The sequence below is a fragment of the Amphiprion ocellaris genome, chromosome 19 (assembly GCF_022539595.1).
Source record: "Amphiprion ocellaris isolate individual 3 ecotype Okinawa chromosome 19, ASM2253959v1, whole genome shotgun sequence".
Lineage (NCBI taxonomy): Eukaryota > Metazoa > Chordata > Actinopteri > Pomacentridae > Amphiprion > Amphiprion ocellaris.
Window position 1 is genome coordinate 7607231 of NC_072784.1, and position 117314 is coordinate 7724544.

The window sequence follows — 117314 nt, forward strand, 5'->3', positions numbered from 1 at the left end:
TACAGGCAGCTGTAAGGGAGGCTGTGCTGATTATAGTAACATGTAGTGGCGTGACATTAACATGCACGGCTGGGCTCCTCACCTCCACACCGTTTACAGCAGCGGTGTCAAACTCATCTTAGTTCAGGGCCACATTAAGCCCAATTTCATCTCAAGTGACCAGTAAAATCACAGCATAACAACCTATAAACAACCACAACTCCACATTTTTCCCTTGTTTTAGTGCAACAAAGTACATTCTGAAAATGTTCACACTTAAAGTCAGACGAAAAAAGATTAAAAAAACAACTAAAGCAAGACAAAATATTACAAAAATGAGACGCAAAATGACAAAAAATGAGACAAATGACACCAAAAAGGACAAAAGCAAGAAACAACATGACAAAAAAAAGTAGACAACACAAGCGAGACAAAAAAACCATAAAACAATCCATCCATCCATTATCTTTACACCGCTTAATCCTCACTAGGGTCACAGGATTCAACGATATTTATTGCCATTGCATTTCTGCAACAAAACTTTGTTGGCACTTCCAAAAAAAACAAAAACAACATAGTATATTAAACAACGAACGGCTGTATAAAACAAGTATTAAATATATATATACAAGTTAATAGAACAAGTATTTAAAATAAGTGTAGGGGGGCTGGACTTAGGGCGAAGGCAGGGGACACCTTGGACAGGTCACCAGGTCTACATGTAGAGACAAACAATCACACTCACACCTACAGGCAATTTAGAATCATCAGTTAACTTCAGCATATTTTTGGACTGTGAGAGGAAGCTGGAGAGCTGGAGAATCCAGCGAAATTCACTGGATTTGGTTGATTTTTTGTGTATGTTCTTAAGAAACATTTTTTTAACATTTCTTTTTCCACCAAAAAATGTTCAAAAATTTTCCAAAAATGTTGAAAATGTGGACATCAGAAGTTTCACTGTGAATTTTTTTTTTTTTCCACATTTTCAAATTTTAATTGACACACACAAGGGTTAATGCTGCTATACGGAGAGTGCTAAACTGGTTTTCATTGTTTTCTGACACGGTGACAATAAAGACCTGTTCAATTTCTATTCTATTCTATTCTAGAAACATGAGACAAAATGACAAAACAACAACGAACCATCTGGTATTTCACTTTATGATCAAAACAACTTGGTCTAGAAATGATTCTAAATTTACAGTTTTACAAATTTACAATCTGCAGTTGATGTCTTCTCTGTAATTGCTGCATTTTATAGTCGTCCCACGGGCCGGATTTGACCCTCTGGAGGGCCAATTTTGGCCCGCGGGCCGCATGTTTGCCACGCCTGGTTTACAGCCCTCCCTCTTACAGCTCATACGTCTTCCGCTGCATCTCCATCTTTCCTCCGTCCATCCCTTAGCCATCTTGTTTGCCTCCGCCTCCCTCCATCCTTTCCTCTCTTTGTCCCTCCTCCTCCTCCCCTTCTCTCTATTCCCAGTGCTCATCCTTTGCTTCCTTGCTTTATTTGCTCCATCCTCCACACACACACACACACACACACACACACACACACACACACACACACACACACACACACACACACACACACACACACACACACACACACACACACACACACACACACACACACACACACACACACACACACACACACACACACACACACACACACACACCCCCCCCGCTGGTCTTTGAGGCTGCTGCTGTTACGCAACGCAGCTCCCTTGTGTGTCGATGTGATCATTACGCAACATCTCCTACTCCTGTGGAATACTGATGAGCAGCAGTGAAGGGACAGCGAGGAAAAAAAACTGGATGTGAGACGTTTCATTTCTTGGGGTGTGTGTGCATCACGGATGAGGAAGACGTGTGCTTTGTTCCCCCCCTAAACTGAGCTTCTATTGTGCCCCATTGTTTCTTTGTCTCCCATTAGAGGATGCTGCAGCTGGTCGGTGACTCAGGCAAGGTCGAACCAAGAGCCCACGTCGTCATTAAATTCAGATTTATTTCATATGCATGATACAAGATACAGTTAGGACATGGTACTGCGATCGCATGTATCCGATAACATGGTTAGGACGATACAAAAACACCTAACAAAAAGAAAACATCTTTATATAAAAAGAGAAACAGAAAGGCAAAAACACCACAAAACAGAACTTTTAAAATGTTTTCAATAGATTTTTTCTCTCTTTTTCTCAGGAGTATTGAAGCTACTTTAAAGAGTAAACAAAGACATAGTGTCATTGATGCGAAGTACCTGGAGCCAACAGTTTAAACCTTCTGGCGTAGACGTGCTACTTTGATGAAGAAAACAATTTTGTAATTGCGCCACCTGCAGGTAGAAGGTTATGACTGCTGTTTTGTGTCCACTTAGTATAAATTACATTCCATTTTTTAATTTTATCTTGCAAAACTGACCTATTTGTCATGTATTGATGAAATATCTCAGCCTAGACAGGAAGATTAACGCTAAATTTACTGAAGAAATCTTAATGTTTGCCACAGGTCTCACAGAAATTCCCGACAGATACTGCGAAACAATCACGTTGGATTAGTATTATAAATTCTCACAAGAACAGTGCAGCAGCCGTCTTGATCTGTAGGTCCATCAGACATTTCCAAGATTAAACCAGCGCCGCTTCTCCTTTCAAATTGGTAGAACAGGTGGGTGCGTGTAGAACTTTAAATGTCAGTTTTTTGAGGTTCTTCGCATCAGAAAAGACAAACTGCTACATACCATACGCGGTACTATACGAAATCTTGATTTATTGTCTTTTTAAAAAGGCTCTCTCAGCCAAGTACCTTCAGTTCAGTTAGCCTTACGCATAAATTTCTGATTCAGTTACAAAAAAATAAAACAATTTGCATTCATTAACTACGCTGATGTCTAACGGCATAATGCAGTCAATGTCACGTCTGAATGTCGATGCAAACACAAAACACAACGCTAAGAAATGTCCGTTGTACTGCCCCCGTCAGGAAACACGTTATTTATCAAGAAAACACAAAAGCACCAGCTGATCCAGTGTATCTGTAGCTATAGATCATTCTTTAGTAAATAGAAAAACAACCCACACAGTGATCAAAAGACGCTGTTTTCGGCCGATGTTCGTCACAAGGTCAAGCGCTCGCTGCACGAGGATAGGTGGTGCTATTATGCGAGCGAGAAACAGCACATCGTAGCGAAGATGCTCTGCTTTTGCTTTTTAGACAGAACTGTACAATATACCATCAGCCTTCCCCATCCAAAAACACATCCAGTTTTCAGTGATGGTTTACAGACATAAGTACACTTGGTGTAAAAAATATACAAGAAAAAAAACAAAAAAACAAGACAAGTTTACTGGGTTTCATGCATTAAGATCCTAGACTACAGAGGATCGAAACTGGAAGCACAAATGACTTTGGGGCATTTCTATTTAGTACATCATAGCAATTTTACATACAACATCAGTACTGAACTTAAACGAGCATTACATAACAGAGTATTATTGCCACATTTATTTTCTTTCCCAAGATTGCCGTGATTACGAGCACAAGCCGGCCGATTACAAAATCTGCATCAGAGAAAGACACTTGAGATATAGAAGTCCCATAACAGTCTGTAATGTATTTACTAATTTCGATACAGACTCAGCCACCTTGGCAAAAAGAACTCATTTTGTCAACTTGGGTTTTGCCAAATGGAACCAAGCTGCTGTTTATGTGCTCTCTGCTTTTACCAACACCACTGTGAAGCCCTGCGAAACCTGTAAGCATTCAAAATAGGAAGTGTTGGATGAGGTAAATAAGAGGGCGTCTTGTCCCTTGTGTGTTCAGACACATATGTATCTATATAGAGGAAAAAAAAATCCCATATATCTATATAAATCTGTTTTAAAAACAAACATCCAAAAGCACAGTTTACCCATTGAATTCCCTGCTTAGTCATTGGCATCATTATATGTGTATTGTTCCTCAAAAGGAAATAGAATTTTATGACATATTGTTGTACATCACAATCAACAGATGCATTATTACCATCAGAATAAATACAGCACTCATTGACTATTTGGCAAATATAAGGAATAGTGTTGGGTTAATAAAGACACAGTCAGAGTCCCTGTCTTAGGAAATAAAGAACATGAGACGATCATTTATTTACAAGATTTAGAAGCAGTCAACTTTGGGCCTGGCTAAATCTTTCTGACAAAAGAAAACCGATCCAGTCATCACTACACCATTAGCAGGCAGGCAGTGACTGTAGCGCCCTCTACTTGCAATGTGCAGTAAAATAAACATCCCTACATAAGAACATACCCCTCCACCGGTGAGGGCCCTGCAGATCGTCAAACTTACGCCTTCATCAGACAAAAAAAAACTGCTACTCTTTCTCCATTTAGAAAACGATAAAAATCTCGTGTGAGGTTCTGGAAGCTGATCTGAGATTAGCTGAAGAGGAAACTAAATCACAGTTGCTTTAAACTGTCGGTCATGCTAGTTTCTTCCCTAGTAAGCTACCGCGTGTCCCACCGTGGTTCTGGTAAAGAAGGTAGACCACTACCTCCAGTATAATCTTTACACATTATTTGTGTGTGTATATTTTTTTTTTTTTTTAAGAAAAAGTGCAAAAATGGAGTACACACAGTAAAAACACACAGAACTAAATGGTACTAGGAGATGACTATATATACACAAACAGTTATAAACAGCGGTTTTGTGTGCGCAGAGGCGTGCATGGGGGTTACAAGAAGGAAGAACTGTGACTGAACGGAAACGCACCGCTGACGGACTCTCCTCTCTGTCTCCTGTGCCGACCTGAGGTCTAACTCTTCAGACTGAAGGTCAATCTGACTCCTGCTCCTTTATTCACGTATGCATGTGTTCCTGTCCTACGCTGATCTAAACACGTGAGGTTCTTCTGAGCCTCAACCAGAGTACAAGGTTAAGCACAACACAAGGAAAAGTGAGGGACGGCAAGTGTGCACCGCTCTAAATGCACAACTCCTGACTGACGCTACTCATGCTTTGGTCCAAGAAGTGTTGTGCAGTGATAAAAACTAATTTGTGTAGTATTCGATAGCCCGTGATTCTTTTTGCCTGCTCTTTTCATGACTTCCCTGAACGTTCCTTAAGAGAGACCACGTTTGACCATGGGATCATCCACAACAGTCCGCTTCCTCTCAGAGTGTAGGAGCCAGGCGCTCTCCACAGGCCTTCCTGTGACCACCGCTCCCATCATATCTCACCGCCTGCCAGTGTGCATCCAAAACTCCAGCATCGTGTTAGAAACTGTGACCGGAGCTCGACACAGCGACTGCAGGTCAGCGAAGACAACAGTGCAAATTTAGATTCCCTCGGTGTTTGTGTCTGTGTTGAATTCTGCGGGGAAGGGAGTTCTGCTTTTGTCCCATTGATACTTCATGGATTTAAATCTGAGTTGTTGTTGTTTTGTTTTGTTTATGTTGTTCTTCTATTACAGCGGGCCATACTTAGCCTCATAGCGGGCCAGGATGTTCTTACAGCGGCCGCAGTCCTTCCGCAGCTCGGCCACTTGCTGCCTCAGAGCGGCGTTTTCCCGCTCCAGGAAGGAGGCGCGTACCGTGATCTGGTTCTCCTTCAGCCGCCGAGCGTCGCGGGAACGCTTCGCTGCCAGGTTGTTCTTCTTCCTCCTGGACCAGTATTTGTCATCCTGAGGGAATGAGAGCGGAAGTTGAAAAAGACAGAAACGGGAGTCGAACTTCACCAACACATACAAGGGATTTGAAACGAGTGAACATCTGTGTTGCGAAAACATCCCCCATCTTTGAGCTCTAATCCACGGGCCAGCGCTCTGCAAATGCTTTAATCTAACCAGGAAGCCCCTGAAAGGGAATCACAACACTATATATGTCAGAATTCTCAGTCATATCTACTCTCTTTGAACTCTACAGGAGCTAAAATTTTTACCGTGTAAACATCTGGGGACTGAGAAGGCCATAGAATATCTTTGTTTTCTAAATCCTGGTTGTAACACACATTTCAGCTGTAATATTGGAGTAATTCAGCTATACATGTATGAACTGACGAAAGGGTTTTGATACAGAAAGCCCAACCCTGCAAGCTGGCAGGATTGCTTTTTAGGTTTGTTACATATGAAACCCCATCTGTGCTTTTGACTAACAATCTATTAAAAAAATATAATAAAAGGAAGTATGTTTTTTTCCCAGGGAGATTAATATATTCATAAATGCATCCAGTGTTAATTTCTGACAGCTTTCTGACAACTAACTCTGTCTTTAAAAACCCGCTTACCTTCTGTTCATCGGGAACAAACACCTTCTTGGCCTTCTTGATCATCGGCTGTGGCTTCAGCTCCTCGTCTGAGAACTTGTGCTTGCGAGGGTTGAACAGTTCTCCCCCCGGCACGCTGGACAGCACCAGGTCTGTGGGATCCGGCTGGAAATTAATGTCCACCTCAATGGCCTCTGGGTCGATGGGGGAAGGTGTGTTACGCTCTGCAGCGTTACGATCTACGGGATCGGAGGGGGAAAGTAAGCTTGAAAACAAGAGAGGTCATTTCTGTGAGACTTAATTACCAGCACCTGCTGTTTAGCTCAGCTCCATGCGTATGGAAATCAATGTGCCTGGTGCCAAATGTCAACATTTGCTTATATTATGATAGGACACAGATGAGACGACATTAACCCTGTAAAAGCCACTGTGGCAAAAACACAACATCATTTATATAAATATATATAGATATATATATATATATAGCTATTTTTTTCTATATTTGGGTTTATATATAATATATATTTATTTTATTTAGTTATTGTTTTGCTCATTTTTTTCTATATTTGGATATTACAGGGTTAAAAGTAAAATGACCTTTTCTTTTCTTCAGTACTAGTGCTCACAGTTATTGTTGTTTAAGCACCGAAAATGATGTTAGCTCAAGTGATTTTTAGCTTTTCTGGACAGTCAATACCAAACATTTGCTCATTAAGGATACACAAATGTGAGCATTGGGTGCATTTTAAGTTATATTTAGTGAAATTTGTAATGTGACCAGGAAAAAAATGCTTATTGTATTCAACATCACTGATCATGTAATGAATCTAGCATTAGTCAACATTAATCTTTGTTGAGACTGCTTTATAAATTATAACACCTCTGGAGACTGTTGTAAACTTTACTTTTGTTTTATGAGACTGCATTTATACATAAATCATTTTACTCCTCAGACTGAGCTCACTGCTTAACTTCACCACTATCATTTTCAGGGATTGTGAGGGTTGTTTTCCTTCACTGAAGGTTGTGAATTTGACATCTGCATTAGCTTATTACCTTTATGTTTTAATGTTGTAGAGCTTAAATGTGTTACATGCAACAGGTTCTATGATTCTTCTCAACAAAGCACCTCCAGCATCCGCTCTAGATCTTCAAGAAAACCTGGAGATGTGCAGGTTAGTTGATGTGTGGTGGCAGACAGATAAAAGCTACATTACGGGCCCAAAGGTCGGTCTGTATGTTTATATACACAGCGGCAGTAAATGTTACGTCCATGCCTAAATGGTTAGAGTAAGTGACATAAAACTGCAGCTGTGCAACTACAGGAAGCACAGCAAACAAGCTTCTTCCTGCAGATACACCATTTGTATTACTTAGTCTAATTTAGGAACAGAAAAGAACAATATACAACAGCCATAAGTCATTAAGAGGAACTATAAATCCAGTGCTGTCATTGGGTTGAGACTCATCAGTCATTATGTTTAATGCAACATGATGATTGTTGAGTCTCCATCATCATGTTGCATTAACTCTCGTGTCGTCCTGCAGGTCAAACTGACCTGTCTTAAAGTTGGAAAATGTGGGAAAAAATATATATTTTCACAGTAAAAATTCTGATGTCCACATTTTTGGGAAATTTTTTGAAAATTTTTGGTGGAAAAAAAGAAATGTGAAAAATGTTTCTTTAAGAACATTCACAGAAAAAAAAAAAACTCCAGCGAAATTCGCTGGATTTTGGTTGTTTTTTCTGTGAATGTTCTTAAAGAAAATATTAGAAGTTTTACTGATATATATGTAATTACTTTAAATATTTTTAGAATTTTTACTCATTTTTTGAAAATATTTATAAGAACTTTCTCGCCAAATTTGGGGGATTTTTTTTAAATAAAACTTTTAAGGAATTATTGGAATTTTCTTCCTGAAGGTTTTGCAAATTTTCTGAAATTTGTGGAATTTTTTTGCTGAATTTTTGGATTTTTTTTAGACAAGGAAACTATATTTTTTGGTGCCCATAAATGAGGACAACCGGAGGGTTAAAATCTGTTGCATTTTTTCATGTGATTGCATCCCAAGAGTGACATCTATTTATTTTATGTCATAACTTAAATTGCAGCTTTTAAGGATATACTGGTGAAACTTTTATTTCCGTCTTTTTGAAGTTGTTAAATGTAAATTCCTCACCTGTTTTCTTTACTTCCACTTTCGCTGCTGCCTCCTCAGGCACAGATTCCTCTTCCTGTCCTTCCTCTTCCTCTTCATCTTCTTCTTCGTCCTCCTCCTCTTCTTCTAGCTTTGCTGGTTGTAGCGTAGTGACGGTCACTGTCTCCTCTGGATCTGAGGCGGCCGTGGAGGAAGAAGATGCTGAGGCGGAGACAGAGGCGGCCTCAGCGGCATCGTCAGGGGCGGCTGGAGCAGGAGTAGCAGATGTGGTAGTAGTAGTGGTAGTGGCAGACGCTGTGGCGACAACCTTGGAGATGGATTTGCCTTTGCCTTCCACCGAGGTCAGAGTCTTCTGCAGCTCCTCCTCCTCCAGGCTCACGGGGATCCCATTCTCCAGGAGGAACTCATCCAGGTCCATGTACTCCAAGTGGAAGGTCTCTCCATCGTAGGGGATGGTCTTGTCCCAAATGGCCGGGGTCAGGGAGGCTGACACACCTCCACTACCGCCGCTGCCGCCGCCACCTCCACCTCCTCTGGAAGCTCCTCCAGCACTGGCTGCCACGGCCCCACCTCCTTCCACATCATCAGAGGAGCACAGCTTCTCCTTCTCTATTTCTGCACACACACACACACAAACACACACACAAAAAAAACAGGAGGAAACAGCAGTTCAATGCACAGCTGCTTCCTGTGAGTGAAAGCTACACCTGTGTGAGCATCAATGAGATGGTCTGCGATGCAGAGAAAGTATATTGTTGACAAGAAGCTGGGACAAAAGGGATGGTGCTGTGGTGACATCTGACAAAATAACTGGGTAAACAAAGGCGCGCAATGATGTCAAGATAAGAGAAGACAGAATGAGGCTGAGCGGAAGTCAGAAAGTAGAGGAGAGTCCACACATGCAACTCACTACAAACCACCGCCACACCAACTAGGAACCAAAAAACATCCCAGAGATGTGTGCAGTGACACGAGGAGCAGTGAAGTGTCTTTATAGTGTGGTTTAGCTGCTTGGAGATCAGCGAAGAGGAAATGGAACTCTTTGTTCTTTTTGTTTCTTTGCAAGCTCGAATAAACGTGGCTCCTATGCAACACTGGCATGTAATCCACAGGCTGCCCTCACCTGATTAATGCCATAAAGTTACCCAGTTCACTTAATACCACTTTGCACGGACAGAAAACATTCTGCACAATATCTGAGCTTTAGATCAGCCAACTAACTCGCAGCTGGTTCACATGCTGGACACCTGATCTGCTGTTTTCCTTCCCGTGCTTACCGTCGTCGCCTTCCTCCAGGATGTTGGGAGGAGGAATGTCCATAATCTTCTTTAAAACAAAAGGGAAAGACTTCTGCGGAGCCGCCGGAGCGACGTCTCCACTGGGCTCCAGCGTCCCTGCCACCGCGGCTTTGCCAGGCATTGTTCCCCCTGCCGAGCTGCTAACACACCGGGGCGCTGCGGGTACCGAGAGCTGCCTCCGACACCGCGGAACGGACACAAAAGAACCGCTGCTTTCGGGCCTGTTTGTCAACAGTAGCAACGTTTTCGGACGCACAAACAAACGCGAGCTACACAGACCCCTTGTTCTCCGTGTGTGTACCGAACGCGCTCATTGGATATTCAGGAGTCGCCTGCCCCGCCCACTCGCGGAACAGTGCGGGCTGACTGGATGTCAGCGCGCCGTTCATGAATATGTATCATCTGTGTAGTAGCTGTACGGCCGCTGATTGGCCGCTAACAGCTCATGTCTTCACACAGACAGATGGAGTCCATGCGACGTGAATCGTATGAGAACATCCAGTCTGAGTAGCTTCATGTTCTTGTCTCAGTATGGAAGCTGTCACAGTGTTGGACCGCAAACTGCAGGGGAATCATGAGGCGCGCGCTGTTTGCATCCACGGTCTGAGTGTCTGAGCCTCGCGACACACCCACTCCCAAAAAATACAGGCAGCGCGTTCGTGCAGTCACTCTGTGTCGCTCGCAAAGAGCAAAAGACACTCGTGGCCAAACACGTGCCCCCCGCCCCCGCCGCACTCACGTGAAAGAGCAATCTGTCGAGGGGGGCGTGGCTTCGCGTACCCAGCACGTGCAAAGCCAAGGAGAGCTGGAGCGGGCACGCGCCTCACGTCTGAACAAGTGGGCACGGGGGCAGGAAGACAACACGGGACACGTTGTCCACCTGAGAACTCCGAGTGTTTTCATCTGAATTTGTTTCCACAGGCAACAAAACAACACTTCGACTCAGTGTTATTTTGTACTTTATATTTATAACCGTCTTTCTATCGAATGGTGCACAACTTGCGAATTTATTTTCACGCATATCAAAAGTAACGGCAGCCACAAGGGCTAATCTCACGTTTCCGTGCACGCGCTGTTCCTTTCAGCACGCGACGGCGAGCGCGCGAGGGTCTCACGCTCTCCTCGCTCGCTGGCTCGCTCGCTCACGCGCTCCGGGAGGATGTTTGGGTTCAGGAACACGATGTTCAACCGCAGAACAACACCCCGCATTCACCAGTGATCTGACACAGCGCCGCGTTTTGTCCCCGCGCAGGTCAACCTTTCAGCCCCGAAAACACACGATGATGGACTCTTTACACTCCTTTAAATCAAGAGATGAGTCCAGCGTCTGTGAACAGCATCATATAGCGTGCAAGATTCTTTCTGAGCAGTTTCACCTTGATGTAATGGATGCATAAGACCCAAGGGGGCAATAAAAAAAAACACACAGTTTTCTTAAATGATGCACCACACCTGTGCTTCTGCAAACCTGTCCAACTACATTCTGCAGTGCTTATCGAACCACAACAAGAAACGCCTTGGGTCTGCTGTGTGTGCAGAGCAGATCGTGCAAACATCTGCTGGCCCTGTCTTAGAATAAAACCTCTCACTGCCCTCTACTGTACACTCACACTGATGAAAATATGATCTATTCCTGTGCAGCAGCAGGGGCCTTTTTGAGACGGAAGCTTCGGTCTATCTGAGCAGAAGACCAGAGTCCCTATCATAGTGAAAGGGATTTTGGTGTTTGAAAGTTTGAAATGGGAAGAAATTGCTCTGTGTTTGAGTAATACCTCCAGGGGCAACAAGGGCTCAAAACTTTACTCCTCATTTCACACTAAGACCTAAACACGAGTGAAAATCTGCTGAGAAACCCTTCCCTTTCTATATACTACACAAAGAAAATGACAGAAAGAAACATCAAGGAACATATAAAATCATTACATTAACATGCAAGTAATGTGCATTCTACTGTATGCTGTATTATATAGTAAAATTTGCTTTGAACATCTCATTTGTTGTGGCTGCCGCACCAAAATAATAAAAATCAATGAATAAAGCAACAACAACAGCAAATGTCCGCTATGCTCAAGAACATGCAGAGGTTTAGGAACACCAAGGAGGTTCAGAGGCATGTTACCCTATATCTCTTAGTATCAGTAATAAATGTGAATCAGGTTTATGCATAAATTGTTTGGATGTAATCGGTCAGTTTTTGTTTGTGTTGAACTTCCTCTTTCATCTCCATTACCTTCTATCTATGTTTTTCTCTCAGTCTCCTCATATTGTCTCCTATCTCCTGTATTTATAGTCATCATAGTCGGTTTATGTCTGAGGATGAATAAAACTGTTGTACAAGCAGTCCAACTGGTAAATCCTCCAGTTGTCTGTATCATGCTTTGGCAAATTCATCTGTCTGGCTGTCTGGTTTGTTGACATAGTCAAAGAACTGCAGTGTTGTTCCATGCCCTGCATCCACACAGGTAATGATGGCGATAATCAGAGAAGAAAGTGTTTTACCTTGGCATTGTACAATATCTTTAGAGCTACAGTTTGACAACTTTTACAAGATACGTATCGTAAAAAAACACTGCAGTGCAAACCTCAGTTGCCTCAGTGTCATGCTTCAGAGTTGATAGAACTTTGCACAAATTCTTCACAAACACCAACTTGCCACAACACTGAAACTGCTGACGGGTGACGAGAACAACATAGATCATCTTGTTGCACTGTTATGTTTTGCTAGGAGACATTTGGGTATTCAAGCAGTTGTTACTTTGACACATACCGCACATAAACATTGTTTCAGACCAAGCACATCCTGACGGTGCAACACCCTCCAACAGCAGGAGAATGTTCCTGACCACAGGGCAAAAACTGCACATTTGCTGTTCAAGCAACATGACAAAAAGCCAAAGGTGTTGACCCTGCCTCCAGACTAACCAGATCTCATGTCCTGGAACAAGCCTAATCTACCAAAACCCCAACCTGCAACCCACCAAACCTTAAGGATCAGGAGAGGCACATTGAAAAAGCAGTTGAAAGTTGCTACTGTGTGTTGTATCTGAACAACAACAATTCTTCCTTGGTAAAATTGGTTCACAAACATCTCCAAAACCCTCCCAAAACAGGGTGTTACTCCTGCATCCAAGGCTGGCTACAGACTCCCCACTGGCTGCTAATGGCAGAATCCAACCACAAGGACAAAACGGCCATCCATCCATTATCTATACACCATTTAATCCTCAATAGGGTCACCGGGGGGCTACACAAACAAACAATCACACTCGCATTCACATCTATGGACAATTTAGTTACCAATTAACCTCAGCATGTCTTTGGACTGTGGGAGGAAGCCGAAGCACCTGGAGAAAACCCATGCAAGCACAGGAAGAACATGCAAACCCCATGCAGAAGGATCTCAGGAAGGCCGGGACGCGAACTGGGGATCTTCTAGCTGCAAGGCGAAAGTGCTAACCACCACGCCAAGGACAAAACAGAAAAGTAATTCGTTCTTTTCCTTTCAATTCAATTCAGTTTTATCTATATAGCACCAACTACAGGTCAGATTGTCTCAAGAGGCTTTACAGAACCCACATGCCTGAACCCCCAGAGCAAGCTCTAAGGTGACAGTGGCAAGTGGTGGTTTTTTAAAATTTTATTTTGGTTCAAAATGTAATTCTGAAGCAACAACCCCAACATGTACAATTAAAAACTAAAGTTGAGAAACAATTATACACTTTTAAAGGAATGAAACCCATCTTTCACCATACCACACTGTGAACTCTTGGTCCTTTTTACCCTCTTTCCATTTCACCAAGCTCCTGTAATCCAAACATGGCCACTTATCATCTAACATGAAGGAGTTTGCTCATGATCTAGGATGTATGTTTGATTCAAACCTCTCATTCAATATCTAAGTGTCTACTTGATACGATCATGTTTTCACAAGTTGAGAAAGAAACATACAATTAAATAATATCAAACATGATAAAATCAAGATTGCAATTGGTGTATTTAGTTACTCTTATTTGAGCTAGGGTTGTTCTCTTTTCTCCTGCCTCAACCAGAAAAAAATGACATCACTCTGATTCTTGCATCTTTGCAATATCTCCCTTTGAGGTTTGCAATTTATTTAAGGATTTTGCTCATGATGTTTGAGGTTTTACATCATTAGGGCTCTAGTTACAGTACTGAACTTCTTGCCTGAGTAGCTTAGATTATGGTAGTCAGTGTTGGGCAATACCAGAATAAGTTATAGTCCCTGCATACATCACATTGAGAGACCAATACAGACATATTTTTGCCGATACCTACGCAATGCTTAAGGACACAGCTAAAGAAAAAACTAATTAAGCAAGCAACAAGACCCCAAAGTATCTGGTTCACTTGGAGCTGAGACCTTTGTTGCATACATGTAACCTAATCTCACTGTGTTCTCACATTTCTCGTCTGTCCACACTGTCACCATCAAATTAAGACTGAAATGCCACTCCCTAAAAAAATCCTTAAAAGAGGGTAAGCGATAAAGTCCATAAAGTTTAGCAAGTGCACAAAGAAGCTAATGATGTGATGAAATCCTCAGTGAAGACTGTTTCAGTGTTGTTGCATCAGTTGCAGACTTCTGTGTTGGGACTTCATGAAGAAACAGCACAGACAGTCTGCTGACACAAGGCAGCTCGCAGCCTTTCATCACCTGTGCACATTTTAAGTGATCAGAGCTGACAGACACATTTCTACGTCAAGCTGGTCTGGTGATCGTCTCAGTCTGCCACAATCATTGCATTAATGAAGTCAATTAGAGCGAGCCGAGACAATGTTTAATCCGATTCTAAAGAGGGTGTCAGGTGTTTCCTGTTGTCCATAAATCATGGTTTAGGTTTCGTCTTTTAAATGTAACGTTTAGCTCAGTTCTGAGTTATTTATTTACTCAGGAGGGCACTGCCTTGGCCTCTTGCATTACTGTGATAAACCCTGAGTTACCTTGTCCTCAGATTTATCCTGTCTTAGAATGATGCCGTAAAACTAGTCAACGCAATGCTAACGTCTGGGCTGGACTGTTCTAATTCTTAGATGTAACAACAACTTTGTGAAAAACTCAAGCTGATCCAGAAAGCTGCAGCTGGAGTTCTGACAGGAACCAGCAAGAGGAAGCATGAGAGTCCAATATTAGCTTCGCTTCTTTAGTTCCCTGTAAAATCAGGAATAAAATCCACCTTGTCACAAAATCCTATATATTCATCATATATTAAAGATCTCACTCTACTATATTATTTAACTGGAGCACTTCCTTCTCAGACTGCAGGCGTACTTGTGGTTCCCCTCTCTACTTAGCACTATGATTAGGCTTAAAACTTCCCTGTTTGATAAAGCTTGTAGTAAGTGCTGCTCAGGTGACCATGAAGTATCCCGTAGTTATGTTTAGTTATAGACTGAGACTGCTAAAGGCTTTCCCATAATACACTAAACACCCACTTAGTGCATTATGGCAGTAGTCCATTAGTCTACTTTCCTGACTTCTCCATACATTTATCTGTCACCAGTGCATGCCACTAACTTTGTCTTCTCTCTCCTTTAGTTTTTTAAAAATTTATTTCTTGTTAAAGTTGAGCATTTGTTTATTGTTTTCTTCTGCATTGTTTGTCTGCTTTTGCTTTGCTATCCTCCCTTACCCTCACCCCAACAGGTTGAGGCAGATGGCTGCCATCCCTGAGCCTAGTTCTGCCAGAGGTTCCTTCCTGTTTAGAAGCCTATTTATTTTCTTCCCACTATATGAAGTACCATGAGATGACTTGTGCTGTGAAAAAGCGCTTTACAAATAAAACCGAATGCCTTAAAGTAAAAACACTAGTCTTGCATACCTAATTTTAAGTAGCTTTACCATCAAAAAGTGAGGTCAGTTTGCACTTCATTACATATCTGAACCTCGTTAATATAACTGTGAATAGGGTGAATAACATAAAGCACCTCTCAATGCTGGTACCACAAAACACTGCCTCAAAAATGACCACATAGTTGAATCCTGAAGGCAGGACTTACCACAAGAATGCTGTACTAGACTGCATGCATTCATTTCTGGTCAGTGCACCTAATAAACTGGCAGTTGAGTCTAAATAAATATACTTAGTAGGCAACAGAACGGCAACTGTGTTTGGTTTATTATTAGTGGTCATTTTGGAGCTTTTCTAATTAATTCGAGCTACTTTACATCCTGTTGAGTTGTTAAATCTTTATTATAATCTATAAATAATCATATATTTTGTGTCAAATATGTATCTACTGACCAGTTATGACAAAATATAGTAAACAAAATAAGCATGATAAAAGCACTTCACAAATATGTGCTTCCTGACACAATGTTTATGATGACAGACGCTTTTGAAAATTGTAATAATATTAAATATATCCTTACCAGTGTCATCGAAGGCAGGGAAGGAGAAAGGATAGTCAGCCAGGGACTTCAGGAGATCAGGAACGTCGCTCTTGTCCCCAAAAAATACTTGGTTAGTGGTTGACATGATGAAGAGCCTGTGAAACTACTTGCTGTTCTGGAAAAAGAGAGTCCGAGTGACTGAGGAACGCTCAACCTGTGACTGACAGTGTCTGTGCTGTCAGCTGCTGACTTCACTCACTTTTCACCAACTTCGCAGCATCACGGGGACGTCTGCATGTGTCCAAACAACTTGTATGATAATAAGCCGTAGAAGCCCCGCCCTCGCAGCGCAGCGACTGGATGACGGCTTAGCACACGCACGTCAGTCACGGCGCGGAGCCTATCGGAGGGCAGGGGGCGGGCTCTGAGGGAGGAGGACCACAACAAGAACCGTGTTCAGTCGGGCACAGCAACACGTGCAATCCACGGGAGGCGGTGCAGCCGAGAGACAAGCGCCCTCTAGTGATGTGAATAAAAAGTGCAGTGAATAGTGACAAACAGCAGAGGAGGAACAGTTAAAGACACCCATATCAGCCCCAACATTATGACCACTGACAGGTGAAGCAAATAACATTGGTCATCTTGTTATAATGATGCGTTCTAATGGGAAACCTTGAGTTCTGACATTCAGGTGGATGTTTGACATTTACCATCCACCTGAACATTGCAGGTCAAGCAACCCCCTATACCAACAGCAGTCCTGATGCCAGTTGCCACCCTCAGAAGGACAATGCACCCCAACACACCGTAAAAACTGCACAGGAGTGGCCCAGGGAACACAACAAAGCTAAGGGTTCTACATTCCCCACATCCAAATGTTATTGAGCATCTGTGGAATGTGTCAGGATAAGCCTGATCTAGGTAGGTCCCACCCTGCAACCCACAGGACCCACAGAATCCACTGCCGCAGGACATCCCCAGAGGTCCAGTGTCCATGAACCACTCGGACAAAGGAGTTTTAGTAGCATAAAGGGCACCAAAAAGTGCCACTGAATAGTGACAAACAGCAGAGGAGGAACAGTTAAAGACACCCATATTACACGGATCAGCCACAAAATCCCGGGATTAATAAAGTATCTGTCTGTCTGTCTGTCTGTCTGTCTGTCTATCTATCTATCCATCCTAGGCAGGTGGCCATAATGCTATGCCTGATTACTTTTGACTTATACTCAAAATTCAATAGGGTTTTCTGGCTGAAAATAACATCTAAAAGTAATAAAAGTCAGTAAGACATTGTGTTAGAGATGTTGAGGGTTGTTTTTTTTGTTTTACCATTTCTGGATTTGATTACCAAAAATGCCATGTCCAAAGACATTCGTATCCCATAAAATAGTTGCCAATTTTGGCAAAAATGCAGCTTTCATCCCATACCAAATGGTCCTGGTCCCCAATCATTCTGGATATAAACTGTTTTCCCCCCTCCCCAGAGTCATGTACAATAAGACCACCAGACACAAGAATATCTTCTTCCCTACTGCCATCACCTTAATAAACAGCTGAGCCATTCCTCCACACCTGTACAATATACAATATACCAATGGGTATGTACAGTACTCTTTGCACTATGAACAGCATTCTCTGCTTTTTGCACTGTACCATCTTGTAGCAATTATCATTTTTGCACTACTGTGTTTATATCTTCCTTTCTAACTTGTAAATATCTGTATATATTGTGTTGTATTTATTTTTCTATTTTTCCCGTTGTCCTTTCTATAGTTTCTTTTTATTATTCTCTTTCCATATTCCTAGGATGACCCCAATAAATACAAATTCCTTGCATGTTGAATATGTACTTGGCTATTAAAGTTGATTCTGATTAGTGCCAATTTCTATTTTTAATACCCAACAAACTGAGGACAGCTGATGCAGTAGTACTATATTCAGTTCCTCGTTAACTTGCAGGTCATGGCTGAAACTAAAGAACTTAGCAAGGATCTCTGGTTCCACATTCTGGCTGTTTACAAGACAGAGAAAGGCTATGAGGCCACAGTGCAAAGAATCATCAAGAAGTATAAGGAGCTCTGCACTGTGGGGGGAAAAAAATCAAAGCACTGGCAGGAACCCAAAAATAACCCAAGGCCAAAAAATAATCCAGTGTTCAGCACCAAGACCATCCTGATGAATCTAAGCAGTTCTGGTGACTTCTCAAGACAGACACTGCAGCAGAGCTTCCATTGATGCAGTTAAGGAGGCCACACAAACCACATCTGGACAAAGAAGATTTCATTCATCAGTCCTGTAGTCAGATGAGACTGAACTTTTCTGGCACAGGACGTTCCGTTCTGAAGCGTTCAACTCAAGAACACCATCTCCGTTGTCAAACATGGTTGTGGGAATGTAATGCTTTCTGGGTGTTTTTCACCAATAGGCCAAACAACTTTGTCAATATTAAGAGAATCATGAGAAAAGAGGACGACATTAAGATTCTGGAGGAAAACACTAGACGGTCTGAAGAAAAACTGGACCTTAACGGAAAAACAATATGAACATGTTAGAATGGTCCAGCCAGAGTCTAGACATGAATCCACCAAGAAACAGAGGAGGAACTGAAGACCAGAATGAAGGAAGGAAGATTTAAGCATCAAAAACCAGGAGATCATCAGTAGTGGAGACATGCCAAAAGATTGTTAGTAATTATAAGCACTGTTTGATGAGGAGGCAAATAAAGGACATTGTCACTGATTACTGAGAAAGAGTATGAATAATTTTGGATATGGTATTTTTATACATACAAAACAACATGGAAATAGTTCGTGTCATTAACATCTTTAACATGATGGCCTACTGTCTTTTGTCACTTGTTTATGTCCTTGATAGCTAGAAGAAACCAATTGTCTCAATTAAAACAATACTATAAATCAAAATGTGGTATGGAAATGGACTATTTGGGGCTTAATTGTACAAATATGACCAGAAAACACATTTTCACATTTGTATACGTTAACATAGAAGTAAAACACACTCTACCTGTATAGTCCACTGTAATCTTCTTCAGTCGTTTAGAGATGACACCGGTCTAACTGAAGAAACTTCTTCACTTGGTTTACTTCTTATTTACTTAAACAATCAAGAAAAGAATCAGTCAAATGGACAACACCAACCCTGTTATTTAAAAATATATATTGGCTAAGTCTCCCTTGACAGAGACATCTGGAGTCACACCACCTGTCTTTTCACGACAACCTGTTAGATGTTCAAACGTTGAGAAATCATTTATGGGGAGTATTTTATTGCACATTAAGGTTTAAACCTCTCTCACTCAGTCAACTGTAAAATAAAAACATTTTTAATCATTTCTGCGTAAACAAAACACAAGGGAAAATGAAAAAAAACACACACACAAAGCTGCATGTATGGCTAAATATGACCCTTTTATGAATCGTCAGTTATGAAAAGTGTGTTTGTGTCTGCTAAGGTTTCTGAATTGCAACAACATGAGCATTACTTTCACAACAGTGTGTAGATTACCCTAAAGTATGAGCTAAACACACAGGAGGAATACATAGTCGCCATACGTTCAGAAGAAATTTAAATATTTACCTAAAGTCTAGAATAAATGGCATGTGGCATTTTTGGCAAAGCAAATAAATGTCTTGCTCATCAAGCCGTACATACGGATCACTTCACCTGAAGATGTCGGCTGTAGTTTGAAATTTCTTAATACACTGCTTTGGTAGTTACAAAAATGGCACACACAAAAAGCAGTGTTGTCAGTCCTGAAGTAGAAAGTTGTATTTCCCAAAGTCGAACTCATCGGGCATGATGAGCATGTCTTCCCTGGCTTTGGCCAGCTTCTGTCGCAGGAAATCTCGTCTCTCGGTCCATTCCTGAAGCTCCTCGGGGCTGTGGGCGTAGTCACAGCTCACGCCATCAGGACAGCTGCCACCCAACCTGTTCATCGTCAACATGGTACAAAACGTCTCAGAAGTTTTATCAGTGTATGTTTGACATTTGCTCTTAATTCCCAATAAAATGACTTTAATTTATTGGAGAATTTGGGAAAGCTGGGAAAGTTTTCAGTTCCAAAATGGCTTTTCACTCTTTAGTCGGAATTAAAAAGAAGCCATCACCAATGGAGCTCAGTACCATGAGTATTGTCCACTCCTTAACCGTTTAGCAGACTCGATCCTGAATGGTATTTGCTGGTATCACAGATTTTCTTGCGAAGTCAACTAATCCAGAGAGCAGACCAGCTTTCAACTACTACTAGCGATGTTTGTTGTTTTGACCCAACTGTGAGGTGACCAAATCCAGCTGACATAACTACCACTGGGTGTAAAAGTGAGACTTTTCTAGGAGGACGCTGTTCCATCCATGGGCATGAGCAAAAGTCAGCATACAAGTCTAAAGACCATGTATATCATATCTAAATGACTGTGCAGAGGTTCGGGGCAACACATGTAAATACAAACACACATAAACGTTCACGACAGCCACTATCAATACTACAAAAAACAGCAATAAGGATAATTCATAAAACTGGCTATAGAGATCACACAAATTCCCTCTGCTTAAAATAAAAAATACCAATATTCACCAACCTTGTTTATCAATGATGTCAAAAAAAAGTCTGTCCCAGCTTTAAAAGGGTAACTTTAACATCAGGACATTAATAGCACTCTTCTATTTCAATTAGAAATCTGTCAAAATGTCTCAAAGCATATTGATTTTTTTAATGTAGCTTGAATGATTAGGATGTTGGGCTATGATGATTTCCAAAAGGCAAGTGATCTAAAGATTAATCCTATCCAGACGGAGCAGCTGCTGCCCTTCTAAACCCCTGGTTATGCTTGACTCACTGGTCATTACTCACATGAAGTATGACATCAACACAGTGCAAAACCTTCTATACCAGCTGCAGTCTTTTCTTAAACAGTAGGTTTCCCTGCTGAGGAGAACACAATCTACAACGCTGGAATAGCAGCAAAAGAGGTAATGTACAGAAAGCGCATCATTCAAACACAATCAATTCTGCAGATCATTTCATCTTTTACAACTGCTGCAACAATCTACCTCCATAAGGCTGTGCTATCTGGGAATTAGGGCTGAATGATAAACATAAATATTTTAAATTTAGTTTAGTGCAGTTTAAATCACAGGAGCTGCAATTATTTGATAGAGGCAGAATGTGTCACAAAATACCTGTATAAATGAAGCATTGAAGTGCCACAGAGATGAATACTAAAGGTCATGTGTGGTTTGCATATATCCAAGTAAAAAATATTCTGTTTTTTATGTTTTTTCTTTGATACATTTGACATGTTTGGTTTAAAGGGAGAACACCTACATTATAATATGGTGTATTTGGTATATTGTTCAGATATACTGGGAATCCCTCTGTTTCTGTACTCATAGATTTTTAGAGATGTGTGTGGAGACGGAGCTGCTCACTAAATGGTCCATCCATCTTAAAGAAAATATTATAAGTTTTACTGATATACATGTAATCACTTTAGATATTTTTAGGAATTTTTTTGAAGATTTTTACTAATTTTTTTGAAAATATTTACAAGAATTTTCTTGCCAAATTTGGGGGATTTTTTATTAATTTTTATTTTTTTAAATAAAACTTTTAAGGGAAATTTTTAACGAATTATAGGAATTTTCTTCCTGAAGATTTTGCAAATTTTCAGAAATTTGGGGAATTTTTTTTGCTGAATTTTTGGATTTTTTTCAGACAAAGAAACACTATTTTTTGGTGCCCATGAATGAGGACAACAGGAGGGTTAAACAAAGATCACAAACAACCTAAATTAATGCTAGCAATTCAGCGAAAACAGTCAGCATGTGCAGCGGTCAGCTAGGGTCTGCTGCAGCTTCTGCTTAAACATGTAAAGTGATGGAAGAAATGACAGTTTGAGAGATTTTTGGAGGGAATCCCAATCGATTGCTGCAGCAAAGCGAAAGGAATTATGGCCAAAGAGGACAGAAAGTGTTATGAAATCAATGGGCCTCAGGTGGTAGTTGTTACAGGAGGGGTGTAGGAGGTTGGAGAGGTATTGAGGTCTTCCCTGATAGGGTCTTGTAGATGAGTAAAAGCCAGTTGTTGGAGTCACCTGGTGTAAAGGGAGGACCAACCCATCAGTTTGTAAAGGGTGGAGAAAGGTGCACCAGTAGCAAGATGAGTGTCTGAGTGATGGAGGGCATCAAGCCTGTTAAGGACACATTTAGAGCCCATTTTATAGATGACATCGGATTAGTCGAACATGTGGAGGATGGTCATTTCATAAGAGTGTTTTTGGCAGAGTATGTAAAGGAGGCCTTATTACGGTAAAGGTTCAAACTAAAAACACCGGGATGGTCAGCTGAAGTGAACACTGACAAAACCGGATGAGGAACAGATCTTACTTGGAGCAGATTTCAAAGTGTCTACCAGGGAACCGGTAGCTCCACATCAGAGCCTCGTCTTCTCCCTCACAGCTGAACACTCTGTCCTTGTGCTTCTCAGAGGAAATGTGCTGCTGCCACTGCCGCTCACCGTTACTGTGTTTACCACACAGACGGCAGTGTAATCCAGTCTAAAATATGACGGAAACATTAATATAATCTTTTATTACTGATGCCGTCACAAAAAGATTTTAGTTTTGCTTTAGTTTCATTTTACTTGAGCTGTAAACCCACCATTGGTTCAGCATAGTCGGTTGGCATAACGATGGGCTTTTCCTCTGGGATGGGCTGGGTGAGCATGGCTCCATCTGCTTGGCGGTTTTGGGCAGTTAATGTCAGCCACATGTCATACATCTGCTGCATGTCTCGCACTACAGGTACAAAGACAATTCTCTTAACACCATGAGGATGTCCAGTGAGTGGACTGAGGAATGTTGAATGTATTTCAGAAGTTAAACTGCACTGAATCTCTCTGCTGGAGCTCAAATGCAACAAACAACATGATGTCCACATTAATAAACACCGACAAACAAAATATAGATCAAATATACTGAAACTCTACAAAGAAGTTGCACTGCAGAGCGATTTTAATAACTCACAGTCATTATTTTTCATATACATCCACATCTCCTTTTCCTCCTCGCTGTGAGCAAAGGTGCAGTTCCCAGTGTAGGTGCATTTCCTCTTTTCCAAAATCTGAGTGCATATCTGCCAGGAGGAAACATCATGGTGTTAAACACACATCACACTGTTAAGTACCAACTTTCAACAGACAAAACCTTTGAGTTGCATTTCAATAAGATGATTCTGCTGCCCCCTTGAGGCCAACAGGAGCAGTGTTTCATTTAAGTGCACCAGGCGTCTGAATTAGGAGCATTCCACAGAGAAATGCTCATTTGTTGATAGGTTTCTCTCTTATAAGCAACAATATTCTTCAGTTTAGAAAAAAGAAAACACCAATTCCAATAGGGACCATGTGAGAATCATGATTGAAAAATATATTTATTTGGTGGTTTGTGCTGTGTAGACACTTTACGATCCTTCTTAGATCAACCAAAGGGAGTTTTATCGATAGCTCCAAATGTAGGAGCAGCATAATGGATATATTTTAAGTTGAAAAGAGAACAAAGTATATCCTGACTTTAACTTGCCAACAATTGTGCAGTCAGCTTCAGTTTTTACTCCGCCAAGGAACGGCGGAGTTATGCGACGATCGGCGTACGTTTGTCCATCTGTTTGTCCGTCTGTGCGGAACATTACTCAAAAACTGATTAACAGATTTGGATCAAATTTTTAGGGAAGGCCAGAAATGACAAAAGGATCAAGTGATTAGATTTTGACAATGATGCGGCTTATTTTCTGGATCCACGGATTTCTTAAAGATTTCTGTATCACTGCAAGATAGCAGCATGGCATCACTGTAACTATGACAACAACTGAACAACTCTGACCGGTCATACGAGAAACTAGTGCTTGCAAAAGGTTTATGAGTAGGTATTGAATATGTACAAACCGGCATTATGGGAAGGCATACGCTATCTCAGCTGCAGTCTGAATGAAAGTGGTATGATGCGAATTTGCGACGATCAGCATCAAGGGGCTAAGATAATTTTTTCTGCCTGCTGACAATCACATGATTGTGATCCTACTACAAATCCACCACTGCGGACTTATCAGGACTTATCCATTGGAAATCACACAAGGAACAACTGATTTAATTGTGGGAGTGTTTCCGAATCTCATCAATTAGCGCCGCCTGCTACATATTTCGGTCACATGATTCGGTACCCATACATAACATACACGTGCATAACACACACCTGTGCTCAGCGCAAGGTCATTTTGTTTGTGGGTACATCGATATTAAATGGCCACATTCTATAGTGCTGTGATTTCTGCCACAAATTTGAGTGATTTGAATGATACGACTGAGCAGCCTTGGCGGAGTACTGCTCTTTGACTGCTTTTCTTGTTTTATACAGTTGTTCAAACACAAAGGCATGTAGTAAACATCTGGTCAGCCACAAATCGAACAAGGGACTCACTGTTGTCAATGTGACATGCATCCTAATGAGGTGGCCCCTGTTTATAGAAAACACTCTTTGTGGTTACTGTGAACACTAAAAAAAAATACTTTAGATCTTAATTCAAACATAGCAGAGGATATCAGGGAAAACAGTGGCTGATGTTGGGTGTTAAGATGCAGTGAGCAATTTTCACACAGGTAGTTAAAGATTCTGTATGTGAGATTTTGAACATTCATACAGCAGCACACAACTCTGCACGGATTTACTTGAGTAATGGTATCAGACCCTTGTTCATCACTGCGGGAACAGTTGACATGTTTGGTTTAGAGGGAGAACACTTACATCATAATACACAGGGAAGTTCTTGGCATGTGGCAGCGGTCGGATCTGAACCCATTTACTTCTTTCTGAAGACCTGGCCAGCAGGACTCTTCTCTCTTTAGTAAACCTGAAGATGTCAACACAAGAAGGGGACAGAACTTCTGTAAGAAACTGGTTTTTGAATAACAAAACATACATTAAAATGGTTGGTTTTTGAATGAAGAGACATAAAAATTGATTAAGTTCAACTCTATATAACAACATTCTCTGGGTAATTGCAGCTGCAATGTGATCTTTGAAGTCGAAGGTTTAGCATTTGCTCAGTTGGTGAGTATGTAAAACAAAAAAAATACAAAAAAAAGCTTTACTACAGTGTATACAAGTGACTTGGGTTGCTGGTTTCATTATTCAAGAGCATGTTTTTTTTAATTTGAGAACATTATTTTCTACTTGAGACAGAAAGGCAGGATTGGAAGTTAAAGCATCACAAATTCTTAACGCAAAAGGAACAAAATAATGCTTTCAAAGTGAAAGACCACACTCAAGATTAAAGATTGAAAAAGAACTCCACTGTGAGTGAGTTGTGCAGCCCTGACATGAATCTCATAAGGAATAATTGTTATGACTTCCAGATAGTGGCAAAGACTTAATAAGGATCAGCTTCGAGGAAGGATCACACAGCAGAAATTCAGATAACTGCACTCATAAGTTCAGGAGGTGTGAATACGATTCAGTTTTGACACGATGTGAAAGCTTTCAAGTCCCTCGCTAAACCCACAATGAAAGTTTTATTTATCAAACTCTCTCTGATAGTATGACACAGCTGTATTTATGGATAAGTTTTGTAATTTAAGGAGGAGAAAACACCAAATATATTGTATAATCTCCAGACTTGTATAAGCACACATGTATATATTTTTATGATTACTATCATTATTTCTAAAGTTCACAGAAACAAAATGTCCCAAACTTTACTGTAGTTACTGAGGAGAATTAATATATTAACACGATTCACTGACAGTGGAAAGTACATTTACTCAGGTACTATGTTTAAGTATTAAATATCTTACTTATTTCATTTTATGTTCTTGGACATCCGTGAAGTTGTGTCATTTCAAACTAACTTTGAGTTGTTTGGGGATTTTTTTCCTTCACCGACATATATTTCTTTGTTTTTGACAATTTATGAGGAATTTTTTACATGTTTAGGTCATTTTGGACCTTTTTTAAGTAACATAGAACAATTTTTCTGAGTAAATTTGAAAAGAAATGTAGTTTTTGATAGTATTTTGTCTTTCTAGACTCATTTTTGTTTTTGTTGCATACAATTTGAGAGTTTTTGACCATGTCTGACTAATTTTGGAAGGTTGCAGTTGACACATTTTGAGTTATTTTTGATCATTTCTTTGTCTTCATGGACTAACTTTGGTCTATTGAGTCATTTTAGATAATTTAAGGGATTTCAGACAGTTCTCAGTCAATTCATTGTAGCATTTTGGACAGACTGAGTTGTTCTTGATAATTTGTTGTCTTTTTAAAATAATCTTTGGGTCATTTTTGACATGTTTATGTTATTTTGGATAATTCTGAATCACTGTGGAGAATTTAACCATTTTAGACATTTTTTGGTTATTTTCAACCAAGTTTGTGTCCATTTACACCCAGTTTGGAGAACTTAGAGTCGTCATCTTGGACACATTTTGAGTAATTTAAAACAAATTTCTAAGCACACATATTACTGTGACTCACACATGTCTGGCTTTGGCAGTGCAGTACTTGAGGGCTTTGTCTGGATCGCTGATCTGGCCGTCCCGCCAGCACTGAGCGCAGGCAAACTTCATCTTTAAGCTCAGACTCTTTCTAGCAGCTCCTGCTGCTCCTCTCGGTTTGTTCCAGATCCCTCCAGAAGACAACTGCTAGAAATTAAGATATAAAAACTAAGACTGAGTTCACAGAATAAATCCCATATAATGCATAGTTTACAGGCAGAATTGCATCAGCTCACAATTACAGAGTCGACGTGTGATTATTTAAACAAGTACATTTTCCGCACAGATTATATGAAAAATATCTCAATCGCATCGCATCTGAAGCACTGAACTTCTTTTCTTTGTTAAAACTTCTATTCTTAGGTCAAGGGATTTATTCTTATGTTCACAAGCCAGACCTGGTCCACAGCTGTAAAGGAGACATTCTGTTATGCCGACTAAAAGCAACATATCCTTCAGAGTGGACCAGAGTGCGACCGATTCCCCGGACATCCATCAGTGGGCCGTTCGTGATTTGCAGAGGTAAGAATCTCAACATGAAATATGATAGAAAGTCAGGATTTTTCTGGTGAATCCTATTTGTTAATTCCTAGTTTTTGTAGCTTGTAACGTGACAACTCAAAGGAGAAAATGCCCCAAACATTTTAACATATCAAACACAGCTAGAAGGCAGCACAGTGGCTTGGTGGTTAGCACTTTCACCTTACAGCTAGAAGATCTCTGGTTTGCATTTCGGCCTTCCTGGGATCTTTCTGCATGGAGTTTGCATGTTCTCCCTGTACATGTGTGAGTTTTCTCTGGGTTCTCCAACTTCCTCCCACAGTCCAAAGACATGCTGAGGTTAATTAATTATTCTAAATTGGCCGCAGGTGTGAATGCGAGTGTGTTTGTCTGTATATGTAAGCCTGCGATAGACTGGCGACCTGTCCAGGGTGTCCCCTGCCTTCACCCTAAAAAAAAAAAAATCTACCTGTCCCAAAACCCACTTTCATTAATGGTGCAGCTGTGGAGATTGTAACTCAGTACAAGTATTTGGGCACCATCTTGGATGAAAAACTGACTTTTGAGGCCAATACGGACTATACCTGCAATAAAGCCAACCAGAGACTGTTTTTTTAAGGAAGCTGAGGGATTTTAATGCTGATAGTTCACTTTTAAAAATGTTTTATTCATCCTTTCAGTCAGTCCTAACTGTTGCAGTGAGTTGCTGGTACAGGAACCTTAGCTGTTGGGTTTCTAAATAAGCATTAGGCATGTGTCCTTGTACTGTAGGCTACATATAGAGTCACGATAACTCACCTGATGATATTTATTATTTATATCTGTGTTTCTATGTATTGTACTGTACTGTTTCATGGTATGAACTTCTTTGTCGACTGCTGTTGCAAATCAAATTGCCCACATCGGGACAATAAAGACTTTCTAATCTAAATCAGCTGGGATAGACTCCAGCCCCCCCGTGACCCTAATGAGGATTAAGCGGTATGTAGATGATGGATGGATATCTCATATGATAAATATGACAACGCTCACTTCAAAAGCTCTGTAACTTATGATGTAAATTATGAAAATAAGATCGGACAAGAGACTAGACGAGCTGACCTGGAACAAACTGTGACAAGTCAGTCAAAATGGCAGAAAAATATTGTGTTGTTTGGATACAAATGACAAAAATAGTTTCTTACCTTGTTCCCTTTCTGTTTGCTCATGTTTTGCGGCTCCTGCTTCTCATAATACTTCATGGACACTTTCACAATCACACCAGGGCTAATACCTGTAAATAACAAACACACAGAAATAACATCACTATCCACACTTAGAGAAAGTATAGTAAAAACTTCCATCTTTTGGTTTGTACTATAGACATTGCAGTTAACTATTCCTACAATAAGTACAAAAAATATTATTTTTCCAAGACTGAATCTCTTCTGATTGAATACCTACTCAATAGGAGTAAATGAAGGCAATGGAACAAGCTGTTAAACAATACTGACATGAAATACTGACACCATAGTTGGTATGACAAATGTAATGCAAACTGTTGCCCGTTTTACATCCAACACATCATGCTTCTTTTCACTGCATGGATGGGAAACTGAATATTTACTCTGCTTTTAAGTATGGTTTGGTCTTAATCCAAAGTTTGGTGCTGAGCAGGTCGTGTACAGGAGGTTTCACAGTTGGATTTGGAACAGCACTGATGACAACAGAGTGACTCAAAAGAACCATGTGGTGTGTACACTCTGGTTAACTCTATGAGCTCAAGGATATTTTCACTACCTTTACTTTTGAGCTCATATTTTGGTCATTATAGGGGCTTTGTCATATTTTCTATCTTGCTTTGTTTTTTTCTCAGAACTGAACAGAACATCAATTCCCGCCGCCCGCTACATGTTTAGGTCACACAATTCGTTGATTCGTACATATCGCACACATGCATAACACACACCTGTGCTTAGCTCCACGTCATTTTTTAAAATAAAGATTCATCTGTCGGAAATGACACAAGGACTGAGCATCCTTGGTGGAGTACTGCGCTCTCTGAGTGCTTTTCTTAATTGATATGCATTACAACTGGCTGCAGTAAATACTTAGAGAAAAATTCTACTGAGAGGCACGGGTGTGAGTTGGATGCCTGTGACTGCCTCTGGTGTATGTTGGGAAATGCACTTTGTACAGCCTTTGTGTCTGGATGGTGTGTAGAGTGGGTTGATTACACTTGAGGAGCGATTAGCCTGGAGCTCCAGACCTCCTCCCAGCCCTGGTCCTCCACAAACCGGGATTGGTCCTCCACCACAACTACTCCTCCTGCAACATCCCAGCAATCACTGCACATGAGTACATATTTGCAACCAAGACTCTGAGTCGTGGTGGCTGGTATTTGCGACCAGTTCGCCCTGGTGCCTCCTTGTGTTTTGTGGTCATATGTGGTCTGCTGGGTCCCTGAGGGGTGACTAAAGACATTTAGAGCTTCTGTTGGCAGCTGCTAATTTGGTGTGGAGCCCCCAGACTCAGTTTGAGACTGTGGCTCCTGTTTGCAGTCCACCAACTTCAGGAAGATGCTATTTTGCAGTCTGAGTCTTTGTGTACTGTGTGTTAAATGTCTGTGTTTAGAGGCACCAGTTTTGTGTAGCTAGTTCTGTGCACTGTTTGCATTAGATTCTGTTACCTGTGGTGGGGCTTTCTACTGCGTTTAAGTTTGGGTACAGAGTATAGTTTTGTTTGTGTTAGCTAGGCTGGATACTCTGTTAGCCTTCGCTTGGTTTTATTTTATTCTTTGATTTGACAAAACCCACAGACTTGTTTTGCTTTGCTTGACCACTTCTTTGTTCAATTTGCTACTGAGCAATAAAGTCCTTTACTTGAACCAATGACATCTGGTTATTTTGTTACATCCAGCTGACCCTAGTGGGTGGATCGTAACAATGCTCCAAAGGTTAAACCTTTTAAGAAAAAACAAAGCAGCAAATATATCATTCCATCTAAACACACAAGGTTGGGTAGCTTGCAAACTTAACATTACTGATATGTTCATCAGACAACTAATGATAACTGTGAAAACCATTTTCTTGAAAGTGATAAAGCTTTAAATCCTGCACATCTTAAACAGTAAAGCTTCATACCAGCCAACAATTAGAATCCACTCATTTACACATCAAGTTTTCTGGTTGCAATTAAGTTTTTTTTCAGGCTACAGACGCATAACCAGGTTGGTGAAAATGTTTCCGGAGGTCAGAGCCTTTCAGCCAAATACTCTCATCCTGGCATTCAAACGTCGACGGGTCCTTGAACATAGCATCAAATGCTAGCTGACAATATCCTGTCTGCATAAGGAAAAGTGTCAAAACCTCTAACTGAGACTTCCACAGGTTTTCCAGACCTGGAAAACTGATCTAAAACTTTCCGGTACACATGGAAACACTGTGCATGCCTCTGATAAGACTGTACCTGTGGCTCGCTGCACCCTCCAGGTTTTGAGCTCTATGACGGAGTGGGCATAATAGCAGCTGTCCTCTCTCTGGCAGCCATAGCGGATGGACTGACGGCACAAATCCAAGTGGCACAGGACGCTCAGCGGTCGAACCTTACTGTAGTTCACATTGTGGGTCCTCACCACAAACGCCAAGCACCTGATGGCCACAGAAGGACAAATCAAAGTGCGATTAAGACGCAGAAGAAGACGCGTGAATTAGAATTACTGCAAGATTTAAATGAGAGAGAGCGTGAGAGGTCATGAGATGAATAGTATGTTATAAACACACTCACTTATTAGCATCGAAGTTATGGCGAGCATTCAAGTTAGAGCAGACGGTGGGTTTGTCTCTGCAGCGCTCGCTGATGATTCTAGGTTTACTGTCATAGCACTCCTACAGAGATGCAGTAGAGACACAGAAAAGACCAGCGACAGGGTGGAGAGGAACAAAGAAGGACGGACATTCTTTATGAATGACACATGCAACATACAGATCATAGCAACACCAACTGGCATGTTTAGATTTTTGGTTTAAACAGTGTATATCGTGTAAAAACCTTATTTATACGGAGGATAAAACATGATTTAATTGTGAACAAACACATGCATTAATAAATTCTAGCTACAATACATGAATAAATGAAATAAAATAACAGAATTACAACATGACCAGCAGGCTTTTGAGCAGTTTTACTGTATCTTTTTTTTCCAGAACAGTCACAGCTGTCCAGATCATCTGTGATTTGATATAAAACTCGCACATTTTTTATGATAGCCTTCATATTAAAGAAAATGTATAATGAAATGACTGTTTTTATATGTATATCAGCATAAAACTTTGTTGGTAGGCATAGCTTTCCATAATTGCTTTGGGGAGGTCTGAAATCTGACAATAACAGAACCATGATGGTGGGATACTGTAGGAAATTGGGGCAAAAAAAACACATGCTTGGTGTTTTAGCTCTCCCTAGAGTGCAGACAAAACACAGAATTAAAAGTAAATCCGGACGTGTGCACTGACCTGACAGAGGAACATGAACATGCCTTTGTTCTCCTGTAGGAGGCGAATGATGGCGTTTACAGGATCCAGTTTGGAAGGTGTTTCAAACAGCAGGTCTCTGTCCAGTTTTCCCTTCCTCTCCTCTGTCCAAACGTCGATCTCCAGCTGGTTGTAGGCGAATGTGCAGTTCTCTCCGTACTTACACAGGCCCAGATCCCCCGACTTCAGCAGCTCTGGACATGGAAGAAAACACACAACGCGTTCATGAATCACACATTTTAATACAAGTTCTGTTTTAAACTGCACAGTGATTTGATTTTCACTTGTGACTGGCATGAATTCTTCCTGAATTCTTTTGTCATGGCAGTAAATTGGCTTGATCGCATTGGAAATATGCAAACAAATAGGACAACTTCCCCAAAACTACTGAGTCTTATTAAGAATACTTGACGCTCCTGAATCTAAACCACCTTTCCCGCCCTGCTGTAAAGTTTAAGAGTGTTCCTGTGTGAAAGAACAAACTGTGCTCTGATGGTTTGTTTCTGCCTGCTTTGCGGTTTCAGTGTCCTCTACATAAAATGTGCATCAACTTATCTACTCAACCTGTAGTTCAGTGATTCTGACATCTACGTTTAGCGCTACACTTGCTAGTTGTGTATTTTCTACGAGCTTGACCAGTTAGCTTGTAAACACCCTTAAGTTGCCGTGCCTCTAAAGTTTAAAGATGTAGCTTTTTCCAAAACAGTCTATGCTATCCAGATCTTTCATCATTTGATATGGTAATACTGGACTGAATTAGAATTTTTGGAATAGCGTTTATATTAAGGAAAACATATTTATTATTACAAAAATTATTATTAAAAACAAAATCACTACAACAAAAAAAAAATCTTGAAACTGAAAGCTAAAAAGGCATTTTTAGATTTTTTTTTTAATTTTTGACAAATCTTACTGTATTGTACATGGAATAACAACACAAAAGGAACATAAAAAGAACAGGAAATAAAAGAATTTGGAAACTGGACAGCAGCATAGTGGTCCTTTTGTGAAAATATTCATTAGCAAACAATTGCAAAGAATTTTTTAAAGTGTGCGCGCTTCTTGCTAAAACTGGAAACTCATACTTAAATCATAAATCTAGCTATGTTGATATATTAAAATGTTTGGGGCATTTCCTCCTTTGCGTTGTTAACTATGCAGATCAGTTTACCTACAACAACTAGGAGTTAACAAACACGATTCACTTGAAAAATCCTGATTTTCCATCATACAGTGGTGGAAAAAAAGTTTTCAGACACCCTTAAAATTTTACACAATCTCAAATATTATCATGAAATATTTGTGGAAAAATCTTTTCTATGTTTCAAAAGGTGTGGCTGCATTAGACAGACACAAACAAATACAAATTATATTTTTTTGTTTATCGTTTACCAGAAAACAAAACTAAATCCTACTAAAATGAGGCAAGACTTAAAATTTCTTATTTTTATGAAACCAATCAATTTTAAGATTTTAATAGCTTTTTTTAAAGCATTTGTTTAGTATCAAGCCTGTGACTGGACTAAAAGAAATTGCACTTGAAGACCTTAGAGTGATTTTTAACATCATATTTCACAATTTCGGTGTCCAAACCCTTTTTTCCACCACTGAATTTCATCTTGAGATTTCTACCTCTGCAAATTACAAATGGCCCACTGATGGATGTCCGTGGAATCGGTCGCACTCTGGTCCACTCTGAAGGATATGCTGCTTTTAGTCGGCATAACAGAATGTCTCCTTTACAGTTGTGGACCAGGTCTGGCTTGTGTACATAAGAATAAATCCCTTGACCTAAGAATAAAAATATTAACAAAGAAGAAACAGCTCAGTGTTTCATGATGCACATTAAATCACAAGTTTATTTTAAAATCTGATGAGGACAGGAGGGTGTTAAACTCCCTGGACAGTCAAATCATCACCAGCTAAGAAGCAGCAGGATGATTAGAAGTCCTTGCTGCACTACCGGTATTTTGAGTAGGACTAAACTCCCGACATACCTTCCCGAGGAAAACAAGCTGAGCAGGCCTGCAGGAACTCGTGGGTGGAGGACAGGGGGTTAGAGACTGCAGCTGGAGCTTGGTTTTCCTTCACCTAGTTTCCACAATAAGAATAAGAGTTCAGTTCATGCAAACAAATCAAACAATCAAAGAGTCAGTAACAGAAGCCAAATAATCTGTCTTACGTTTTGGTGTTTTTTTGGGGATCGCATTACTGGAGCTGCAGCACCGTGAGGAGGGACACCTGAGGAGCAATGATGGAAAATAAATTACACTTTGGTAAATGATCTTTAACCTTCCTGTTGTCCTCATTTACAGGCTCCAAAAAATATTGTTTCCTTGTCTGAAAAAAAATCCAAAAATTCAGCAAAAAAATTCCCCCAAATTTCTGAAAATTTGCAAAACCTTTGGGAAGAAAATTCCAAAAGTTACCCTTAAAAGTTTTATTTTAAAAAAATCCCTCAAATTTGGCAAGAAAATTCTTGAAAATACATTCAAAAATGAGTAAAAATCTTCCAAAAAAATCCTAAAAATATCTAAAGTGATTACATACATATCAGTAAAACTTCTAATATTTTTATTAAGAACATTCACATAAAAATCAATCAAAATCCATTCACTGGATTTTGGTTGACTTTTTTGTGAATGTTCTTAAGAAACATTTTTAACATTTCTTTTTTCCCACCAAAAAATGTTCAAAGATTTCCCAAAAATGTTGAAAATGTGGACATCAGAAGTTTCACTGTGAAAATATATTTTTTCCACATTTTCAAACTTTAAAACAGGTCAGTTTTGACCCGCAGGACGACACAAGTTTTAAAGAAGGAAGAACGTATTTAAGGTGTTTGAAATTTCAGATTCTATTAATTGTATCATTTGGGCTAATGGAAAAGAACGACATTGCCATAAGTTTTTTTGTTCTGCGATATGCATTATGATATGGAATTACTCAGGAATTTTCATCAGATGTATCTGAAAATATTATCTGTCAGATCTGGCTTTGCACTCACCAATACAGAGCTTTGTGGTGCTTATTTAAATGGTCAAATAAATTAGTTGTCTTGCCTTATGATGTGGCAAGACACTGCTGACAGATCCTGTTTTTGTCAACATCATCCTTTGTTCAGCCAAAATATTTCCAAACACCTGACCGGGGCTGCACCATTAAGGCCAAAATGATAATCATGATTATTTTTATTAAAATTTAGATCACGATTAATTGATTTTAGAGGCAAAATATTTTTGTTGCACTTCGCATTTAAATAAACTGCTTTCGCCTCCATGTTGTCCTGCATTCCTGCTATTAACACATTAAATGAGGCTTTTCTTCACCTGAATTCAGTACATCTCCTAGTGGCAAAATATACATTATACCGTACCCATAACTCCTCACTTACTCAACATCTGCTTATCACAGACACAACTGATTCAAGTACCCTAAATGCCTCACATGCAGGCTGTCATAGACAGTAGGCTTGGCGACTGCAGTCAAATAAGATTCTAGAGTCAAATTTACCCAAACTGAAACTGAGTGATTTCATCTACACGGGCTGTTTTCAATAAGAGGAGCATTTTAAACATTTAAATCATAGTTGATCATGTGTGTCTAATTGTGGAAGGCAAAAATTGTAATTAGTATTTCATTAATTGTCAACCCCAACACCAGTTAAGGTTCTTGGTTTGCAACCAACCAAACTGAAATCTGGGTAAGTTATATCACAGAATTATATCAGGTGAGTTTTCTCTTGGTATCAAGCAGCAAAAAAGTTATAGTTTGATGTGTTTAGGTTAATTTGGCTTAAAATTCCGGAAATGCTGAAACAATATACCACGTAGACAGACATGCCTAAAGTGTTTTCTTCCTTCCTTGATGTTGATATGCATCTTACAATGTAGGTCAGTGGTTCTCAAACTTAGGGGTTGAAACCACCTCAAAATACTACTCAAAAATGAAATAAGTGAACTGATGATTTAAGGGATAAAACCGAAAAATATTTCTGTTTTACAAAATTAACATTTCTTTTTCAAATTTTCTGTTTTTACTACTCAGTGCAGTCTCTTCTTCATCATAGATTTTGCGAAAAGGTTTAGAACCATGACTGAATCCAAGTAGCTACTTTCAGCATCTACCAATCAATGTGAAATGCAAAAATAACAACTTCCTGCTTTGCCAATAATATAAAAATTCATCAACGAACCATAATCACCAATTGAGCTGACTTCAGGCAGCAAGTCCAGGCCTGTTACTCCGACACCTTCCACCGAGGGAAACGAGTCCAGGGCATCAAGGGATTCAAGCTGCTCCATGGATTTAACACCAATTTTAGGGACCTCGCCAGCAAGACCATTCTGACGACAGACAGCCTGCGGGGGATCTAGTTCATCGAGCAATTCATCAAGGGACTTCTCCCCTGCGTCCAGCTCTGTTTGGGACTTATTAATATCCTCAGCAGCAGCAGCAGCACCTGGCATCACATCCAAGAAGTCATCAAGAGAATCGAGGGAATCGAGACCATGCAGGACTTCCTGCGCTGGGGAGGTCAGTACCAAGTTCGAAGCTACTGCTCCACTTCCAGTTCCAGAGGTCGAGAGGTCATCTAGGAAATCCAGTGTTGCAACTGAGGTGCTGTGTGCACCGCCTGAAAAAGAGTCCAGGGAGCTGAGTTGGCTGATGGCTGAGCTGAAAAAGGCGGGAGGCAGCTGGGGTGTTGGGGCGGGTAGATCAGAAGAAACTGCATGATTGTTAGTTGATGCCTGGCTGGGGACTGAGAACGCTGAATGGATGGGAATCTGGAAAACACGGAGAAGCAAACTTGAGTTAGAAAGGACTGAAAAACAGTTGAGACAGAGCATTACAGGGGGTCCTCGACTTACATCTGAGTTCCATTCCTATGGCGCAGCGCAAGTCGATTTTCGCCGTGAGTCAGAACTCGGGCGAAAATGTAAACAAAGCCGTTACGTGCATCACAGTATCACTGTTTGCCCTGTTTCAAGCATTTTACTATATCTAATTTCACTTCCATCTCCTTTTCTTTGAAGTGCTGCCATCAGAAGAGTCTGACTGACACTTGGGAGCCATAATGAAGGGCAAAAAGATAGCGAATGTAGCACAATCCAAGGTGGCGTACAACCAGCGAATGTAAACCAAGTCGTCTTATAGCGCCGTGTGACAACGTATTCGTCCGCACCGCTCACCAACTATTACCACATAACCAGTTCTGACATACATCATAAGCTAAGAACCCCCTGTATATAGTGCCATGTGAACATATTTGCAGAGACCTTCTATTTTTTGCATATTTCTCACACTTAATTATTTCAGGTCATCAAACAAATCTTAATGTAAGACAAAGATACTCCAAGAAAATGTAAAGACTGATCACAAACTGTAAGAAACATCTGACTGCAGTTGTTGCTGATAAGGGTGGCCCAACAATTATTAGGTTCAGAGGGGCAAATTCTTCAATAAACCACAATTTTAAAACGCCATTTTGTGTTTTGGGGGTTATCTCTGTGTAATAGTCAATAAATATAAATATTAGTTTGTCGATCTAGAACATTTAAGTGTGAGAAATATGCAAAAATAGAAGATTTCTGTGAAACACAATATCTAATACTTTTCCACAACACTGCATACATACATATACGAGGTTTTAATGGATGTCTGACGATAGCTGGATAATGTTGGTATGATTCTGTATCTTTTCTGTTCACTAGAAGGTCAAGACATTTAAACTTCCAGCGGGTGTCACAGCTGCGAACAATCTTTGTTGTTTCATGTTTGTGGTTTTTTTTTGTCCTATACGAGCACTTGAAAAATATGGCACATCGCTTATGTTTTTTTTTTTATGTGGACTGTGGTTGTCCACATTAGTCGAACAGAACAGAACACAACTGTGGGGTCAATATGGACCAGCCTGTGGGGGACATTCCTTCTGTTCTCATGTACTGCAGTGAAACCTGCCTTGAAGGAAGACATTTGGCAACTCAGGGGGCGGCATGAGATCATGGCTGAAGCCTGACAACAGGGTTTCTGGATTATACTCCTCAGGACACACACATGTCAAGTTTTCAAGCTGTGTAGACTAAAATAATGTTTTCTCTTGGAGATAATATTCCATCTAACCCCTCTCACATTTAATCTATCAGCTTTGGCCATCAGACAGAAGATTGTGAGTCCGACAGACCCAACTGAGCAGAACGTGAAACACTGTTTGTGTTTTTCTTGCAAAAACTTTGAATGTATCCCCAAGTGAGGTCACACAAATGAGATGCTACAATGAAACTGGCTCACGAGGACCGCCCCAGGAAAGGAAGACCAAGAGTCACCTGCCTCAGAAATCCCAAGTTAACAGCAGCTCAGATTAGAGCCCAGATAAATGCCACATGGAGTTCTAGTAGCAGACGCATCTCTACATCAGCATTCAGAGGAGACTGAACCAATCAGGCCTTTATGGTCAAATAGCTGCTAAGAAACCACTACTAAGGAAAAGCAACAGGCAGAAGAGATTAGTTTGGGCCCAGAAACACAAGGAATGGACATTAGACCAGTGGAAATCTGTGCTTTGGTCTGATTAATCCAAATTTGAGCTCTTTGGTTCCACCTGCCGTGTCTTTGTGCGACGCAGAAAAGGTGAACGGATGGTCTCTACATGCATGGTTCCCACCGTAAAGCATGGAGGAGGAGGTGTGATGGTGTGGGGGTGCTTTGCTGGAGACACTGTTGGGGGTTTATTCCAAACTGAAGGCACACTGAACCAGCATGGCTACCACAGCATCCTGCAGCGACATGCCATCTCATCCGGTTTGCGTTTAGTTGGACCATTATTTACTTTCCAACAGGACAATGACCCCAAACACACCTCCAGGCTGTGGAAGGACCAAGAAGGAGAGTGATGGAGTGCTGCTTAGGTCAGATGACCTGGCCTCCACAGTCACCTGATCTAAACCCAGCCGAGATGATTTGAGATGAGATGGACTGCAGAGTGAGGGCAAAAGGGCCAACAAGTGCTCAGCATCTCTGGGAACTCCTTCAAGACTGTTGGAAAACCATTTCAGGTGACTACCTCATGAAGCTCATCCAAGAGTGTGTAAAGCACTAAAAGCATCAAAGCAAAGGGTGGCTATTTTGAACAATCTAAAATATGAAACATGTTTTGATTTATTTCACACTTTTTTGTTTACTACATAATTCCATACATGTTCATTCATAGTTCTGATGCCTTCAGTGAGAATCTACAATGTAAATAGTCATGAAAACAAAGAAAAACCATTAAATGAGAAGTTGTGTCCAAACATTTGAATGGTAGTGTATGTTGGAATGAAATTTGCTTGACAATTATACAGAAAACATAGTCTCATGCAAGGTTTGTGCTGTTTGACAAAGTATCAGAAATTAGACATTCCCACTCATAGATCACTGCAAAGTAAATGTTCCAGCTGCTTCACCAGGTAATAAAGACTTAACTTTAAAAGAGATAAAAATGCAAAGAATGTTGTGTGTAATGGATCAAGTACTAAAGTTGATTTTGCTGCTGTGGTAAAAGGAAAAGGGCGTGATTTGTTTCGTGAATGAAATAAAACACCACAGTAAAAGCAGCTCCTTGACAGTTTTTCCCAACAATCCAACCTTTCAACATTTGGACATTATGAATGTACTATTGTGGTTTTCTACACCCTCTATCTTAGTTCCTCTACAACCAAGGACATCCTCTTCCTATCAGCAAAAAGTTAGATAATTGGTCTGCAAGGACAAACTCCACAGAAATGTTTTACCTCAGTTGGACCCTGCTCAGTAGGAAAGCAGTCTAGCAGGCTGTCTAAGTCGTCTCCCAGCCGCTCGGAGTCCTCCAAAGAGTCGGGTACTGCATAGACAGCAGGCTGGTTACTGCTGGGAGGCGTGCAGGGAAAGGAGGGCTGAGGCATGCTGGGAAAGCTGACTGAAGGGAAGCAGGAGGACATTTATTTGGATTTTTCCTGTAATAGCAGAAATCACGAGATTATGTATGTTGCCAGGATTGTTAACGAGTCCAGAATTCTCACCTGGTGCAACAACACTCAGAGGATTCAAACCATTTCCTAAATTCTCACCAGACACCTGGAAAGTAGAGGGAAAAACACAGAACATAGAAGTAGGCACAAATAAAAAAGAGGAGGAACAGAGTAAACAATGAGTAAGAGTTCAGCAAAAAAAATCTGACAGGAAACTTTGCATAATTACTGTTAGATCAACTTTTAAAGTATTTAATTCCCCTGACAAGTCAAAATATAATTTGACTTCAATAATATTTCAATGTTGACATATACATCATTATCAATTACATTTATAGTTAATTGATTGTAATTGATAATGATGTACATGTCAACATTTAAATATAAATTTGTTTTATCTGTGTTCTGTTCAATACTCAACTCTTAACTGCATCTTATCTGATCATAACTAAGCTGAAGACTGAGAAAATCCTTAAATATCATTTGCTTGTCCTCCACAATGAACAAAATCTATATGTTGACTTCACTAACCGTTGCTTTGACATAGGGTTTTCGAATTTTCAGTCCCAGATGGACGGCCAGCTCTTGTGCGAGTTCGTTCACCTGTTTGTCCTGTCAAGAGTTGAAGGAATTAATTAATTAATTAATCCACTGCAAAGCCAAGAGTTTTTTATAACAATTATGTAGCGTAACACACTCATTACAGCTGTCAGAAAGGAGATAATCATAAAGATGGAGTTGAACATTTTAGTCAAAACAGCAAACTGTACTACGAATGCCGTGAGGTGTGATGAAAGAAACAAAACAAGAGACTAAAGCCATGCTAGTGGCTCGAGGAAGTTAGTTTATGCACAACAGCACTTGGAGCTACATGCTAATGCTGGCTTGCAGATGTGCAACAGGTATTATGCTTAATATGTTGACCTATCTTAATTAAGCATGTCAGCATGTTGACATTCACTAATTAGCTTAAAACGCAAAATAAAGCTGAGGCTGATGGGAATGTCATTAATGTCACATATGTAGTTTTAAATAAATAGTATCAACCATCAACTTATGATCAGCAGTCCAGAGCCTCAACCACCACAGCCAAGTGCCAGCTTCTATTACATTTCATACATGTTCTTACTGTGATGCAGTGTTGAAAACAAATTTCCTGCTCTTGTGAGTGACAGCCATTGTTTGAAATATTAGCATAAAGTCTTCCTTTACCTGAGGAGCAATGAGCAGACATTTGGTGGTGCAGTTGTAGGCCTCCTTGTACTGTCCAAGCTCCTTCAAACAAAGTGCCTTCCTGTACAGGGCTCTGCGGCTCTTCTTACACACTTCCAGAGCGCTGTCACAGTCCTGCACTCCCTGATCATATTCACCCTGTGCAAAACATGGGAAAAGATCATTAATGACAGTATGGAAGTGCAGTAAGTAAAGGCAATGTAACATATGATATGTAAATTCACAGGCAGGACAGAATTCTCGACTTGGTGATAATGTGTAGTTTTAAATAAGACAATATATAAAGAATAAAATGATGGTTATCAAAGCACAGTGTCCTTAATTACAATATTTCAAACTTGGTTTAGTTATTGAGAAGTGTGTCCTAAATGGTAAGGTCAGGAAACTCTCCTTTCTTGACAACTGTTAATTGTATCAATAGGAGTAACTGTGGACACTGAAACACCTTTGATTCTGAACTGTAATTATTCTAAATACATTTTCTTCCAATCACCCCATTTGTTTTTATATGAAGTTCAAATTAGTGAGTATAATTTACAACATCCCAGCTCTTGTAATGCATACTATATAATGCCAAACATATGATTTCTGCATGTTTATTTCCAACATAATTTTTTTTAAGTAGAAAAGGTCAAAATTATTGGGTTATTTGAATCTCACAAGCATGGAAATGGAAACATCTGTGTTGACTGTTGGTCAACACAAAGTTTGGCTGAATCATCAAGGACCTCTGGCCGCCATAACTGCTTCACTGGCATGACCACAAGCCTGATGGGACAGTCTGAAACTGGTTAGATATGAATTTCATTACTGGTTTAAAGTAAATTCATTCAAATTCATCAAAATAATATACAATTAATCTAAAAATTATTCATACCCAGCACAAATTTTGGTTTACACAGAAGTTTTATCTGACCAATAACTTCCTTCTGGCTAGAAATTACATAAATGAGAGATAAAAGACAATAGAAAACTGTTTTAGAATTGTTCAGAATAAATTTGAACTCGTTGTTTGGGGGCTTGCTTCAGGTGGGTCCACATAGCAGTCGACTGCTTGAACCCTGCTACACCTGTTTGCAATTTTAGTTTCAATCAGCAGTTATTACAGGTTGATCTGCTTTTATTTGACACTAAAGTTGACTGACTCATGTCTGATGTGGGTGTGGAGAAGCAGTTGTCACAACAACTTCCTACATGTATGGTCTGAGCTCTACTGTTGCTCATTGTAACACTTCGTTTGTAGAATTACGTAGAGACACACAGGACCAGATCTATCTCACCATACTGTGGTAGGCAGCAGCTCTGTTGACATACAGGCTCTCTAGCAAAGCTTCAGGCATCTGGATCTCCTCTCCTTCAGCATAGTATGAGACATTCAAGCCTTCACTGAACTCTTTGACAGCCCGACCCCACTCTCTGTCTCGGAAGAAGGCATTTCCCTCATCGAGAAGGTTGCACACTAACTGGGTCAAGAGGTCCTGGGAGGATGAAAAGAAAGAGGGGAATAAGATGTTGGTGGTGTGTTTCTAGAATGTTTGAATGTTTGCACATTCTGCACAGTACACACATGCAGTCAGAAGAAAGGTAAGCGGAAGCAGGAATCAAGAATTTAAAAAAAAATATCACAACAGTTGAGAAAATCATGATGGGATGTGGACAAAAAGTAGCACAGTAACCAAAAAGCTCTCTCTACCCTAGGTCTTTTTTCTATGCACTCTTGGCAATATGAGCAGTCTGTCCACTTCTGTAGATGAAACACCACATGCATCATGAACAATGTGCTGCCTGATGGCTTTAGCTGTCATCCACTAACAAAAGGATTCTTTATGGCCTGTCTTAATATAACACTCACATGACCATGTGTACATATGATGAGATTTACTGGGAGCTGAAGATGTTCATGGTAAATTTCCTGAAGAAAATGTCATGGTCACTGTTTTAATATGCTGAGACATTTCACAGCCTTTCAATACATCTTTTTTTTTTTTTGCCAATCCATTAAATAACTGTGAAAACATCAACCTCAAGGTGGCACAAGAGGAAAAATTAAGTGATCACTGGATTCAGCAGGATTCTTTCCCTTGCCAACAACAATTGGCCTCTAAGTTAAAGGCAATCTGTCAAAAGCCTTTTTCAGGGATGCAGTCATTTTTTATTAATCTGACATCAACTGGACATGTTGGTTTAATGTCCGAATGAGGACCCTGGTAACTTTTCCTTGATGGCAATCTTACTGTCACAAGCCTGCATGCAGCTGCACTGACTGACAACGACAGTACTCTGAGTTGTGTCAAACAATTTGCAGAGAACTTTTTCCACATTCCAGCACCAACACTGGTTCAAAAACACAGCGAAGAGCTTAAAACACACAATTTATGTTCCAAAGTCACCTTTCTCATTCACATTGCCCTACACTTGCACATATTTTACATGAAAACAGAGCCATTAAAAAACTCTAAATAATAAGACTGACTAATTATGAATGTAAAACACATTGAAGCTGAAGTTCAGTTATTTGCCTCTAGCTGATTGTAGGAGTCTTTCCTCTCAGTTATAAAACAAGACACATCTAAGCATCTCCAAAGACATGGAACAACAGCAATAACTTTATTAATTACTTATAATTTATCTCCAACATGGAAACTTGACCGATAAGAATCTAACAGTAAGTCCCACCATGTATGATTCTCCATTCACAGAGCCACAGTCTATCAGCTGCATATAAATCATTTGTTATGTGTTGAGATATTATGTATTTGACCAGTGGGGTAGGTTTTCTAATAGTTCTCTCTTTTTATTTATAGGTGCATTATTATGCATTATTTATCACTTGATGTACCGTCTAATCTTTCATATATGACCAATTTTACATGTTTGCTGTGGCTCTTTGGGTCACTGTGGTGAGTATGGTTGAATGAAAGAATGAGGAACATTAACATTGACTTGAGTCTGAATGAGGACGAATCCAGCCCTGTTACACATCTCATGTTTGAAAACTCTTACAAAGCGACTGTACTGAGACAGGTTTGAAAAAAGCTAAGAGTAGCTGTAAGGCTCCCAAGAAGATTATGGGCAAGAGAAAAAAAAATCCAGTCTTGCTGATTTTACATGCAGCCAAGGATGAAAATAAAGAAGTTTCAAGTAAAAACAGAGAAGGAGGCCTGTGACTTTAGCATACAAATACACCGATCAGGCATAACATTATGACCACCTGCCTAATATTGTGTTGGTCTCCTTTATGCTGCCAAAACTCCTCTGACCCAATGAGGCATGGACACAGGACCTCTGGGGTGTCCTGTGGTAGTGAATTCTGTGGGTCCTGTGGGTTGCAGGGTGGGACCTACCTAGATCAGGCCTATCCTGGGACATCCCACAGATGCTCAGTAAGTTTAGATCTAGGGAGTGTGGAAACCTGGGTGAACACTTTAGCTCTGTTGTGTTCCCACGGGCCACTCCTGAGCAGTTTTTGTGGTGTGTAGGGAGTGGCAAATGGCATCAAGGACTGCTGCTGCCATGGGGGGCTGCTTGACCTGCAATGTTTAGGTGGGTGGTACATGTCAAACATCCACATGAATGTCGGGACTCAAGCTTTCCCTGGAGAACGTTTCATTATAACAAGATAATCAATGTCAGTTCACCAGTCAGTGGTCATAATGTAAATAACAGTGATCATTAGGTACTATGTCGTGTTCCGGTGGAAGACCTTGGATTTTGGCTTCCGTGTTGATGAGACTTTGACATCCAAATAAACATTGCCGCAAATGGAAATTCCAAACGTCACTGGTCTACCCCCGCAGGAAAATGCACCCCACCACATCGCCAAAACATCAACCAATCAGGAACGTCTTGGGGAACACGACAATCACACAAGATGTCGATTTGACCTCCAAACTTCCAAGACCTCATACTAATCAAGCATCAACAGGATGTAGTGGAAAAAGTTTGATTCACAGAGGCTCCAAAGGATCCACTGCCAACACCCTGGTGTCGGAACCCCTAGGACGCCCTGAGGTCCTCTTGTCCATGTCCAATGGTTCAGATCCATTTCTGACCACATAAAGGGGACAAACACAATACTAGGCAGGTGGTTAAGTTATGTTATGCCTGATCAGTGTAAATGCCCACCAAAACATGCACCAAACCCAGAAAGCAAAAACAGAAAGGAGAGGAAACAAACTGTGAACAGCTGGTACCTGGTAGCCCTCAGGCTCTGGATAAGCCAGGGAAGACCTGCAACACAAGAGGGAAAAGTCGCTCAGAGATACTGACACCGCTCAGCTGTACAGAATATGAGTAAGTCCGTTTCACTTTGCGTGAGTGTGGAGTCAAATGTAGTTTAAATGCCCTCACTGTATGAATGCCAGAGCTTTGCCTATGTCCTTCCTGCGTTTCTGTCGGACAGGGTCCATGCTTGTTCACTGTAGGGGGGAAGGGCAGGGGGAAACACCAAAGAGGGGTTAGTAACAAAGATGTTATTTTGATAGAAGCTACTAGACTCCCACTGGCAGAACAGGAAACCAGCACCTCTCCGCCACATTCACGACACTCTCTCAGCGGCCGAGCCTGAGCTACACCGTCATTTACTGCTCTTTATCGGCACCAGCAACTCCGAGCTTACTGGCTGTAGTGGCGCGACTGGGCCAACTTCAGACACACCTACCTGATGAAGTCAGGAAGTTCATTGAACCGAAGTTTAAAAGCGGCTCATGCTGGCTCCGAGGAGGAAGACGCGGACAAAGTTTAAGGCGCCGAGAAGCCGCAGACAAACGGGGGAGAGGAGAGAAGCCGCCGGAGCTGGACGTTCACCGAGCACCGGTTAAGTTTCGATTCCCAGCAGCACCCATTAGACACAGACCTCCTCCGAGCAGAGCGCTCACGTGACCTCCTTAAAACCAACTTTATTGATAAAACAATGTGGTAACAATACACATAACAGCGCAGCTATAACAAAAAACAAAAGCAACACAATGTGAAACCATAACATAACTGGGAGAAAAATACAGCAAATGTTAAAATTCAATTCATCAAAATAAGTTTTAACCCTCGTGTTGTCCTGCGGGTCAAAATTGGCCCATTTTAAAGTTTGAAAATGTGGGGGAAAAAATATTTTCACAATGAAACTTCTGATGTCCACATTTTCAACATTTTTGGGAAATCTTTGAACATGTTTTGGTTGAAAAAAAGAAATGTTAAAAATGTTTCGTAAGAACATTCACAGAAAAATCAACCAAAATCCAGCGAAATCTTCTGTGTATAATGTTCTCTGCGTTTTTGCACTGTTTCTATTTATTCTGTACTACTTTTTTTTTTACTATTTTTTCTCCTTGGAGCTGCTGTAACGGTGAACTTTCCCCACTGTGGGATCAATACAGTTTATCTTATCTTAAACACATGTATACCAAAAACATTTGTAATTGCAACAATTTCTGGGAGAAATGGTGTATTTTCTGGAAAAAATGCAGTGGTGACAATACTTTCGTCCATGACTGTATATTGCCAAAAAAAAGAAATATCTGTCATGATTATCTCAACTGGGCTGCACAGTGGTGTAGTGGTTAGCACTTCTGCCTTGCAGCGAGAAGGTCCCTGGTTCGCGTCCCGGCTTTCCCGGGATCTTTCTGCATGGAGTTTGCATGTTCTCCCTGTGCATGCGTGGGTTCTCTCCGGGTACTCCGGCTTCCTCCCACAGTCCAAAAATATGCTGAGGTTAATTGATTATTCTAAATTGCCCGTAGGTGTGAATGTGAGAGTGCTTGTTTGTCTATATATATATAGCCCTACGACAGACTGGCGACCTGTCTAGGGTGTCCCCTGCCTTCGCCCGAGTCAGCTGGGATCGGCTCCAGCACCCCCCCGCGACCCTAGTGAGGATTAAGCGGTGTATAGATAATGGATGGATTATCTCAATTTAATAAAAAGAACACAATCAAAACAATTTTTGAATAAGCTCATTTTATTATTGTTAAGCTACTTAGAAGGTGTTTTTTTTTTTATTAAATTCAGACGATTATTTAGTTGACATTTTAGTGATATCCAGTCATTTTTCATTAATGTGATTGTTTACGGAATTTGTAAAATTTTTTGATAGAAAATGTTTATTTTTAATAAAAATGTATGCAAGATATATCCCATGGACTTCAAAAGTCCCTCAATTATATATTGACCGGTTGAACTATTGGCGAAATGGAGCTTTGGAGAGTAACGCGTTTCTTAGAAGGCCGTGAACGCACCGTTGTAGTCCAATTGAACTACAAATCCCTTGACGCGTTGCTCTGCGGTAGTCTAGTCGCGTAGTGTTCTGGATTCGGTTTTGAACGACGGCGACGGGCGGGAGTGTGTCTGTAGACTGGACTGGACTCAATCAGCACAGCAGTGTTGTGGTAAAGATAATATTCACTTCTAATGTGACTTAACTAATGTAAACCCGTCACAGGTTAAAGTGCGTGTAATGAACTTAACCCGAGGAGCGGACTAACTGTAGTGTAGACAGACTAACGTTATTAACGTGACCAACCGGAGGGGCCGAGCTACAACCACGCTCTGCCTCACGTTGATATACCCGTGCTAGCTAGCTAGCCAACGAGTTTTCCATCTTATGAACACATAGCCAACGGGCGAGTTAAGGTTTGGAGTGTTTTCTATTAAACAGAGTGTGTTTTTTCTGTTTCTGGACCTGACAGAAGCCAATAACGACCATGTCAGCTTCACAGACACCAAACCGCTATGGGTGCTAGCATATCGTTAGCCGCCGTCGGCTAATGCTAACCGCCGGTTGTTTACTAGAGAACGCGACCTGTACAACAACCGAAAATCTCGGTGAACAGAGGAAGATAGGCACATACACCCGTCGGCAGGCCCTCTGTGTTGAAGGAGCACTGAAATACGTGTTTTTAGTCCATTTGGACACTGAACTAATTATTGTCCGACTTCAGATATTTCGTTAAAGTAAACAGTTAATACCGAGGAGCTCCAGGATTTTCCCCTAACCTGACGCTAGACAGACGGAGATTCACAAATCTAGTAATTAAACAGCAGCTGCACTCATTGAGCAAAACAACGTGATCAGCAGGTTTTGTTTAATGCTGGTCTTGCAGTTTAACTGATGATCATGTCTAGCAGAACAAGCTCCAGATGTTTATAGTGGCAGATTCGTCGTATTGTGACCAAAATTTGCGTAATATAAACACTAAAACAAGGACAACAGCCGCATTGATTAGTAATTTATAAGGTTTCTGACATGGTTTTTATAGGATGGTAAGTAAATAGTCATCGTGGTAGGTTTTGTTAACCGTTTCTGGACCATTTATGTGTTAAATGTGTGCATTGTAATGAGCACTATTTGCTGCAACCTCTTCTGCAGCATTACAATATGGGCCCGTGTTAATTTGTGACTATCACCAGATATCATTAACAGGTTTATGAATCATCAACAGGTGATAAACAGCTGACAGAGTAAACACCATATTTAAATGTGTAGCAGATCAGTGTTGCAGAGGGGAATGCCTGGTACTTGTGTTGCTGAGACACGATATTTCAAATTCCATCGTAGGGCTTGATAAATATATATATATATATCTAGATATATATGTGTGTGTTTTGTTGTCAAGTCAGAATGTTCCTGCATAACTGTAGGTTTTGGAGTTAAATGACATTTATTAATAGATAATAATACTAACTTTATTGTATAGCACCTTTAGGAAAAGCATTCACAAAGTGGTTTGACAGGTAGAACATAAAAATTGACAAAAATGTACTAGATCGATAGATACTTTATTAATCCCGAGGGAAATTCAAGATGAAGAATGGATAGATCACACAAGGAGGTTAAGAGAGAAGCTGAAGAGAAAATCAAAGATAGAAATAGATTAAGATCAGGAGGTTAGAAAGAGGGACTACAAGCAGTTAAAATTTTTAAAAGGGATAAAAAGGCAGAGCGCAATAAAAGAGAACTTCAGGCAAGTCTGTAAAAGTGGATTTTAGGAAATTCTTTAAAATAAGTTACTGATTCGACGAGCCTCAGATCAAGGATAGATGACTGTTTTTAAAAAAGCTACAAAATTTGGAAGTAAACAATCACTTGAATTATACAAGACAGAAAAAATAAATTATTTTAAGTCATTGTGCTTTTAATTTTGATGGAAACACAACCTGCTTTTTAGGCAGAGACACACTGAGGTGTAAAAAGTATTTATAAAGAACTGCATGAGTCCATTTGGTTTTGTTTGTGTTCTCCCTGGAGCCAAGGGACACCCGTTCTGTCACTGGACAGAGAGTTTGCAGATTAATTATGAAGCACAATAATAAGTAAATGAAATTTTTGACCCCCAGGTGCCACAATGGCGACAGACATTGTTGCGCAGTTGGCCGACTCTCTGGCCAAAACTGGAGTTGAGGATGGGGAGCTGAGTTACAAAGGGCAGGGAAGAAAGCTGAATGATGCCCAATCAGGTGAGTGTCAGCTAAATCACATTCTTTCTATATTATATCCAAAGTGTTGCCACTTAACTGGTTAATAGTTTTATAATCACACTTGACTGTCTACACCTGTAACCCTTTATTCTCGCCTCCGTCTCCAGTGGAGGAGATCGTGAAGGAGATTCAGGACTTTGAGGGTTTACATGCTCTGAGATTGGAAGGTAACACTGTTGGTGTGGAAGCAGCACAAGCCATCGCTAAGGCCTTGGAGACAAAGAGCGAGTTCAAGGTTTCTATTTTTTTTTTTTTTACTTCATACCTTTTTGATCTTTCCTGTTTTGAATTGTTCAGTTACATTCATCAACTCTATAACATTGGAACTAGGAAATGTTGCATAGTTTCACTTTTAGATATATACTTATCCACACAATTTACACAATCATTTCATGAAATCCAAGGTTGTGTTGAGAGGCTGTTTTTTTGCCAAGAGATTATGCACAAACATATCTATCTATCTATCTATCTATCTATCTATCTATCTATCTATCTATCTATCTATCTATCTATCTATCTATCTATCTATCTATCTATCTATCTATCTATCTATCTATCTATCTATCTATCTATCTATCACACAACACATATAAATTGGAAAATGTCTTGAAAAATTACTTAAATGAGTAATGGATTGTTAGAGCACCTGCATATTATTTTTTATCTTAATCAAGCAGCCAGTTTCAGCTGTAGTATGTCATACTTCAGATAAGGCCTGGGCGGTAAAACTATAGCGATATTAAACTATCAGCTGGCATTTCCGTGGTAGATGTAAGAAAACGGTCAACAGAGGATTCACAGGTTGAATTTATATGCAATTCCAGATAATGGTTTGGTTGCGTAAACACCAAGCGTGACATTAAGAAGAATGTCATGTTGCATTTTCCATCTCACCACCATAAGACGTTCATCGGTGATGCAATTTCGCCTTCCCAATTGGAACAGATTTCTCACACCTGTAGCTTGATGCAGCACTCAGAGACTCTGCTCTCAGTGACGATGAATTAGGTACAGATAATTTTCGTTACCAGGTGTTAAAAGTCATTTGAATGCAGGAGCAGAAGCACAATCAATCTGTTTAAACATCCAGCAGACGCTATGCACAGTAGAAGAAAATCAGTTTTATCTCCTCCTAACCTTTCACGAAACACAATGCATAACATTTTATTTCGTAGATAAAACCTGTAACATTGTGTCCACAATGCTTTGACACTCCCAGCACTGCAACAGTCATGTCTAGAACAGAATAGAATATCCTTTATTAGTCCCACAAGGGGAAATTTGCAACGTCACAGCAGCAAAATGACAGTAAAAAAAATCGAGAACACATCTATAAATATAGGATATATAAAATATAGTATATAAATAAGAAAAACTGAAGAACACAAGGATACTAACAACACAAATTTAAGAATATATATACAGAATGAATTGCACAACGAGCTGCTGTAACAGGCTGCCACTCATGCAACGCGGGAAATATATATAAAGTGATTTGTTCAAAGGTTGCTATTTCTTTTGCTGTAAATAATTATTTTTTTAATTTTACATTTTAACTATGACATTATATTGAATAATAGTAATTTATTCAGAACAGTGTTGCAGTGTAATCTTTACCTGTGTACCTTGATAACTAGGCTAACAACACATTTTCTCTCCTAGCCTTTTTTGACAAATAAGTTAAAAATGATCAATAATTGTCACTTATATCGACGGATATAAAAATTTTTTTATTTTGATCGGTTTCTCGCTATATCGACCAGCCCTATTTTAGATTGAAAATTATAGTCAAGAGCTCTGTAGTGGATTTAATTTGAAATGCAGTCAACATTGTCTTTTGGTTTAGCTTGACACAATTTTTCTTTGTTTTCTCACTTTTAGCGCTGTTATTGGAGTGATATGTTCACAGGTCGCCTGCGATCTGAGATACCACCTGCCCTGGTAATGTACTTCTTCTGAATTACTATTACTATTATTATATATTATCCCCAAATCCAAGTTTATGTTTCCAGTCAGAAGTTACAAACATATTGTATGCGCTTCTGAGTTCATGCTAGAACTGGTGTCTCAGCCAAGGATCAGGTTGTCTTTGTTTTGGTACTGTGCCCTGCTTATCCTACCATTTTATTTTGAATTTCTTTCTTTCTCTGTGTTGTAGAATGCGCTGGGTGATGCTGTGATGCTGGCAGGTGCCAGGCTTACTGTCATAGACCTCAGTGACAACGCCTTTGGACCAGATGGGGTGAGGGGCATCGAGAAGTTGCTCAAGAGTACTGCCTGCTACACGTTGGAGGAGTTACGGCTCAACAACTGCGGCATGGGCATTGGTGGTGGCAAAGTAAGTCAGGAGATGAGACATGACTAATGTCATCATTGTTAGAAATAAAGCGATAAAGAACCAAAGTTGACAAGTGTGGAAATGCTTTGTAGAATGTATAAAATCTTACTTTTTTTTCTACTCGTGTGGAACTCCTCAGATCTTGGCAGCTTCATTGATGCAGTGCCATAAAAAATCCAGCTCAGACGGCGCCCCACTCAGCCTGAAGGTGTTCATCGCAGGAAGGAACCGATTGGAAAATGATGGGGCCACTGCTCTCGCTCAAGCCTTCCAGGTACAGGACTAACCACTACTTAAGCTTTCAACGTGTTTTAGACTGACAGTGTGTTTCTGAGAAAATACAGCAAAGTCTACTCTGATGAATACCACATTGTCTGGCTACGTTTTTGTTCCATCAGAGCAGTTGTTGAGTGTACATCTATTAAATTTTGCCTACCTACAAGGTCACTTAGCTCATGTGTGAATGAGCCACCTGTTTGCTTTTCCGTTAAAGTTGTGACAGATCTTACTAGGTCAGACCTGGTAACGTTTCAGTACCACTTTTAACACGGCACAAGTTTGAACTGCATGCAGGAGCTGCAGTTCAGAAGATCATTTGTCAAAAATATCAATTGTCTCTCAGCAGAATGTGATAGTTTTTTGTTTTCTTCCTGATCATGAGAGTGACACAACTGTAACACATACTTTATACTTGCAAACAGCTGTTTACATAGATCATTTGGGGATCTCCAGCTGCTTTGAAATGATCCTAAGTGGCTTTCTGGATGTATTCAAGTCAGTTATTTGCTTTTCCAATTTTTGCTGATCTCCTCCAACTTTCCCAGTGTAGTGTTGGTGGCTGAGCCTTAGGAGTGGATCAAATGGACCTTATTTAAATTGGCTCAGAGGAGTCACCCCAGCTGTACTCAGTTGTAAATAGTCACAAGAAATGAAGAGACCATGCCACTAAGAAAGCTTTCTACATCACCAAAACTGATAGTTCAGGTTGCTGTATGTATATTTTTGACCCATCAGATTTTGTCTTGTTTTCAGATCTATAATAAATCTTTGAAGTAACCATGGGTTTCAAAGATTCCATCACTAGAAACCCAAGACTGACATGAAATACACAATCTTTACAAGTGTATGAAAACTTTTGTTCAAACTGTATGTCTGAAAAAAATGGGTTCTTTGTGTTCTCAGTTAATGGGCAGCCTAGAGGAGGTTCATATGCCCCAGAATGGCATCAATCACGCCGGTGTGACGGCTCTGGCCACAGCCATGCAACACAACGCAGGACTTAAAATTCTCAACCTCAATGACAACACCTTTACTGAGAAGGGGGCTATCGCCATGGCTCAGGTATGGAGACCTACGGCGTTCGGATCATGACTGTTAGCTAGGAATGTCTGATAATATCAGCTGATAATTTCATAAAAATGTACTGTAATATCAGTCAATTTCGTTATCATTTTTTTCTTTGCCTATCATGAAAACCGATAAAATAATGCCTGGATTTCGCCGGCATTTACAGGACTCATAGAGCGAGGGAGAGTGTGAACTCCTGTTTTAGACAATTTAAAAAACAAATGATGTAAATATGGCATTTTTCCATAACTTAAGTTGAAATAGTTTTCCTTATTTTGTACAGACAGTGTTTACATTTGGAAAGTGGCGCATCACAGTAAAATTAGGCATGATGTGTTAATTCCACGACAGGAGATATGTGATGTTACCTAAAATTAGTTAAATAGTTGACATATATTGGTATCGGTTGATATCAGAATCGGAAATTGAGAGTTGGACAATATCGGCATATCAGTTATTGGCAAAAATGCCAATATCGGACATCCCTACTGTTAGCATATAGTATCTATTCCTGCCCCGTGAAATGCTCAGAAATTACTGTGGACATAGATTTTTAAAAAATTTTTTTGGACACCTGTGGGCAGGAGAACTTCACAGCTAGCTGACAGACAGAACATGTAGACCGACATAGTAATTCATTTTATATTATGTAATAATGTCTCTAGTGTAAGTCTTGGTAAGCAGTTATGTATTTGCACATCCACTAGACTCATTAGGAGCAATATAGGGTACGTTTATTGGCATGCTATGTAGGATAACCACCTTCAGTTGTGATGATGTTATGGGGCTTTCAGACATGACACAACAATGGCACCACTGGCCTCTTATACCCAATAGTTCCACCACAATTTTTGTTTTTTAAACCAATAATTCACTTTTTAACGGTTCGTTATTAGTGAAACTGCAACATATAATGTGTGTGTCCTCACAGGCCCTGAAACACCTCCACAACATCCAGGTCATAAACTTTGGTGACTGTCTGGTACGCCCAGCAGGAGCCAAAGCTATTGCAGAAACTGTGTCAGAGGGGCTACCAATCCTCAAGGTGAGTGACTGTCTCATTTTATTACAAGATGTAAAGAGGCCTGTTCTCTCAGTACCTCTCAGAATAGTAATAAGTTGCACTGACACAGTGTTATTGGAGAGCCAGTGTGAATGTTCGGAGCCTGGACAGATGTGGATATAACCTGGCCACACACCTGTAGACCTCGATCATCTGTGTGCTAATTATTATTATGAAAGGCATTTATGTTTCTTCTTCTTAGTTTTTGTTTGACATTGATCTTCCTCTAAATGTTTTGTTGTGTTTACCAGGAACTTAATCTGTCGTACGGCGAGATCACAGAGGAAGCCGCTCTGGCCGTGGCACAGGCCGTAAAAAACAAGAACCAGCTGGAGAAACTGGATCTAAATGGTACGAACCTGCGAAGAGCCAACTCTGTTTTTCACACATTGACATTTCATGAAGATTTATTTATTTTTGTATGTATTCTAAAGTGTCACAATATGGAGAATTCATGTTTATGCAGTATAGATTGTTATTAACAGATTTAATTTTGTTAAATTTGACTTCCCTGAATCCACTGTGTAAAACTGTGTCTTTGGTTTTCAGGTAACTGTCTAGGAGAGGATGGTTGCAAAGCTTTGAAAGACATAATGGAAGGCATGAACATGGCCCAGCTTCTGGGATCACTCAGGTAATCACATCATGCTGTAACACCAGTGTTGTAGTTCATGAAATCCATCTTTTCTCTGTAGTTTTCTGTCCTGCTTGAGCCAGAGAGGTCAGGAACCGAGTCAGATTACTATTCTATGGCGCTGTATACACTATTTTGTTTTAACGTAACAAAAAAATTCCACAGGAAGTGGAGCAATCTAACGAATTGCTCGACCATGACGACATCTGGTTGATTAAAAATCTCTACTTGTTACACTTGACTATGATTGACATTTACACTTTCTGTGAGCAAACCCACCCCACAAACTCGACCCGAAACCTAAAACATCACTTCATCAGAATTGTTGCTTATTTGTTACTATAGCAGCCTCGACTGACGGGTGTTCTTTGAAAAAATAGCAAATCGAGATCATAAAGTCAAGATGTCTGACGATTCACGATCAAGTTTCTTTTGAACCTAGTTAACGTGTTCTTTTATAATTTGGAAGACACATCATGAACGAAATAAGAAATCAGCACCAAGTATTTCCACTTTTAAACTGGTGACAGACTCAAAAACATGGATTCAGACTTCTGGGGTTTCATGCATAACACACTTAAGGAACCAATTAGGGACGCAAATTGTAAATAATTTTCTAAACCAGTAGTCGGCCATGCTAACCATCAATAATCGATAGGTCAGTGAACAAAATACAGTGGAGTTTTTCCATATGCTGATACAGCAATTTAAAGTATGGAGACTTCCTGTTTGCCACAAAATCAGCACAGATACATTTGAAATTTGTAACAAATAAAATGAACACCTGCTATTTTAGCTATATATTAGTTAACACATGATAGTTACATAATCTGAACAGCTGTTCAGTTGTTGGTACAATGATGTTTTGTGAAAAATACCTTTGTTAAGTGTTTCCTGCACACAGTGCGTCTCACAGCAACAAGAATGCTGCACATGTTAAGCTAGGCTCATGTTCTGCACATAACCAGAAGCCATTAACTTGGCCTTCATCTTCTGCCTGATCAGTTCTATATATTGATCATTAGTTAACTTATTACCAGCAGCTAAGCAATTAACAATTAATCACTAACGTTCCTGGAACCAATTCTATGAACTTACAGAGTGGTTCCTTGTCTTGCTGTCAGTCATAGTTGGAGCACCTTGAAGAGAAGTCTGTGATCGGAGAGGAGCACAAGGCCAAGTCACAGATTTTATTATTGCATTAGGAGTCATCAAGTGAGCTTTATGTGGAATAAGCCCTATTTCTGACCTTCCCTGCAAATTTCATCCAAATCTGTTTTTCCGTTTTCGAGTAATGTTGCGCACAGACACACTAACAGACAAATGTATGCTGGTCATCACATAACTGTGGCGCGTTCCTTGGTGGAGTGATAATTGAGGACATTAGCATTATTTTGTTCTAATTGTGTTTAATAATCAGTTTAGTTTTTTAAAATTAAATGTTTCTTGTTCTATTTTCTTCTCTTATGTCTGATGATGATGATGTCACTGTCTTTTCTCCCTCACAACCTCTTTACGATTCCTCTGCAATCTTAAGAAATTTACTCCAGTATCTGGGTCGTCACATCTGTGCCTGAAAAACCGACAGAATCTGCCTCACAACGACCTCTTATGACCTTTCAAATATCCATTTTAAATAATTCATCCCATCCTAGAACCAAATACTCATTTATGATCTGTGTTTCTGAATTTTCCTCAGTGATGATGAGGGTGAGCCAGAAGATGATGACGACGATGACGAAGAAGATGATGAGGAGGAGGAAGAAGACGACGACGAAGATGAGGAAGACGTGGATGAGGAGGAAATAGAAGAGGAGGAGGAAGAGGAAGAGGAGGAAGAAGAAAGCAGCGGCAACAAGGTTAGAGGGAAAAGTAAAAAGTTAACAAAAAATAAATGAATTGATAATTACCCGTGGACATGCGAGTTGAGCCATATTGTGGTGCTGTGGGTTAAGTTTCATTGCATTTCTTTGTCCTTCCCCTCACAGCTGTCCACCCCTGTATCAGCAGCCCGACCGCCAGACGTCTCTTCCTTCCTCAGCTTTCCGTCCCCCGACAAACTGCTCAAGCTTGGGGCGAAGAGAGCGTTGCTGATGGAGCAGCAGGTAAACAAAGGGATGATTCCATCAATACATGACCACCAACTCAGCCTTTTACCTACAGAGCTTCACTGATGTGTTTGAGAACTACTCAAGACAAACAGGATCCTTTACTTCCTTCGTGTGTGTCAAACAGGGTGGCCATTCATTTTTCTGTATTCCTTTCTCTGTATCCAGGTGGATGTGACAGATGCTACAAAAACAGCCGAAGCCTTCCTCAAGATCGCCTCTGTGTACAAGGAGGAGAATAATGACGTTAAGAATGCAGTGTTGGAGACTATTGGTAAGACACTTCGGCTGTATCCGCTGCTTTCTTTGCTTTTGTCCTCCCTGACAGAAGTGTTTGACTTAGAAGGAGGAAAGTCAGTCAGCTTTATTGTCATTTCTTCAACATGTACATGGCATACCAAGGATTGAAATTACGTTACTCTCTCAGTTCAATTCGTGGCAGAGTTGCAACCATTCCCTATTTGACATGCCTTCTCTTCATGCCAAACCATTTCCCTGATGAAGAAATAACATCAAAGCAACGCTAATGAATTTGGTTTTGCAAGTTAAACGGTGTGCATGTGTCTTTTGTCTATACTTGTCCCTTCCTATGCAGCTGCCTCACAAAATGATGCGTCAAGAGCTCCTTTGCCTTCGTTCACAGCGTTAGAACAGCAGTTTGTAATACAGTGTTTTTTGTTTGTTCTCAGATGCCGTTCTAAGGAAAGCATTCACCACTCCTTCCTTCCAAGGCTACAGCTTTGTGTCTTCTTTGTTAGTGCTGCTTGGACTTATTAAGGTCTGTTTATGTCAACACACTCAGAGTCACAGACCCTTTCTTTTGTTGTACTTTTCTTTTTTACCTTTTGCTTTTGTTGGTCTGCATGCCTCACTTTAGCTATTTTATTGCATTTGCCTTTGTTTTTAAATACTCCTGTCTCTTTTGTTGTTTTCGCTCCGGGCTGCTCAGAGCGAGGACAAGGTCAAGCCTGTGCTCGTGGTTCCCGGCCACCTCCATGCCTTGGAGCACGTCGTTCGGCAGGACTACTTCCCCAAAGAGAGCGTGGCTGTGCTGGAAGCCTTCATGTCCCGGTAAGGACGTGATAGAATGAGCCAATCAGCAGACAGCATCCAGGTACAAAACACCACGATTACCGTCTCAATTTCAGGAATATAGTGCACACATTTTTGTTTTTGCACTCGGTACATGTGGTGAAGGTGGTGGATACACTCTGGTGGTTTCTGATATGTTGAAATGGGTTTATTTGATATTATTTATTTAAAGTATCACTATGAAACAGCGACCCTCTGTGGCCGCAAGTGGAAATTACAGGATTCTGGTGCATTAACCCTGTAAGACCAAATATAGAAAAAAATAAGCAAAAAAATAAAATGAAACAAAGCAAAAACAAACATTCTAACATGTAACAGCTTAGCAACTGTTATTCAAGGTAAGTTCTGCTTTCCACATTTGTGATTATACAAGGGTCCACGTGATTTAAAGTTTGTCATCTTCCCCACCATATAAGTGCATGTGCAGCCCAAAATTTTTGTCTGTTTGGTGACTTTGCTACAAGAGCAGTACAACGCATGCTTGTCAGTAATCTGCATGCCTGAAATACGCTGCCTGGCCAAAAAAAAAACGTCACCACCTGGATTTAACTCAGCAAATAGTTCAGAGCCTTCCATTGGATAATTACTGCAGTGATGAATACGTTTCAGCTCCAACAACTTATTTAACTCTAGCTGATGCAGTGAGGAGCTTCTCATTTCTTAAGCAACCATGTTGGAAGACATATCCTGTGGTCATGGAAAGGATGTTAATCTGTCTCAGAAGGGTCAAATTATTGGTCTGCATCAAGCAAAGAAAACAACTAAGGAGATTTCTGATACCACTAAAATCAGGTTAAGAACCGTCCAACGCATTATTAAAACCTGAAGGATAGTGGAGAACCGTCATCTTTGAGGAACAAAGTCTTAGATGATCAAAGGAAATTAACAGTAGAACTCATGGCTATGTATAATACTAAAAGTAAGAGCATTTCCACATGAAGGGAACTCAAAGCATTGAGACTAAACAGGTGTAGCTTTAAGAAAACCACTGATCAGGGAGGCTAATCAGAAAGAAAGGCTTCAGTTTGCTAGGTAGCATAAAGATTGGACTCTGGAGTAATGAAAGAAGGTCATGAGGTCTGATGAGTCCAGATTTACCCTGTTCCAAAGTCATGGGGGCATCAGGGTAAGAAGAGAGGCAGATGAAGTGATGCACTCATCATGGCTAGTACCTACCAGCCTGTGGGGGTTAGAGTTATGATCTGGGGTTGGTCAGGTTCAGCAACATTATGTTCTCAAAGAATGAGGTCAGCTGACTACCTGAAGATACTGAATGACCAGGTCTTTCTATCAATGGAGTTTTTCTTCCCTGATGGTCATGGACATGTTCCAAGATGATGATGTCAGGATTCATGGGGTCACATTGAGAATGAGTGAATCAGGGAGCATGAGATGGATTGTCCTCCACAGAGTCCAGACCTCAGCCCCACTGAGAATCTTAGGGATGTTCTGGAGAAGACTTTGTGCATTGGTCCGACTCTCCCATCATCAATATAAGATCTTGGTAGAAAATAAATGCGTCTCTGGACAGAAATAAATGCTGTGACATTGCAGAAGCTTATCGAAATGATGCCACAATGAATGTGTGTCATTCTCAGAGCTAAAGGCGGTCCAATGAAATATTGGAGTGTTTTTGGACAGGCAGTGTACATCAGTAATGACCGACTATACATGTATAGAATGGAGTCCTCCCAGCGAACTATAAAACTGTATAATAACAATGTCTATGTGACTGTGACGTCTGCAGCTGTTTGTAGATTTGTCCACACGTGAGTGTAATCAAGACTTAAGTTGTATATTTGTTGGGCTGATTTTATTCCTACACATTTGTTGTTTTTAATTAGATGTTTGAGTCACAACAGACTTGTTCTTTAGAAAAGTATAAAGTTAAACCGTAAATGAATGAATAACCCTTTTTGTCACCATTCACAGGAACAACAAGGCCCTGGAGTTATGTGGTTACACCAGAAATATCCTCCAGTCGACGCTGCAGAGAATCAGATCTGAGAGCTGAGGACTGTGGACACATAGACTGAACTCTGACAGATCACTGATGGACCTCTGGAAAGCAGCACACAAACCCAAATCTGAAGCAAGTTAAACAGAGCGGCAGCTTGAGAAAAACTGTCTTCTCTCAGGCTCACTCTGCTGTGCCGCTGCTGTTCATACCTTTTCCTGGACTTTTGGACTTCACTTGAATGCTTTGTGGTTGAAGTAGAAAATGCTCTTATGGTGTGAACTAGTTGAAGCCTTTTAATTACACTCTTTTAATCACAGGAAAGCACTGACAACCTGGGGTTCACCCCGTCTGTATTCTGGCGGCTAAGAAAAGATCTCACTCTCCTGGTTAGTGTCACCTGACTGCCTGGAGCACACATTACACCTGGGTGCAAACTAGAAAAACTCTAACCAGGAATAATCTGGACTTGAAACCGTTATTGTGCTTTTTCTATTTAATATTCTCTTGTTTTATATTGAATGTTTATTAAGTTCACAAATATGGTCAATGAATGATGTTCAAATAAAAATATCTGACAGATAAATAAGACTTTAAAATAGAACAATAGAAGGGATTGAATGAATTGAAATGTATTTTCTGCTTTAATGATTTGTGTTGGGAAAATAAAGTTCATTTGAGTGTTGATTTTTTTCCAGTCTTTGCATATCAGCTACATAGAATATTCCTCTGAAAATTAAACACAGAAGCTTTAAATCAGGGGTGTCAAACTCATTTTAATTCAGGCCAAATTCAGCCCAGTTTGATCTCAAGTGACCAGTAAAATCACTATATAAAAATCACTATATAAAAACTGATCCAGACAACAGCTGGAGAAGTAGTCCAACTGAGTTTCTAGACAGTTTGACCTGGGCCACCGGGGGCAAATAAGTTACTTATTTTTTAAAAAAAACAAGAATTGGTTTTAAACCCACATATATCACCAAACACAGTTGGTTCCATTATGTGTTTGAGCCTCCAACTGGGCTGAAAATGTAAAGCTAGTGTGTTACTTTGCGGTAAGAGGGCAGAGAGATCAGAGGTCACGTTAAAGAATTTACCAGAGCCTTGTTCGTGAGCCTACAGGAGCACAGAACATCAGTGGACGCAGAGAGAAATCAAAGATAAACAGCCTAAAGTGGCAGATTTACTCATAATCCATCTTTAGTTTACGTCACGAGGGAAGCTGGGACAGTGGGACATCCTACATGAAGGTAAGCCAGGTTTCTGATTTGCTTTGTAGGTGAAACTTTACATCTTTCTTGGACAGATTACTCACGTGATGAACTGACATTTGGTCTAGTCCAGATTTAACACACTGAGTAGTCATGCAGTATTTGATAATGATCAGTAACATGCTTACATGCCAAAGCTTAAACTTTTTTTTTTACACATATGTATAACATGTTTTATTTGCACATAGATGCAGTTCTTCTATGCTGCCGTCTTCCTGCTGCTTTTAACAAGGAGTTTACCCACAGAAGCAAGGAAATGTCCCAGAGAGTGCATCTGTGACGGCACCAAACTCACGGTAGCCTGCGTTGAAAAGAACCTAACGGAAATACCGCCGTCTATACACGAGGTGAGGGTTTCAAATGTGCCTCCTTTTCATTTCACACAGACGTTAGAGGAAGAAATATTCAGTGACAGCTGTGGGCTATTGGGTGATGTTTTGAAAAATGCTATCATCTGTCTAAAATTAATGAGGTAAATTATTCTATTGTAAAGCCACCTCAGCGTATTAACCCTCCTGTTGTCTTCATGTACGGGCACCAAAAAATATTGTTTCCTTGTCTGAAAGACAATCTAAAAATGCTGCAAAAAAATTCCCCAAATTTGAGAAAATGTGCAAAACCTTCAGGAAGAAAATTACAATAATTCCTGACAAGATTCCCTTAAAAGTTTTATTTAAAAAATCCCCCAATTTTGGCAAGAAAATTCATGTAAATATTTTCAAAAAATGAGCAAAAATCTTTCCAAAAAAATCCTAGAAAACATCTAAAGTGATTACATATATATCAGTAAAACTGCTAATATTTTCTTTAAGAACATTCACAAAAAAAATCAACCAAAATCCAGCGAATGTTCTCAAGAAGCATTATTTTAAATTTTTTTTTTTTCCACCAAAAATTTTTTGAAAATTCCTCAAAAATGTTGAAAACGTGGACATCAGAAATTTCACTGTGAAATTTTTTTTTTCTCCACATTTTCAAACTTTAAAATGGGTCAAATTGACCCACAGGACGACGCGAGGGTTAAAATAACCAACCTGAGCTTTCTTAATAGATGAGATGTTGTGCATACATAATTCCAGTTAAGGGGCAGAGCAAGGGGTGGCCACAGAAATGCAAATGGTTCATTCCAGAATTGGAGACCGTTCTATAGGGTAATTATGTGCAATGTAGACAGGGATATGTGTAATATATTTATGTGTAATGGTGTTAGAGGGATATATGTAGTAGAACCTTGTGTTATAGTGACAGAGGGGTAAGTGTAGTATAGTAACGTGCAATAATGATAAAGGTATATGTGCAATAGCAACAAAGAGATATTTGCTATATAATTATGTGTAAATGTTAATTAATTACTGCTTGGTAGCTGCCTTGGTCCCCCAGCTTTTGTCTGTTCTGTGCACTATGTGTTATCGCTTGTTTCTTGTTTTACTTTTTTGTATGTTTTTGTTCAGTTATGGTTTTATGTTATTTGTAATTTCTTTATTTTTGATCTGCCAAAGGGACTCAAGAGGGAAATTAGTCGCACGGTTCCAATCTCTGGTATTTACGTGGAAACGTACATGAATACAAACTGTCCCATTTTAAAAAATAAACATAAGACATTTTACGTCCCACTCATCAAATTTCAAATAATAGAAGTAAAAAAAATACTAAAACATGCAGTTGTTGTGTAAATGTACTTGTCCTGAGACCAAATCAGTTGTTGAAAATGTACAGCTGAGGTTTATTGTTTTCAATTGCAATCTTTAAAAGGATATTCAAATTTACGAGTTTAAAATGCAACTGTCTTATAAGCTTTGTCAACAATATAACTTTAAAAACTGTTACTCAATTGTGAATGACATTAAAAAAAGCTTATTATAATGCAAATAAGTCTCATACTTCTATATCGCAGTCTTGTCTGTATAGAAACAAACATTTGCATGCAATGATTTTCTGAAAAAAAAGAAGACATTTTGACACACATAATAAGTCATGTTTTCAGCCTGGACACCCCTCTGAAAACTACCACTGTTCCACTCACAGGGCCTCTTGTCTGTTAATTCTGTCCATCATCTTTTCTGTTTAATCACTCCTACAGATTACGGTGAAACTTGACCTGAGGAATAACAACCTTCAGGTGCTTTCCAGGGGGGCCTTCATGCACACGCCCTACCTCACCCACCTCAACCTGCAGCGCTGCAACATCATCAAGGTGAAGGAGGGCGCCTTCCGGACTCTTGGAAGGGTTGTCTCCCTAAATCTGGCCCAGAACAAAATTGACGTCCTTTACCAGGTGAGATCAGTGACACTCTTTAACAACCGTGTCTTTCTTGGCTCCTGAAATGATGTGAACATGTGAGCTTCTCTTATTTTCACTGCAGGAGTCCTTTGACGGCCTCTCCTCCTTGAAGGAGCTTCATCTGGACCATAATCGTATCGAAGAGATCCAGCCGGGCGCCTTCACACAGCTTGGCTTCCTCAACACGCTAAGCCTCACCCACAACCAGCTGGTTTACATCCCCAACATGGCCTTCCAGGTGTGCAGAATTATGGTTCAAGACATGGGTCATTCCAGAATTGGAGGACATTTGGGCTTCAAAAGTTCAAAATGCACCTTCTCTTTTATAATTTTCTGCTACGTATTCATCAATAATAGGTAATAAACTATCAAAGGTTTGATTGGCTCAGCGTACACAGCAATGGTAAAAGTTTTGCTGCAGGTTTTATTTGTTGTTTGCTAACCCTGCTCTAATCACAGTAACAGGCTTGCTAATCCATGCTAATGTTAGCTTTATCTCAGGAGTAGAAGCTAGCTACTTTAAAAAGTAAAGAAAAAAGTTAAAGTAATTTGTCTTCTCTTGAAAATATGCATAACAGGGTTGTGTGAGGTAGAGTGAGACATCCAGTCAAGGCTGACAATGTTAGCTTAGCTTTGCACTACCCATTTTTTAGGAAAACTGATGTTAATTCTAGCGTTTCATGTGATTCACTGTTTTCTTCTTCTTCTTCCAGCTAAAAAGGGTTGCATGCATGATGTGGGACACATGTTCCATGCATAATAATTATTATTTAAAATCTTACGTTGATTAAAACAATGTTCCCACAATTACGAGACATCAATGAAAAAAATAATACCGAAAAAGGAGGTTTAAAATTTCATTTTAACAGTTTAATTTGAGATTCAGTTTGGTCATCAGATGGGTGGGACAAGAGAAAAATGACATTTTAGGGCGAACTCCACACTTATTTGGTATTTTTAAAAATATTTCCAAACATTCTTTTCACCTAGTTTTTTAAAATTCGGTCTCAGGACAAGAAAATTTACACAACAGCTGTATGTTTTAGTATTTTGTACATGGATTATTTTAAATTTGATGGGTGGAATGACCCTGCCACATACACACATGCTATACACATCCCCACTGATTAATGATTATGTTTGGGATTCCACATGTGATTCCACAAAGGTCTAACTTCTCCTCCAGGGCCTGCACAACATCAAGTGGCTTCGTCTCAGCTACAACTCCTTGAACAACTTGGCACCCGAGGCTTTCGCTGGACTGTTCACCCTCAACCGCCTCAGCCTGGATCACAATGAGCTGCAGTTCTTCCCCTCACAGACAATGATGAGGTGGGACGATTGAAGGATTATTATATTGTGACCATTGTATAATTATTTTAATTCACGACTCTCTATAGGAACAAACACCACAACAAAAGAGTAACACAAAAAACCTGATTGTGTCACCAAAAACCACCAAAGTACTGACCAGAATGCTGGGATTGTCACTTGGATGTTCAGATTTCTGACAGAAAACTGACACTGACTCTTCCTGTTTGAGTTACATTTCAGAAAAAACACAGTTCCCAGATGTTTTCTGAAATTATTTTCCCCTAAAAAAAAAAAAAAAAAGATTTTTTGACAGTAAAAATATATTGAATTTGTCATCTTTGTCCTTTGAGATTTCAATTGTTTTAGTTCATATTGTGAATTAGTGATTCATAGAGGATTTAGGATAATCTACACAGTCTCTCCTCATATTAAGCAATGATATGGGTGCCGTTTGTTATCCTGGAACATGAATAGTCAGTGTCATAGCAGTGCATACAGTCTGCACAGCCCCATATTTGGGTCTGACTTTGACACACATGGAAAGCATTAATTAGTCTCAAATCATTTTAAGGCATGAAGGAATTCTTTTCACAGAAAAAAAAACCCCTCTAAATATGTAGCTCTGATACACACAGAGACATTGTTAGGGGTTAAATCAATGACTTGAGAGGGACTTTCACGAACAAATTTGCCATTAATGAAGTTATATGCCACAGTGAATCCCTAATGGTGTTTGCTGGGTTTTAAATTTTTAGTTTTGGTTGTTTATGCATTGTAAAGAATTAAAGTAACAAACTTAGAAACTGCTCGTGTATTTCCTTCTGAGAGACAACAGAAGGGAGAAACAGTTAAAAAAAATATCCATTTTTAGTAACTGTCAGCAGTAGTTGATTTGTCTCAGTGTCTTATCTTATTCTCTCCTACCTCTAAAGACTCCGTGAGGTTACACGTCTGGACATGAGCCACAACCCCATGATCTACCTCGGGGAAGAATCCGTCTCCATGGCAAAGCTTACGCACCTCTACCTCAACCACATGTCCCTTCAGGACCTGTCAGACCAGACTTTGTCCGGAGCCCCCCTTCTGTCCCACTTGGACCTCAGCCACAATCAGCTTCGTTCCCTGGAGCCCCTCTCAGGCCCCAAGGAGCTAACCAGCCTCAACCTGACAGGTAGTGCTGTATTCTGACTTTATTCATTACCCACAAATGTTGACATGCTGTCCTGAGATGGTTAAAGGTTTCATTTCAGCCTAACATAGAAGCATGGTTAAGGAATGTATTTCAGGCTGTTTGCTATCTTCATTACTTACATTTCATCCATGAATGAAACACATGTTTCTGGTGTGAAACACTAAATCAGGCGTGTCAAACTCATTCTAGTTCAGGGGCCAAATTCAGCCCAATTTGATCTCAAGTGGGCCAGACCAATAAAATCACAGCATAGCAACCTATAAATAACCACAACTCCAACTTTTTCCTTTGTTTTACTGCAAAAATTTAAGTAATTATCTTTTTACAAAACATCATGAACAACCTGAAATTTCTTAAGAAAAACAGACTCAATTTCAACAACATTGTGCTTCAGTTTATCATTTATACATTACAACTTACAGATCACAGAGCATCTACAAAGGAACAAAACATTTAGTCATCTGGAACTAAATGATATAATATTTTACTTTATGGTCAAAACGATGAAAGTCAGACAAAAAAGACAAAATATTACAAAAACCAGACACAAAACGGCAAAGCGAGATACAAAACGACAAAAATGAGAAAAACGACCCGAAACAAAACAAGAAAAGAGACAAAAAATTTGACAAAAAAGTTACAAAGCGACAAAAAATGGATAAATGACAAAAAAGAGACAAAAATTACATAAATGACACAAATGAAACAAAAAATGACCAAAGAAAGAAACAAAACAACAAAAACGTAGACAAACACAAGTGAGACAAAAAAAGCATAAAACACGTAATGACAAAAATAAAACAAAAAACACAAGCGAGACAAAAAGGAAAGACAAAACGACAAAAATGTGAGACAAACGACAAAAGTCAGACAAAAACAAAACAAAATATTACAAAAACGAGACACAAATTGACATCAAGTATTTTACTTTGTGATCAAAACAACTTGTCATAGTCTAGAATTTTTTTAAATTTATAATTTTATGACTTTACAATTTCCAGTTAATGTCCGCTCTGTAATTTTCCACTCTACAAAGTCATCCCGCGGACCCTACTGGACCTTCCGGAGGGCCAGTATTAGCCCGCGGGCCGTATGTTTGACACCCCTGCACTAAATCAACAGATGCATATTAACTGAGTCCTCATGTCTTTGCGTAGCAGACCAAGTCCTAAAAAGACAATGAAATGTTTTTACCTAAGTGGGTGTAAAGGAAAAGGAGAACAATAGTATGCCAAATTAATCATTAATGCTTCATGAACATCATTTTTCTTCAAGGCAACCACATCTACTGTAACTGCTACATGCGTCCCCTGAAGGAGTGGGCGAGAGTCGGCGGTGTGAAGCTGCTGGGTTCCTGTGCTGGACCTCCTCACCTCTCAGATGAGCTCCTGCAGACCGTCGCTCCTCTGGATCTGCGATGCCACAGCAGGGGAGAGACACTGAAGGAGGAGGAGGAGGAGGAGGAGAGCACTGCAAACACCACACCCATACCCACATCCAAGCCCAAGCAGAAAGCCAAATGTCCAGTTAACTGTGAATGCAATGTGAGTGAACTAAGTGGAATTTTATGCACTCCCACAAGTGTTTAGCTCCACTCCACCTCCAACATTTGCTGCCCTGTTGAAGAATGGAAGCAGGAAAAGTCCAACGACTTCTGTAGTTTCTTTCTGAAATGGTTTCAGGCCTATGCAGTTCCTCTATACTGCTGTCTTACTGTCTGAAAAAAATCCAAAAATTCAGCAAAAAAATTCCACAAATTTCGGAAAATTTGCAAAACCTTCAGGAAGAAAATTCCAATAATTCCTTAAAAGTTTCCCTTAAAAGTTTTATTTTTTGAAAAATCCCCCAAATTTGCCAAGAAAATTCTTATATTTTTTTAAAAATGAGTAAAAATCTTCAAAAAAAATCCTAAAAATATCTAAAGTGATTCCATATATATCAGTAAAACTTGTAATATTTTCTTTAAGAACATTCACATAAAAATCAACCAAAATCCGGCAAAATTCGCTGGATTTTGGTTGATTTTTTGGTGACTGTTCTTAAAAAACATTTTTAACATTTCTTTTTTTCAGCAAAAAATGTTGAGAGATTTCCCAAAAGTGTTGAAAATGTGGACATCAGAAGTTTCACTGTGAAAATAATTTTTTTCCCCACATTTTCAAACTTTAAAACGGGTCAATTTTGACCTGCAGGACGACACGAGGGTTAACAAAATATCCCAGAGAGTGTAACTGTGACGGCACCAAACTCACAGTTTCAGTTCAACATGCATTTTCACATGCATATTGCAGTCCATAGTTTTATACTATGAGCCTGCTGGGTGCCACAGCAACCAGACAGCCATGAAGATTAGGAGAAATAATGACCATCAGTGAGCTGTTTCTAAGACATTTCTAAGTGACCCCAAACTTTTGAACGGTCGTGTCAGTCAGTTTATGTAAGAAGCAAAAAGAAAAAAGTGCAGCCGTAAATGAGCGATTTAAAATTGTTTATGTTTGACCCACTCTAGATTGAAGCCCAGCATGCTACCTGTGAGGATCGGGGTCATACTAAAGTCCCGCGAGGTTTCCCCACCAAGACGCAGCTCCTTGATCTCCGCGGCAACCGCTTCCACCACCTTCCCGCCAACAGCTTTCCAGGCTCCAGCCAAGTGGTTTCTCTCCACTTGGAGTTCTGCAAAATCCACGAAATCGAAGACGGTGCTTTCCAGGGGATGAAGAAGCTGTTTTATTTGTATCTCTCTGACAATGACCTCACATTCCTGGACTCTAGAGTGTTTGCTGGAACACCTGAGCTCACCTACCTCCACCTGGAAGGGAACCGGCTGGCACAGTTCCCTGGGTCAGGTCAGTGGTTGTGGCCTCATTAACTTTATGGGTTTGCACGTTGAAATGAGAATTAAAACATGGATTTTTATGTGTCTCTCCTATAGCTCTGTCACTCCTCCCGAGTCTGTTTGTGTTGCACATGGAGCGAAATGCCATCTCCAAACTACAGCCCACGGGTTTACTGTTCTCAGCCACTCCTAAACTTAAGGAACTATACTTGAGCAATAACACCATAACTGTCATCGCCAGGGGTGCTCTGGTCTCTGCTTCCCTCAGTACACTTCATCTAGATTCAAATCAGCTGACCGAGGTTCCTACCCAAGCTCTGACTGAGGCCTCTAACCTGGAGGAGCTTAACCTGTCTCACAACTCACTTCGCTGGGTTGGACCAAAAGCATTCCAGCCTGTCCACCAGAGCCTGAAGAGGCTTTACATGGATCACACTGGAATAGAGAAGGTACCTTTTTAGTGAGAGAAGCATCCATATTATATGTGGCTTATGCATGTTTTCTCCTTGGTTCTTTATTTCTGTCTTTATGTTGTTGTTTCTTTAATGTATTATAGCATCTGTGGAAGAACCTGACTTAGAGTGTGCTTTATTGTTGCTTTAACCAAGAAAATCAAAATGAAGGTTAGGGGGTAAGAGGGATGTAAGTACTCCTTCGGCCCGAAAATGATTCCAGTGGAGCGATCAGAAATAATATATATTTTAAAAGTGAAATTGGACATTGTGATCCAAACACCTTCAGAAATTTCTGCTCACTCATAGCAGCCATCAGCACAGTGAAGCTTTGAGCTAAATGTTAATGCTAGGATGACTATGTGCTCCCATTGACCATGTTAACATGCAGCTGTTTTGTAGGTGTTATGTTTGGCAGGTTCACCGTGTTAGCTTGGCATGTTAGCATCTGCTAATTACAACTAAACATGAAGTGCTACTCAGTGGGATGTCATTTGTTGCCACATTTATTGGACTGTACAGGATGTCCATGAAGTCTCTACAATTTTAAGAATTTATTACAAAGGCAGTTGATAAGATATCTTGACCAGATTTGTTTTATTGTAATCAGTGGTTGTCAAAGTTTTTTCTACCTCATTTAATACACCTCTATATGGGCACCATTAGTTGCACGAAGCACATCAAGACGGTACTCGATTTCCTGCCATGTTCGTATAGACTCATCAATGATGGCAATGGCATCAGAAATCTTTTGCTTCAAGTCAGTAAAGTCCCGTATCTTAGAAATCATTAGAATCTTAGAATCATAGAAAGAAGACCAAGGGAGTGATATCTGGTGAACGTGGTAGCCAAGGAATTAGCCATCCCTTCCAATCCAGCGGTCTGAGGAGTAGCCATTTTTTAGGGTTTCATTTAACAGTAACTCTTTCACCAACAGGATACCTGAAATACACAATTTCAATGTGATTACAAACTTTAATAAACACTGATTACAATAAAACCAAATCTGGTTAAGATATCTTACCAACTGCCTTTGTAATAAATTCTTAAAACTGTAAAGAGACTTAATGGACACCCTGTATATCCATGGCAGTGAGTAAAGTAGCTATGAAGACAAACAGGGGAAGTGCATGTTATGGTTCCTTCATAATATCTAACGGAACAGCTAAATCTTCCATTGAATACTCAGTCTGTCTCTACTTAGAACACAAGACATAAAAAACACCATTAGTGATGATTCATCTCTACACTCAATTCGTGCAGCACTCGTTTCTAGCAAATCACCAACACCGGCCTTCAGGCTTTGAATATTTTGTGTAGATCTCACTGTACTCTATGGGAAATTAAAGCCACCGTCTGATGAAAATCTAAATTTTTACAGTGGTACATGCCCATATGTTGTTTTTATGTGCTTAAAGAAATATCATGCAGTAATGGTGACGACAGCATGTTCCAGATTGGAAAGATGAGATATGTGAGTGTCAGAGACTTCAAGGGTAAAGTCCTGATTGACATCAGAGATTCGTAGATGAACCAAGATGGAGAGATAAAGCCAAAGTAAAAGGGTATCTACCTGAGTCCTGAGCAATGGAACCAACTGAAGGACCAGATGTCAGAAATTGACGATGCCATTAATAGAATATAAGCATTCCCTTCAGTGTTATCTGTTGAACTAATTGAACATATTGGCTAATTATTTTTGTAATTATTATTTTTATTTTGAAAAAAGCAGTTAATGGCTGAGCATTTCCACCTTAAAATTATAGTGTAGTGTTAATGGTCTCAAAAAGACTTCCAGGGTTTCATATCATATATCAAACCAAAGGAACCAATTCTGTGAACTTGCAGGGTTTAGGCCTTCTGTATCATTATTCTTTTTCAGAATCAGTTTATAGTTCGAACAAGAATGAGTGAATTACTCCAATATTGCAACTTGCCAATATGAAGTGTAGAATAGTTTCACAGTGTTTGAGCAGAGTCATAGGGGAGCTGGTGTGCTCGAGCTGCAGTGAGTGGGGAAGACTGACTGAAAGAAGAGGCAGGGAAGTCATAGATCTGCTCACAGAGTTACATGTAAGCCATTTTAAGGCAGGAGGACATCATTTACATGGGGAAAAATGAACATTGAAGCCATATTTATCAAAAGCAGAGCTTGACAATCATCTCTTTCTATTATACCACTGGCCAGATGTCCAGTGAAGCTCTGCTTGGTCTGGGCTCAGGGCTGAGGGCTCTGACTGTGAGAGGAAACCAGCTGAAGGAGCTTCCTGACCTGAGTCCACTCACTGGCCTGGAGGTGATCGACCTTCGAGACAACCCCCTTCTGTGCGACTGTCCTCTGTTGCCCCTTCGCAGGTCAGTGCAGCTTCCCTGGAATTAGGGTTTTGCAGAGAAATGTTGCCATTTTAGGCAGCACGGTGGCACAAATGGCATGGAAAGCTTTGCTTAAGGAAGCTTATTTGGGTCAATATATAATTGCGGGACTTTTTGTAACATAGTTGACAGGTATCATAGTTGATATTTTTGCTGTTTTCAGGCTTAAAATCAACATGGCTGCCTATAACCAAACACAACATGGCATTTTTACAGAAAGATTCTTCTAAATATTATATATACAATTGAGTATAATTGAAATTTAAAGTTATTTATAAAGATATTGTAGTAAATCTGCTGACATGTGATAAATCCACACTTGACTCACACACTACTTTATATTAAATAACTCAGAAAGCCTTGGAGTCTTGCCAGTCTTTTTTTCAGGAGGAAATGACATCATGTGGAGCAGGTCATGTGACCTGGAATTAACGCTTCCTTGAGAGGTGTTTTTGTAATGAGTAACTTAGTTGAAAATGATTTCTCGGGCACAAATAGAATTTGTTATTTTCCATATGAAATTTGATATATTGCCAAAAAAGAAATACCTGTCATGATTATCTCAACTTAACAAAAAGAACACAATCAAAACCATTTTTGAATGAGCTCATTTTATTATTGTTTAGCTAATTAGAAGGTGGTTGTTATTAAATTCAATCGGTTATTTAGTTGACATTTTAGTGATATCCAGTCATTTTTTGTTAAGTGATTGTTTCCATAATAAATAATTATGGAATTTGTAAAAACATGATCATAATGAACATAAAAAACATTAGTTTTGTTTACTTTTAATAAAAATGTCTGCAAGATGTATCCCATGGACTTCAAAAGTTCCTCAGTTATATATTGATGATCCATTTATCTGTTTACCTACATTGTTACCTGATAGCATTATTGACAAAAATGATTTGAATCTCTGTCTCGTTGTGTCTGTTGCTCAGGTGGATGGAGAGTGTGAGTTTAGAGGTGATTGCAACCTGCGGTCATCCTCCTGAGCTCAGAGGTCAGAAGGTCAAGGACGTCCACGTCTTCACATCCTGCCCAGAAAATACCTCTCCCCCATACAAGAAGGTCGTTGTGGACCCCAAACCTCCAAAAATACAGAAATCCAAACCTAGCCCTTCGAAATCCCCTGGAGACAAAGCTCGGCGTGAAAAGCCCAAAACTAAAGCAGCCAAACCAGCCAAGAAGCAGGCTCCGAGAAAACCTGTGACACTTAAAAAGACAAAGAACAAGAAAATACTTTAATAAATGAATATAGCTAATTAAGTTCAGTTAGTTTCTAGCTTTTGCAGTTAACCCGAGGCTTGTTGCTTAGATAGATAGATAGATAGATAGATAGATAGATAGATAGATAGATAGATAGATAGATAGATAGATGGATAGATAGATAGATAGATAGATAGATAGATAGATAGATAGATAGATAGATAGATAGATAGATAGATAGATAGATAGATAGATAGATAGATAGATAGATAGATAGATAGATAGATAGATAAATAGATAGATAGATAGATAGATAGATAGATAGATAGATACTTTGTTAATCCTGAAGGACATTCAAGATGTTTCTATAAATTAAACCGCTTTAGATTACAACTCTGTGTGGACTCTGCATGTACTTCTTGATCTCATTATGTAGGAGGTAAACACATTACACCGATGAGATTTGTCAAGAGATAATAAAACCACATCTTCGACACAAAAGACAGTCCCATTGAATATTTAATTCACACTGTTCAGCCCATCTAAAACAATACTTCACATTTTTGGGTAAGTTAGTGAAAATAAACTGAAAACAGCTGTGATTTCCAGTGAGCCTACATGCATGGATATGGTTATAAAAATGACCTTTTTCGGACCAGTCTTGGATGTATGGGTTGTGTCTATCTGCATGTCTGAAAAAAGAAAATAACTACAGGAAGAAATGAAAAAGTCTGATTGTCAGAGGTCATCATCCTCAGAAAATGGTAAGGAAGATTTATGAACAGCAAAAAAAAAAAAAAATAAAACAATTTTTGCAGCTGTAATCAGGAGGTATAGAATGACTCATAGCACTTCTAATCAGAGCTGCAGTGTTCATCCTCCTAATGCGACACCCTAGACAATATGCACAATCTACTTCTGAAAGATGGACGAGTGCTTTAGACATGGCAAAGTGATTATCAATGATAAAATCAGAGCTTCTGTGACAGTTCAGACAGTGTGAAAGACAGACCAAACACCTGCTGCTCAGAATAGAAGTAATGCAGTTGGTGTGAGGTAATTTGTGACAGTTTTCAGTGGTTTATCCACCAGAGGTTTATGCAGAGGTTGAACTCCTAAAGCCATGCTGAGAACAACAGCGAAAACCGTACATTTACTTATTTATAAATATGACGTGTGAAGGTGCCTGAGTACACCATGTTCTGGTTCTCCCACTTTTTGGAATAAAGTAGTAAAAATGTGTCCAACATTACAAATAATTCGTGGACAGCTGTGTAACTTTTAGGGATAGAAGGGTATTAGAGGGGTTGTGTGGCTATGGTGGTTCCATGGTGTAATGGTTAGCACTCTGGACTCTGAATCCAGCGATCCGAGTTCAAATCTCGGTGGAACCTGAGCCTGACTTCTTTTGGTGCGCATCTCATCAAGGTGATAAAATAACAAAATTCTTTAAAGCAGCATAAAACGTCGCCAACCATATTCCACATGCCGAATATTTTGATACAAATGGTTATAATACATGATTAGCGGTTATTATCCGCTGACGGAAACTGCCGTGTTTCTTCCGGGTCAGCTTCTCGTCACGTCAAACTTCCTCGTCTAAGATGGCAGCAGCGATGGATGTAGATACGCCGAGCGGCACGAACAGCGGAGCGAGCAAGAAGCGGTTTGAAGTGAAGAAGGTACGGTTGTGTAAAATAATTAAAAGAGAAAGGAGAACTTTTAAGCTGCCAGCTGTGTCAAATTGCCAAAAACGCAGCTCATACTACTGTCGAGTTAGCCACCCTCATTTAGCATGCTAACGCTAACTCTCTGTAGCTTAGCGCCGTTAGCCACAGTAGCTATGTAGCCGTTAGCGCCATGAATCTGCACTTCTGTTTTCGGGACTACAGTGAAAAAATACTTGTATATAGTGAATGCATATGGATCACAAGTTATCAAATTAGTTGCAATACAACGATGTCATTGACAAATCCAGAAAAAATAGTTCCGAAGTTAAACCCTAGCTAACAGCTCGTCTCCTAATACGATGAGTTATGTTAGCTTAACTAGCTAAGCATCTTTTCTAGAGGTTTCTCGAGATATACATACTACTAAAGTCCTTTTTTGATACTGATTTGATTGTTTTCATCAGTATTACCGTCCAGTGTCTGGCTTAAATGTTATACTCTCATTTTCTGTCACTCGTCAGGTGTTTGTTTTTACTCCTTTGTGTCATAATGTGACAGCTTACCTGAAAAGCATCAGAAAATTCAGTCACACCTTGCTGTTGACCGTGGAGTTATTTACATCAGCATTTTGAGTGGTATTTAGGATGTGTAAGGGAGAAAGGAGCAGGAATGTGAAGCTGAACCCTAACTTTTTACAAATGAAATCTGCACAGAATAAGTAATTAATAAAAAATGAATAAAAATGGTTATTGTTGGTAACCTTTTCTTTCCCCCATCATGTATTTCTCAGATGGTTTGACACTGGTAAAAGAATCCAGAATAGTCAGAGAACAGACAGGGATCTGGAGCACACTGTTTAATTCAAGGCCTTTTATTTTGAAAGCAGATGTGTCAACACTGCTGTTAGAGACTCAAAGTCTGTCTGAGATGCACCTGTTTCAGCTGAAGATGTGCAGCGAACCCTGTTTTTTTTTTACTATACTGCATCCACAGTTTTTGGTTTTAAATAGCAATTATAATTAACTTTGCGCTCATCATACAGAGCTTTGTGCTGCTGAGTGAAATGATCAGTCTGCTTGTGAAGTAAAAGAAATCCCCCCCAACAAACAAACCCTTAAATCTGCATAAACAATGTTCTATCAGACAGGCTGTTGTTGTAAATTAGTTCTTGGTTGTCCAAGTTGTTTTGATCATAAAGTAAAATACTAGATTGCTCATTTTACTTTTGTCATTTTGTGTCATGTTTGTCAATTTTTTTGTTGCTTTGTAACTTTTTTGTCAAATTTTTTGTCTGTTTTAGCTTTATTTTATGTCATGTCTCGTTTTTTGTCATTTTGTTTCTCATTTTTGTAATATTTTGTCTTGTTTTTGTTGTTTTTGTCCGACTTTTGTCGTTTGTCTCTTGTTTTTGTCGTTTTGTTTCCTTTTTGTCTTGTTTTGTCTTATTTTTGTCATTTTTTGTTTTGCTTTATTCATTGTTTTGTGTATCATTTGTGTCGCTTTCTAACTTTTTTGTCTTTTTTTGTTTTGTGTCATTTGTCAAATTTTTTGTCATTTTGTTTCTCACTTTTGTAATATTTTGTTTTGTTTTTGTTGGGGTTTTTTTTGTCTTTTTTGAAGTAAAATACTACATCATTCAGTTCCAGATACCTGTGACTAAATGTTTTGTGCCTTTGAAACACTGTGATCAGTAAGTTGTAATGTGTAAATGTTGAACTGAGGCATAATATTGCTGAAATTGAACTTATTTTTCTCAAGAAATTTCAGGAGGTTCATAATGTTTTGTCAAAAGATAATTCCTTAAATGTTAACATTTTCAGAATGTACTTTTTTGCAGTAAAACAAAGGAACAATTTGGAGTTGTGGTTATTTATAGGTTATTATGCTGTGATTTTACTGGTCACTTGAGATGAAATTGGGCTGAATGTGGCCCCTGAACTAAGATGAGTTTGACACCCTTGGCCTACAGTGAATATCTTGGTCAGATAATGTCTGTATTCTTACCTTCCTCCAGTGGAATGCTGTGGCACTGTGGGCCTGGGACATAGTGGTGGACAACTGCGCTATCTGTAGGAACCACATCATGGATCTCTGTGAGTTCACTTGGACTCCCTTTTCATAAACATATTGAACGTAAATAATAAATGTTGTTGTCGAAGTTAGGGATGTTAAGCTTCTATAAGCTAATAGGCTCTGACTGCTTTGTTTTTCACATTTCTCTTTCCTCCCCATCAGGCATAGAGTGTCAGGCCAACCAAGCTTCTGCTACCTCTGAAGAGTGCACTGTAGCCTGGGGTGTCTGCAATGTGAGTTTCCATACCTGCTTCGAACATATTTCTCTGCAATGTCATTACGTTTTTCACCAGTCAAGTGCAGGTGTGAGTGGTGCTAGGGACGTTGTGTCTAGAAATGTTTTACGTAGTTTCTAACGATCTTATCCACCCCAGCAAACGCCAGTACAGTGGTCCCTCGTCTGTCACGGGGGTTACGTTCAAGAAAAATCTGCGAAGTAGCGACCTCATATTGATTTTATTATTTTTATATATTTTAAGGCTTTATAAACAAGGTTATTTTTAATATTTATTTATGTTTTCATTTTTTAGGCCAGAAAATGCTTATTTTACCACAAAACTAATTAAAATAATAAATATATACCGCAAAATCCCACGATATAGCGAAATATATGTGATACAAAATTAAATATACAGTGGTCCGTCGTCTATCACAGACCCCCCTGCGATACAAGAAAATCTGCAAATTCGCAACCATATTTATTTTATTGTTTAGATATATTTTGAGGCTTTATAAACCCTTGCCACACAGCACAGAGCAACACTATGTGCAGCGATCAGACGTCTGTGTGAAACGGACAAGGCGAGATGCTGAATGCTGCTATACACAGGAGACTGATGCTACAGTCGCTGAGCCAATCAGCGCCCAGCGCTGTACGCTACACATTTTATTTCCATTAAATATTCTTTTAATATGTTTTAATTTTTATTTTTTATGGATTTTTTACATTGTTTTCAATTTTTTAGGCTAGAAAATGCTTATTTTACCACAAAAATAACAAATAATGCAGCAATTGTATGGGAGTTCGGGGTGTTGGGAGTTTAAATGTCTGTTGCTTTTGTTTCGTGCTGTTTGTCTCGTTTTTTTTGTCATGTTTGTCATTTTTGTCATATTTTGTCTTGTTTTTGTTGTTTTTTTGTCTATTTAAAAGTAAAATACTATATCGTTCAGTTCCAGATACCTGTGACTGAATGTTTTGTGCCTTTGTAGAAACACTGTGATCGATAAGTTGGAATGTGTAAATGATAAACTGAGGCATAATATTGCTGCCAAGTTGCTCGAACCCATGTATTTGAGTAAAAACTGTATCATGCAAGTTTGGGTTTTTAATTATTTTGATATTGTGAAGTTCAGTAAGGTTTATATTGAATTGCTGTCCTGTTTTCTTCTCCAGCATGCTTTCCATTTCCACTGTATTTCACGCTGGCTGAAAACCAGACAGGTGTGTCCTCTGGACAACAGGGAGTGGGAGTTTCAGAAGTAAGTATTGTCCATTTTTATTTTACAGAAAAGAGCCAGAAGAATAATCAGTCGCAATAAAATCTAGAGATCCAACAAGCTCGTTATTCCTTCAGTTAAAAGTGTTGAAATTTCACAACATAGTAGATTAGATTTTTATGTGAATATTATTAAAGAAAATATTAGAAGTTTTACTGATATGTATGTAATCACGTTAGATATTTTTAGGATTTTTTGATTTTTAGTCATTTTTTAAAAATATTTACTAGAATTTTCTTGCCAAATTTGGGGGATTTTTTAAAAATAAAACTTGTAAGGGAAACTTTTAAGGAATTATTGGAATTTTTTTCCTGAGGGTTTTGCAAATTTTCAGAAATTTGGGGATTTTTTTTTTCAGAATTTTTGGATTTTTTTCAGACAAGGAAACAGTATTTTTTGGAGCCCGTAAATGAGGACAACGGGAGGGTTAAAATACCAATAAATGAGTTGAGAGTTGTGAGAGAAAACTTTGACAGTGAGAGCGGCTGCAGGGATCTCAGACTTTAGTCGTTTGTTTGTTTTTAATGCTTGTTGTAAACTGATTTTTTGTTATAAAGGGCCAGATTACATAAGTTTATTCTTGTTTCTGCTCCCTTTTCATTCAGAAGTTTGGAGACTTTTGTATTGTATTGAATGGAACAAACTAATTACAGTAAAATATCTCTTGTGTAGTACAGATTTTTGGAGGAACGTCTGTGTATTTTTGGAATGGTTTCCTGTTTGCTTATTTGTTGCGTCCGACAAGGAAAAGTTGTGAATATTTCTTAAAATGAGCAGCTGAACTGACAGCACGTCTCTCTCTGTTTCCACAGATATGGACACTAGCTTTATCATCGCTAACCTCTTTCTTGGCTTCTGCAGTCGTCGCGCCTCACTGCGTCTTTATTCCCTCCCGCCTGTAATACTAGTGTTTTTGTTTTTCACCCAAGTCTTTGCTTTGGTTTGTTGTAAGTACATAAATAAACAGGAATGTGTTCACAAATGGCTTGTTTTACTTGTGCAGGCAGTAGGTTTTCTAACATTCTGCTTTTTTTTAACAAATAAATTAAAATGAGGTGCTTTGGTTAGGGTTAGATCGATGATACACCTGATTGATTTAGCTAATGAGTTACATTTTGGTTGACTGAAAGCTGACCACGGTGGCAGGAATTTGCCTGGTCAGAACGGCTTTTATGCTCGTGACGGCCAGACCTGTCCATGTGTCACAGAGCAGTAATCCTCTGACAGAAACACAGATGTTCTGGTTGGATTAAGCGGCCTGTTGACCTACTCTCCCTCTGGCTGGTTTAACCCACAGCACCATGTCTCATCAGTCTCAGTTAAAAACAAGTCAAGAGGGAAAAGCGTTGAACCAGCTGGTTAAATACAGTATAACCTACCTGACTAGAACTACGTAGAGCGAACAGTTTGTATTAAAGACAGTAATTTAATCAACAAAAATGCACTGCCTGTCCAAATAAAAAAGTCGCCTCTTGGATTTAACTAAGCAAATAGGTAAGAACCTTCCATTGATCTCAAGTGGGCCGAACCAGTAAAATCACAACAGAACAACCTATAAATAGCGACAACTCCAAGTATTTCCTTTGTTTTAGTGCAAAGAAGTAAATTCTGAAAATATTCCCATTTAATGAATTAGCTTTTTATTAAACATTATGAACCTCCTGAAATTTCTTCAGAAAAATAAGTGCAATTTCGACAATATTATGCCTCAGTTTACCATTTACACATTACAACTTAGAGGTCACAGAGTGTCTACAAGGGCACAAAATATTCAGTCCCAGGTATCTGGAACTGAATGATGTAGTATTTTACTCAATGATCAAAATGACTAAAGTCTGACCAAAAGAAAAGACAATAAACAAGACAAAATATTACAAAATTGAGACACAGAATGACAAAACAAACACAAACATACCGAAAATGAAGTAATTTGATGAAATCTCCTTGAGTTATGTGAAATGAGGGGCGTTGTATCATTACGAATATGGTATTGCCCAAAAATTTACAGATTAAATAAAAATTATTTAGCTGCAGGCAAATTGCTTATTGATGAGCTGGTTTCTTATTTAATCTAATATGGGGAAATACTGGAAAAAATACTGGAAAAATTGCCATAATCTCCCAAATTAAAGTAATAAAGCTGCTTGTTTTGTCTGATCAACAGCCAAAAGTTAAATAGATTCCAAAATTATCAAGTCACATAGAAATATGAGAATATGGAGAATACTGGCCTCATCAAAAATGTTGACTGTTATTTAAAACCTTAAGTCTTCTTCAGTCAAAATTTTGAGACAGAAATATTTCAATTTCTGTACAAGCCGATTCCTCCAGTTATAGGTTGAAACAACACAAAAAAACTTCATGATTACTTGATAATTGTTCAAAAGTATTCATAGCCATGCCAAATTTTGATCAAGAAATGGTTACTAGAAAATTATATAAGTTGAAGAAGCCCAGTCTGAGTTTACACCTGAATCCTACTGAGAATTTGTGGAGGTAACCACTGTTCCCTCTAAGCTGCGCAATTGCGCACTGCTGACACGGTCTCCGCACAGAAAATCTGCGCTGCGCACAAAAAAAACAAAACAAAAATCCAACCTAAATTGTAAATAAAATAAACACATAACAATTCATTCTGTGCTATTTTTCAGTGTGAGTCAGTGAGTGACCAGTGACTGGCTGCTGCAGCCAATGATGTGATTCACATACGTATTTACCATAGACTGTATATAATGGTATTTACGCAGCTAATCAACGTCATTGACAGGCGTCCTTATGTGCAGCCATCGTTGTTGTCATAGATATGAATGAGTAGATAGGACACGCCCCTTTGAGCTCCAAAGTTCTGCCGGGCCAGCTCAGCTTCCCCTCAGAAGAAGTTCCACCACCTGCCAGATGAAGGAGTCTTTTGAGAGGCAGCTGGCATCGTGATTGGACTGTACTTTGGTCTGTTCCAATCCAGCTTCAGCTCCAGAGACGGCAGGCGGGATGAGTCAACGGAGGCCTGGTGGACGAAGGCATGCAGCTGAGTACAATCCAGAAAACAACAGAGGAGGAGGGCAGGGCCAGAACAAAGAGAGTAGCATCGTATGTCTCTTAGAAAACATCATAGTATAGCCTTTGGTATGAAAAAACGCCATCATATACATCGTATATTGTACAAATAACAAGTCAAAGGAAAGAGACAACAACTGTAGAATTGTAGTAATTGTGGGCTGACTGATTTACTGATTATCAGTATTTTATTTTTTACTGATTTACGGTAACAAATACATTTAAAAATGGTGCTACTTTGGCTCTGAACCTTAATCTACCTGTGGTCGCTCTGTCTTCTGGAGTGATTTGATTGGTTATATGTCACGAATAAAACTCCTTTAACTTAACATCTGTAAACAAAACAAAAACGTATCAACAAAGTTTTCTGTTAAAGTTTGTGTTCTTGTAAGTTTAACTCCAAGATTTTAAATATTTTAATTTACTGCAAATGAATATCTACTCCAAATGTCTCACTAATAACCATTATCAGCCTTAAAAACCCACAAAACACCCCTCTATACTCGACCACACTTAGTACAGTCTGGTTCCCCCTTCTATAAATGTGCTTGGAATCTTCCACTTCCTGTTTGTCAAAGTGGCCTTCTACCTGGACAGGTTTTGTTGGAGCTCATGCAACAAACATTTTGGGTAACTGCACTTTAATATGGATGGATGACACTGAATTAGAGTCTGTTTTAATGACACTGAGTTAAGATGTGCAGCTCTGTCATTAAATAGTAAATTATTTCTCAGAATTCACAGAGAAAAGTCTGAAATGTTTGCTAGGTTAGCGTCCCACATGTTCTTTGGCTCAGCTAAAGCTAACTCTCTCCAACCTCTGGATCTCTTCAGTTGCTTGTTGTTAAAATATCTTGCTAGAGGTGCTGAAGCTCAGAAAGTCTGAGATGTTTGTTCAGAATAAGCTCATTCTCAAGTCTTATCTGAACTGTCCTCTTTTGTTTGAACTTTCCCTAAACTTAGGAGTTAATGACAGAGCAGCACATCCAGACTCAGTCTCATTTATGTAGAGATTAAACTTCAGTGTCATTCATTGATGTTGAAGTGCAGTTTTTCAAATGTTTGTTGCACATGCTCCCGACCAAACCAGTCCAGGTGGAAGACGATGTGAAGAGAAAGCTCCAGAGGATGAATATCACACATTTACATTGGAAATTAATGTCCTTTAATTAGACATTGTCATGCAAAAGTTGGATTTCCCTTTGCTGAGTGCTTTGTTGATGTTGGTTTCTAAATGTTTTTTGACACTCGGCCCCAAAGATTAAAACCTTCTACGGCTCACAAGCTGCAACAATTCACACATTATCAACTATCTTTCTGACTAAGATAAAAAGTGAAAAACTGTCTGATTCCTGCATCATGAATGTAAATCTTTTTGGTTTTTATGACAGTAAACTGAATATATTTGGGCTTGACATTTTGTAAACCAAAACAAGAAATGAGTTACTGGAGAAAATGATCAACAGATTAATGGACAAAGAAAATGTGTTTTCCAACATATATGGCTGAATTACTCCAACATTACAAGATACATACAATTTTAATTCAATTTTATTTATATAACGCCAATTACAGGTCAAATTGTCTCAAGATGCTTTATTTTTATATTTTTTTGTCATATTTAAAATATGACAAAGTAAGAAATTTAAACCTCTTGACTAATCCAATTTATTATTTAGTTTTTAAGAGACGAATTGACAATTCAAACTTTCTCCACTAAAACTAATAAACATGAGGTCAAATAGAAGGAACAGTTTTAAATACTGCAGTCCCACGATGACAAGAATAAAGTTTGTCAACAAAAACAAAATCTGCTGGTGGATTCCATTAAAATCCTAATAAATGATAATAAAGTGTGATACTAAAGGTTTGTGGTGCTAAAAATGTCCAAGTAAAGATATGACATTGAACATGTGGATGGAGGTTGATAAAAGTTGATCTTCTTTCATTTCTCTGGAGCTGACTCCATGGATTTTATGGATGGTGGTTAAAGACCTGCTCTTCTAGTCATCTTCCTTCTAGCCGCTGTAAAAAGTCAGTCCATCCTGGCCGACTTCAACACCTCTTCATGACAACTTGTTCTGCCTCCGACCTGGTGGAAACTCCAGAAACTCAAGAAAACCTGTCGAGACTCGAAGAACTCATCGAGACTCGAAGAACTCGTCGGGCGGGGGAAGGTGTGGTGGGTGGTGGGGGGAGGTGGGGGAGTAGAGGGGGGAGGCCGCCACCCACCTCCCCGCCCACTCTCCGCCCTGACTCCACCCAGACTCCGCCTTAGCCCCACCCATGTGGTCACTTGGAAACTACGATGTCAAAGGGACGACGAATTTATTTCTTTTTATCTGATCTGTAGCTCAGTGAGTTAAGGATTTGCCTATGGAGCTGCAGGTTGCTGGTTCAAGACCAGACCCTTCTTAAATTTTATCAACATCCTGACAAAGACAAAGAAAGAAAATTGCCGGTGGTGGGTCTTGAACCTGCGACCTTCCACTTGGTAGTCACTCTTCTTATCCCCTGAGCTATTCGCTCAGATACTAATTCTTCTTTTTTTTGCGCATTTATCATCTATTTTTTGGCGTTTTCGAGTTTTTTTTTTTTACTCGAGTCTTGACTCGACCGTTTTTCTCAGGAGGCTGGACTTCAGCCTTTGTGCTGGAGGGTTGAACCCTCAGTTCCAAGACTTTCCAAGCCTCCACACCTCCCGAGTCCTCAGGACCTGAGCTTTCACACAGTCTGAGGGCTGAAATTTTCTAAGTCCCACAGTAGTTCTCTGTTAGTTTGAACCTTCAGACAGTCCAAGGACTGATATCCTCTAAGTTCCTGAGTAGTTCTCTGTTAGTTTGAACCTTCAGACAGTCTGAGGACTGAAATCTTAAAAGTTTCTCAGTACTTCTCTGTTAGTTTGAACTCTATGGTTAACAGAAGCCTTAAAACTTGTGACCATGAGTCTTGATTTCACATTTAGACCATCCACCTGATTTCTTCTCAGACTTTCACCTGTGGGTTTTTTAGAAATCCTGAACAAACTTTGATTCTCTTCACTGAACAGTAAAGTTTGTGGAGATCAGAAGGTAACATTAGTTTGATAAATGCCTTCAACTACTAGTAGACTTTATCTGGAAATCAGTTTTCTGAAATGAGTTCTTAGTAAATCTGTCCACAATTAAATCAAGAACATAGAAAGAGGAAATGTTTGAAGAAACAACTTGATGTTTTCATTTCAGACTAGAAAATGCTTTAAGATCTTTATCTGTTTTTGCTCTTTTTGATCATTTTATTGTTTCTTGTGTTTAATTTGATCTTCTAAAGTCTAACTGGTGCCCTTTCAAAGGTTTTATCTTTATTTTGATTCTCATGAAATGCTTTGTTTTGCTCTTTTCTCACCTTTTATTCTGTTCTAATGTCTGATCTGATTTCGAAATGTTTTGTCTTCTTAATGTTTGTTGTTTTTTCAAATGTTTTATCGGCTTGTTTGAAAAATTTCCTTTTCTTTCCAAGTGTTTAATTTTTTGATTAAATCTTTGTTAAGGTTTTTCTTTTTAAATGTTTTACCACCTTTTAATGTTTAATTTTCTTTTTTTAATGCTTCATTGTATTTTCTGTTAAATTGCTATTTAAAGTTTTATTGTCTTTAAGATTTAATTTTTTAATTAAATATTTTGACTTTTAAAGGTTTAATAATCTAATTAAATGTTTTGTATTTTTCTAAATGTGTAATATTTCTTAATTGTATTTTTTAAATGTTTAATTATCTAAAATATTTAATCTTTAATGTTTAATATTTTGTTTAAAATTTTTTGTTTAATTTCATAATTACATGTTTTGTATCTTCTGTTTAATTATCTAAATATTTTGTCTAATATAATTTAATTGTATTTAATGTTTAATTTTCTTTTTTAAAAGTTTTATTATATTAAATGTTTTTTTCCTTTGATTTAATTGCTTTTTTACTGTAGTTTATTTCTTTAATCTTTTTTTTCTGTCAAGATTTTAACCCCAACCTTAAAAATGAAATACACCCTTAAATCACAATGAAAATACATCTGTTGTCACAATCATGAGTTAGTCAATTATTCAGTTTATCAATTCAACTTTATTTGTTTAGCACTTTTCACACAGATTACAAAACTAAACAAGCAAAGAGAAAAAACTATGCTAAAACTATGATTAAAACTCAAAAACAAAAACAAAAAAAGATTTAACATGGTAATAAAATATGTTGTGTCCAGGGGATGGAGGGAGTTTATTGAAGTCTTCTTGGGCTCACATGGGAAATCATTCAAAATATAAACTTGATATTCAGTCTAAGGAAACTGCAGAGCGACAGAAGAACCAACAATATCTCCTGTTTTCTCCTTTAATGAGTCGACTCTTCTTGTGCTTTCAGACCAAAGAACTACAGACTCTTCACAACCTGCTCAAACTCTTGGTACAGGACCTCACCACATGGGTCAAGAAGGTTTCCATCTCATTTCTACTCTGAAGCTCACCTTCTCCTGCTCAAACTGCTGACAAATGTTTCTGCTGCTCTAAAGTCTGGTCTCCAGAACTTCCTAAAAACTCTCAAAGTCTCTTCTGCTGCAGGTTGCTTTGTAGAACTGTTGCAGAAAACCTCACTAAACCACATGGAGGGGCCTCAAGATAGTCGTCCAAATGAAACCATACAAAAACCAAACTAGTACAACCCAAACGCTAAAGTCTCCTGCAGCCTACCAGAGAACCTCTGAGAACAGAGAATCAGGACAGGAACTCTTACCTTCTGGACAACCAACCTTGGTTCTCAAAGAAGAATACAGAATGTGTCTGACCAAAAACCTCTGAAGACTCACTACAGCCAAGATGAAGACACAACTCAGCTGCAGCAAATCCACTAATCACTGCACACATTAGCACCATGTGATAACTGTGGCTAAAGAACCTCATTTACCAAGACAACTATCCAGTATAAAGCCCTAAAACACACCAAGAAACACATTAAAGACGATTTTACTGCTGGAAGCTGCAAGCCAACGCCTAAAGAACAAACTAAAGCAATGGAGCCAAACTCGGTTCAGTGGTGAACAGAAGCAGAGGAAATGTTTGTCTGCAGCCACATAAAGCAGGAAGACACTGAGCTGCTCAGGTGTTCCTGATAACACCAAGCAGCCACCTGGACAGCCAATAGGAACACAGCTTACTGGAAGTCTAGAGGGCGGGGTTAGTGAAGGAAATTTAGTTTAAAGTTGAAGCAGAAAGTTAACAAAGAAAGTTGAAAACCACCTTCTGATACCTGAAATCTCTGAGTTTTCACACAAAGAACACCTGAACATGTCAAACTGGTTTCATAGTAGAACCATCATTGTAAAAACATCATAGTATGGTGTGTTGCTCAAAAAACATTAGGACCCGGCTGTCAGGGGACAAACATGTAAGAAACATGAGAACAGAGAGAACCCAACCAGTAGGTCACAGTTTATCATCCCCCAGTCATCTCCTGAAGTCCATATGGTGAGAGACATCAGTATCTGGTTGTTAATTTACCAGAGGATGCTTATAATCATGCTGATGTGGTCTGTACTCTACTGTATTTTAGTGACTCAATAAATGCCTAAGTTGTTTTTTTTGTTAATGCTTTTTAGTTTTTAATAAACATTTAACAGCCTATATGTAATCAATAAATGGCATAAATTGTATAATAAATAAATAAATTGTAGTTCCGTGTTAATAAAGCACTTAAAGCTTTAAGTATGGCTAAATGCTTTTTTCAAAATTAAATATATCACTCCTTAGGTGGTAGTGACCCCAAGTTCAGTAAAGTTGGAAAGATATTCACAGATTCAGACTTCCAGCATCAATAACTCATTAGATATAGGTTGTCAAAACAGAAACGGTGCCTCTTTCCCATTGTTGCAAGGCAGACAATGTGCTACAAGCCCAGTTTAATCAAAAGTAGCTGTCTTTCAAGCTACAGGAATAACACTGGTGTCTATGGAGTGAACAGGGTCCGTCTGCAATTTGCAAAACCGCTGCAACAGTAAAGAGAGACAAATATTCAATAACTTCACTCTTATACATTGTAGTGTCACTAAAATCACTGCAGCCTTCAACTGGCTCCTGTTGACAAAGTGTTTTAACAGAAATGTAAATGCTGTAATTTGATTCTTTTAATGAACCATGTAACTTGAATGGATGTGATGCTGGTGTGACCACAGTGCACACGTCTGATGTTGCTCACAGTGGTCCAAGGGACGCTCAGGGAGTTTGTGTGTTTGCTCAGACTCAGGAAAAATTACAGGGAACATTGGAGGTAACTGTAGACCAAGAACCTCCTCAAACACCTGGAGACCGTCACAAAGAGGAGTGAAACTAAAATCCCAGCAGAGACATGTGAAAAGATCGTTAGCAGTTAAAAGAACCATCCATTTGGGGGGGAAACAAAAACATTTAATAGAGTTTGTCATTACTTCTCTAACTCTTCCTCTCTTGTCCCAGCTAGAAAATACCAATTGGTCAAATATTTTAAAAAATCAATAAATCACAATTCGGTATACGGATGTATAATTTATGGATTAACTGTACATAGATTTGATATAGAAAATGTTACTTTCAGTCCTCCTGGATGACAATGTGACAAAAAAACAGATATTCTCTGAAGTTTTGCAGTGTGAGATACAACACAAAGTAAACAGTTTTGTAGTCAGGAAGGAAGATCAAACCTGTTTTGCAGCAACAGAGGTTTTATTATTGTGATCAATTTTTCCAACAAGGTCAAACATCAAGATCAGTACATTGTTTTTAATATTTATAATAACAGATCTGATAACAAAAAGTGCCGAAGTTGTGTGTGAGATTTCGGCTCTGTTCACAAAAAGAAAAAAAAACAACAAACGTAGCTAAACCGTTATGACGTATTAAATGGCTGTAGAAATGCTTGCGTCTCAATGCTCCCAGTTTAGCTGTACCAGATAGACAGGTTAAGAAACGTCAACCTTTGGTTAAGGAAAGTCCCAGCTGAAGGGGTTGTCTAAGGATCGGATCCGACTCCTAACCATCGAGTTGCTTTATTGAGATGTTTGCTAAGTGCTAACAGGCTGATTAAGAACATTTAAAAAAAACTTCCTCTACGTCACACCAGCTAACCCGTCACCTGCTCCTCTGTTTGAACCACACAGTGAGTAATTGTTGAAAAGCGTCGCTCTCCACACTGTTCACCACGTATTCACTCTACCCCCTCCACTCCGCTTTGGTCTTTTTCCGTCTATGGCTGCGCTGAAGCTCCGAATTTGGCACTCAGCTTGTTCATGAGGCCCATGATTTTGGGGTTGCTCTGATACTTGGCGATGTTGGCCGGGTTCTGAGCCACATCCTGGAAGGCAGCCATCACCTCAGGATCCTGGAATTCAACACGGAGGACAGACACGGTCGCTTTTTGTCACAAAAGATTTTCCAAATCAGCCTTAAGGAGACACTGAAATGAAAAATACATTTTTCTAACTATGTTTGGATTTAGGGTGTCATGCTAGTAGCAGCTAATGTAGGCTAAAGTCGCTAACTAGTGATGAACTGAGGCAAAGTCACAAAATGTTATACAGTCCCTCGCCATATCGCGGTTCACGTTTCGCGGTCTCACCGTAACGTGGATTTTTAAATTGTATACAGGGGGTCCTCAACTTACATCGGAGTTCCGTTCCTACTGATCTACGCAAGTCAATTTTCACCACAAGTCAGACCTCCAACGAAAATGTAAACAAAGCCGCTACGTGTATCACGATATCATTTTTTCGGAAACATCATGAATACCAACGACTTTCATGCATGTATGAATCATTTTACAAGAAGATAACAGAATATTGTAACGGACTGATTGTTGTTGATGTTGATGTTTCAATGTTTATTGTTCAGTTCCAGATTTACCTAATGTCAGTGAACGTGCCATGTTTAGTTAGCTCACCTCTGATTGGCTCGGAGTCAGCAGTAGTGTGTTGAGTGAGAGAGAGCTGCTAACGGCGGCTAATTCTGGAGCCAAGTTATGGGGTTTCTGTGTAGTTATTTTGGTGTTGGCTACAGCCCACAGTTAGCCTGTGTGAAGGTTCAGTAAACCGACCAGAGAGACCAGATAAAGTCTCACTCATTCATCACAGAGGTTCACTACAATATGTTGCACTGTTTTTACAACTTGACTGATGTTTGCCAGTGTTTCGCCCTGTTCCCAGCGTTTTATTAAATCTAATTTCACTTCCATGGAGATGACTTTCCTTTTGTTCGAAGCACTGCCATCAGAAGTCTGACTTACACTTGGGAGACATAATGAAGGGCAAAAAGTTAACGAATGTAGCGCAAACCAAGGTGGCGTACAACCGGCGAATGTAAATAAAGCCATCTTATAGTGCCACGTGACGACGTATTCAACTAGTTCCACGTAACCAGTTCCGACGTAATGATGAAACGTAGTAGGTCAATAACATCGTAAACCGAGTACCCCCTGTAGATCTAATTTTGTATCGCGTATTTTTTGCCATATCGCGGGATTTTGTGGCACATAGGTATTTTTTATATATTTAATACTGACCTTTTTTTTGCAGTAAAATAAGCATTTTCTCGCCCAGAAGAAAAAGCAGCGCCAACAACTCCTCTAACTATGTTCCTCACTTGGAAAAAGACACCAGCTATGTCTACACCAGCTATGTCTAACTTCTGTTTTCACTAGAAAACAGAAGTTATGGACGAGGGTGAAGATACTGCACCGCCTGATGAAGTGGCGCCTTCAGAAGAGCTGTAATGCTGTTCTTGGCTGTGCATTCATCGTCATCAGTACTGCATAGCTAATTCATCATCATCTTCATCATTTAAGTTGTAGTATATTCACTGGTGAGTACCGATACAGAATTTTATATGTTGTTAAAATTACGTAGCTTTAAGAGTGTAGAAAGTATCTAGGAGCATAGGAAGTGTTTAAAAGAGTGTGGGGAGGGTTTATAAAGCCTTAAAATATGTATAGATATATAAATAATAAATATAAGGTTGCTGGCCAATGTGGCCAGCTATGTCACCCAAGTGGAATTCAACAGAATTTTGGGTATTTAAAAGACAAAGTAAAGCAACACAACCCTTCTAGCAAAGACACACTGAAAAAATATTTGGAAATTTGTGCAGCGCTGGTATTCTCCACGCAGAGGAGGATTGAGACTTTAAAAATAAAGGTGGACATACACAGTATTGAAAAAGTAAAATTCGAATCTCAGTGATTTCCTACTTTGGAGCCACAATGTTAATATAATAAATCTACATTGTTAGTTCCTAAACGTACATTCAACAAATATCTTGCTGTTCACTTAGCGGTAATGAAATTACTTTAAGGTGACATTGCACAGGGGTGTACTCACTTCTGTTGTACGTACAGATTAGTAACCAAGTTTAATGGGGTTTTGTACTTTCTAAATTAACAAAAACAAATCTAATGAATACAACAGTGCTCCAAAAACACACAAGGAGCAATAATATACAGAAGCTAGGGCTCCACCCATCACTACATCCAGTAGTGTGTTGGCTATTTAGCAGGCAGTCTGACAAAATGTGACCAGTTTGTTGGCAAGTGCACCACTATTTCATCGTCCACCAAATAGAAAACAGGTGGAGTTTTTAGAGTTTGGGTCTAACGGAGCAGTAAGAGTGGATTGTTCAGTGTACATGGGATCATCCCTCTTCAGCTTTTTAATCTTTGGGTGAACATCAGGATAATGTGACTAAATCCACGTCTGTGCTGCACTGCCAAACGGCTCAAATGCACATAATCTGTTGTGTGGAAATAAAACCTTTTCCTTCCCTAACAATACCAGTTTCATGATTTTGTATTCTTTGTCCTACCTGCTTATGAAATCTCAAAAAGACCCACCTGATGAGCCGTGTTTTCCTAAAGTGACAGTCTACTCCTTTACGATCTGTGTAACGTAAAACATGGGACTAAAGTGGACCGATGTAAAGGATTAACCAGGAAATTACCTTCATGGCATTTAGGAGCTCGGGATCCTTCAGCAGCTCACCAAGACCAGGCATGCCAGGAGGAGCTCCGCCTGGGAATCCAGCAGGGCCTGGACAATAACACAGATACTTGATGACTGGTGCAATCAGTCCATCTGATGAACGGACAATGAAGCCCGCAACACTGAGAAATACTCTATAAGAAGGTTACACATGTGACTTTAAATAGAGATGACCTGTAATTGTCAGAAATGATCCACTAAGAATCACCCATCGTTCTGACTTTGAATGTTACAGCATGCAATATTATATAATAAAAAAGTCAAGGAGTGTGAACTATAGAACTACATCTGCTCAGATCATCCCCCTACCTGGGAAGTATCCTCCACCATACTGTCGTGCCTCCTCTTCCTGTTGCAAAACATAACAATGACACTAATGTATCAGTGTTGGACACATTGCAGACATTTCTGGTTGTTTTGTCTATTTTTTTTTTTTATGAGGACTCTGAAAAATGTCCTTTTTCAGTCTGAAATAAGAAACCCTTAGAGTAACTCACCCTCTGGGCCCGTGCATGCTCCTCTCTGGCTTTCTTTATCCGCTCCTGCTTTTCTCGAACTTCCTTCTCTTCTCTCTTGCGCTCATATTTGCGTCTATGCTCCACGATTTTGTTTGCCTGGAAGAAGGGAAAGATGACAAGAATGATGTACTGCAAACTCATATGTGGGAGCGTTATCATTAGAGCTGAAACAATTCCTCAAGTTATTGGAGTAATTCGATGACTAAAACTCCTCGAGGCAAAATTCTCTGAATCAAGGCTTTGTTTAATCCGTTATACACTAGACCTGAGGTCACTAACTGGCAGACTGCGGTTTGAGTCTGGATCCAGACTTCATCCTATACAGTCCTATGATCAACAAATTATGAGGGGATTTTAAATTTGACAGGATCCTTCTATTTTAACCAGCGCAGCTTTTCTATCCCTGTACTATAATTGTACAGTACTCCTGTAGTATAATATATATATTCTGTACTACGCATGTACAATACCCCTGTACTATACTATATATATACACAATACCTCTGTACTGTACTATGCATGTACAATACCCCTGTACTATATTACCTATGTAGAATACACCTGTACTATATATATACAGTACCCCTGTACTATACTATATATGTGCTGTACCCCTGTACTATACTATATATATACACAATACCTCTGTACTATACTATATATATACAGTACCCCTGTACTATACTATAAATGTACTATACTGTATATGTATAATACCCCTATACTATACTGTATATGTATAATACCCCTATACTATACTGTATAATACTCCTATACTATACTGTATATGTACAATACAGCACAGATGTCGGCCCATGTTCCACTAGGACGGTTATTTCTGTACGTTAATCGGCAGAATAATCGATAGAATACTCGGTTACTAAAATAATTGACAGCTGCAGCCCTAGTCATCCTCTTTGATTCCTTACCAGTTGCTAGGTGGTTGGATCAGATTCATGCGGGCATGACTTCAGCATTGCTCTATGGTGCTGCTTCACACATCTACATCATCGTCTCTACACACAAATGAAAATGCTGCCAAGGGTTGTTTTTTTTTTTTTTTTTTTTATTTCCCCTCTCCTCAGGCGTGATACCTTTGGCTGGACCTCCTTCAGCATCGCACTGGCGTCCTCGTCATAGTCCAGTTTACAGGCTATAGCCAGGTCCTTGGCTGCCTCCTCCCAGTGACCCAGCAACCTGCAGCAGACACAAACAGTGGTGTCAGATCACCAACCAGATGGCACAAGCAATGGGTCATTCCAGTAGAAAAGAAAAAATAAATAAAAATCAAATATCATACATCAGTTTCCAAGCAAGAGTTGGAGTTAATGTTGGGTTATATTTGTGAATGTTTACACTGAGGGTCGTAAATGAGGACATGTTACATCATGGCCACATGTTTGTTAACTTTAAACATTGGAAAGCAGCTGTGTAATACCAGATTTCTCGTACCTGTGAGCTTTTCCCCTCCACTTGTACGGCTGTGCAGAGTCTGGGTTGATGCTGATGGCTCTGTCACAGTCTCTTATTGCTGCGTTGGGCTTCTGCATCTGGATGTAGACACTAAGACAACAGGGACAACTGATTATCTCCATTTAGAAAAGACGGTGTAACTGAGGAGCCCGTAGGAACAATCTGAATTAACTGACAAAGAGGACTCTCACCTTGCCCTTTTGGCGTACAAGACGGCTAAACGGGGGTTGAACCTGATAGCTTCAGTGAAAAGATCCAGAGCTTTCTGCAGGTCACCTGTAAGAGGACAGAAATGAGTGTTGGATATTATGAATCTAATTCAATTTAGCTTTCCATTTAGCTAATCAATACAGGAATTGTGTCTGCCCAGTCTGAACAGACTATCAACCCACCTTCTCCAAGAGCATTAATGGCTTCTATCTTCTTCTCATTGGCTTGATCCATCATTTCCTCTGTGACCTAAAGCAGAGGTATAGACGAAGATATTCAAACTAAACCTGTTTGGTTGTTTTCCATACCTTTAATCTTCGTTGAACTCATGTTTCCATGTGAGTCTATGTTTACATGACAGATGCTAAACGTTTTACCTCAGTGTTGTCAAACTCGCCCATGTCTTGCGGCTCAACGGTGTCTGGCTCGATCACTCCCTCTTTGTCGATTTCTAAAAAACAAAACACATAAACCCAACAAATACATTATAGGGTAGGTAAGTAACGCATTTTCCTCCAGGGTCTGACTGGTCACACCACTCTCCAAGCATTGGGATTCGTAAAATAAAATATCAGAATAATCTTTAAAAAAAATCCATGTATAAAAATGTGGGCATGTTATTTGGCCGGGACCAGAACTTTGCTGGAAGTTACCAGCCAACAAGCCGTGGCTAATGTTTGTTGTTTAAGAACACATACGTGTCTATTCATTGATTCAGTTGTCAACCAAAATGTATTCGAATTGAAAAACTTTGCTTATTGTGTCAAATATTGCTATTTGACAAAAATGCAATTAATTACAAAGCTGCTAGTTAATTAGATAAATTGTTTAATCATGTCCCACCACTAGTTTTAACACTTTTTTTGGGTCTTTATATCAACTAAAGTGACGACTGAGTCTTAGTGGTGCTCGTAAGCAGATTTCGTTAAATTTACCGTCTGTCCATCAAAACCACAGATTGCAGAAAAACATTTATAGTCCTAATTCCAGAGCTGTGGCTAAAGAAATGTGTGTTAATGGCTGAGGTAGACATACGGTACCTATTTCACTCTCCTCACTCTCAGACAGCACAGGAGGCTCCGGCTCCGGTGGGGAAGCGGCTGTGGGAGGGGGACCACACGGACAACCGCCCTACAAGTCAGAAAGCATCCGTTAACACATTTTTTTGTACTTCTGAGAACAAATTAGTTTAATAAAGGGTTAGTTAAATACAGAAAAAATGAATAATCAAAAACATAAAATAAATAGCATAATAATAATATGAAAGTGTCACCTGGCATGAACCCTTTGTCTCAGGTGGGGGTGGTATTGTCGCCCCCATGCTGCAAAATAAAATTACAGATCAATGATTGGTGCAATAACCCTGATTTTTAATAGGCATTTAGTTTACGCGATAGGCCAAAACCGATATCTGAAGGTGATTTTTCAATTTAACATTTTTTAAAATAATTTCTCAACGGACAGAAAGACTATTGAATATATTTTTTTATTTATTTAGCAACATTAGCATCAAAGGATAGCATATACTTGAAGAAAACGTGGTGCTATATTGTACTATAAACAGAACAATTGTAGTTTTAAAATCTCTAGAAACACTTAATGTATTAACAGTCAATAGACAGTATTTACACCTCTCATGGCACAGTGATTGAAAGTGATTTTGACAGGCAGTACAAAAACAGTTGTCGTAATCTACATACGGTGCTTACAATCGCATTGGATCAGTCCTAATGTGATCATGACTGAGACCCCCCCCCGACCACTCAGTGATGAGTTTTACAGTCTGATGGGGGACAAAAGAGTCCCTGTTTGTGGAGCAGGTCAGAGACAGCAGCCTGGAGCTGAACACACTCCTCTGCCTGATCACAGTCCTGTGCAGAGGATGCTGTGGGGATCTTCTCCAAGGTCTTCCTCTCTGCTACTGAAACCAGAGTCCAGCTCTGTGCCCACCACTGAACCAGCTCTCTTTATACTGGGAGGGGGCGGGCCAGGACACGTGGTGACACTGTAGTCAGTTCCAGACTATATTTAAATACCCTTGTGACTTTTTATGTAGTAATAAATCCTCTATAATCATTTCCGAACAGTGAGTCCACATGGGCTCAATCACGCACTAACCTGAGCAGCCAGGTGCGGAAGAAGCTCATCTCTGGAAGGTGCAGGATCCCGGGGTTGGACTCGCACAACTGCACGAAGCCCTTGAGCTCGGACACTTTTCGTGGGTCCATGCTGCTGTGTCACGCCCAGCACACGGAGCTCTGCAAACCAAGGGGAAAAAAACCCACAACAAATCAGCCAAATCCTGGTTGTGTTTACAGCGGCTAACGTTTACATCCGCGCTGGTAAGCTAACTATGCTAACAGGGATTGAATGAACGCGTGCTCTTAGCTCAGTTTAAACCCTGCATAAACCCCCCAAAAAACACGGGCAGTTCAGAGTCTAGCAGCCAAAACAACTACTAGTATTAACCATTTAAACGGTCGAAAGCCAGAAGTTTCGAGAAATGTCAACCCGTCCGTGACGCGATGAGCGTTTGACGCATGATAACGCCGTTAGCTCGCCGAAACACGGGCCGCCGTTCGAGAAAACACTCCGTAGCTGCACACACACTTCTAAACCCGAAAGGTTACCCACCCGATTGAAGATGTGCACCGTTGACACCCGAGAAGACAGCACAGCGTTCGGTTGCAGTCGAGTTTAGTCGCCAGAAAGCTGCTTCACCGAGAGTGGCGTCGCTCCTCTGTTTTCATTCAGGCGAATTACCGGACGGACCGACAGTTTGGGGTCTGATTATGCCCTGAGCCGCGCCTGTCAGGCAGCAAAGCTAAGCCAGGCTACATTTCTAATTATAGAAGACATACAAGTGTCTTATTTTTATCTCCTAATAAATAAATACAATAAAAATGATAATAAAAATGTTAGTTACTATTTTTATTAGTATTTCCTTATTGTTGGTACAACATTCAAGCACATTAAGAACTTATAGAATTGTAAGATTAGTTGTTATGAATGTACCATTTCCACAAAATATTCTAATTTACTTCTGTATTTTATGATTAAATGTTCTTATTCATTGTAATACCATATAACTGTGTGGTGTGTAACTCATATGAAGCTGTGCTCAGTAATTTTACATGAAGCGCTGTAAAGAGGAACCAACTCCTAACTGGCAGCGACCCAAAGATAACACATGCAAAGATGTGTAACTCATGCTTATGTGCCTGTATAAAAGCTGTGCTGTTTCTCACCTTTGTCAGTCACTTGTTCAGACTCTGTTCATGTTGCCTCCTTGCCGCAAGTAAAACTTTGCTTTGACTTGAGAGACGACTCTGAGTGTTAATTTGGAGAAGTCAGGACTCCACTGAAGAATTTTCCTGACATTTCTTTTAAATCACTTCTGAAACTCTGCTGTTATAGATTTGCTTTTATGTGAAGTTTATTTTTAGCTTTGATGAGTTTTAGTGTTCCATTCTGTATTATGCCCTGTTTACTACTCCGTCAAGGAACGCGGCAGAGTTATGTGATGATCGGCATACATGAATCCTTCTTTCCATCTGTCTGTTAGCAACATTACTCAAAAATGGACCAACGGATTAGGATTAAATTTTCAGGGAAGGTCAGAAATGACACAAGGACCAAGTGATTAGATTTTGGCCATGATTGCGGCTTATAGTCTGCATCTACAGACTTGTTAAGGATTTCCCATTGAGATAGCGGCATGGCGTCACTGTAACCATGACAAGTGAACATTACCTCAGCTGCTTCCTGATGATCACATGATTGCGATCCAACTACAAATACAGCGTTGCAGACTTATCGGAAATGACACAAGGAACAATTGATTAAATTGTGGGGGTGTTTCAAAGTTTGATCAATTCCCGCCACCCGCTAAATATTTAGGTCAGGCGAGTCAGTATCTGTACATAACTTACACATGCATAACACACCTGTGTTCAGCACAAGGTCAGGGAATGAACAGTGCTTGTTTTATTTGCTCTCTCGTTTAATTTTAGCTGAATACTTCTTTGATGGGAGGTCATCTTTATTTCTTTAGTTCTCAGATTTTTTTTATTTTTAATTTCGAACTTTTAACCTTTAGTCTTATTGTTCAATTTTTAAACTGCCTAGTTCCTGTCTTTGATATGCATGCTAATCTAGCTAATTATTCATTTTTACTATTTATTTTTCTTTGACTGCGCTCCCTTGTCTCCTTGTATCAGGCTTGATTGTCTGTTTGCATGTTTTGACTGTCAAAACACCGTGTGACCGCTGTTCTTAAGGGTGCTATATATTATATATATATATATATAACCTCTGAGACATATAACTTGACCAGTGCTTGCTCATAATTCTTCCTGAGAGGTCACGTTCAGGGCATAAAAATTTATTCCACAGTGTCACCTTTATTCTACAGCGTTAGCTTCAACTGGATTGACAGCTCATTTATTTTCCTTTTTTTTGGTTAATTTTATTATTTTATATATATATTTCAATTCTTTGATAAATACAACAGTGTAAACGATCTATGAAAATTTTAATAAATACACAGGCGATTACACTTAGAGGTTTGAGGACTTGTTTACCCTGAATTCGGTCTTCTAGGTAGTTACAGGACATACAGAAGCCACAGTCAGTTTAAGTTAGATACACAGGACTTCTCAGTGCTGCAAATCATTCATAAATACAGAAGAGCCTTAATTTTTGTCCTATTTGGATTCCAGGCGGTCACTGTATGAAGTTAATTTCAATTAAATATGTAAAAAGTTAAATTAAACCCACACAAACCCTGCTAATCCATCACAACCAATCATTTTCAGTACAAATAAATGGGCTAGAGATAACAAAAAATGCTGTTGTGGTTTAAAATTTACAAGAGTGCTAAATGAAGTTCTAGAATTGGAGAATGGTGGGAATTCGAAATTATTATTATTATTGCACAAATGTTTTTTCATATTTGAAAATGAGGGATAACACATACAGTTGCTGACATTGTTAAAACAGGCTTATCTATACAATATTATCAGTACAATTTAGAAATCAAGTAACAGAATATGATATATGATAAAAAAGAAACATTTCAAAAGATGAAAAAATTAGACGTAGTGCAGTACTGGTAAAATACATAAAATAACAAGAATATAATACACCAACCTACATATATTATATATTTTCTATATTGAGAAAATTTGGATTAGTTCATTTACCCTCCTGTTATGCTGTAGGTCAAAGCTGACCCATTTTTATGTTTAAAAAATCAGAAAAAAAATTGTTAAAAGTATTTTTTTTTCTGTATGAAACTTGCTGTAGTGTAATCAACATATAAAATGGTTCATTTAACATATTTCCAAACCCACCCTGAACAGAAGAGGGGTCTCGTGTTCATTTATCAACATCACTCCATGAAGAAAAGATTCAAAACGTAAAGTAAAATTTAAAAAAAATAAAAAGATCAATGTCATGTAAAAATATTATATTTTATATGTAGGTCTTTCCAATGTACATTAAAAAAGTTTTAAGTTGCTTTATTACTTAAAAAAACAAACAAGTGAATTATCATCATTGAACCATGATCCGTGAGAGGTAAAGAACACCACTGCACTAAATATTGATAAAAATGGTTAGTAATGGAATTATTAATGAGATATAAGTAATGTTTACTGAAATTTTTAGGGTTTTTGACATTTTTGGATCATAACCATGACAACAGGAGGATTAATAATACATTGGTGCAATACTTTCAGTTCATTTTCTGTTAATCTGTTTCTTGTTATTAGTCTACAGTTTACATTTTGCACTTGTATTTTATTTAATTTATTTATTTTTATTTTTGCTTTTTCTAGACACTTTACCCACTTAAGACACTTCACACAAAGACTTTTAGACACTTTGCATTTTGTATTTTTTGTTATTTCCATTTTACTACTAACCCCTATGTAATTGTATATATTCCACTAACCTTTGTTTATTGTATTGTACTCTGGCAAAACAACCTCCTTCGGGATGAATAAAGTTTATAGAATAGAATAGAATAGAATAGAATAGAATAGAATAGAATAGAATAGAATAGAATAGAATAGAATAGAATAGAATAGAATAGAATAGAATAGAATGGCTTCATTGTCATCATGCATGCTGGCATGACGAAAATCTAAATAGCTTCCGCTGGATGGTGCATTAAAAACAAGCAATAAGAAATAAAATATCAACATTAAATAATTATCTTAAGTGTTACGTGAGTCATTGCAATGATCATTCCAGGCCAGAGGGTGGCGGTCATGCGCAGTTGCAGTTTTCTACCACTATTAGGAAGAAGAAGAAGCTGCTTCGCCTGACAAACCAAACTCCGGGCAGCAGTTTAACTAAACGTGGGTAGCAAACACGAGAGCAGCGAACTAGTGGAGCTAACTGTCAACCGGTGGATATAAAGCTGCTCTCTGTTGTGGTTTAAACGTTGGTAAGCTGTAAGAACAAACCGCCGTGTGTCTCCGTAAATAGGGCTACTTTCTGCTCGTCTGACGGTGACTTTGCGTGGTCGCAGCGGGACGACATGCGGTGACTGCTCGGTGTCCTCAGCGGTGATGTTGCCCTCCGCCGGCGGCTCGGTCCGGTCGGCTGTCAGGCTGCTGGCTCGGCGGACCTGGAGTGGAGGTGAGCCTAGCTAGCTCCCAAGTACGGTGCTTTACTACAGGTTTCAGGTATTTACTTTACTGCACTTTTATGGTGGATTTAAATCCACCTTATACCCATCACAGCTGGAGCAACAGGACTTAAATAATGACATGTACATACATCTGCAATTGTGAAATAGTATTTACGTATCGATGCTTAACTATTATAAACCTAAATTTAAAGTATGCCTCCTCTGTATGGATAGAAAATTGTTCTAATACCAAATACTATCTATAACCAAAGACACAAATTCAGACAGGCTTTTCAGAGGTTACTCAACATGTTTTATTGTGACAAGTTTCATAAATAATGATAGTAATAATGTCTCTTCTGTATTCGAAAATAAATAACTCTGCTATATTAGCAATCCATCTTTAACAAAAGTAGCTCTCACAAACTTCGAAAAACTAATTTTAAAAAAATTTGTTAGTTTTAGTTCAATTTAGTGGCCCAATGAAAACCAGGACATTTTCATGACTTTATATTATTGGTCACCCTAATTTACATTAATTTAACTATTCTACGCCTACTAGTGTTATGGAAAAACAGCTGGCTATGTTGTTGTCAACTGCAGAATAAGCATTGATTTTCACCTGGTGATACTCAGGGAGCTCTTATTATGTGAGGTTGGTTCTCACAGATCAGACTGCAAACAGGAGAAATTCAGTCTCTTTCTACAGAAGAAAATAGTTCAAACTGGACACGTGCTTTGTCAATATGTAGCAATGGGTTTGTTTCTGGAGAAAAAAAGATGTGTTGCAGTAGAGTTTTTTAAATGCACGTTTTTCTTGTTATACAGCAAGCTGAATTCCATTCACCTACTAGAGACATTTCAGGTCACTTGTCTCAAATTAAATCTGTCTTGGTCAGGAGTGTCAAATTCATTTTCGTTCAGGGACCACATACAGGACCAGTAACATCACAGCATAATAACCTATAAACAACTCCAAATATTTCCCTTTGCTTTTATGCAAAAAGTACCTTCTGAAAATGTTCACATTTTATGAACTGTCTTTTCTCTGCAAAACATTATGAACATCTGTCATACGCAGTTACGGTTGCAGTGCTATAATGTTTAAGAAGACATTTTGTCCCCACCTCCCACTCAACATAGCTTCTGAGATAACTACAGATATCTGCAATGTCATTTCACCCATTTGAAACTGCAAGTCAAGATATCTGTAATTACATTTTAACTGGTCATAAATCCATTTCAAGGTATCCGTAACATCATTCTGAATAGTTCACATTTAATTCAAGATGTCTCAAAAGGACAATGCAGATATGCTGAACTGAGATTAAAGATATGTTATACTGCAATTGTGGCTAATCGGAATTAAACTTTAGATATTTGAAGTAGTCACAATTCAGTTGCAGATATCCTCGAATGGTAACAGCGATGACATTTGTCCTGAGAGAATGACACAGTAGATATCTGAAATGTTCTCTTCGAGTACGAAGAATTACAGATATTTGCAACACACATCAACTCTAACTATTAAATGTTAAAATGGTTTAATATACACCGCTGTCTGCATCTACTCTGTTTAGTGAGTGACAGAGAAGAGCCCAGTGCCTAAGCAAAGCATGTAGTGACAGTGTTTCTGTAAAATAGTGACAGGAAGGAATTGTTTTAGTGGAACATTTGAACACACGGAGGCAAGCGCTGTCAGTAAATTGAATCATCCACCGTAAAAACATAGCAAGGCTGCCTTACGTAGTTGTTGTTTCCCATGGTGAACGGGATTTTGAAAACGGTAACATGTTGATAGCGGGAAGTGAGGAGAAAGCCGCATCAAGCAGACGACTAATCGCAGGCCTATGCCCACCTTCTACATCCTCTGAGTCAGACTATATTTTAGGAAACAGAAGTGTTTTCAGTGTGTGCTGTGTTGCTGTCTGTAGGACGTATCTGGTTCCCATGCAGAAGCATTTCTGTGAAACCAGGAAGTCTGAAGCCAAAGACGATTCCACCTCGATACCTTGGCCAACCCAGCCCTTTCACTCATCCACACCTCATCAAACATGGTGAGTATAGTTCACAGTGGAGTGCTAACCTTGTAAATTTATACTTTTTGGGGAATACCTACTCTGCATATAGTCTGTAACGTTCAGAACCAGCTCAACTATTTCTTCAGGGACGTAGGATTTGTGCTGTCTCTGCTCCTCAGGGGAGGTGAGTCCTGGTTTGAGCCAGACTGAATACGAGCTCCGCAGGTACCGGCTGGCCTCACTTATCGAGGCCCAGGCAGACAGGCTGGGACCTTCTGCCTCCTCTGGCACCCATGTGGTCATCGTCTTATCCCATCCAACTCGCTACATGACCAACGACATCCCTTATCCCTTCCACCAGAACCAGGTGACTGCTTCCAAGTCGAATTTATTGATCTTCATCAATGATTTTGCTCTTGTCAGTTGGCTCATTGTTTGTAATTTTAGCAAGTATTCACCAGTTAACCTGCAACCAAATGTTTCTCAGGACTTCTTCTACCTCAGCGGCTTCCTAGAGCCTGACAGTGCCTTGGTTCTTTATGGGAAAAATCGACCGGACCAGGCCATCCTGTTTGTTCCCCGCAGAGATCCAGGAAGAGAACTGTGGGACGGGCCGCGGTCTGGGAAGGATGGGGCAGCAGCTTTGACCGGCATAGAGAGAGTTCATAGCACAGAAGAACTAGGTGTTGTACTCAAGAGCCTTAAAGGTGGGTGGAGTGTGGACACGTATCCAGCAGAAATGTCTCTTTGCATTTAGTATGAATTTTCAGTGATAACTTGCAGATTTGTGGTAATTTTTTAATAATGGATATTTAATTTCACCTACAAGGAAACGGTTACCATCCAACCTCTAGGGTTGCTGGATGCAACAAAATAACCAGTTAATGGTTCAGGTGAATAAATTTTATTGTTCGATGGCTAATTGAACATAAAAATGATCATATAAAGAACACAGGACTGGTGGATGTTGCCAAATCAAAGAACGAAAGCGAACAGAGTTTGTAACTAAGCTAAACACAAAACAACTAAACTCCCTAGCCAAACTTAAATACAGGAAGAACACCCACCACAAGTATCAAAAACTAATACAAACAGTGCAAGAAGACGATCTAAACAAAAGTTTGGCTGTAGTATTTAAGCTCTTCAGGTGCGGCTTGTGGGAGGAGGCATCATGGTGGCAGACCAATCTAATGGGTCGGGAGGTGTGGAGGACCAGGGCTGGGAGGAGGTCTGGAGCTCCAGGCTTAATCAGTCCTGATGAATCCCAGGTGAAAACTGGAGCTCAGTCGTCAGCAAGTTGTAGTCAATAAGGTCCCCACGTGCCATCCAGAGGCTGTATAAAGTCCATCACCAACCACCAGTAGCAGAGGACGTAACAGAAACAAAAGCAGGCTTCTCATTGAAAGCTGACAGTTATATTCATGCAATCATTGACTATATATAAATATAGATGATCTAGGGATGTCCTAATGTCATTTGTCATTCTGTATTTTGAATGAGCTGATACCATTCTCCTTGAGAATACACACATCAAGTATTCAAGATTAGCTGTAGTACCTGGTTGTGCTACCAGGGGGAGTCTCCTAGACCCATTTAGGCACTTCTGTGTTTGCAAGTAGAGGGCATTATGTGAGTTCAGCTAGTAAAGAAGCACCATGATAGAGATGAATCCTTAATGACAGTTCATGCTTTCAACATCCGCAGGGGTGTGTGTGATGTAAGTTGAGTAAATGCATTTCCATTGACTGTTTGTCTTTGAGTCCAAATAAAGTAGGATGTTCACACGCTGTGCTTTGTGATATCTTGCTGTAGCGTAATCTGTAACCAGCTGCAGGTTCCTTGTGTGTTGTTGGGACGGTTGTGGCTGAGGTGGTAGAGCGGGTTTGATCCCCGAACTCTTCACATGCATCTGCTTTGACTGAATAATCAAATGAGAATCTTTGGTCAAAAACACTGAATCCCAAGTCGCTCCCAAAGGCAGGTAGCACCTTGCATGGCAGCTCTGCCGCCATTGGTGTGTGAATGTGTGTGTGAATGTGTGTGTGAATGGGTGAATTCACACACACAGACATTGTAAAGCGCTTTGAGCACCACTACGATAGAAAGGTGCTATACAGTGGTGGAAAAAAGTTTTTGGACACTCCATGATTTTGTGAAATATTGCACTGAGAATCACTCTTAGATCTTCAAGTGCAATTTATTTTTTTACAGTCACAGCCAAAATACTAAGCAAATCCTAAAAAAGCCATTAAAACTTAAAATTGATTGGTTCCATAAAAATACATAAGAGACTTTGAGTATTGAGTCATTTTTGTACCAGTGATCCACTAATGAACATCATGCTTTTTGTCAAGACACAGTTTTGTTGCTGTGCTTCGTGTCTTTATAAAGCTAGCACATTTGAAAGTTCTTCAGAGATGAAAATGAGATCCATCCAAAAACTTTTTCCACCACTGTATTAGTGCAGACCATTTCCCATTTGCACTGTATTAGATATGATGAATGCAACCGGCCGCTTAGCAGACCAGCAAGGCCCTATTCTAGTATGAACAGACCGCCAACGCAGACCGCTTATTGGTCTGTGTACATGAATGGGCCATTATAGATAAGCCACTGGTCCTTTGCATTGAAAGAAGCTGGCAGAGGTCAAAAGTAGCTGACATTCAACCACTAACTAATTCGGGCCTGAACTTCACTGTTGTCATTTTTTTGTTTGTACTCCAATCCTTTCAGGTACTCAGCTGTGGTACGATGGTTCGCAGCCCGCACACCCTCGGCTCCACCAGGCTCACGTGGGCCCCATCCTGGAGGCGGGGCCAACACCGCGGACTCTCAAACCCCTCATACATTCTCTCAGGGCCCTCAAGAGCTCAGCAGAGGTGGCCCTCATGCAGGAAGCGGGTCGCATCACAGCACAGGTGTGTCACTGTCATTTTCTTTGCTATGTGACAGTGTCTGCTTCACTTTGTCCAACACTTTTAAACCTATGTGGAAATCAAACAGATTTACAAGTGCATTAACTCAAATCCTTGTCTTTCAGGCTTTTAGGAGGACGATGGCTCTGTCTCGAGGGGAAGTGGATGAAGCTGTGCTCTTTGCTAAGGTGGCTGCCTTTAATGACCTGAATGCGACTTTTCACTGCCTGCTATCATGTGTGGCCTGTTACTATCTTTATGCCTTTGATTGATCATGCTCATTCTGTAGTTAATGCAACCACAAGTGTTGTTTGTTGATTATTCAGTCAAAGCAAAAGTATGGAAATATTGGTCAGTAGGACTTACATTGATTTAAGTGAAATAGTTCAATCTTTTTTTTTGATGATTATGTCTTGTATCTCATGAAAATTAGAAATTCATGATGGAAGGATTTACAAGACAAAAATGTCCAGCTTTTGAATGGTCTGTTCATTTATACACTCAGTACTTGGTTGGGGCTCCTTTACCTCATATTACTGTGCTGTGGCACTACTGAGGTTGAAGCCCAGGTTGCTTTGATAGCAGCCCTCAGCTCGTCTGTATTCTTGGGTCAGGTGTTTCTCATCTTTCTCTTGACGATACCCCAACAGATTCTCTTTGGAGTTCAGGCCAGGCGAGTTGGCTAGCAATATCATGGTCAGCAAACCATTGGTGGTAGTTTTGGCGTTGTGGGCAGGTGCTGAAAAAGCAAATCGGCATGACTATAAAGTTTGTCAGCAGATGGAAGCGGAAAGGGCTCTAATATCTTCTGGTAGACGGCTGCGTTGACTTTGGACTCGATAAAAAAACGTAGACCAACACAAGCAGATGATACGAGACCCCAAATCATCACAGAGTGCAGAAACTTCTCAGTGGACTTCAAACATCTTGAGTTGTGTGCCTCACCACTATCCAGGATCCAAGACCTTGATTTCTAATGAAATGCAAAATTTACTTTCATCTGAAAAGAAGACTTTGGAGCACTGAGCAACTGTCCAGTTATTGAATCGACCTTTTTTTTTTTTTTTTTTTTTTTTTTTTTTTTTTTACAATTTTCTCAAGGCTGTTGTCATCCCTGTTGCTTGTGTACCTTCTCCTACCAGACTTTTCCCTTCCACTAATATGCTTGGATACAGCACTCTGTCAGCAGCCAGTCCTTTCAGCTACGACCTTATGGACAACTTTTAAGTCAGCAGTTTTCCCCATAAATGTACAGAACTATACCCATAGATACACTGTATTTATACTGTGTGAATACCAGCGTACTTAAACTCCAAACTAAATATTCTGATATTTTAAAATGTTATTTATTTATTCAGTTGTAGGCCATAATTGTAAAAGTTAAAAAAGTAAAATTCTAGAAATATTTTTCTTTTCATAAAGTCAGTCTTGAACATATTCTTGCTTTCTTCAATAACTGATGTGGAATGTTGAACTTTTTCATATTATTTTAATTGTTTCAGTTGCATTAGTCTTCATTGGTGAACATACAATAAATTATTTCCTCCATTGTTGAGTCGCAAAAAGTAGTAGACACAACCATGAACAAGAGTGTGACAGACAGAAAGGCAGTTAATTGTTTTGGGATAGTTATTTTATCTCCATAAAATCTACATTTTTACTAGAAACTGGAGATGCAAATTTTCCTTTGATTACCTTCCTTCTGTTATCATAAACTATGAATATTAATAACGACATTCGTGGAATTTTAGCTTCATATATTAAAAACTTTCTGAGATATTTTTGTCAATAATCGCTTGTCGACCAACTTTCAGCACATTTTTGTGGCTGTTTGAGCAGCAATATCTGAGGAACTATTAAAGCTGGAAACCTGAGATTTTCTCTGTTATTTGTTACCATTTCATTGATTCAGAGTCTGTGGTGTTGGACAAGTAGATCAAATAATTTCCGATTATGGTTGAGTTATGTTAACAGAAGCTGAAGTTTTGTTTTTTGCTTCCAACTGTTTAGGATTAATTCTAAAAAAGACAATGCAGCATTACAAGCAAAATAGCCTTCTTTGGCTTTCCTTTCCATTTAAACAAATTAAAGATCCTCGCCAGTGGAAAAACAAGTTTTTTTTACCTTGTTAACATGTTTATATGGTGTTTTTTAAAATGTTTTTATGTAATTACTGTAGTCAAAGCTAAGATAACAGCAATTGACGCCTGCTTGGCCTTGGCAGAGTTTAGTTGAGTTTGCCCCATCATAAATGAATTTAAAATAGCCACCACCTTCTGATTTTATATAGCTAAACTAAATGTATTACCAAGATGTACAGTCGTTAGAGGTATTAAGCTTCATTTTCAGATATCTACGGGGGAAAATGTGCAGTTACTGCTGGTTGGATTGGTTTTTAGCTCTGTTTTGCAGCAAATTGAAAAAGTAAATTCCATTTTAACAGAAATCGCATTTTTATATGCCATAATAACTTAAAGCAAATGTGCAGCTCACAGTCTCTTCTCAAATAGGAGGCGTTTCTTAACATTAACTGTTGTTTCAGTTTGATTTTGAGAATCGGATCCATGGTGCCAACTTCCTGGCCTATCCCCCCGTGGTTGCTGGAGGGAATCGAGCTAACACTCTGCACTACATAAACAACAACCAGATTATCAAGGTAATAACTGCATGTAAGGTGCAATAAACAAATTAGAGAAGCATGGCGAGAATGATGAGTGGTTCGCATGATTCTAAAGTGATGAGCTTAAAGGGCTCACAATGTTTTTTCCCCCTCTTTGTCTCTTCCATCAGGATGGTGAAATGGTTCTGCTTGATGGTGGTTGTGAATACTTTGGCTATGTAAGTGATATCACACGAACATGGCCAGTGAATGGAAGGTAAGTTTTGCAGAATTATCTCATGAATTAATGTGTGAACATAAACCTAAACTGATGATGCATAAACTTCTTAAGTCTACCCATCGCCAAAGGTCATGGTATACAGAAGGGACGATTTCTCTACTATGCTCATGCCTAAACACCAAACCATGTGTAGATTTACAACATACACACATTTTAAAAATATTTTATAAACCTGGAGTTTGCTGAGTTAATCTCACAATGAAAATTCAATATTTCCGGCTGAAGGTGTTACACCATACTTTCCAATGTGAACTTCTTACAGCACGGTAAAATGAGTCTAGGTGTTGCAAAAGTTAGAAATGTTACAGAAACTTGTGGGTTCCTCTTTCAGCTCAGTAGGATGGAGCCCCTTACTGACATGCACCCTGTTAAGTTAAACCTTTGGCAGTGTAACGTATCAGCTTCATATGTGAGTTCACATACTGGTCATGTTAAGGTAAAACTTGTGCCAGCAATCTTACTAGGTCAGACATAGAAACATTGTCATATCTCTTTTAACATGGCACAAGTCTGAACTGAGCCATCACATGAACAAATAGAAGCAATGAGACGGATTTTTCCACATTTCAGCACCAATAGTCCTCCAAAATATCAGAGATGCCCTGTTGGAGTGCCAAAATCACAGCCCACCTTTGTCACTTACTTTGATCTACAATTTAAAACCTATTAGGCTACAAAATGAAATATCCATAATAATACAACCTTACTACAATGAAAACAGACACTAACAGCTGATGGATTAATGATAAATGTATTTTGAGATTTTTTCCCCCCACAACACGAACTGAAGTTTGTTTGTTACAGCTGTTTAGAATGAATCCCTGTGAGCTTTTTAAATACCTGCAGCTTTAGAGAGAGTTAGGATCCACAAGTGTCTCCAGAGAGAAAGATGTTGGTATACTTAAGCACTGAGCAACAGTAGACATGAAGAAAGGATTGATCAGGATCTAACAATCATTCTGTGAATAGAATGCTTTTTATTGTCATTATACACGCACAATGTACAACGAAATTAAAAGGTTATTACAATTAAGTAGCGCAATTAAGAACAATTAAGTATTGTTTTTCATTACAAACAGGTGAGTGTTCACTCTGAGTCATAGTTAATCAGCTGCAGTTGAATGTTTTGTCACAACGCAGCCGTCCGCAGGTTGGAGTCTGAGATTTCAGCTTTACTGTTCAAGAACTTAAACCAGGCTGTTAGTGATTTTGACACTTTAATCAGCTGCTATTAGTTTAGATTTAGTCTGGTATTGCATTATTTTGCATTATAAATATCCCTTGGTGTATTGTCTAGTCTGAAAGGGGCTTAGGTGCTGAAAAAGTGGCAAATTTTGTAGAAACTGGTGGATTTCTTGTCTTCTAGCTTAGCAGAATTAGTCAGGGTGTAGCAAAAGTTGCAAATGTAGCAGAAAACACAAAAGTCTTTTGGTTGTTGTCCAATAGTCAAAGCTTTGACGAAGGAAACATCCAGAACTTAATCTGGTTTGGGTGGCTTTTCAGAGTTTCAAGTTATCGTCTACATGTGCTAATGAAGCTGGTGTCAGTGCATTTCAGTCTCATTTATGGTTTAATATAGATGTACAGTGGTTCAGTTGTTGGGGTTCCCTGCCTTTGTCCCTCAGTCAGCTGGGATAGACTTCGGCCCTCTCCCTAGCAGAACCTCCACAGGATAAAGTTGTGAATAGAAAAGTGATGGATAGATGGACGGATTATTTTTTTAACAGTGACCTACCTTAATTGTCTGCTGCTCTTACCTCCGTCCAAACAGATTCAGTCCTGCCCAGGCTGAGCTGTATGAGGCCGTGCTTGAGGTCCAGCGCTCCTGTTTGTCTCTGTGTTCGCCAGGCGTTAGTCTAGATCACATCTACAGTACCATGCTGGCTCTGTTGGGACGACAGCTCAAGCGGCTCGGCATCCTCAAGGCTAGTACCAGTGATGCTGATGTGCTGAAGGTAATAATCTGAGAAATACAATTAGATTCCAGTTTGCAGATCAGTCCTATGCTTTACGCCATATCATACCTGTTCTGTGAAAAACAAACAAGCAGTACTTTTAGAAAACAAAGTTGTGCTAAATGATGTATCTCTACAACCTCACGGTTCCAAGAGGATGAATCCCTCTGATTATGGTGATCATTTGATCTTAAGCTGCCACCACCAGCAGGCTGAATTGTTTAATTCTTCATGATTTAAACGTGTTATTTAGAGGTGTCTGAACATCTTACTGTTTGTAGACATTCATGTTCACCAGACGATGTATTTCAGTTTTACAGACATTCATGTTCCCCCAGGATAAATTGTGAACATTTGGTGATCTCTTAACTTTCCTTAACTTTCGTTAACTAAAATATTCCATCTACTCCTACTCTGCTCATGTTTGTTCCTCTCCAGGCTTTGTTTCCATTCCAGTCTGTGAAAACAGACACCAGTGGAGTGGGGCTCAGACATGAGCAGAGCACAGGAAGGACAGATCAAGTAAATTAATTTTACCAAACACAACCAAACATTAGCATTGCTGCACGTATATTTTTGGTCCAACAGATTTTTCCAGATTTCCAGAAGACCTATAATAAATCTATGAAAGAATTAAAATGCGCTGTTTTTATTGTTTTCCTTTGACAAAGATGCATGTATTTCCATGATTCCATCTTGGGACATTCAGAGTTATAGGAGTCATTATAAACACAAGATATAAATGATATACATGGTCTTTACAAGTGTATGGAAACATTTGTTCATGACTGTAGATTCTGTATATAGACATAGAGACAATTTATTTAAAGGGAGATGCTTCTTAGAGCTGATTTAAATCTGAAATTCTTGACATAGCTTCCTCCGGATTAGGTTAGCCTTGCAGCATAAGTTACTGTTGTGAGCTAACAAGGTTTAAAGAGAGTCACAATAGTGATGCTAAAACTCTGGCCTCAAGCTCAACACACCTCACTAACCCATTAATCTGGCTTTGCAGTACAGGCCTCTGCTTAATTTAGTTTTTTGTTTATCCCAGGCTGCAAGGCGGTATTGTCCCCACCATGTTGGCCATTACCTGGGCATGGATGTCCACGACACTCCCGAGCTATCCCGCTCACAACCTCTCCAGCCAGGAATGGTCATCACTGTAGAACCAGGTAAATACACACTAGGCTTCTGGAAGAAATCAGGTTTTTTTTTGTTTTTTGTTTTTAAAACTCCTGCACCTACACTTGAACTACAATTTACATTTACCTGCATGACCTAAGTTGTCCCTGCTTTCACTGAATTTACACTTTTTTTTTTTGTCACAGGGTTGTACATCTGTGAAGACAACGACCAGGCGCCACGGCATTTCCGTGGTCTGGGTGTCAGGATTGAGGACGATGTGGTGATCCAAGAAAAAGGAGGACCTCTGGTTCTGTCCTCTGATACGCCAAAGACCATCGCTGATGTGGAGCAGGCCTGTGCCCAGAGATAGGACACGGAGAAACAGACAAGTGGCCAAGTGAGCCACAGCAGTGATTGTGATGTCATCAAGCTCAGGGCCCAGGTACAAAAACATAGAAGCTGTAAAGCTTCAGTTTTTGTCAGAGCAAGACGCCTCTACTGCCTAATTACATGTTTAAAGACACCATTATAGGTGGTTTCATGTTTGTTATCTTTAACAGTAAAGTTAGTAGTTGTTAACAGGAGTACATGAAGTCAGTCTTTGAAATATTTTATTCATAAGAACATAATCAAAATTCCAAGACAACTAACCAAACAGGAAAACTTCAAATAATGCAGGTTTAGTTGTGCATTAACATTGGAGCTTTGGAGCCTAATGCACACATATACACTGTAGCTGACGTGTTCCTCCTTGTGATAGTGACAACAGAGAGTGAAATTCAACACTAATTAGTAAATTAAAACTTAGAAAAAAAAGCTATTTATTGCCCCATTATCGTGTTTTTCTTAATTGCCACCATCAGTGGCACACCAGGTAATTTATATTTCTTATTTTCACTCTTAAAAAGGCACCATTCTTTGCCAGCTCACGCTACACTACATTAGATCAAAACACCACTTACTAAACATGAACTTACTGTGCTGTCTGGTGAGCAGAAAGAAAGGGAAAATGTTAAATTATCAAACACACAAATGATGCATAAAGAGGGATCTGCCTGAAACAGCTGCTCCTGATAAACCTGGAATAATGGGAATGACTGCAGCAGTTTGTAGAAGTGTGAAAAAGTGTGCACTGAGTAGACATTGACTGTGTTGTTGTGAATGTGTGTTGGAATTATGTCTTTTCAACTGAGAGAATAAATTTGATCTCTCAAAGTAAATTGTGTTTATATGTTTTAAAAAGATCTCAATATTCTTTCATACCTAATAAATCCAGATGGTTTGACCCTGGTTGTTTATAATGGGTGTTATGTTGTAAAAAAAAAACAATGATTAAAAATTATTGTGGCTGCATTAAGGGAGACAAAGATCTGGAAACAGCTTTTATCACAAGGTTATGTGGTCACTTGTGTGCTGACAGAAGGAATGTCCAATGTCATCTTGTTGCATTTTAAGAACAATAATTGAGTTTTTAAAAATATTCTTCATCACTTGCTTTTGTTACTATTGTCACTCTGCGGGTTGAAAAATTGACCCCATAGCGTACAGGGGTGGAGCCAAGGCGGAGTCAGGGCAGAGAGTAGGCGGGGAGGTGGGTGGCGGCCTCCCCCCTCTACTCCCCCACCTCCCCCCACCGCCCACCACACCTTCCCCCGCCCGACGAGTTCTTCGAGTCTCCACGAGTTCCTCGAGTCTCAACAGGTTTTCCCGAGTTTCTGGAGTTTCCACCAGGTCAGAGACAGAACAAGTTGTCATGAAGAGGTGTTGAAGTCAGTCAGGATGGACTGACTTTTTACAGCGACGAGAAGGAAGATGACTAGAAGAGCAGGTCTTTAACCACCATCCATAAAATCCATGGAGTCGCTCCAGAGAAATGAAAGAAGGTCAACTTTTATCAACCTCCATCCAGATGTTCAACTTCATATCTTTACTTTGACATTTTTAGCACCACAAACCTTTAGTATCACACTTTATTATCATTTATTAGGATTTTAATGGAATCCACCAGCAGATTTAGTTTTTGTTGAGAAACTTCATTCTTGTCGTCGTGGGACTGCAGTATTTAAAACTGTTCCTTCTATTTGACCTCATGTTTATTAGCTTTAGTGGAGAAAGTTATTTTAATTGTCGATTAGTCTCTTAAAAACCAAATAATAAATTGGATTAGTCAAGAGGTTTAAATTTCTTACTTTGTCATGTTTTAAATATGACAAAAAATGCAAAAATAAAGCATCTTGAGACAATTTGACCTGTAATTGGCGTTATATAAATAAAATTGAATTACAATTGTATGTATCTTGTAATGTTGGAGTAATTCAGCCATATATGTTGGAAAACACATTTTCTTTGACCATTAATCTGTTGATTGTTTTCTCCAGTAATTCATTTCTTGTTTTGGTTTATAAAATGTCAAACCCAAATATATTCAGTTTACTGTCATAAAAACCAAAAAGATTTACATTCATGATGCAGGAATCAGGCAGTTTTTCACTTTTTATCTGAGTTCAGTCAGACAGATAGTTGATAATGTGTGAATTGTTGCAGCTTGTGAGCCGTAGAAGGTTTTAATCTTTGGGGCCGAGTGTCAAAAAACATTTAGAAACCAACAACCTCACACTGAAAAATAGCACAGAATGAATTGTTACGTGTTTATTTTATTTAGAATTTAGGTTGGATTTTTTTTTTGTGCGCAGCACAGATTTTCTGTGCGCAGAGACCGTGTCAGCAGTGCACAATTGCGCAGCTTAGAGGGAACAGTGCCTACAACATCATCTTGCTGCAGATGGTGTCACTGGGCATTGTGCAACAATTCAGCGCACTTTGCACAAGGAGAAGCTATGTGGGAGAGAGATGCGGAAGAAGCCTTTTCTGCACACGCTTCAAACAGAGTCCCTTGAGGTTTGCAAAAGCACATTTGGACAAGCCAGCTCCATTTTGGAAAAAGGTGCTGTGGACTGATGAAACAAAGATTGAGTTATTTGGTCATAACAAGGGGCGTAATGCATGGCAGAGAAAGAAGACAGCATTCCAAGTAAAACACTTGCTAGCCACAGTAAAATTTGGTGGAGGTTCCATCATGCTGTGGGGCTGAAAATGTATTCTAAACTTTTGACTCATCAAAGTAGCCACCTTTGACAGATACAACAGCTGAACACACTCTTTCCACAATGGTAATCAAATATTCTTCAGAAAATTCTTCACAACTCTTTTGCAGAAGTTCCCAAGTGTGGTTCTTGTAGGCTGCTTTGCTTTCACTCTTCTGTCCAGTTCATCCCACACCAGATCCATGGGCTTTAAGTCTGAAGACTGTGGTGGCCACTAAATGTTTTCAAGCTCATCATCTTGTTGAACCAAAAGATTTACAATTTTGATTCATCAATCCATAATACCTTCTTCCAGTCTTCAGTAGTCCATTGGTGGTGTTTCATGTCCCAGCCAGGCCTCTTTTTCGTATTCTAATGTCTTAACAATGGCTTTCTTGCTGCAACTCCACCTGTCAAACTTGCAACTCCAACTCTTCTCTTCACAGTTGAAACTGAGACTTCTTACTATGACCACTGTTAAGCTGTGAAACTGTTGTCCTGTGAGCTGCCTATCACCAAGCTGTTGACTTTCAGAAACTTGTCTTCAGATTCTGTTGTGGCTTTGGGTCTTCCAGATCTCTTCCTGTCAAAGTTTCGCCCAGTTTCTGAGTACCTTTTGATGGTGAAGAAAACTGTACTCCCTGACATCTTGACTTTTTTTGTAATTTCTCTGTAGGAAATAACTACATTTTTCAGTGTTATGATGGTCTGTCTCTCTTCTATTGTTAATTACCTGTTTCTCACCATTTTTATAGCAACGCACTACTTTCTGTAGTACAATACTGTTCAAATAATGCTCTGTAGGGTACGGTATGATGTGTTCCAACACTACTTGTATTCAGACAGAGGGGGTTGTAAGTAATCAAGAAAAGTTGGGACACCTGTAGGAGTTGGTAGCACCAACTTTCAAGGCTTAATCATACTCCATTGCTGCAGAACAGCTTTAAGTTGTGACCCAATTTCTTGTTACCTGAAAGAGTTTTTTTTGTATAATTCTGAAATGTACATTATTTTTCAGTTTTGGGTAACCTTACCTTTTTTTTAACCTCTGGCAGTTCACCATTTACCTTTATACCATTTCAAGCTATTCATTGGGCTTGAACTACATGAATTTCAATTAAAAAATGGAAAAATTGGGGCGTTCTTAAACTTTTGACCAGTAGTGTGTATATATATACATATATATATATATATATCCCCTGAGACATGAAGATGAGCGGATTGCTGGATGGGATGAAGAAGCTCGAGATCTGGTCCAGAGTCAGAACCAAAGATTGCAGTGACGATCTGGATTTAACGGACGACATATTGTCTGAACAGATGAAACACAGCACGTTTAACTGGAACTCCTCTACAGATCAATAAAGTTTATGACTAAAAGCAGCAGATCAATAAAGCTACTGATTAAAAAACAGCAGATCAATAGTTTCAAATCATTTCAAACTGACAGTTTGAGCCATAATTTCTCAGCGATTCGCCGTATACATACGTACATATACATAGATTTTTTTATTTATATATATATATATATATATATATATATATATATATATATATATATATATATATATATTAAAAAAAAACTAATGTACATATCCATAATAAAAAAATAACTAAATAATCAAGTAAAAGATTGAAATCTTTACAAAAAAATAGGTCTAGAGCAGGGGTGTCAAATATGCGGCTCGCAGGCCAAAACCAGCCCTCCAGAAGGTCCAATTCAGCCCGCGGGACAGCTTTGTAAAGTGGAAAAATTACAGAGAAGACATTAACTGCAGACTATAAATTTGCAAAAATATAAATTTAAAATCATTTCTAAACCATGTCAAGATGTTTTGATCATAAAGTAAAATACTATGTTGTTCAGTTCCAGATGACTAAATGTCTTGTTCCTTTGTAGACACTCTGTGATCTGTTGGTTGTAATGTGTAAATGATAAACTGAAGCGGAATACTGTTGAAATTTCACTTTTTTTCTTAAAAAATTTCAGGTTGTTCATAATATTCTGCAAAAAGATAATTCCTCAAATGTGAATATTTGTGCACTAAAACAAAGAAAATAATTAGAGATGAGGTTATTTATAGGTTACCAAGCTTTGATTTTACTGGTATTAATATCCCTGTTTTTGATGTTTTGGGGCATTAATATCCTGATTTTTGATATTGTGGTGTTTTAAAATCCAGATTTTTAATGTTTTGGTGCACTGAATAATTCATAAATCGATTTCTTGTAAAGATCTCTATTTCTGTCTTTTATTCCACTATTTAACCATTTTTTTAAAATCTTATTTTATATTCTTAACTTAATTTTGTATGTGTAAAAGGGAGAAAGTCATCCAGAATTTCATTGTATACTGTGTATAATGACAATAAAGCTTTCTTATCTGATCTTAGCTTTAAAAGATAGTTCATTAAATGTGAACATTTTTGGAATGCACTTTTTTTTTTACACTAAAACAAAGGGAAAATTTCGATTTAGGGTTATTTATAGGTTACCAAGCTTTGAATTTACGGTATTAATATCCCTGTTTTGGATGTTTTGGTGCATTAATATCTCCATTTTGGATGTTTTGGTGCATTAATATCTCCATTTTGGATGTTTTGGTGTATTAATATCCAGGTTTTTGATGTTTTGATGTCTAAATATCCCAATTTTTGATGTTTTGGTGTTTTAAAATCTAGGTTTCTGATGTTTTGGTGTTTTAAAATCCAGGTTTTTGATGTTTTGGTGCATTAATATCCCAATTTTTGATGGTTTGGTGTTTTAACATCAGATTTTTAATGTTTTGGTGCACTGAATAATTTATAAACCTATTTCTTGTAAAGATCTCTATTTCTGTCTTTCATTCCACTATTTACCCATTTTTTAAAATCTTATTTTATATATTTAACTTATTTATCTTGTATGTGTAAAAGGGAGAAAGTCATACAGAATTTCATTGTATACTGTGTATAATGACAATAAAGATTTTTTATCTTAAAAAGATACTTCATTACATGTGAACATTTTCAGAATGCACTTTTTTTGCACTAAAACAAGGGGAAAATTTAGAGTTGTGGTTATTAATAGGTTACTACGCTTTGATTTTACTGGACCGGCCCACTGGAGATCAAATTGAGCTGAATGTGGCCCCTGAACTAAAATGAGTCTGACACCACTGGTCTAGAAATTTTGTTAAATTTACAGTTTTCCAAATTTATTATTTGCAGTTAATGTCTTCTCTGTATTATTATTATTATTATTATTATTATTATTATTATTATTATTATTATTATTATTATTATTATTATTATTGTTATTTTTTACACTTTGTAAAGTCATCCAGTGGGCCCTCTGGCGGGCTGGTGTTGGCCCGCGGGCCGTATGTTTGAC

The 117314-nt window shown here is 39.2% G+C and overlaps 7 protein-coding genes and 1 non-coding gene across 17 annotated transcripts; 5 read left to right on the forward strand and 3 right to left on the reverse strand.

Annotated features, from left to right (window-relative positions):
• Positions 1 to 1970: 1970 nt before the first annotated feature.
• Positions 1971 to 16519, reverse strand: tefb (TEF transcription factor, PAR bZIP family member b). Of its 2 annotated transcripts, none has more exons than XM_023273022.3 (4): positions 16090 to 16519; positions 8422 to 9015; positions 6262 to 6479; positions 1971 to 5659 (listed from the first exon to the last, which is right to left on the reverse strand). In XM_023273022.3, the coding sequence occupies exons 1-4, from the start codon at positions 16193 to 16195 to the stop codon at positions 5444 to 5446; spliced, it is 1134 nt and encodes a 377-aa protein (XP_023128790.2). In that variant the 5' UTR covers positions 16196 to 16519; the 3' UTR covers positions 1971 to 5443. The 2 variants fall into 2 exon arrangements, with proteins under 2 accessions (XP_023128790.2, XP_023128789.2); XM_023273021.3 differs by lacking the exon at positions 16090 to 16519 and adding an exon at positions 9678 to 10669.
• A 2800-nt stretch (positions 16520 to 19319) lies between these two features.
• Positions 19320 to 45724, reverse strand: LOC111570319 (zinc finger CCCH domain-containing protein 7B-like). 7 transcript variants are annotated; one of them, XM_035949439.2, is made up of 23 exons: positions 45508 to 45724; positions 45198 to 45265; positions 45041 to 45077; positions 42128 to 42325; positions 40827 to 40985; positions 40146 to 40226; positions 39666 to 39720; positions 39399 to 39562; positions 35831 to 36413; positions 33809 to 33867; positions 33624 to 33717; positions 33259 to 33417; positions 31609 to 31820; positions 30881 to 30981; positions 30563 to 30744; positions 28300 to 28388; positions 26595 to 26761; positions 24867 to 24972; positions 23097 to 23205; positions 22732 to 22868; positions 22459 to 22628; positions 22167 to 22262; positions 19320 to 20001 (listed from the first exon to the last, which is right to left on the reverse strand). In XM_035949439.2, exons 2-23 carry the CDS (start codon positions 45254 to 45256, stop codon positions 19821 to 19823), a joined length of 3198 nt encoding a protein of 1065 aa, XP_035805332.2. In that variant the 5' UTR covers positions 45257 to 45265; positions 45508 to 45724; the 3' UTR covers positions 19320 to 19820. The 7 variants fall into 7 exon arrangements, with proteins under 7 accessions (XP_035805332.2, XP_035805331.2, XP_035805330.2 ...); XM_035949438.2 differs by having other exon boundaries at positions 26595 to 26758; positions 35822 to 36413; XM_035949437.2 differs by having other exon boundaries at positions 35822 to 36413.
• A 1401-nt stretch (positions 45725 to 47125) lies between these two features.
• On the forward strand, positions 47126 to 60540 carry rangap1a (RAN GTPase activating protein 1a). 2 transcript variants are annotated; one of them, XM_023273020.3, is made up of 16 exons: positions 47126 to 47227; positions 49176 to 49295; positions 49424 to 49551; positions 51198 to 51257; positions 51475 to 51654; positions 51794 to 51928; positions 52837 to 52995; positions 53933 to 54046; positions 54316 to 54415; positions 54614 to 54698; positions 56398 to 56557; positions 56687 to 56803; positions 56975 to 57080; positions 57496 to 57584; positions 57756 to 57920; positions 59831 to 60540. In XM_023273020.3, exons 2-15 carry the CDS (start codon positions 49184 to 49186, stop codon positions 57879 to 57881), a joined length of 1671 nt encoding a protein of 556 aa, XP_023128788.2. In that variant the 5' UTR covers positions 47126 to 47227; positions 49176 to 49183; the 3' UTR covers positions 57882 to 57920; positions 59831 to 60540. The 2 variants fall into 2 exon arrangements, with proteins under 2 accessions (XP_023128788.2, XP_023128785.2); XM_023273017.3 differs by having other exon boundaries at positions 57756 to 57877.
• A 562-nt stretch (positions 60541 to 61102) lies between these two features.
• On the forward strand, positions 61103 to 73095 carry chadla (chondroadherin-like a). Its single transcript, XM_023273043.3, has 11 exons — positions 61103 to 61108; positions 61318 to 61476; positions 63210 to 63404; positions 63493 to 63648; positions 64597 to 64742; positions 65657 to 65895; positions 67192 to 67460; positions 68426 to 68762; positions 68849 to 69201; positions 71393 to 71559; positions 72519 to 73095. Exons 1-11 carry the CDS (start codon positions 61103 to 61105, stop codon positions 72823 to 72825), a joined length of 2334 nt encoding a protein of 777 aa, XP_023128811.2. The 3' UTR covers positions 72826 to 73095.
• A 1013-nt stretch (positions 73096 to 74108) lies between these two features.
• trnaq-cug (transfer RNA glutamine (anticodon CUG)) lies at positions 74109 to 74180 on the forward strand. Its single transcript has one exon. It is a non-coding gene; the product is annotated as a tRNA-Gln (tRNA).
• A 137-nt stretch (positions 74181 to 74317) lies between these two features.
• On the forward strand, positions 74318 to 79008 carry rbx1 (ring-box 1, E3 ubiquitin protein ligase). Its single transcript, XM_023273038.3, has 5 exons — positions 74318 to 74468; positions 76471 to 76549; positions 76692 to 76762; positions 77923 to 78008; positions 78839 to 79008. The coding sequence occupies exons 1-5, from the start codon at positions 74391 to 74393 to the stop codon at positions 78849 to 78851; spliced, it is 327 nt and encodes a 108-aa protein (XP_023128806.1). The 5' UTR covers positions 74318 to 74390; the 3' UTR covers positions 78852 to 79008.
• Positions 79009 to 87778: 8770 nt separating this feature from the next.
• st13 (ST13 Hsp70 interacting protein) lies at positions 87779 to 96095 on the reverse strand. 2 transcript variants are annotated; one of them, XM_023273026.3, is made up of 13 exons: positions 95935 to 96095; positions 95419 to 95558; positions 94574 to 94622; positions 94341 to 94431; positions 93678 to 93751; positions 93483 to 93549; positions 93282 to 93366; positions 93070 to 93180; positions 92712 to 92814; positions 91597 to 91713; positions 91409 to 91448; positions 91059 to 91147; positions 87779 to 88452 (listed from the first exon to the last, which is right to left on the reverse strand). In XM_023273026.3, the coding sequence occupies exons 2-13, from the start codon at positions 95526 to 95528 to the stop codon at positions 88318 to 88320; spliced, it is 1071 nt and encodes a 356-aa protein (XP_023128794.1). In that variant the 5' UTR covers positions 95529 to 95558; positions 95935 to 96095; the 3' UTR covers positions 87779 to 88317. The 2 variants fall into 2 exon arrangements, with proteins under 2 accessions (XP_023128794.1, XP_023128796.1); XM_023273028.3 differs by lacking the exon at positions 95935 to 96095 and adding an exon at positions 95770 to 95915.
• A 3543-nt stretch (positions 96096 to 99638) lies between these two features.
• Positions 99639 to 112144, forward strand: xpnpep3 (X-prolyl aminopeptidase 3, mitochondrial). The gene is made up of 11 exons (XM_023273029.3): positions 99639 to 99948; positions 101875 to 101997; positions 102141 to 102328; positions 102449 to 102668; positions 104695 to 104879; positions 105002 to 105064; positions 107419 to 107532; positions 107667 to 107752; positions 109548 to 109731; positions 110786 to 110906; positions 111063 to 112144. The coding sequence occupies exons 1-11, from the start codon at positions 99879 to 99881 to the stop codon at positions 111227 to 111229; spliced, it is 1521 nt and encodes a 506-aa protein (XP_023128797.1). The 5' UTR covers positions 99639 to 99878; the 3' UTR covers positions 111230 to 112144.
• Positions 112145 to 117314: the final 5170 nt, after the last annotated feature.

Excerpts from the sequence above, each read along its gene's own strand:
- chadla (XM_023273043.3), top strand. Across the intron at positions 61,477-63,209 it reads TACCGCCGTCTATACACGAG|ATTACGGTGAAACTTGACCT; the intron begins GTGAGGGTTTCA and ends TCACTCCTACAG. Across the intron at positions 67,461-68,425 it reads CAGTTAACTGTGAATGCAAT|ATTGAAGCCCAGCATGCTAC; the intron begins GTGAGTGAACTA and ends GACCCACTCTAG.
- xpnpep3 (XM_023273029.3), top strand. The coding sequence starts at position 99,879 with ATGTTGCCCTCCGCCGGCGGCTCGGTCCGGTCGGCTGTCAGGCTGCTG. Across the intron at positions 99,949-101,874 it reads TCGGCGGACCTGGAGTGGAG|GACGTATCTGGTTCCCATGC; the intron begins GTGAGCCTAGCT and ends TGCTGTCTGTAG. Across the intron at positions 104,880-105,001 it reads CGGGTCGCATCACAGCACAG|GCTTTTAGGAGGACGATGGC; the intron begins GTGTGTCACTGT and ends CTTGTCTTTCAG.
- rangap1a (XM_023273017.3), top strand. The coding sequence starts at position 49,184 with ATGGCGACAGACATTGTTGCGCAGTTGGCCGACTCTCTGGCCAAAACT. Across the intron at positions 49,296-49,423 it reads GCTGAATGATGCCCAATCAG|TGGAGGAGATCGTGAAGGAG; the intron begins GTGAGTGTCAGC and ends CTCCGTCTCCAG. Across the intron at positions 51,929-52,836 it reads CTCTCGCTCAAGCCTTCCAG|TTAATGGGCAGCCTAGAGGA; the intron begins GTACAGGACTAA and ends TTGTGTTCTCAG.
- tefb (XM_023273021.3), bottom strand. The coding sequence starts at position 9,819 with ATGCCTGGCAAAGCCGCGGTGGCAGGGACGCTGGAGCCCAGTGGAGAC. Across the intron at positions 6,480-8,421 it reads AGTGGAAGTAAAGAAAACAG|ATCGTAACGCTGCAGAGCGT; the intron begins GTGAGGAATTTA and ends CCGATCCCGTAG. Across the intron at positions 5,660-6,261 it reads TTGTTCCCGATGAACAGAAG|GATGACAAATACTGGTCCAG; the intron begins GTAAGCGGGTTT and ends TCATTCCCTCAG.
- rbx1 (XM_023273038.3), top strand. The coding sequence starts at position 74,391 with ATGGCAGCAGCGATGGATGTAGATACGCCGAGCGGCACGAACAGCGGA. Across the intron at positions 74,469-76,470 it reads AGCGGTTTGAAGTGAAGAAG|TGGAATGCTGTGGCACTGTG; the intron begins GTACGGTTGTGT and ends ACCTTCCTCCAG. Across the intron at positions 76,763-77,922 it reads TAGCCTGGGGTGTCTGCAAT|CATGCTTTCCATTTCCACTG; the intron begins GTGAGTTTCCAT and ends TTTCTTCTCCAG.
- LOC111570319 (XM_035949437.2), bottom strand. The coding sequence starts at position 45,256 with ATGGACCCTGTCCGACAGAAACGCAGGAAGGACATAGGCAAAGCTCTG. Across the intron at positions 30,982-31,608 it reads TGTTCATGTTCCTCTGTCAG|GAGTGCTATGACAGTAAACC; the intron begins GTCAGTGCACAC and ends GCATCTCTGTAG. Across the intron at positions 26,762-28,299 it reads GCAAACAGAAAGGGAACAAG|CAGTTGTCTTCTGGAGGGAT; the intron begins GTAAGAAACTAT and ends CTTAATTTCTAG.
- st13 (XM_023273026.3), bottom strand. The coding sequence starts at position 95,528 with ATGGACCCACGAAAAGTGTCCGAGCTCAAGGGCTTCGTGCAGTTGTGC. Across the intron at positions 94,432-94,573 it reads AGACAAAGGGTTCATGCCAG|GGCGGTTGTCCGTGTGGTCC; the intron begins GTGACACTTTCA and ends TCTGACTTGTAG. Across the intron at positions 93,550-93,677 it reads GCGAGTTTGACAACACTGAG|GTCACAGAGGAAATGATGGA; the intron begins GTAAAACGTTTA and ends CCTCTGCTTTAG.